At 38.7% G+C, this 144,179-nt stretch overlaps 3 protein-coding genes, 5 long non-coding RNA genes and 3 gene segments (V, D, J or C); all 11 read right to left on the bottom strand.

The window, feature by feature from the left end:
• Window positions 1-71,813: 71,813 nt before the first annotated feature.
• LOC120464998 (uncharacterized) lies at window positions 71,814-75,203 on the bottom strand. The gene is given in 5 exon segments (XM_089131186.1): window positions 71,814-72,626; window positions 72,735-73,946; window positions 73,949-74,082; window positions 74,192-74,231; window positions 75,113-75,203. Coding segments are annotated over 3 exon segments (483 nt in total). The 5' UTR covers window positions 75,113-75,203; the 3' UTR covers window positions 71,814-72,626; window positions 72,735-73,637.
• LOC148981449 (uncharacterized) lies at window positions 75,197-78,685 on the bottom strand. 2 transcript variants are annotated; one of them, XR_016168539.1, is made up of 5 exons: window positions 78,595-78,685; window positions 77,674-77,713; window positions 76,336-77,564; window positions 75,892-76,223; window positions 75,197-75,287 (listed from the first exon to the last, which is right to left on the bottom strand). It is a non-coding gene; the product is annotated as an uncharacterized LOC148981449 (long non-coding RNA). The 2 variants fall into 2 exon arrangements; XR_016168538.1 differs by lacking the exon at window positions 75,197-75,287 and having other exon boundaries at window positions 75,455-76,223.
• On the bottom strand, window positions 78,679-82,167 carry LOC148981448 (uncharacterized). Of its 2 annotated transcripts, XR_016168541.1 has the most exons (5): window positions 82,077-82,167; window positions 81,156-81,195; window positions 79,818-81,046; window positions 79,374-79,705; window positions 78,679-78,769 (listed from the first exon to the last, which is right to left on the bottom strand). It is a non-coding gene; the product is annotated as an uncharacterized LOC148981448 (long non-coding RNA). The 2 variants fall into 2 exon arrangements; XR_016168540.1 differs by lacking the exon at window positions 78,679-78,769 and having other exon boundaries at window positions 78,937-79,705.
• On the bottom strand, window positions 82,161-84,534 carry LOC120464959 (uncharacterized). Its single transcript, XR_016168542.1, has 3 exons — window positions 83,301-84,534; window positions 82,856-83,188; window positions 82,161-82,251 (listed from the first exon to the last, which is right to left on the bottom strand). It is a non-coding gene; the product is annotated as an uncharacterized LOC120464959 (long non-coding RNA).
• Window positions 84,535-85,924: 1,390 nt separating this feature from the next.
• LOC148981447 (uncharacterized) lies at window positions 85,925-89,137 on the bottom strand. The gene is made up of 4 exons (XR_016168537.1): window positions 89,047-89,137; window positions 88,126-88,165; window positions 86,788-88,016; window positions 85,925-86,675 (listed from the first exon to the last, which is right to left on the bottom strand). It is a non-coding gene; the product is annotated as an uncharacterized LOC148981447 (long non-coding RNA).
• LOC148981446 (uncharacterized) lies at window positions 89,131-93,563 on the bottom strand. Of its 3 annotated transcripts, XR_016168535.1 has the most exons (5): window positions 92,912-93,563; window positions 91,565-92,796; window positions 91,122-91,453; window positions 89,823-90,155; window positions 89,131-89,221 (listed from the first exon to the last, which is right to left on the bottom strand). It is a non-coding gene; the product is annotated as an uncharacterized LOC148981446 (long non-coding RNA). The 3 variants fall into 3 exon arrangements; XR_016168536.1 differs by lacking the exon at window positions 89,131-89,221 and having other exon boundaries at window positions 89,389-90,155; window positions 90,268-91,453; XR_016168534.1 differs by lacking the exon at window positions 89,131-89,221 and having other exon boundaries at window positions 89,389-90,155.
• Window positions 93,564-93,570: 7 nt separating this feature from the next.
• Window positions 93,571-94,174, bottom strand: LOC120464980 (T cell receptor alpha variable 18-like). The segment is given in 2 exon segments: window positions 93,571-94,001; window positions 94,132-94,174. Coding segments are annotated over 2 exon segments (474 nt in total).
• Window positions 94,175-110,442: 16,268 nt separating this feature from the next.
• Window positions 110,443-111,773, bottom strand: LOC120464974 (uncharacterized). Its single transcript, XM_089131702.1, has 5 exons — window positions 111,645-111,773; window positions 111,187-111,505; window positions 111,096-111,121; window positions 110,920-111,003; window positions 110,443-110,751 (listed from the first exon to the last, which is right to left on the bottom strand). The coding sequence occupies exons 1-5, from the start codon at window positions 111,751-111,753 to the stop codon at window positions 110,450-110,452; spliced, it is 840 nt and encodes a 279-aa protein (XP_088987828.1). The 5' UTR covers window positions 111,754-111,773; the 3' UTR covers window positions 110,443-110,449.
• Window positions 111,774-116,719: 4,946 nt separating this feature from the next.
• Window positions 116,720-119,059, bottom strand: LOC120465031 (uncharacterized). The gene is made up of 4 exons (XM_089131700.1): window positions 118,974-119,059; window positions 118,420-118,771; window positions 117,360-117,421; window positions 116,720-117,215 (listed from the first exon to the last, which is right to left on the bottom strand). Exons 1-4 carry the CDS (start codon window positions 119,014-119,016, stop codon window positions 116,836-116,838), a joined length of 837 nt encoding a protein of 278 aa, XP_088987826.1. The 5' UTR covers window positions 119,017-119,059; the 3' UTR covers window positions 116,720-116,835.
• A 6,376-nt stretch (window positions 119,060-125,435) lies between these two features.
• On the bottom strand, window positions 125,436-125,879 carry LOC120464994 (T cell receptor alpha variable 18-like). The segment is given in 2 exon segments: window positions 125,436-125,779; window positions 125,828-125,879. Coding segments are annotated over 2 exon segments (396 nt in total).
• A 15,962-nt stretch (window positions 125,880-141,841) lies between these two features.
• Window positions 141,842-142,225, bottom strand: LOC148981445 (T cell receptor alpha variable 9-2-like). The segment is given in 1 exon segment: window positions 141,842-142,225. A coding segment is annotated over 1 exon segment (384 nt).
• Between the last annotated feature and the right edge of the window lie 1,954 nt (window positions 142,226-144,179).

The raw sequence follows: 144,179 nt of genomic DNA, 5'->3' as shown, positions 1-144,179 counted from the left end.
CTTCCAGAGCTGAGATATCGAAACTCAAAAATTCGGCCCGAAAAAAAACGACAGTGGTACCCCTTACGTTTTTTTTTTTTGGGCGAAAAATTAAGTTTCTCCAATCTTCCCAAATTCTGATAGAGGGCCATGAGACTTAGACCTGAGTGCAAAAATGGAGGCTCTAGCCCCTTCCAGAGCTGAGATATCGAAACTCAAAAATTCGGCCCGAAAAAAAAAACGACAGTGGTACCCCTTACGTTTTTTTTTTTGGGCGAAAAATTAAGTTTCCCCAATCTTCCCAAATTCTGATAGATGGCCATGAGACTTAGACCTGAGTGCAAAAATGGAGGCTCTAGCCCCTTCCAGAGCTGAGATATCGAAACTAAAAAATTCGGCCCAAAAAAAAAACAACAGTGGTACCCCTTACGTTTTTTTTTTTGGGCGAAAAATTAAGTTTCTCCAATCTTCCCAAACTCTGATAGAGGACCATGAGACTTAGACCAGAGTGCAAAAATGGAGGATCTAACCCCTTCCAGAGCTGAGATATCGAAACTCAAAAATTCGGCCCGAAAAAAAAAAAACGACAGTGGTACCCCTTACGTTTTTTTTTTTGGGCGAAAAATTAAGTTTCTCCAATCTTCCCAAATTCTGATAGAGGGCCATGAGACTTAGACCTGAGTGCAAAAATGGAGGCTCTAGCCCCTTCCAGAGCTGAGATATCGAAACTCAAAAATTCGGCCCGAAAAAAAACGACAGTGGTACCCCTTACGTTTTTTTTTTTTGGGCGAAAAATTAAGTTTCTCCAATCTTCCCAAAACTCTGGATTCTGATAGAGGGCCATGAGACTTAGACCTGAGTGCAAAAATGGAGGCTCTAGCCCCTTCCAGAGCTGAGATATCGAAACTCAAAAATTCGGCCCGAAAAAAAAACGACAGTGGTACCCCTTACGTTTTTTTTTTTGGGCGAAAAATTAAGTTTCCCCAATCTTCCCAAATTCTGATAGATGGCCACGAGACTTAGACCTGAGTGCAAAAATGGAGGCTCTAGCCCCTTCCAGAGCAGAGATATCGAAACTCAAAAATTCGGCCCAAAAAAAACAACAACAGTGGTACCCCTTACGTTTTTTTTTTTGGGCGAAAAATTAAGTTTCTCCAATCTTCCCAAATTCTGATAGAGGGCCATGAGACTTAGACCAGAGTGCAAAAATGGAGGCTCTAGCCCCTTCCAGAGCTGAGATATCGAAACTCAAAAATTCGGCCCGAAAAAAAACGACAGTGGTACCCCTTACGTTTTTTTTTTGGGTGAAAAATTAAGTTTCTCCAATCTTCCCAAATTCTGATAGAGGGCCATGAGACTTAGACCTGAGTGCAAAAATGGAGGCTCTAGCCCCTTCCAGAGCTGAGATATCGAAACTCAAAAATTCGGCCCGAAAAAAAAACGACAGTGGTACCCCTTATGTTTTTTTTTTTGGGCGAAAAATTAAGTTTCCCCAATCTTCCCAAATTCTGATAGATGGCCATGAGACTAAGACCTGAGTGCAAAAATGGAGGCTCTAGCCCCTTCCAGAGCTGAGATATCGAAACTCAAAAATTCGACCCGAAAAAAAAACGACAGTGGTACCCCTTACGTTTTTTTTTTTTGGGCGAAAAATTAAGTTTCTCCAATCTTCCCAAATTCTGATAGAGGGCCATGAGACTTAGACCTGAGTGCAAAAATGGAGGCTCTAGCCCCTTCCAGAGCTGAGATATCGAAACTCAAAAATTCGGCCCGAAAAAAAAACGACAGTGGTACCCCTTACGTTTTTTTTTTTTGGGTGAAAAACTAAGTTTCTCCAATCTTCCCAAAACTCTGGATTCTGATAGAGGGCCATGAGACTTAGACCTGAGTGCAAAAATGGAGGCTCTAGCCCCTTCCAGAGCTGAGATATCGAAACTAAAAAATTTGGCTCGAAAAAAAACGACAGTGGTACCCCTTACGTTTTTTTTTTGGGCGAAAAATTAAGTTTCTCCAATCTTCCCAAATTCTGATAGAGGGCCATGAGACTTAGATCTGAGTGCAAAAAATGGAGGCTCTAGCCCCTTCCAGAGCTGAGATATCGAAACTCAAAAATTCGGCCCGAAAAAAAACGACAGTGGTACCCCTTACGTTTTTTTTGGGGGGGCGAAAAATTAAGTTTCTCCAATCTTCCCAAAACTCTGGATTCTGATAGAGGGCCATGAGACTTAGACCTGAGTGCAAAAATGGAGGCTCTAGCCCCTTCCAGAGCTGAGATATCGAAACTCAAAAATTCGGCCCGAAAAAAAACGACAGTGGTACCCCTTACGTTTTTTTTTTTGGGCGAAAAATTAAGTTTCTCCAATCTTCCCAAAACTCTGGATTCTGATAGAGGGCCATGAGACTTAGACCTGAGTGCAAAAATGGAGGCTCTAGCCCCTTCCAGAGCTGAGATATCGAAACTCAAAAATTCGGCCCGAAAAAAAAAAACGACAGTGGTACCCCTTACGTTTTTTTTTTTGGGGCGAAAAATTAAGTTTCTCCAATCTTCCCAAATTCTGATAGAGGGCCATGAGACTTAGACCTGAGTGCAAAAATGGAGGCTCTAGCCCCTTCCAGAGCTGAGATATCGAAACTCAAAAATTCGGCCCGAAAAAAAACCGACAGTGGTACCCCTTACGTTTTTTTTTTGGGCGAAAAATTAAGTTTCCCCAATCTTCCCAAATTCTGATAGATGGCCATGAGACTTAGACCTGAGTGCAAAAATGGAGGCTCTAGCCCCTTCCAGAGCTGAGATATCGAAACTCAAAAATTCGGCCCGAAAAAAAAAACGACAGTGGTACCCCTTACGTTTTTTTTTTTTGGGCGAAAAATTAAGTTTCACCAATCTTCCCAAATTCTGATAGATGGCCATGAGACTTAGACCTGAGTGCAAAAATGGAGGCTCTAGCCCCTTCCAGAGCTGAGATATCGAAACTAAAAAATTCGGCCCAAAAAAAAAACAACAGTGGTACCCCTTACGTTTTTTTTTTTGGGCGAAAAATTAAGTTTCTCCAATCTTCCCAAATTCTGATAGAGGGCCATGAGACTTAGACCAGAGTGCAAAAATGGAGGATCTAACCCCTTCCAGAGCTGAGATATCGAAACTCAAAAATTCGGCCCGAAAAAAAACGACAGTGGTACCCCTTACGTTTTTTTTTTTTGGGCGAAAAATTAAGTTTCTCCAATCTTCCCAAATTCTGATAGAGGGCCATGAGACTTAGACCTGAGTGCAAAAATGGAGGCTCTAGCCCCTTCCAGAGCTGAGATATCGAAACTCAAAAATTCGGCCCGAAAAAAAAAACGACAGTGGTACCCCTTACGTTTTTTTTTTTGGGTGAAAAACTAAGTTTCTCCAATCTTCCCAAAACTCTGGATTCTGATAGAGGGCCATGAGACTTAGACCTGAGTGCAAAAATGGAGGCTCTAGCCCCTTCCAGAGCTGAGATATCGAAACTAAAAAATTTGGCTCGAAAAAAAACGACAGTGGTACCCCTTACGTTTTTTTTTTGGGCGAAAAATTAAGTTTCTCCAATCTTCCCAAATTCTGATAGAGGGCCATGAGACTTAGATCTGAGTGCAAAAAATGGAGGCTCTAGTCCCTTCCAGAGCTGAGATATCGAAACTCAAAAATTCGGCCCGAAAAAAAACGACAGTGGTACCCCTTACGTTTTTTTTGGGGGGGGCGAAAAATTAAGTTTCTCCAATCTTCCCAAAACTCTGGATTCTGATAGAGGGCCATGAGACTTAGACCTGAGTGCAAAAATTGAGGCTCTAGCCCCTTCCAGAGCTGAGATATCGAAACTCAAAAATTCGGCCCGAAAAAAAACGACAGTGGTACCCCTTACGTTTTTTTTTTTGGGCGAAAAATTAAGTTTCTCCAATCTTCCCAAAACTCTGGATTCTGATAGAGGGCCATGAGACTTAGACCTGAGTGCAAAAATGGAGGCTCTAGCCCCTTCCAGAGCTGAGATATCGAAACTCAAAAATTCGGCCCGAAAAAAAAAAAACGACAGTGGTACCCCTTACGTTTTTTTTTTGGGGGCGAAAAATTAAGTTGCTCCAATCTTCCCAAATTCTGATAGAGGGCCATGAGACTTAGACCTGAGTGCAAAAATGGAGGCTCTAGCCCCTTCCAGAGCTGAGATATCGAAACTCAAAAATTCGGCCCGAAAAAAAAACGACAGTGGTACCCCTTACGTTTTTTTTTTTGGGCGAAAAATTAAGTTTCTCCAATCTTCCCAAATTCTGATAGAGGGCCATGAGACTTAGACCTGAGTGCAAAAATGGAGGCTCTAGCCCCTTCCAGAGCTGAGATATCGAAACTCAAAAATTCGGCCCGAAAAAAAAAACAACAGTGGTACCCCTTACGTTTTTTTTTTGGGCGAAAAATTAAGTTTCCCCAATCTTCCCAAATTCTGATAGATGGCCATGAGACTTAGACCTGAGTGCAAAAATGGAGGCTCTAGCCCCTTCCAGAGCTGAGATATCGAAACTAAAAAATTCGGCCCAAAAAAACAACAACAGTGGTACCCCTTACGTTTTTTTTTTTGGGCGAAAAATTAAGTTTCTCCAATCTTCCCAAATTCTGATAGAGGGCCATGAGACTTAGACCAGAGTGCAAAAATGGAGGATCTAACCCCTTCCAGAGCTGAGATATCGAAACTCAAAAATTCGGCCCGAAAAAAAACGACAGTGGTACCCCTTACGTTTTTTTTTTTTGGGCGAAAAATTAAGTTTCTCCAATCTTCCCAAATTCTGATAGAGGGCCATGAGACTTAGACCTGAGTGCAAAAATGGAGGCTCTAGCCCCTTCCAGAGCTGAGATATCGAAACTCAAAAATTCGGCCCGAAAAAAAAAACGACAGTGGTACCCCTTACGTTTTTTTTTTTGGGCGAAAAATTAAGTTTCCCCAATCTTCCCAAATTCTGATAGATGGCCATGAGACTTAGACCTGAGTGCAAAAATGGAGGCTCTAGCCCCTTCCAGAGCTGAGATATCGAAACTAAAAAATTCGGCCCAAAAAAAAAACAACAGTGGTACCCCTTACGTTTTTTTTTTTGGGCGAAAAATTAAGTTTCTCCAATCTTCCCAAACTCTGATAGAGGACCATGAGACTTAGACCAGAGTGCAAAAATGGAGGATCTAACCCCTTCCAGAGCTGAGATATCGAAACTCAAAAATTCGGCCCGAAAAAAAAAAAACGACAGTGGTACCCCTTACGTTTTTTTTTTTGGGCGAAAAATTAAGTTTCTCCAATCTTCCCAAATTCTGATAGAGGGCCATGAGACTTAGACCTGAGTGCAAAAATGGAGGCTCTAGCCCCTTCCAGAGCTGAGATATCGAAACTCAAAAATTCGGCCCGAAAAAAAACGACAGTGGTACCCCTTACGTTTTTTTTTTTTGGGCGAAAAATTAAGTTTCTCCAATCTTCCCAAAACTCTGGATTCTGATAGAGGGCCATGAGACTTAGACCTGAGTGCAAAAATGGAGGCTCTAGCCCCTTCCAGAGCTGAGATATCGAAACTCAAAAATTCGGCCCGAAAAAAAAACGACAGTGGTACCCCTTACGTTTTTTTTTTTGGGCGAAAAATTAAGTTTCCCCAATCTTCCCAAATTCTGATAGATGGCCACGAGACTTAGACCTGAGTGCAAAAATGGAGGCTCTAGCCCCTTCCAGAGCTGAGATATCGAAACTCAAAAATTCGGCCCAAAAAAAACAACAACAGTGGTACCCCTTACGTTTTTTTTTTTGGGCGAAAAATTAAGTTTCTCCAATCTTCCCAAATTCTGATAGAGGGCCATGAGACTTAGACCAGAGTGCAAAAATGGAGGCTCTAGCCCCTTCCAGAGCTGAGATATCGAAACTCAAAAATTCGGCCCGAAAAAAAACGACAGTGGTACCCCTTACGTTTTTTTTTTGGGCGAAAAATTAAGTTTCTCCAATCTTCCCAAATTCTGATAGAGGGCCATGAGACTTAGACCTGAGTGCAAAAATGGAGGCTCTAGCCCCTTCCAGAGCTGAGATATCGAAACTCAAAAATTCGGCCCGAAAAAAAAACGACAGTGGTACCCCTTACGTTTTTTTTTTGGGTGAAAAATTAAGTTTCCCCAATCTTCCCAAATTCTGATAGCTGGCCATGAGACTTAGACCTGAGTGCAAAAATGGAGGCTCTAGCCCCTTCCAGAGCTGAGATATCGAAACTCAAAAATTCGGCCCGAAAAAAAAAAACGACAGTGGTACCCCTTACGTTTTTTTTTTTGGGCGAAAAATTAAGTTTCTCCAATCTTCCCAAATTCTGATAGAGGGCCATGAGACTTAGACCTGAGTGCAAAAATGGATGCTCTAGCCCCTTCCAGAGCTGAGATATCGAAACTCAAAAATTCGGCCCGAAAAAAAACCGACAGTGGTACCCCTTACGTTTTTTTTTTGGGCGAAAAATTAAGTTTCCCCAATCTTCCCAAATTCTGATAGATGGCCATGAGACTAAGACCTGAGTGCAAAAATGGAGCCTCTAGCCCCTTCCAGAGCTGAGATATCGAAACTCAAAAATTCGACCCGAAAAAAAAACGACAGTGGTACCCCTTACGGTTTTTTTTTTTGGGCGAAAAATTAAGTTTCACCAATCTTCCCAAAACTCTGGATTCTGATAGAGGGCCATGAGACTTAGACCTGAGTGCAAAAATGGAGGCTCTAGCCCCTTCCAGAGCTGAGATATCGAAACTCAAAAATTCGGCCCGAAAAAAAAACGACAGTGGTACCCCTTACGTTTTTTTTTTTGGGCGAAAAATTAAGTTTCTCCAATCTTCCCAAATTCTGATAGAGGGCCATGAGACTTAGACCTGAGTGCAAAAATGGAGGCTCTAGCCCCTTCCAGAGCTGAGATATCGAAACTCAAAAATTCGGCCCGAAAAAAAACGACAGTGGTACCCCTTACGTTTTTTTTTTTTGGGCGAAAAATTAAGTTTCTCTAATCTTCCAAAATTCTAATAGAGGGCCATGAGACTTAGACCTGAGTGCAAAAATGGAGGCTCTAGCCCCTTCCAGAGCTGAGATATCGAAACTCAAAAATTCGGCCCGAAAAAAAACGACAGTGGTACCCCTTACGTTTTTTTTTTTTGGGCGAAAAATTAAGTTTCTCCAATCTTCCCAAAACTCTGGATTCTGATAGAGGGCCATGAGACTTAGACCTGAGTGCAAAAATGGAGGCTCTAGCCCCTTCCAGAGCTGAGATATCGAAACTCAAAAATTCGGCCCGAAAAAAAAACGACAGTGGTACCCCTTACGTTTTTTTTTTTGGGCGAAAAATTAAGTTTCCCCAATCTTCCCAAATTCTGATAGATGGCCACGAGACTTAGACCTGAGTGCAAAAATGGAGGCTCTAGCCCCTTCCAGAGCTGAGATATCGAAACTCAAAAATTCGGCCCGAAAAAAAAAACGACAGTGGTACCCCTTACGTTTTTTTTTTTGGGCGAAAAATTAAGTTTCTCCAATCTTCCCAAATTCTGATAGAGGGCCATGAGACTTAGACCAGAGTGCAAAAATGGAGGCTCTAGTCCCTTCCAGAGCTGAGATATTGAAACTCAAAAATTCGGCCCGAAAAAAAACGACAGTGGTACCCCTTACGTTTTTTTTTTGGGCGAAAAATTAAGTTTCTCCAATCTTCCCAAATTCTGATAGAGGGCCATGAGACTTAGACCTGAGTGCAAAAATGGAGGCTCTAGCCCCTTCCAGAGCTGAGATATCGAAACTCAAAAATTCGGCCCGAAAAAAAACCGACAGTGGTACCCCTTACGTTTTTTTTTTTTGGGCGAAAAATTAAGTTTCCCCAATCTTCCCAAATTCTGATAGATGGCCATGAGACTAAGACCTGAGTGCAAAAATGGAGCCTCTAGCCCCTTCCAGAGCTGAGATATCGAAACTCAAAAATTCGACCCGAAAAAAAAACGACAGTGGTACCCCTTACGTTTTTTTTTTTGGGCGAAAAATTAAGTTTCTCCAATCTTCCCAAATTCTGATAGAGGGCCATGAGACTTAGACCTGAGTGCAAAAATGGAGGCTCTAGCCCCTTCCAGAGCTGAGATATCGAAACTCAAAAATTCGGCCCGAAAAAAAAACGACAGTGGTACCCCTTACGTTTTTTTTTTTGGGCGAAAAATTAAGTTTCCCCAATCTTCCCAAATTCTGATAGATGGCCACGAGACTTAGACCTGAGTGCAAAAATGGAGGCTCTAGCCCCTTCCAGAGCTGAGATATCGAAACTCAAAAATTCGGCCGGAAAAAAAAATGACAGTGGTACCCCTTACGTTTTTTTTTTTTGGGCGAAAAATTAAGTTTCCCCAATCTTCCCAAATTCTGATAGATGGCCATGAGACTAAGACCTGAGTGCAAAAATGGAGGCTCTAGCCCCTTCCAGAGCTGAGATATCGAAACTCAAAAATTCGACCCGAAAAAAAAAACGACAGTGGTACCCCTTACGTTTTTTTTTTTTGGGCGAAAAATTAAGTTTCTGCAATCTTCCCAAATTCTGATAGAGGGCCATGAGACTTAGACCTGAGTGCAAAAATGGAGGCTCTAGCCCCTTCCAGAGCTGAGATATCGAAACTCAAAAATTCGGCCCGAAAAAAAAACGACAGTGGTACCCCTTACGTTTTTTTTTTTTGGGTGAAAAATTAAGTTTCTCCAATCTTCCCAAAACTCTGGATTCTGATAGAGGGCCATGAGACTTAGACCTGAGTGCAAAAATGGAGGCTCTAGCCCCTTCCAGAGCTGAGATATCGAAACTAAAAAATTTGGCCCGAAAAAAAAATGACAGTGGTACCCCTTACGTTTTTTTTTTTTGGGCGAAAAATTAAGTTTCTCCAATCTTCCCAAATTCTGATAGAGGGCCATGAGACTTAGATCTGAGTGCAAAAACGGAGGCTCTAGCCCCTTCCAGAGCTGAGATATCGAAACTCAAAAATTCGGCCCGAAAAAAAAACGACAGTGGTACCCTTTACGTTTTTTTTGGGGGGGCGAAAAATTAAGTTTCTCCAATCTTCCCAAAACTCTGGATTCTGATAGAGGGCCATGAGACTTAGACCTGAGTGCAAAAATGGAGGCTCTAGCCCCTTCCAGAGCTGAGATATCGAAACTCAAAAATTCGGCCCGAAAAAAAAACGACAGTGGTACCCCTTACGTTTTTTTTTTTTGGGCGAAAAATTAAGTTTCTCCAATCTTCCCAAATTCTGATAGAGGGCCATGAGACTTAGACCTGAGTGCAAAAATGGAGGCTCTAGCCCCTTCCAGAGCTGAGATATCGAAACTCAAAAATTCGGCCCGAAAAAAAAACGACAGTGGTACCCCTTACGTTTTTTTTTGGGGGGCGAAAAATTACGTTTCTCCAATCTTCCCAAATTCTGATAGAGGGCCATGAGACTTAGACCTGAGTGCAAAAATGGAGGCTCTAGCCCCTTCCAGAGCTGAGATATCGAAACTCAAAAATTCGGCCCGAAAAAAAACGAAAGTGGTACCCCTTACGTTTTTTTTTTTGGGCGAAAAATTAAGTTTCTCTAATCTTCCCAAATTCTGATAGAGGGCCATGAGACTTAGACCTGAGTGCAAAAATGGAGGCTCTAGCCCCTTCCAGAGCTGAGATATCGAAACTCAAAAATTCGGCCCGAAAAAAAACGACAGTGGTACCCCTTACGTTTTTTTTTTTTGGGCGAAAAATTAAGTTTCTCCAATCCTTCCAAAACTCTGGATTCTGATAGAGGGCCATGAGACTTAGACCTGAGTGCAAAAATGGAGGCTCTAGCCCCTTCCAGAGCTGAGATATCGAAACTCAAAAATTCGGCCCGAAAAAAAAAACGACAGTGGTACCCCTTACGTTTTTTTTTTTTGGGCGAAAAATTAAGTTTCTCCAATCTTCCCAAATTCTGATAGATGGCCACGAGACTTAGACCTGAGTGCAAAAATGGAGGCTCTAGCCCCTTCCAGAGCTGAGATATCGAAACTCAAAAATTCGGCCCGAAAAAAAAAACGACAGTGGTACCCCTTACGTTTTTTTTTTTGGGCGAAAAATTAAGTTTCTCCAATCTTCCCAAATTCTGATAGAGGGCCATGAGACTTAGACCAGAGTGCAAAAATGGAGGCTCTAGCCCCTTCCAGAGCTGAGATATTGAAACTCAAAAATTCGGCTCGAAAAAAAACGACAGTGGTACCCCTTACGTTTTTTTTTTGGGCGAAAAATTAAGTTTCTCCAATCTTCCCAAATTCTGATAGAGGGCCATGAGACTTAGACCTGAGTGCAAAAATGGAGGCTCTAGCCCCTTCCAGAGCTGAGATATCGAAACTCAAAAATTCGGCCCGAAAAAAAAACGACAGTGGTACCCCTTACGTTTTTTTTTGGGTGAAAAATTAAGTTTCCCCAATCTTCCCAAATTCTGATAGCTGGCCATGAGACTTAGACCTGAGTGCAAAAATGGAGGCTCTAGCCCCTTCCAGAGCTGAGATATCGAAACTCAAAAATTCGGCCCGAAAAAAAAAAACGACAGTGGTACCCCTTACGTTTTTTTTTTTGGGCGAAAAATTAAGTTTCTCCAATCTTCCCAAATTCTGATAGAGGGCCATGAGACTTAGACCTGAGTGCAAAAATGGAGGCTCTAGCCCCTTCCAGAGCTGAGATATCGAAACTCAAAAATTCGGCCCGAAAAAAAACCGACAGTGGTACCCCTTACGTTTTTTTTTTGGGCGAAAAATTAAGTTTCCCCAATCTTCCCAAATTCTGATAGATGGCCATGAGACTAAGACCTGAGTGCAAAAATGGAGCCTCTAGCCCCTTCCAGAGCTGAGATATCGAAACTCAAAAATTCGACCCGAAAAAAAAACGACAGTGGTACCCCTTACGTTTTTTTTTTTGGGCGAAAAATTAAGTTTCTCCAATCTTCCCAAATTCTGATAGAGGGCCATGAGACTTAGACCTGAGTGCAAAAATGGAGGCTCTAGCCCCTTCCAGAGCTGAGATATCGAAACTCAAAAATTCGTCCCGAAAAAAAAACGACAGTGGTACCCCTTACGTTTTTTTTTTTTGGGCGAAAAATTAAGTTTCCCCAATCTTCCCAAATTCTGATAGATGGCCACGAGACTTAGACCTGAGTGCAAAAATGGAGGCTCTAGCCCCTTCCAGAGCTGAGATATCGAAACTCAAAAATTCGGCCCGAAAAAAAAAAACGACAGTGGTACCCCTTACGTTTTTTTTTTTGGGCGAAAAATTAAGTTTCCCCAATCTTCCCAAATTCTGATAGATGGCCACGAGACTTAGACCTGAGTGCAAAAATGGAGGCTCTAGCCCCTTCCAGAGCTGAGATATCGAAACTCAAAAATTCGTCCGGAAAAAAAAAACGACAGTGGTACCCCTTACGTTTTTTTTTTTGGGCGAAAAATTAAGTTTCCCCAATCTTCCCAAATTCTGATAGATGGCCATGAGACTAAGACCTGAGTGCAAAAATGGAGGCTCTAGCCCCTTCCAGAGCTGAGATATCGAAACTCAAAAATTCGACCCGAAAAAAAAAACGACAGTGGTACCCCTTACGTTTTTTTTTTTTGGGCGAAAAATTAAGTTTCTCCAATCTTCCCAAATTCTGATAGAGGGCCATGAGACTTAGACCTGAGTGCAAAAATGGAGGCTCTAGCCCCTTCCAGAGCTGAGATATCGAAACTCAAAAATTCGGCCCGAAAAAAAAACGACAGTGGTACCCCTTACGTTTTTTTTTTTTTGGGTGAAAAATTAAGTTTCTCCAATCTTCCCAAAACTCTGGATTCTGATAGAGGGCCATGAGACTTAGACCTGAGTGCAAAAATGGAGGCTCTAGCCCCTTCCAGAGCTGAGATAACGAAACTAAAAAATTTGGCCCGAAAAAAAACGACAGTGGTACCCCTTACGTTTTTTTTTTTTGGGCGAAAAATTAAGTTTCTACAATCTTCCCAAATTCTGATAGAGGGCCATGAGACTTAGATCTGAGTGCAAAAATGGAGGCTCTAGCCCCTTCCAGAGCTGAGATATCGAAACTCAAAAATTCGGCCCGAAAAAAAACGACAGTGGTACCCCTTACGTTTTTTTTGGGGGGGCGAAAAATTAAGTTTCTCCAATCTTCCCAAAACTCTGGATTCTGATAGAGGGCCATGAGACTTAGACCTGAGTGCAAAAATGGAGGCTCTAGCCCCTTCCAGAGCTGAGATATCGAAACTCAAAAATTCGGCCCGAAAAAAAAACGACAGTGGTACCCCTTACGTTTTTTTTTTTTGGGCGAAAAATTAAGTTTCTCCAATCTTCCCAAATTCTGATAGAGGGCCATGAGACTTAGACCTGAGTGCAAAAATGGAGGCTCTAGCCCCTTCCAGAGCTGAGATATCGAAACTCAAAAATTCGGCCCGAAAAAAAAACGACAGTGGTACCCCTTACGTTTTTTTTTTTGGGCGAAAAATTACGTTTCTCCAATCTTCCCAAATTCTGATAGAGGGCCATGAGACTTAGACCTGAGTGCAAAAATGGAGGCTCTAGCCCCTTCCAGAGCTGAGATATCGAAACTCAAAAATTCGGCCCGAAAAAAAACGACAGTGGTACCCCTTACGTTTTTTTTTTTGGGCGAAAAATTAAGTTTCTCTAATCTTCCCAAATTCTGATAGAGGGTCATGAGACTTAGACCTGAGTGCAAAAATGGAGGCTCTAGCCCCTTCCAGAGCTGAGATATCGAAACTCAAAAATTCGGCCCGAAAAAAAACGACAGTGGTACCCCTTACGTTTTTTTTTTTTGGGCGAAAAATTAAGTTTCTCCAATCCTTCCAAAACTCTGGATTCTGATAGAGGGCCATGAGACTTAGACCTGAGTGCAAAAATGGAGGCTCTAGCCCCTTCCAGAGCTGAGATATCGAAACTCAAAAATTCGGCCCGAAAAAAAAACGACAGTGGTACCCCTTACGTTTTTTTTTTTTGGGCGAAAAATTAAGTTTCTCCAATCTTCCCAAATTCTGATAGATGGCCACGAGACTTAGACCTGAGTGCAAAAATGGAGGCTCTAGCCCCTTCCAGAGCTGAGATATCGAAACTCAAAAATTCGGCCCGAAAAAAAAAACGACAGTGGTACCCCTTACGTTTTTTTTTTTGGGCGAAAAATTAAGTTTCTCCAATCTTCCCAAATTCTGATAGAGGGCCATGAGACTTAGACCAGAGTGCAAAAATGGAGGCTCTAGCCCCTTCCAGAGCTGAGATATTGAAACTCAAAAATTCGGCCCGAAAAAAAACGACAGTGGTACCCCTTACGTTTTTTTTTTGGGCGAAAAATTAAGTTTCTCCAATCTTTCCAAATTCTGATAGAGGGCCATGAGACTTAGACCTGAGTGCAAAAATGGAGGCTCTAGCCCCTTCCAGAGCTGAGATATCGAAACTCAAAAATTCGGCCCGAAAAAAAAACGACAGTGGTACCCCTTACGTTTTTTTTTTGGGTGAAAAATTAAGTTTCCCCAATCTTCCCAAATTCTGATAGCTGGCCATGAGACTTAGACCTGAGTGCAAAAATGGAGGCTCTAGCCCCTTCCAGAGCTGAGATATCGAAACTCAAAAATTCGGCCCGAAAAAAAAAAACGACAGTGGTACCCCTTACGTTTTTTTTTTGGGCGAAAAATTAAGTTTCTCCAATCTTCCCAAATTCTGATAGAGGGCCATGAGACTTAGACCTGAGTGCAAAAATGGAGGCTCTAGCCCCTTCCAGAGCTGAGATATCGAAACTCAAAAATTCGGCCCGAAAAAAAACCGACAGTGGTACCCCTTACGTTTTTTTTTTGGGCGAAAAATTAAGTTTCCCCAATCTTCCCAAATTCTGATAGATGGCCATGAGACTAAGACCTGAGTGCAAAAATGGAGCCTCTAGCCCCTTCCAGAGCTGAGATATCGAAACTCAAAAATTCGACCCGAAAAAAAAACGACAGTGGTACCCCTTACGTTTTTTTTTTTGGGCGAAAAATTAAGTTTCTCCAATCTTCCCAAATTCTGATAGAGGGCCATGAGACTTAGACCTGAGTGCAAAAATGGAGGCTCTAGCCCCTTCCAGAGCTGAGATATCGAAACTCAAAAATTCGGCCCGAAAAAAAAACGACAGTGGTACCCCTTACGTTTTTTTTTTTGGGCGAAAAATTAAGTTTCCCCAATCTTCCCAAATTCTGATAGATGGCCACGAGACTTAGACCTGAGTGCAAAAATGGAGGCTCTAGCCCCTTCCAGAGCTGAGATATCGAAACTCAAAAATTCGGCCCGAAAAAAAAACGACAGTGGTACCCCTTACGTTTTTTTTTTTTGGGCGAAAAATTAAGTTTCCCCAATCTTCCCAAATTCTGATAGATGGCCACGAGACTTAGACCTGAGTGCAAAAATGGAGGCTCTAGCCCCTTCCAGAGCTGAGATATCGAAACTCAAAAATTCGGCCGGAAAAAAAAAACGACAGTGGTACCCCTTACGTTTTTTTTTTTGGGCGAAAAATTAAGTTTCCCCAATCTTCCCAAATTCTGATAGATGGCCATGAGACTAAGACCTGAGTGCAAAAATGGAGGCTCTAGCCCCTTCCAGAGCTGAGATATCGAAACTCAAAAATTCGACCCGAAAAAAAAACGACAGTGGTACCCCTTACGTTTTTTTTTTTTGGGCGAAAAATTAAGTTTCTCCAATCTTCCCAAATTCTGATAGAGGGCCATGAGACTTAGACCTGAGTGCAAAAATGGAGGCTCTAGCCCCTTCCAGAGCTGAGATATCGAAACTCAAAAATTCGGCCCGAAAAAAAAACGACAGTGGTACCCCTTACGTTTTTTTTTTTTGGGTGAAAAATTAAGTTTCTCCAATCTTCCCAAAACTCTGGATTCTGATAGAGGGCCATGAGACTTAGACCTGAGTGCAAAAATGGAGGCTCTAGCCCCTTCCAGAGCTGAGATATCGAAACTAAAAAATTTGGCCCGAAAAAAAACGACAGTGGTACCCCTTACGTTTTTTTTTTGGGCGAAAAATTAAGTTTCTCCAATCTTCCCAAATTCTGATAGAGGGCCATGAGACTTAGATCTGAGTGCAAAAATGGAGGCTCTAGCCCCTTCCAGAGCTGAGATATCGAAACTCAAAAATTCGGCCCGAAAAAAAAACGACAGTGGTACCCCTTACGTTTTTTTTGGGGGGGCGAAAAATTAAGTTTCTCCAATCTTCCCAAAACTCTGGATTCTGATAGAGGGCCATGAGACTTAGACCTGAGTGCAAAAATGGAGGCTCTAGCCCCTTCCAGAGCTGAGATATCGAAACTCAAAAATTCGGCCCGAAAAAAAAACGACAGTGGTACCCCTTACGTTTTTTTTTTTTGGGCGAAAAATTAAGTTTCTCCAATCTTCCCAAATTCTGATAGAGGGCCATGAGACTTAGACCTGAGTGCAAAAATGGAGGCTCTAGCCCCTTCCAGAGCTGAGATATCGAAACTCAAAAATTCGGCCCGAAAAAAAAACGACAGTGGTACCCCTTACGTTTTTTTTTTGGGGGCGAAAAATTACGTTTCTCCAATCTTCCCAAATTCTGATAGAGGGCAATGAGACTTAGACCTGAGTGCAAAAATGGAGGCTCTAGCCCCTTCCAGAGCTGAGATATCGAAACTCAAAAATTCGGCCCGAAAAAAAACGACAGTGGTACCCCTTACGTTTTTTTTTTTTGGGCGAAAAATTAAGTTTCTCTAATCTTCCCAAATTCTGATAGAGGGCCATGAGACTTAGACCTGAGTGCAAAAATGGAGGCTCTAGCCCCTTCCAGAGCTGAGATATCGAAACTCAAAAATTCGGCCCGAAAAAAAACGACAGTGGTACCCCTTACGTTTTTTTTTTTTTGGGCGAAAAATTAAGTTTCTCCAATCTTCCCAAAACTCTGGATTCTGATAGAGGGCCATGAGACTTAGACCTGAGTGCAAAAATGGAGGCTCTAGCCCCTTCCAGAGCTGAGATATCGAAACTCAAAAATTCGGCCCGAAAAAAAAACGACAGTGGTACCCCTTACGTTTTTTTTTTTGGGCGAAAAATTAAGTTTCCCCAATCTTCCCAAATTCTGATAGATGGCCACGAGACTTAGACCTGAGTGCAAAAATGGAGGCTCTAGCCCCTTCCAGAGCTGAGATATCGAAACTCAAAAATTCGGCCCGGAAAAAAAAACGACAGTGGTACCCCTTACGTTTTTTTTTTTGGGCGAAAAATTAAGTTTCCCCAATCTTCCCAAATTCTGATAGATGGCCATGAGACTTAGACCTGAGTGCAAAAATGGAGGCTCTAGCCCCTTCCAGAGCTGAGATATCGAAACTAAAAAATTCGGCCCAAAAAAAAAACAACAGTGGTACCCCTTACGTTTTTTTTTTTGGGCGAAAAATTAAGTTTCTCCAATCTTCCCAAACTCTGATAGAGGACCATGAGACTTAGACCAGAGTGCAAAAATGGAGGATCTAACCCCTTCCAGAGCTGAGATATCGAAACTCAAAAATTCGGCCCGAAAAAAAAAAAACGACAGTGGTACCCCTTACGTTTTTTTTTTTGGGCGAAAAATTAAGTTTCTCCAATCTTCCCAAATTCTGATAGAGGGCCATGAGACTTAGACCTGAGTGCAAAAATGGAGGCTCTAGCCCCTTCCAGAGCTGAGATATCGAAACTCAAAAATTCGGCCCGAAAAAAAACGACAGTGGTACCCCTTACGTTTTTTTTTTTGGGCGAAAAATTAAGTTTCTCCAATCTTCCCAAAACTCTGGATTCTGATAGAGGGCCATGAGACTTAGACCTGAGTGCAAAAATGGAGGCTCTAGCCCCTTCCAGAGCTGAGATATCGAAACTCAAAAATTCGGCCCGAAAAAAAAACGACAGTGGTACCCCTTACGTTTTTTTTTTTGGGCGAAAAATTAAGTTTCCCCAATCTTCCCAAATTCTGATAGATGGCCACGAGACTTAGACCTGAGTGCAAAAATGGAGGCTCTAGCCCCTTCCAGAGCTGAGATATCGAAACTCAAAAATTCGGCCCAAAAAAAAAAACAACAGTGGTACCCCTTACGTTTTTTTTTTTGGGCGAAAAATTAAGTTTCTCCAATCTTCCCAAATTCTGATAGAGGGCCATGAGACTTAGACCAGAGTGCAAAAATGGAGGCTCTAGCCCCTTCCAGAGCTGAGATATCGAAACTCAAAAATTCGGCCCGAAAAAAAACGACAGTGGTACCCCTTACGTTTTTTTTTTGGGCGAAAAATTAAGTTTCTCCAATCTTCCCAAATTCTGATAGAGGGCCATGAGACTTAGACCTGAGTGCAAAAATGGAGGCTCTAGCCCCTTCCAGAGCTGAGATATCGAAACTCAAAAATTCGGCCCGAAAAAAAAACGACAGTGGTACCCCTTACGTTTTTTTTTTGGGTGAAAAATTAAGTTTCCCCAATCTTCCCAAATTCTGATAGCTGGCCATGAGACTTAGACCTGAGTGCAAAAATGGAGGCTCTAGCCCCTTCCAGAGCTGAGATATCGAAACTCAAAAATTCGGCCCGAAAAAAAAAAACGACAGTGGTACCCCTTACGTTTTTTTTTTTGGGCGAAAAATTAAGTTTCTCCAATCTTCCCAAATTCTGATAGAGGGCCATGAGACTTAGACCTGAGTGCAAAAATGGATGCTCTAGCCCCTTCCAGAGCTGAGATATCGAAACTCAAAAATTCGGCCCGAAAAAAAACCGACAGTGGTACCCCTTACGTTTTTTTTTTGGGCGAAAAATTAAGTTTCCCCAATCTTCCCAAATTCTGATAGATGGCCATGAGACTAAGACCTGAGTGCAAAAATGGAGCCTCTAGCCCCTTCCAGAGCTGAGATATCGAAACTCAAAAATTCGACCCGAAAAAAAAACGACAGTGGTACCCCTTACGTTTTTTTTTTTTGGGCGAAAAATTAAGTTTCACCAATCTTCCCAAAACTCTGGATTCTGATAGAGGGCCATGAGACTTAGACCTGAGTGCAAAAATGGAGGCTCTAGCCCCTTCCAGAGCTGAGATATCGAAACTCAAAAATTCGGCCCGAAAAAAAAACGACAGTGGTACCCCTTACGTTTTTTTTTTTGGGCGAAAAATTAAGTTTCTCCAATCTTCCCAAATTCTGATAGAGGGCCATGAGACTTAGACCTGAGTGCAAAAATGGAGGCTCTAGCCCCTTCCAGAGCTGAGATATCGAAACTCAAAAATTCGGCCCGAAAAAAAACGACAGTGGTACCCCTTACGTTTTTTTTTTTGGGCGAAAAATTAAGTTTCTCTAATCTTCCAAAATTCTAATAGAGGGCCATGAGACTTAGACCTGAGTGCAAAAATGGAGGCTCTAGCCCCTTCCAGAGCTGAGATATCGAAACTCAAAAATTCGGCCCGAAAAAAAACGACAGTGGTACCCCTTACGTTTTTTTTTTTTGGGCGAAAAATTAAGTTTCTCCAATCTTCCCAAAACTCTGGATTCTGATAGAGGGCCATGAGACTTAGACCTGAGTGCAAAAATGGAGGCTCTAGCCCCTTCCAGAGCTGAGATATCGAAACTCAAAAATTCGGCCCGAAAAAAAAACGACAGTGGTACCCCTTACGTTTTTTTTTTTGGGCGAAAAATTAAGTTTCCCCAATCTTCCCAAATTCTGATAGATGGCCACGAGACTTAGACCTGAGTGCAAAAATGGAGGCTCTAGCCCCTTCCAGAGCTGAGATATCGAAACTCAAAAATTCGGCCCGAAAAAAAAAACGACAGTGGTACCCCTTACGTTTTTTTTTTTTGGGCGAAAAATTAAGTTTCTCCAATCTTCCCAAATTCTGATAGAGGGCCATGAGACTTAGACCAGAGTGCAAAAATGGAGGCTCTAGCCCCTTCCAGAGCTGAGATATTGAAACTCAAAAATTCGGCCCGAAAAAAAACGACAGTGGTACCCCTTACGTTTTTTTTTTGGGCGAAAAATTAAGTTTCTCCAATCTTCCCAAATTCTGATAGAGGGCCATGAGACTTAGACCTGAGTGCAAAAATGGAGGCTCTAGCCCCTTCCAGAGCTGAGATATCGAAACTCAAAAATTCGGCCCGAAAAAAAACCGACAGTGGTACCCCTTACGTTTTTTTTTTTGGGCGAAAAATTAAGTTTCCCCAATCTTCCCAAATTCTGATAGATGGCCACGAGACTTAGACCTGAGTGCAAAAATGGAGGCTCTAGCCCCTTCCAGAGCTGAGATATCGAAACTCAAAAATTCGGCCCGAAAAAAAAACGACAGTGGTACCCCTTACGTTTTTTTTTTTTGGGCGAAAAATTAAGTTTCCCCAATCTTCCCAAATTCTGATAGATGGCCACGAGACTTAGACCTGAGTGCAAAAATGGAGGCTCTAGCCCCTTCCAGAGCTGAGATATCGAAACTCAAAAATTCGGCCCGAAAAAAAAACGACAGTGGTACCCCTTACGTTTTTTTTTTGGGCGAAAAATTAAGTTTCTCCAATCTTCCCAAATTCTGATAGAGGGCCATGAGACTTAGACCTGAGTGCAAAAATGGAGGCTCTAGCCCCTTCCAGAGCTGAGATATCGAAACTCAAAAATTCGGCCCGAAAAAAAACCGACAGTGGTACCCCTTACGTTTTTTTTTTGGGCGAAAAATTAAGTTTCCCCAATCTTCCCAAATTCTGATAGATGGCCATGAGACTAAGACCTGAGTGCAAAAATGGAGCCTCTAGCCCCTTCCAGAGCTGAGATATCGAAACTCAAAAATTCGACCCGAAAAAAAAACGACAGTGGTACCCCTTACGTTTTTTTTTTGGGGCGAAAAATTAAGTTTCTCCAATCTTCCCAAATTCTGATAGAGGGCCATGAGACTTAGACCTGAGTGCAAAAATGGAGGCTCTAGCCCCTTCCAGAGCTGAGATATCGAAACTCAAAAATTCGGCCCGAAAAAAAAAACGACAGTGGTACCCCTTACGTTTTTTTTTTTGGGCGAAAAATTAAGTTTCCCCAATCTTCCCAAATTCTGATAGATGGCCACGAGACTTAGACCTGAGTGCAAAAATGGAGGCTCTAGCCCCTTCCAGAGCTGAGATATCGAAACTCAAAAATTCGGCCCGAAAAAAAAACGACAGTGGTACCCCTTACGTTTTTTTTTTTTGGGCGAAAAATTAAGTTTCCCCAATCTTCCCAAATTCTGATAGATGGCCACGAGACTTAGACCTGAGTGCAAAAATGGAGGCTCTAGCCCCTTCCAGAGCTGAGATATCGAAACTCAAAAATTCGGCCGGAAAAAAAAAACGACAGTGGTACCCCTTACGTTTTTTTTTTTGGGCGAAAAATTAAGTTTCCCCAATCTTCCCAAATTCTGATAGATGGCCATGAGACTAAGACCTGAGTGCAAAAATGGAGGCTCTAGCCCCTTCCAGAGCTGAGATATCGAAACTCAAAAATTCGACCCGAAAAAAAAACGACAGTGGTACCCCTTACGTTTTTTTTTTTTGGGCGAAAAATTAAGTTTCTCCAATCTTCCCAAATTCTGATAGAGGGCCATGAGACTTAGACCTGAGTGCAAAAATGGAGGCTCTAGCCCCTTCCAGAGCTGAGATATCGAAACTCAAAAATTCGGCCCGAAAAAAAAACGACAGTGGTACCCCTTACGTTTTTTTTTTTTGGGTGAAAAATTAAGTTTCTCCAATCTTCCCAAAACTCTGGATTCTGATAGAGGGCCATGAGACTTAGACCTGAGTGCAAAAATGGAGGCTCTAGCCCCTTCCAGAGCTGAGATATCGAAACTAAAAAATTTGGCCCGAAAAAAAACGACAGTGGTACCCCTTACGTTTTTTTTTTGGGCGAAAAATTAAGTTTCTCCAATCTTCCCAAATTCTGATAGAGGGCCATGAGACTTAGATCTGAGTGCAAAAATGGAGGCTCTAGCCCCTTCCAGAGCTGAGATATCGAAACTCAAAAATTCGGCCCGAAAAAAAAACGACAGTGGTACCCCTTACGTTTTTTTTGGGGGGGCGAAAAATTAAGTTTCTCCAATCTTCCCAAAACTCTGGATTCTGATAGAGGGCCATGAGACTTAGACCTGAGTGCAAAAATGGAGGCTCTAGCCCCTTCCAGAGCTGAGATATCGAAACTCAAAAATTCGGCCCGAAAAAAAAACGACAGTGGTACCCCTTACGTTTTTTTTTTTTGGGCGAAAAATTAAGTTTCTCCAATCTTCCCAAATTCTGATAGAGGGCCATGAGACTTAGACCTGAGTGCAAAAATGGAGGCTCTAGCCCCTTCCAGAGCTGAGATATCGAAACTCAAAAATTCGGCCCGAAAAAAAAACGACAGTGGTACCCCTTACGTTTTTTTTTTGGGGGCGAAAAATTACGTTTCTCCAATCTTCCCAAATTCTGATAGAGGGCAATGAGACTTAGACCTGAGTGCAAAAATGGAGGCTCTAGCCCCTTCCAGAGCTGAGATATCGAAACTCAAAAATTCGGCCCGAAAAAAAACGACAGTGGTACCCCTTACGTTTTTTTTTTTTGGGCGAAAAATTAAGTTTCTCTAATCTTCCCAAATTCTGATAGAGGGCCATGAGACTTAGACCTGAGTGCAAAAATGGAGGCTCTAGCCCCTTCCAGAGCTGAGATATCGAAACTCAAAAATTCGGCCCGAAAAAAAACGACAGTGGTACCCCTTACGTTTTTTTTTTTTGGGCGAAAAATTAAGTTTCTCCAATCTTCCCAAAACTCTGGATTCTGATAGAGGGCCATGAGACTTAGACCTGAGTGCAAAAATGGAGGCTCTAGCCCCTTCCAGAGCTGAGATATCGAAACTCAAAAATTCGGCCCGAAAAAAAAACGACAGTGGTACCCCTTACGTTTTTTTTTTTGGGCGAAAAATTAAGTTTCCCCAATCTTCCCAAATTCTGATAGATGGCCACGAGACTTAGACCTGAGTGCAAAAATGGAGGCTCTAGCCCCTTCCAGAGCTGAGATATCGAAACTCAAAAATTCGGCCCGGAAAAAAAAACGACAGTGGTACCCCTTACGTTTTTTTTTTTGGGCGAAAAATTAAGTTTCCCCAATCTTCCCAAATTCTGATAGATGGCCATGAGACTTAGACCTGAGTGCAAAAATGGAGGCTCTAGCCCCTTCCAGAGCTGAGATATCGAAACTAAAAAATTCGGCCCAAAAAAAAAACAACAGTGGTACCCCTTACGTTTTTTTTTTTGGGCGAAAAATTAAGTTTCTCCAATCTTCCCAAACTCTGATAGAGGACCATGAGACTTAGACCAGAGTGCAAAAATGGAGGATCTAACCCCTTCCAGAGCTGAGATATCGAAACTCAAAAATTCGGCCCGAAAAAAAAAAAAACGACAGTGGTACCCCTTACGTTTTTTTTTTTGGGCGAAAAATTAAGTTTCTCCAATCTTCCCAAATTCTGATAGAGGGCCATGAGACTTAGACCTGAGTGCAAAAATGGAGGCTCTAGCCCCTTCCAGAGCTGAGATATCGAAACTCAAAAATTCGGCCCGAAAAAAAACGACAGTGGTACCCCTTACGTTTTTTTTTTTGGGCGAAAAATTAAGTTTCTCCAATCTTCCCAAAACTCTGGATTCTGATAGAGGGCCATGAGACTTAGACCTGAGTGCAAAAATGGAGGCTCTAGCCCCTTCCAGAGCTGAGATATCGAAACTCAAAAATTCGGCCCGAAAAAAAAACGACAGTGGTACCCCTTACGTTTTTTTTTTTGGGCGAAAAATTAAGTTTCCCCAATCTTCCCAAATTCTGATAGATGGCCACGAGACTTAGACCTGAGTGCAAAAATGGAGGCTCTAGCCCCTTCCAGAGCTGAGATATCGAAACTCAAAAATTCGGCCCAAAAAAAAAAACAACAGTGGTACCCCTTACGTTTTTTTTTTTGGGCGAAAAATTAAGTTTCTCCAATCTTCCCAAATTCTGATAGAGGGCCATGAGACTTAGACCAGAGTGCAAAAATGGAGGCTCTAGCCCCTTCCAGAGCTGAGATATCGAAACTCAAAAATTCGGCCCGAAAAAAAACGACAGTGGTACCCCTTACGTTTTTTTTTTGGGCGAAAAATTAAGTTTCTCCAATCTTCCCAAATTCTGATAGAGGGCCATGAGACTTAGACCTGAGTGCAAAAATGGAGGCTCTAGCCCCTTCCAGAGCTGAGATATCGAAACTCAAAAATTCGGCCCGAAAAAAAAACGACAGTGGTACCCCTTACGTTTTTTTTTTGGGTGAAAAATTAAGTTTCCCCAATCTTCCCAAATTCTGATAGCTGGCCATGAGACTTAGACCTGAGTGCAAAAATGGAGGCTCTAGCCCCTTCCAGAGCTGAGATATCGAAACTCAAAAATTCGGCCCGAAAAAAAAAAACGACAGTGGTACCCCTTACGTTTTTTTTTTTGGGCGAAAAATTAAGTTTCTCCAATCTTCCCAAATTCTGATAGAGGGCCATGAGACTTAGACCTGAGTGCAAAAATGGATGCTCTAGCCCCTTCCAGAGCTGAGATATCGAAACTCAAAAATTCGGCCCGAAAAAAAACCGACAGTGGTACCCCTTACGTTTTTTTTTTGGGCGAAAAATTAAGTTTCCCCAATCTTCCCAAATTCTGATAGATGGCCATGAGACTAAGACCTGAGTGCAAAAATGGAGCCTCTAGCCCCTTCCAGAGCTGAGATATCGAAACTCAAAAATTCGACCCGAAAAAAAAACGACAGTGGTACCCCTTACGTTTTTTTTTTTTGGGCGAAAAATTAAGTTTCACCAATCTTCCCAAAACTCTGGATTCTGATAGAGGGCCATGAGACTTAGACCTGAGTGCAAAAATGGAGGCTCTAGCCCCTTCCAGAGCTGAGATATCGAAACTCAAAAATTCGGCCCGAAAAAAAAACGACAGTGGTACCCCTTACGTTTTTTTTTTTGGGCGAAAAATTAAGTTTCTCCAATCTTCCCAAATTCTGATAGAGGGCCATGAGACTTAGACCTGAGTGCAAAAATGGAGGCTCTAGCCCCTTCCAGAGCTGAGATATCGAAACTCAAAAATTCGGCCCGAAAAAAAACGACAGTGGTACCCCTTACGTTTTTTTTTTTGGGCGAAAAATTAAGTTTCTCTAATCTTCCAAAATTCTAATAGAGGGCCATGAGACTTAGACCTGAGTGCAAAAATGGAGGCTCTAGCCCCTTCCAGAGCTGAGATATCGAAACTCAAAAATTCGGCCCGAAAAAAAACGACAGTGGTACCCCTTACGTTTTTTTTTTTTGGGCGAAAAATTAAGTTTCTCCAATCTTCCCAAAACTCTGGATTCTGATAGAGGGCCATGAGACTTAGACCTGAGTGCAAAAATGGAGGCTCTAGCCCCTTCCAGAGCTGAGATATCGAAACTCAAAAATTCGGCCCGAAAAAAAAACGACAGTGGTACCCCTTACGTTTTTTTTTTTGGGCGAAAAATTAAGTTTCCCCAATCTTCCCAAATTCTGATAGATGGCCACGAGACTTAGACCTGAGTGCAAAAATGGAGGCTCTAGCCCCTTCCAGAGCTGAGATATCGAAACTCAAAAATTCGGCCCGAAAAAAAAAACGACAGTGGTACCCCTTACGTTTTTTTTTTTGGGCGAAAAATTAAGTTTCTCCAATCTTCCCAAATTCTGATAGAGGGCCATGAGACTTAGACCAGAGTGCAAAAATGGAGGCTCTAGCCCCTTCCAGAGCTGAGATATTGAAACTCAAAAATTCGGCCCGAAAAAAAACGACAGTGGTACCCCTTACGTTTTTTTTTTGGGCGAAAAATTAAGTTTCTCCAATCTTCCCAAATTCTGATAGAGGGCCATGAGACTTAGACCTGAGTGCAAAAATGGAGGCTCTAGCCCCTTCCAGAGCTGAGATATCGAAACTCAAAAATTCGGCCCGAAAAAAAACCGACAGTGGTACCCCTTACGTTTTTTTTTTTGGGCGAAAAATTAAGTTTCCCCAATCTTCCCAAATTCTGATAGATGGCCACGAGACTTAGACCTGAGTGCAAAAATGGAGGCTCTAGCCCCTTCCAGAGCTGAGATATCGAAACTCAAAAATTCGGCCCGAAAAAAAAACGACAGTGGTACCCCTTACGTTTTTTTTTTTTGGGCGAAAAATTAAGTTTCCCCAATCTTCCCAAATTCTGATAGATGGCCACGAGACTTAGACCTGAGTGCAAAAATGGAGGCTCTAGCCCCTTCCAGAGCTGAGATATCGAAACTCAAAAATTCGGCCCGAAAAAAAAACGACAGTGGTACCCCTTACGTTTTTTTTTTGGGGCGAAAAATTAAGTTTCTCCAATCTTCCCAAATTCTGATAGAGGGCCATGAGACTTAGACCAGAGTGCAAAAATGGAGGCTCTAGCCCCTTCCAGAGCTGAGATATTGAAACTCAAAAATTCGGCCCGAAAAAAAACGACAGTGGTACCCCTTACGTTTTTTTTTTGGGCGAAAAATTAAGTTTCTCCAATCTTCCCAAATTCTGATAGAGGGCCATGAGACTTAGACCTGAGTGCAAAAATGGAGGCTCTAGCCCCTTCCAGAGCTGAGATATCGAAACTCAAAAATTCGGCCCGAAAAAAAACCGACAGTGGTACCCCTTACGTTTTTTTTTTTGGGCGAAAAATTAAGTTTCCCCAATCTTCCCAAATTCTGATAGATGGCCACGAGACTTAGACCTGAGTGCAAAAATGGAGGCTCTAGCCCCTTCCAGAGCTGAGATATCGAAACTCAAAAATTCGGCCCGAAAAAAAAACGACAGTGGTACCCCTTACGTTTTTTTTTTTGGGCGAAAAATTAAGTTTCCCCAATCTTCCCAAATTCTGATAGATGGCCACGAGACTTAGACCTGAGTGCAAAAATGGAGGCTCTAGCCCCTTCCAGAGCTGAGATATCGAAACTCTAAAATTCGGCCCGAAAAAAAAAACGACAGTGGTACCCTTTATGTTTTTTTTTTTGGGCGAAAAATTAAGTTTCCCCAATCTTCCCAAATTCTGATAGATGGCCATGAGACTAAGACCTGAGTGCAAAAATGGAGGCTCTAGCCCCTTCCAGAGCTGAGATATCGAAACTCAAAAATTCGACCCGAAAAAAAAACGACAGTGGTACCCCTTACGTTTTTTTTTTTTGGGCGAAAAATTAAGTTTCTCCAATCTTCCCAAATTCTGATAGAGGGCCATGAGACTTAGACCTGAGTGCAAAAATGGAGGCTCTAGCCCCTTCCAGAGCTGAGATATCGAAACTCAAAAATTCGGCCCGAAAAAAAAAACGACAGTGGTACCCCTTACGTTTTTTTTTTTTTGGGTGAAAAACTAAGTTTCTCCAATCTTCCCAAAACTCTGGATTCTGATAGAGGGCCATGAGACTTAGACCTGAGTGCAAAAATGGAGGCTCTAGCCCCTTCCAGAGCTGAGATATCGAAACTAAAAAATTTGGCTCGAAAAAAAACGACAGTGGTACCCCTTACGTTTTTTTTTTTGGGCGAAAAATTAAGTTTCTCCAATCTTCCCAAATTCTGATAGAGGGCCATGAGACTTAGATCTGAGTGCAAAAATGGAGGCTCTAGCCCCTTCCAGAGCTGAGATATCGAAACTCAAAAATTCGGCCCGAAAAAAAACGACAGTGGTACCCCTTACGTTTTTTTTGGGGGGGCGAAAAATTAAGTTTCTCCAATCTTCCCAAAACTCTGGATTCTGATAGAGGGCCATGAGACTTAGACCTGAGTGCAAAAATGGAGGCTCTAGCCCCTTCCAGAGCTGAGATATCGAAACTCAAAAATTCGGCCCGAAAAAAAAAAAACGACAGTGGTACCCCTTACGTTTTTTTTTTTGGGGCGAAAAATTAAGTTGCTCCAATCTTCCCAAATTCTGATAGAGGGCCATGAGACTTAGACCTGAGTGCAAAAATGGAGGCTCTAGCCCCTTCCAGAGCTGAGATATCGAAACTCAAAAATTCGGCCCGAAAAAAAAACGACAGTGGTACCCCTTACGTTTTTTTTTTTGGGCGAAAAATTAAGTTTCTCCAATCTTCCCAAATTCTGATAGAGGGCCATGAGACTTAGACCAGAGTGCAAAAATGGAGGCTCTAGCCCCTTCCAGAGCTGAGATATCGAAACTCAAAAATTCGGCCCGAAAAAAAAACGACAGTGGTACCCCTTACGTTTTTTTTTTTGGGCGAAAAATTAAGTTTCTCCAATCTTCCCAAATTCTGATAGAGGGCCATGAGACTTAGACCAGAGTGCAAAAATGGAGGCTCTAGCCCCTTCCAGAGCTGAGATATTGAAACTCAAAAATTCGGCCCGAAAAAAAACGACAGTGGTACCCCTTACGTTTTTTTTTTGGGCGAAAAATTAAGTTTCTCCAATCTTCCCAAATTCTGATAGAGGGCCATGAGACTTAGACCTGAGTGCAAAAATGGAGGCTCTAGCCCCTTCCAGAGCTGAGATATCGAAACTCAAAAATTCGGCCCGAAAAAAAACCGACAGTGGTACCCCTTACGTTTTTTTTTTTGGGCGAAAAATTAAGTTTCCCCAATCTTCCCAAATTCTGATAGATGGCCACGAGACTTAGACCTGAGTGCAAAAATGGAGGCTCTAGCCCCTTCCAGAGCTGAGATATCGAAACTCAAAAATTCGGCCCGAAAAAAAAACGACAGTGGTACCCCTTACGTTTTTTTTTTTGGGCGAAAAATTAAGTTTCCCCAATCTTCCCAAATTCTGATAGATGGCCACGAGACTTAGACCTGAGTGCAAAAATGGAGGCTCTAGCCCCTTCCAGAGCTGAGATATCGAAACTCTAAAATTCGGCCCGAAAAAAAAAACGACAGTGGTACCCCTTATGTTTTTTTTTTTGGGCGAAAAATTAAGTTTCCCCAATCTTCCCAAATTCTGATAGATGGCCATGAGACTAAGACCTGAGTGCAAAAATGGAGGCTCTAGCCCCTTCCAGAGCTGAGATATCGAAACTCAAAAATTCGACCCGAAAAAAAAACGACAGTGGTACCCCTTACGTTTTTTTTTTTTGGGCGAAAAATTAAGTTTCTCCAATCTTCCCAAATTCTGATAGAGGGCCATGAGACTTAGACCTGAGTGCAAAAATGGAGGCTCTAGCCCCTTCCAGAGCTGAGATATCGAAACTAAAAAATTTGGCTCGAAAAAAAACGACAGTGGTACCCCTTACGTTTTTTTTTTTTGGGCGAAAAATTAAGTTTCTCCAATCTTCCCAAATTCTGATAGATGGCCATGAGACTTAGATCTGAGTGCAAAAATGGAGGCTCTAGCCCCTTCCAGAGCTGAGATATCGAAACTCAAAAATTCGGCCCGAAAAAAAACGACAGTGGTACCCCTTACGTTTTTTTTGGGGGGGCGAAAAATTAAGTTTCTCCAATCTTCCCAAAACTCTGGATTCTGATAGAGGGCCATGAGACTTAGACCTGAGTGCAAAAATGGAGGCTCTAGCCCCTTCCAGAGCTGAGATATCGAAACTCAAAAATTCGGCCCGAAAAAAAACCGACAGTGGTACCCCTTACGTTTTTTTTTTTGGGCGAAAAATTAAGTTTCTCCAATCTTCCCAAAACTCTGGATTCTGATAGAGGGCCATGAGACTTAGACCTGAGTGCAAAAATGGAGGCTCTAGCCCCTTCCAGAGCTGAGATATCGAAACTCAAAAATTCGGCCCGAAAAAAAAAAAACGACAGTGGTACCCCTTACGTTTTTTTTTTTGGGGCGAAAAATTAAGTTGCTCCAATCTTCCCAAATTCTGATAGAGGGCCATGAGACTTAGACCTGAGTGCAAAAATGGAGGCTCTAGCCCCTTCCAGAGCTGAGATATCGAAACTCGAAAATTCGGCCCGAAAAAAAACGACAGTGGTACCCCTTATGTTTTTTTTTTTGGGCGAAAAATTAAGTTTCTCCAATCTTCCCAAATTCTGATAGAGGGCCATGAGACTTAGACCTGAGTGCAAAAATGGAGGCTCTAGCCCCTTCCAGAGCTGAGATATCGAAACTCAAAAATTCGGCCCGAAAAAAAAAACGACAGTGGTACCCCTTACGTTTTTTTTTTGGGCGAAAAATTAAGTTTCCCCAATCTTCCCAAATTCTGATAGATGGCCATGAGACTTAGACCTGAGTGCAAAAATGGAGGCTCTAGCCCCTTCCAGAGCTGAGATATCGAAACTAAAAAATTCGGCCCAAAAAAAAAACAACAGTGGTACCCCTTACGTTTTTTTTTTTGGGCGAAAAATTAAGTTTCTCCAATCTTCCCAAATTCTGATAGAGGGCCATGAGACTTAGACCAGAGTGCAAAAATGGAGGATCTAACCCCTTCCAGAGCTGAGATATCGAAACTCAAAAATTCGGCCCGAAAAAAAACGACAGTGGTACCCCTTACGTTTTTTTTTTTTGGGCGAAAAATTAAGTTTCTCCAATCTTCCCAAATTCTGATAGAGGGCCATGAGACTTAGACCTGAGTGCAAAAATGGAGGCTCTAGCCCCTTCCAGAGCTGAGATATCGAAACTCAAAAATTCGGCCCGAAAAAAAAAACGACAGTGGTACCCCTTACGTTTTTTTTTTTGGGCGAAAAATTAAGTTTCCCCAATCTTCCCAAATTCTGATAGATGGCCATGAGACTTAGACCTGAGTGCAAAAATGGAGGCTCTAGCCCCTTCCAGAGCTGAGATATCGAAACTAAAAAATTCGGCCCAAAAAAAAAACAACAGTGGTACCCCTTACGTTTTTTTTTTTGGGCGAAAAATTAAGTTTCTCCAATCTTCCCAAACTCTGATAGAGGACCATGAGACTTAGACCAGAGTGCAAAAATGGAGGATCTAACCCCTTCCAGAGCTGAGATATCGAAACTCAAAAATTCGGCCCGAAAAAAAAAAAACGACAGTGGTACCCCTTACGTTTTTTTTTTTGGGCGAAAAATTAAGTTTCTCCAATCTTCCCAAATTCTGATAGAGGGCCATGAGACTTAGACCTGAGTGCAAAAATGGAGGCTCTAGCCCCTTCCAGAGCTGAGATATCGAAACTCAAAAATTCGGCCCGAAAAAAAACGACAGTGGTACCCCTTACGTTTTTTTTTTTTGGGCGAAAAATTAAGTTTCTCCAATCTTCCCAAAACTCTGGATTCTGATAGAGGGCCATGAGACTTAGACCTGAGTGCAAAAATGGAGGCTCTAGCCCCTTCCAGAGCTGAGATATCGAAACTCAAAAATTCGGCCCGAGAAAAAAACGACAGTGGTACCCCTTACGTTTTTTTTTTTGGGCGAAAAATTAAGTTTCCCCAATCTTCCCAAATTCTGATAGATGGCCACGAGACTTAGACCTGAGTGCAAAAATGGAGGCTCTAGCCCCTTCCAGAGCAGAGATATCGAAACTCAAAAATTCGGCCCAAAAAAAACAACAACAGTGGTACCCCTTACGTTTTTTTTTTTGGGCGAAAAATTAAGTTTCTCCAATCTTCCCAAATTCTGATAGAGGGCCATGAGACTTAGACCAGAGTGCAAAAATGGAGGCTCTAGCCCCTTCCAGAGCTGAGATATCGAAACTCAAAAATTCGGCCCGAAAAAAAACGACAGTGGTACCCCTTACGTTTTTTTTTTTGGGCGAAAAATTAAGTTTCTCCAATCTTCCCAAATTCTGATAGAGGGCCATGAGACTTAGACCTGAGTGCAAAAATGGAGGCTCTAGCCCCTTCCAGAGCTGAGATATCGAAACTCAAAAATTCGGCCCGAAAAAAAAACGACAGTGGTACCCCTTACGTTTTTTTTTTGGGTGAAAAATTAAGTTTCCCCAATCTTCCCAAATTCTGATAGCTGGCCATGAGACTTAGACCTGAGTGCAAAAATGGAGGCTCTAGCCCCTTCCAGAGCTGAGATATCGAAACTCAAAAATTCGGCCCGAAAAAAAAAAAACGACAGTGGTACCCCTTACGTTTTTTTTTTTGGGCGAAAAATTAAGTTTCTCCAATCTTCCCAAATTCTGATAGAGGGCCATGAGACTTAGACCTGAGTACAAAAATGGATGCTCTAACCCCTTCCAGAGCTGAGATATCGAAACTCAAAAATTCGGCCCGAAAAAAAACCGACAGTGGTACCCCTTACGTTTTTTTTTTGGGCGAAAAATTAAGTTTCCCCAATCTTCCCAAATTCTGATAGATGGCCATGAGACTAAGACCTGAGTGCAAAAATGGAGCCTCTAGCCCCTTCCAGAGCTGAGATATCGAAACTCAAAAATTCGACCCGAAAAAAAAACGACAGTGGTACCCCTTACGTTTTTTTTTTTTGGGCGAAAAATTAAGTTTCACCAATCTTCCCAAAACTCTGGATTCTGATAGAGGGCCATGAGACTTAGACCTGAGTGCAAAAATGGAGGCTCTAGCCCCTTCCAGAGCTGAGATATCGAAACTCAAAAATTCGGCCCGAAAAAAAAACGACAGTGGTACCCCTTACGTTTTTTTTTTTGGGCGAAAAATTAAGTTTCTCCAATCTTCCCAAATTCTGATAGAGGGCCATGAGACTTAGACCTGAGTGCAAAAATGGAGGCTCTAGCCCCTTCCAGAGCTGAGATATCGAAACTCAAAAATTCGGCCCGAAAAAAAAACGACAGTGGTACCCCTTACGTTTTTTTTTTTTGGGCGAAAAATTAAGTTTCCCCAATCTTCCCAAATTCTGATAGATGGCCACGAGACTTAGACCTGAGTGCAAAAATGGAGGCTCTAGCCCCTTCCAGAGCTGAGATATCGAAACTCAAAAATTCGGCCCGAAAAAAAAAACGACAGTGGTACCCCTTACGTTTTTTTTTTTGGGCGAAAAATTAAGTTTCTCCAATCTTCCCAAATTCTGATAGAGGGCCATGAGACTTAGACCAGAGTGCAAAAATGGAGGCTCTAGCCCCTTCCAGAGCTGAGATATTGAAACTCAAAAATTCGGCCCGAAAAAAAACGACAGTGGTACCCCTTACGTTTTTTTTTTGGGCGAAAAATTAAGTTTCTCCAATCTTCCCAAATTCTGATAGAGGGCCATGAGACTTAGACCTGAGTGCAAAAATGGAGGCTCTAGCCCCTTCCAGAGCTGAGATATCGAAACTCAAAAATTCGGCCCGAAAAAAAACCGACAGTGGTACCCCTTACGTTTTTTTTTTTGGCCGAAAAATTAAGTTTCCCCAATCTTCCCAAATTCTGATAGATGGCCACGAGACTTAGACCTGAGTGCAAAAATGGAGGCTCTAGCCCCTTCCAGAGCTGAGATATCGAAACTCAAAAATTCGGCCCGAAAAAAAAACGACAGTGGTACCCCTTACGTTTTTTTTTTTGGGCGAAAAATTAAGTTTCCCCAATCTTCCCAAATTCTGATAGATGGCCACGAGACTTAGACCTGAGTGCAAAAATGGAGGCTCTAGCCCCTTCCAGAGCTGAGATATCGAAACTCAAAAATTCGGCCCGAAAAAAAAAACGACAGTGGTACCCCTTATGTTTTTTTTTTTGGGCGAAAAATTAAGTTTCCCCAATCTTCCCAAATTCTGATAGATGGCCATGAGACTAAGACCTGAGTGCAAAAATGGAGGCTCTAGCCCCTTCCAGAGCTGAGATATCGAAACTCAAAAATTCGACCCGAAAAAAAAACGACAGTGGTACCCCTTACGTTTTTTTTTTTTGGGCGAAAAATTAAGTTTCTCCAATCTTCCCAAATTCTGATAGAGGGCCATGAGACTTAGACCTGAGTGCAAAAATGGAGGCTCTAGCCCCTTCCAGAGCTGAGATATCGAAACTCAAAAATTCGGCCCGAAAAAAAAACGACAGTGGTACCCCTTACGTTTTTTTTTTTTGGGTGAAAAACTAAGTTTCTCCAATCTTCCCAAAACTCTGGATTCTGATAGAGGGCCATGAGACTTAGACCTGAGTGCAAAAATGGAGGCTCTAGCCCCTTCCAGAGCTGAGATATCGAAACTAAAAAATTTGGCTCGAAAAAAAACGACAGTGGTACCCCTTACGTTTTTTTTTTGGGCGAAAAATTAAGTTTCTCCAATCTTCCCAAATTCTGATAGAGGGCCATGAGACTTAGATCTGAGTGCAAAAAATGGAGGCTCTAGCCCCTTCCAGAGCTGAGATATCGAAACTCAAAAATTCGGCCCGAAAAAAAACGACAGTGGTACCCCTTACGTTTTTTTTGGGGGGGCGAAAAATTAAGTTTCTCCAATCTTCCCAAAACTCTGGATTCTGATAGAGGGCCATGAGACTTAGACCTGAGTGCAAAAATGGAGGCTCTAGCCCCTTCCAGAGCTGAGATATCGAAACTCAAAAATTCGGCCCGAAAAAAAACGACAGTGGTACCCCTTACGTTTTTTTTTTTGGGCGAAAAATTAAGTTTCTCCAATCTTCCCAAAACTCTGGATTCTGATAGAGGGCCATGAGACTTAGACCTGAGTGCAAAAATGGAGGCTCTAGCCCCTTCCAGAGCTGAGATATCGAAACTCAAAAATTCGGCCCGAAAAAAAAAAACGACAGTGGTACCCCTTACGTTTTTTTTTTTGGGGCGAAAAATTAAGTTGCTCCAATCTTCCCAAATTCTGATAGAGGGCCATGAGACTTAGACCTGAGTGCAAAAATGGAGGCTCTAGCCCCTTCCAGAGCTGAGATATCGAAACTCAAAAATTCGGCCCGAAAAAAAAACGACAGTGGTACCCCTTACGTTTTTTTTTTTGGGCGAAAAATTAAGTTTCTCCAATCTTCCCAAATTCTGATAGAGGGCCATGAGACTTAGACCTGAGTGCAAAAATGGAGGCTCTAGCCCCTTCCAGAGCTGAGATATCGAAACTCAAAAATTCGGCCCGAAAAAAAAAACGACAGTGGTACCCCTTACGTTTTTTTTTTTGGGCGAAAAATTAAGTTTCCCCAATCTTCCCAAATTCTGATAGATGGCCATGAGACTTAGACCTGAGTGCAAAAATGGAGGCTCTAGCCCCTTCCAGAGCTGAGATATCGAAACTAAAAAATTCGGCCCAAAAAAAAAACAACAGTGGTACCCCTTACGTTTTTTTTTTTGGGCGAAAAATTAAGTTTCTCCAATCTTCCCAAATTCTGATAGAGGGCCATGAGACTTAGACCAGAGTGCAAAAATGGAGGATCTAACCCCTTCCAGAGCTGAGATATCGAAACTCAAAAATTCGGCCCGAAAAAAAACGACAGTGGTACCCCTTACGTTTTTTTTTTTTGGGCGAAAAATTAAGTTTCTCCAATCTTCCCAAATTCTGATAGAGGGCCATGAGACTTAGACCTGAGTGCAAAAATGGAGGCTCTAGCCCCTTCCAGAGCTGAGATATCGAAACTCAAAAATTCGGCCCGAAAAAAAAAACGACAGTGGTACCCCTTACGTTTTTTTTTTTGGGTGAAAAACTAAGTTTCTCCAATCTTCCCAAAACTCTGGATTCTGATAGAGGGCCATGAGACTTAGACCTGAGTGCAAAAATGGAGGCTCTAGCCCCTTCCAGAGCTGAGATATCGAAACTAAAAAATTTGGCTCGAAAAAAAACGACAGTGGTACCCCTTACGTTTTTTTTTTGGGCGAAAAATTAAGTTTCTCCAATCTTCCCAAATTCTGATAGAGGGCCATGAGACTTAGATCTGAGTGCAAAAAATGGAGGCTCTAGTCCCTTCCAGAGCTGAGATATCGAAACTCAAAAATTCGGCCCGAAAAAAAACGACAGTGGTACCCCTTACGTTTTTTTTGGGGGGGGCGAAAAATTAAGTTTCTCCAATCTTCCCAAAACTCTGGATTCTGATAGAGGGCCATGAGACTTAGACCTGAGTGCAAAAATTGAGGCTCTAGCCCCTTCCAGAGCTGAGATATCGAAACTCAAAAATTCGGCCCGAAAAAAAACGACAGTGGTACCCCTTACGTTTTTTTTTTTGGGCGAAAAATTAAGTTTCTCCAATCTTCCCAAAACTCTGGATTCTGATAGAGGGCCATGAGACTTAGACCTGAGTGCAAAAATGGAGGCTCTAGCCCCTTCCAGAGCTGAGATATCGAAACTCAAAAATTCGGCCCGAAAAAAAAAAAACGACAGTGGTACCCCTTACGTTTTTTTTTTTGGGGCGAAAAATTAAGTTGCTCCAATCTTCCCAAATTCTGATAGAGGGCCATGAGACTTAGACCTGAGTGCAAAAATGGAGGCTCTAGCCCCTTCCAGAGCTGAGATATCGAAACTCAAAAATTCGGCCCGAAAAAAAAACGACAGTGGTACCCCTTACGTTTTTTTTTTTGGGCGAAAAATTAAGTTTCTCCAATCTTCCCAAATTCTGATAGAGGGCCATGAGACTTAGACCTGAGTGCAAAAATGGAGGCTCTAGCCCCTTCCAGAGCTGAGATATCGAAACTCAAAAATTCGGCCCGAAAAAAAAAACAACAGTGGTACCCCTTACGTTTTTTTTTTGGGCGAAAAATTAAGTTTCCCCAATCTTCCCAAATTCTGATAGATGGCCATGAGACTTAGACCTGAGTGCAAAAATGGAGGCTCTAGCCCCTTCCAGAGCTGAGATATCGAAACTAAAAAATTCGGCCCAAAAAAACAACAACAGTGGTACCCCTTACGTTTTTTTTTTTGGGCGAAAAATTAAGTTTCTCCAATCTTCCCAAATTCTGATAGAGGGCCATGAGACTTAGACCAGAGTGCAAAAATGGAGGATCTAACCCCTTCCAGAGCTGAGATATCGAAACTCAAAAATTCGGCCCGAAAAAAAACGACAGTGGTACCCCTTACGTTTTTTTTTTTTGGGCGAAAAATTAAGTTTCTCCAATCTTCCCAAATTCTGATAGAGGGCCATGAGACTTAGACCTGAGTGCAAAAATGGAGGCTCTAGCCCCTTCCAGAGCTGAGATATCGAAACTCAAAAATTCGGCCCGAAAAAAAAAACGACAGTGGTACCCCTTACGTTTTTTTTTTTGGGCGAAAAATTAAGTTTCCCCAATCTTCCCAAATTCTGATAGATGGCCATGAGACTTAGACCTGAGTGCAAAAATGGAGGCTCTAGCCCCTTCCAGAGCTGAGATATCGAAACTAAAAAATTCGGCCCAAAAAAAAAAACAACAGTGGTACCCCTTACGTTTTTTTTTTTGGGCGAAAAATTAAGTTTCTCCAATCTTCCCAAACTCTGATAGAGGACCATGAGACTTAGACCAGAGTGCAAAAATGGAGGATCTAACCCCTTCCAGAGCTGAGATATCGAAACTCAAAAATTCGGCCCGAAAAAAAAAAAACGACAGTGGTACCCCTTACGTTTTTTTTTTTGGGCGAAAAATTAAGTTTCTCCAATCTTCCCAAATTCTGATAGAGGGCCATGAGACTTAGACCTGAGTGCAAAAATGGAGGCTCTAGCCCCTTCCAGAGCTGAGATATCGAAACTCAAAAATTCGGCCCGAAAAAAAACGACAGTGGTACCCCTTACGTTTTTTTTTTTTGGGCGAAAAATTAAGTTTCTCCAATCTTCCCAAAACTCTGGATTCTGATAGAGGGCCATGAGACTTAGACCTGAGTGCAAAAATGGAGGCTCTAGCCCCTTCCAGAGCTGAGATATCGAAACTCAAAAATTCGGCCCGAAAAAAAAACGACAGTGGTACCCCTTACGTTTTTTTTTTTGGGCGAAAAATTAAGTTTCCCCAATCTTCCCAAATTCTGATAGATGGCCACGAGACTTAGACCTGAGTGCAAAAATGGAGGCTCTAGCCCCTTCCAGAGCTGAGATATCGAAACTCAAAAATTCGGCCCAAAAAAAACAACAACAGTGGTACCCCTTACGTTTTTTTTTTTGGGCGAAAAATTAAGTTTCTCCAATCTTCCCAAATTCTGATAGAGGGCCATGAGACTTAGACCAGAGTGCAAAAATGGAGGCTCTAGCCCCTTCCAGAGCTGAGATATCGAAACTCAAAAATTCGGCCCGAAAAAAAACGACAGTGGTACCCCTTACGTTTTTTTTTTGGGCGAAAAATTAAGTTTCTCCAATCTTCCCAAATTCTGATAGAGGGCCATGAGACTTAGACCTGAGTGCAAAAATGGAGGCTCTAGCCCCTTCCAGAGCTGAGATATCGAAACTCAAAAATTCGGCCCGAAAAAAAAACGACAGTGGTACCCCTTACGTTTTTTTTTTGGGTGAAAAATTAAGTTTCCCCAATCTTCCCAAATTCTGATAGCTGGCCATGAGACTTAGACCTGAGTGCAAAAATGGAGGCTCTAGCCCCTTCCAGAGCTGAGATATCGAAACTCAAAAATTCGGCCCGAAAAAAAAAAACGACAGTGGTACCCCTTACGTTTTTTTTTTTGGGCGAAAAATTAAGTTTCTCCAATCTTCCCAAATTCTGATAGAGGGCCATGAGACTTAGACCTGAGTGCAAAAATGGATGCTCTAGCCCCTTCCAGAGCTGAGATATCGAAACTCAAAAATTCGGCCCGAAAAAAAACCGACAGTGGTACCCCTTACGTTTTTTTTTTGGGCGAAAAATTAAGTTTCCCCAATCTTCCCAAATTCTGATAGATGGCCATGAGACTAAGACCTGAGTGCAAAAATGGAGCCTCTAGCCCCTTCCAGAGCTGAGATATCGAAACTCAAAAATTCGACCCGAAAAAAAAACGACAGTGGTACCCCTTACGGTTTTTTTTTTTGGGCGAAAAATTAAGTTTCACCAATCTTCCCAAAACTCTGGATTCTGATAGAGGGCCATGAGACTTAGACCTGAGTGCAAAAATGGAGGCTCTAGCCCCTTCCAGAGCTGAGATATCGAAACTCAAAAATTCGGCCCGAAAAAAAAACGACAGTGGTACCCCTTACGTTTTTTTTTTTGGGCGAAAAATTAAGTTTCTCCAATCTTCCCAAATTCTGATAGAGGGCCATGAGACTTAGACCTGAGTGCAAAAATGGAGGCTCTAGCCCCTTCCAGAGCTGAGATATCGAAACTCAAAAATTCGGCCCGAAAAAAAACGACAGTGGTACCCCTTACGTTTTTTTTTTTTGGGCGAAAAATTAAGTTTCTCTAATCTTCCAAAATTCTAATAGAGGGCCATGAGACTTAGACCTGAGTGCAAAAATGGAGGCTCTAGCCCCTTCCAGAGCTGAGATATCGAAACTCAAAAATTCGGCCCGAAAAAAAACGACAGTGGTACCCCTTACGTTTTTTTTTTTTGGGCGAAAAATTAAGTTTCTCCAATCTTCCCAAAACTCTGGATTCTGATAGAGGGCCATGAGACTTAGACCTGAGTGCAAAAATGGAGGCTCTAGCCCCTTCCAGAGCTGAGATATCGAAACTCAAAAATTCGGCCCGAAAAAAAAACGACAGTGGTACCCCTTACGTTTTTTTTTTTGGGCGAAAAATTAAGTTTCCCCAATCTTCCCAAATTCTGATAGATGGCCACGAGACTTAGACCTGAGTGCAAAAATGGAGGCTCTAGCCCCTTCCAGAGCTGAGATATCGAAACTCAAAAATTCGGCCCGAAAAAAAAAACGACAGTGGTACCCCTTACGTTTTTTTTTTTGGGCGAAAAATTAAGTTTCTCCAATCTTCCCAAATTCTGATAGAGGGCCATGAGACTTAGACCAGAGTGCAAAAATGGAGGCTCTAGCCCCTTCCAGAGCTGAGATATTGAAACTCAAAAATTCGGCCCGAAAAAAAACGACAGTGGTACCCCTTACGTTTTTTTTTTGGGCGAAAAATTAAGTTTCTCCAATCTTCCCAAATTCTGATAGAGGGCCATGAGACTTAGACCTGAGTGCAAAAATGGAGGCTCTAGCCCCTTCCAGAGCTGAGATATCGAAACTCAAAAATTCGGCCCGAAAAAAAACCGACAGTGGTACCCCTTACGTTTTTTTTTTTTGGGCGAAAAATTAAGTTTCCCCAATCTTCCCAAATTCTGATAGATGGCCATGAGACTAAGACCTGAGTGCAAAAATGGAGCCTCTAGCCCCTTCCAGAGCTGAGATATCGAAACTCAAAAATTCGACCCGAAAAAAAAACGACAGTGGTACCCCTTACGTTTTTTTTTTTGGGCGAAAAATTAAGTTTCTCCAATCTTCCCAAATTCTGATAGAGGGCCATGAGACTTAGACCTGAGTGCAAAAATGGAGGCTCTAGCCCCTTCCAGAGCTGAGATATCGAAACTCAAAAATTCGGCCCGAAAAAAAAACGACAGTGGTACCCCTTACGTTTTTTTTTTTGGGCGAAAAATTAAGTTTCCCCAATCTTCCCAAATTCTGATAGATGGCCACGAGACTTAGACCTGAGTGCAAAAATGGAGGCTCTAGCCCCTTCCAGAGCTGAGATATCGAAACTCAAAAATTCGGCCGGAAAAAAAAATGACAGTGGTACCCCTTACGTTTTTTTTTTTTGGGCGAAAAATTAAGTTTCCCCAATCTTCCCAAATTCTGATAGATGGCCATGAGACTAAGACCTGAGTGCAAAAATGGAGGCTCTAGCCCCTTCCAGAGCTGAGATATCGAAACTCAAAAATTCGACCCGAAAAAAAAACGACAGTGGTACCCCTTACGTTTTTTTTTTTTGGGCGAAAATTAAGTTTCTGCAATCTTCCCAAATTCTGATAGAGGGCCATGAGACTTAGACCTGAGTGCAAAAATGGAGGCTCTAGCCCCTTCCAGAGCTGAGATATCGAAACTCAAAAATTCGGCCCGAAAAAAAAACGACAGTGGTACCCCTTACGTTTTTTTTTTTTGGGTGAAAAATTAAGTTTCTCCAATCTTCCCAAAACTCTGGATTCTGATAGAGGGCCATGAGACTTAGACCTGAGTGCAAAAATGGAGGCTCTAGCCCCTTCCAGAGCTGAGATATCGAAACTAAAAAATTTGGCCCGAAAAAAAAATGACAGTGGTACCCCTTACGTTTTTTTTTTTTGGGCGAAAAATTAAGTTTCTCCAATCTTCCCAAATTCTGATAGAGGGCCATGAGACTTAGATCTGAGTGCAAAAATGGAGGCTCTAGCCCCTTCCAGAGCTGAGATATCGAAACTCAAAAATTCGGCCCGAAAAAAAAACGACAGTGGTACCCTTTACGTTTTTTTTGGGGGGGCGAAAAATTAAGTTTCTCCAATCTTCCCAAAACTCTGGATTCTGATAGAGGGCCATGAGACTTAGACCTGAGTGCAAAAATGGAGGCTCTAGCCCCTTCCAGAGCTGAGATATCGAAACTCAAAAATTCGGCCCGAAAAAAAAACGACAGTGGTACCCCTTACGTTTTTTTTTTTTGGGCGAAAAATTAAGTTTCTCCAATCTTCCCAAATTCTGATAGAGGGCCATGAGACTTAGACCTGAGTGCAAAAATGGAGGCTCTAGCCCCTTCCAGAGCTGAGATATCGAAACTCAAAAATTCGGCCCGAAAAAAAAACGACAGTGGTACCCCTTACGTTTTTTTTTGGGGGGCGAAAAATTACGTTTCTCCAATCTTCCCAAATTCTGATAGAGGGCCATGAGACTTAGACCTGAGTGCAAAAATGGAGGCTCTAGCCCCTTCCAGAGCTGAGATATCGAAACTCAAAAATTCGGCCCGAAAAAAAACGAAAGTGGTACCCCTTACGTTTTTTTTTTTGGGCGAAAAATTAAGTTTCTCTAATCTTCCCAAATTCTGATAGAGGGCCATGAGACTTAGACCTGAGTGCAAAAATGGAGGCTCTAGCCCCTTCCAGAGCTGAGATATCGAAACTCAAAAATTCGGCCCGAAAAAAAACGACAGTGGTACCCCTTACGTTTTTTTTTTTTGGGCGAAAAATTAAGTTTCTCCAATCCTTCCAAAACTCTGGATTCTGATAGAGGGCCATGAGACTTAGACCTGAGTGCAAAAATGGAGGCTCTAGCCCCTTCCAGAGCTGAGATATCGAAACTCAAAAATTCGGCCCGAAAAAAAAAACGACAGTGGTACCCCTTACGTTTTTTTTTTTTGGGCGAAAAATTAAGTTTCTCCAATCTTCCCAAATTCTGATAGATGGCCACGAGACTTAGACCTGAGTGCAAAAATGGAGGCTCTAGCCCCTTCCAGAGCTGAGATATCGAAACTCAAAAATTCGGCCCGAAAAAAAAAACGACAGTGGTACCCCTTACGTTTTTTTTTTTGGGCGAAAAATTAAGTTTCTCCAATCTTCCCAAATTCTGATAGAGGGCCATGAGACTTAGACCAGAGTGCAAAAATGGAGGCTCTAGCCCCTTCCAGAGCTGAGATATTGAAACTCAAAAATTCGGCTCGAAAAAAAACGACAGTGGTACCCCTTACGTTTTTTTTTTGGGCGAAAAATTAAGTTTCTCCAATCTTCCCAAATTCTGATAGAGGGCCATGAGACTTAGACCTGAGTGCAAAAATGGAGGCTCTAGACCCTTCCAGAGCTGAGATATCGAAACTCAAAAATTCGGCCCGAAAAAAAAACGACAGTGGTACCCCTTACGTTTTTTTTTGGGTGAAAAATTAAGTTTCCCCAATCTTCCCAAATTCTGATAGCTGGCCATGAGACTTAGACCTGAGTGCAAAAATGGAGGCTCTAGCCCCTTCCAGAGCTGAGATATCGAAACTCAAAAATTCGGCCCGAAAAAAAAAAACGACAGTGGTACCCCTTACGTTTTTTTTTTTGGGCGAAAAATTAAGTTTCTCCAATCTTCCCAAATTCTGATAGAGGGCCATGAGACTTAGACCTGAGTGCAAAAATGGAGGCTCTAGCCCCTTCCAGAGCTGAGATATCGAAACTCAAAAATTCGGCCCGAAAAAAAACCGACAGTGGTACCCCTTACGTTTTTTTTTTGGGCGAAAAATTAAGTTTCCCCAATCTTCCCAAATTCTGATAGATGGCCATGAGACTAAGACCTGAGTGCAAAAATGGAGCCTCTAGCCCCTTCCAGAGCTGAGATATCGAAACTCAAAAATTCGACCCGAAAAAAAAACGACAGTGGTACCCCTTACGTTTTTTTTTTTGGGCGAAAAATTAAGTTTCTCCAATCTTCCCAAATTCTGATAGAGGGCCATGAGACTTAGACCTGAGTGCAAAAATGGAGGCTCTAGCCCCTTCCAGAGCTGAGATATCGAAACTCAAAAATTCGTCCCGAAAAAAAAACGACAGTGGTACCCCTTACGTTTTTTTTTTTGGGCGAAAAATTAAGTTTCCCCAATCTTCCCAAATTCTGATAGATGGCCACGAGACTTAGACCTGAGTGCAAAAATGGAGGCTCTAGCCCCTTCCAGAGCTGAGATATCGAAACTCAAAAATTCGGCCCGAAAAAAAAACGACAGTGGTACCCCTTACGTTTTTTTTTTTGGGCGAAAAATTAAGTTTCCCCAATCTTCCCAAATTCTGATAGATGGCCACGAGACTTAGACCTGAGTGCAAAAATGGAGGCTCTAGCCCCTTCCAGAGCTGAGATATCGAAACTCAAAAATTCGGCCGGAAAAAAAAAACGACAGTGGTACCCCTTACGTTTTTTTTTTTGGGCGAAAAATTAAGTTTCCCCAATCTTCCCAAATTCTGATAGATGGCCATGAGACTAAGACCTGAGTGCAAAAATGGAGGCTCTAGCCCCTTCCAGAGCTGAGATATCGAAACTCAAAAATTCGACCCGAAAAAAAAAACGACAGTGGTACCCCTTACGTTTTTTTTTTTTGGGCGAAAAATTAAGTTTCTCCAATCTTCCCAAATTCTGATAGAGGGCCATGAGACTTAGACCTGAGTGCAAAAATGGAGGCTCTAGCCCCTTCCAGAGCTGAGATATCGAAACTCAAAAATTCGGCCCGAAAAAAAAACGACAGTGGTACCCCTTACGTTTTTTTTTTTTTTGGGTGAAAAATTAAGTTTCTCCAATCTTCCCAAAACTCTGGATTCTGATAGAGGGCCATGAGACTTAGACCTGAGTGCAAAAATGGAGGCTCTAGCCCCTTCCAGAGCTGAGATATCGAAACTAAAAAATTTGGCCCGAAAAAAAACGACAGTGGTACCCCTTACGTTTTTTTTTTTTGGGCGAAAAATTAAGTTTCTACAATCTTCCCAAATTCTGATAGAGGGCCATGAGACTTAGATCTGAGTGCAAAAATGGAGGCTCTAGCCCCTTCCAGAGCTGAGATATCGAAACTCAAAAATTCGGCCCGAAAAAAAACGACAGTGGTACCCCTTACGTTTTTTTTGGGGGGGCGAAAAATTAAGTTTCTCCAATCTTCCCAAAACTCTGGATTCTGATAGAGGGCCATGAGACTTAGACCTGAGTGCAAAAATGGAGGCTCTAGCCCCTTCCAGAGCTGAGATATCGAAACTCAAAAATTCGGCCCGAAAAAAAAACGACAGTGGTACCCCTTACGTTTTTTTTTTTTGGGCGAAAAATTAAGTTTCTCCAATCTTCCCAAATTCTGATAGAGGGCCATGAGACTTAGACCTGAGTGCAAAAATGGAGGCTCTAGCCCCTTCCAGAGCTGAGATATCGAAACTCAAAAATTAGGCCCGAAAAAAAAACGACAGTGGTACCCCTTACGTTTTTTTTTTGGGGGCGAAAAATTACGTTTCTCCAATCTTCCCAAATTCTGATAGAGGGCCATGAGACTTAGACCTGAGTGCAAAAATGGAGGCTCTAGCCCCTTCCAGAGCTGAGATATCGAAACTCAAAAATTCGGCCCGAAAAAAAACGACAGTGGTACCCCTTACGTTTTTTTTTTTTGGGCGAAAAATTAAGTTTCTCTAATCTTCCCAAATTCTGATAGAGGGCCATGAGACTTAGACCTGAGTGCAAAAATGGAGGCTCTAGCCCCTTCCAGAGCTGAGATATCGAAACTCAAAAATTCGGCCCGAAAAAAAACGACAGTGGTACCCCTTACGTTTTTTTTTTTTGGGCGAAAAATTAAGTTTCTCCAATCTTCCCAAAACTCTGGATTCTGATAGAGGGCCATGAGACTTAGACCTGAGTGCAAAAATGGAGGCTCTAGCCCCTTCCAGAGCTGAGATATCGAAACTCAAAAATTCGGCCCGAAAAAAAAAACGACAGTGGTACCCCTTACGTTTTTTTTTTGGGCGAAAAATTACGTTTCCCCAATCTTCCCAAATTCTGATAGATGGCCACGAGACTTAGACCTGAGTGCAAAAATGGAGGCTCTAGCCCCTTCCAGAGCTGAGATATCGAAACTCAAAAATTCGGCCCGAAAAAAAAAACGACAGTGGTACCCCTTACGTTTTTTTTTTTGGGCGAAAAATTAAGTTTCTCCAATCTTCCCAAATTCTGATAGAGGGCCATGAGACTTAGACCAGAGTGCAAAAATGGAGGCTCTAGCCCCTTCCAGAGCTGAGATATTGAAACTCAAAAATTCGGCCCGAAAAAAAAACGACAGTGGTACCCCTTACGTTTTTTTTTTGGGCGAAAAATTAAGTTTCTCCAATCTTCCCAAATTCTGATAGAGGGCCATGAGACTTAGACCTGAGTGCAAAAATGGAGGCTCTAGCCCCTTCCAGAGCTGAGATATCGAAACTCAAAAATTCGGCCCGAAAAAAAAACGACAGTGGTACCCCTTACGTTTTTTTTTTGGGTGAAAAATTAAGTTTCCCCAATCTTCCCAAATTCTGATAGCTGGCCATGAGACTTAGACCTGAGTGCAAAAATGGAGGCTCTAGCCCCTTCCAGAGCTGAGATATCGAAACTCAAAAATTCGGCCCGAAAAAAAAAAACGACAGTGGTACCCCTTACGTTTTTTTTTTTTGGGCGAAAAATTAAGTTTCTCCAATCTTCCCAAATTCTGATAGAGGGCCATGAGACTTAGACCTGAGTGCAAAAATGGAGGCTCTAGCCCCTTCCAGAGCTGAGATATCGAAACTCAAAAATTCGGCCCGAAAAAAAACCGACAGTGGTACCCCTTACGTTTTTTTTTTTGGGCGAAAAATTAAGTTTCCCCAATCTTCCCAAATTCTGATAGATGGCCATGAGACTAAGACCTGAGTGCAAAAATGGAGCCTCTAGCCCCTTCCAGAGCTGAGATATCGAAACTCAAAAATTCGACCCGAAAAAAAAACGACAGTGGTACCCCTTACGTTTTTTTTTTTGGGCGAAAAATTAAGTTTCTCCAATCTTCCCAAATTCTGATAGAGGGCCATGAGACTTAGACCTGAGTGCAAAAATGGAGGCTCTAGCCCCTTCCAGAGCTGAGATATCGAAACTCAAAAATTCGGCCCGAAAAAAAAACGACAGTGGTACCCCTTACGTTTTTTTTTTTGGGCGAAAAATTAAGTTTCCCCAATCTTCCCAAATTCTGATAGATGGCCACGAGACTTAGACCTGAGTGCAAAAATGGAGGCTCTAGCCCCTTCCAGAGCTGAGATATCGAAACTCAAAAATTCGGCCCGAAAAAAAAAACGACAGTGGTACCCCTTATGTTTTTTTTTTTGGGCGAAAAATTAAGTTTCCCCAATCTTCCCAAATTCTGATAGATGGCCATGAGACTAAGACCTGAGTGCAAAAATGGAGGCTCTAGCCCCTTCCAGAGCTGAGATATCGAAACTCAAAAATTCGACCCGAAAAAAAAACGACAGTGGTACCCCTTACGTTTTTTTTTTTTGGGCGAAAAATTAAGTTTCTCCAATCTTCCCAAATTCTGATAGAGGGCCATGAGACTTAGACCTGAGTGCAAAAATGGAGGCTCTAGCCCCTTCCAGAGCTGAGATATCGAAACTCAAAAATTCGGCCCGAAAAAAAAACGACAGTGGTACCCCTTACGTTTTTTTTTTTTGGGTGAAAAACTAAGTTTCTCCAATCTTCCCAAAACTCTGGATTCTGATAGAGGGCCATGAGACTTAGACATGAGTGCAAAAATGGAGGCTCTAGCCCCTTCCAGAGCTGAGATATCGAAACTAAAAAATTTGGCTCGAAAAAAAACGACAGTGGTACCCCTTACGTTTTTTTTTTTTGGGCGAAAAATTAAGTTTCTCCAATCTTCCCAAATTCTGATAGAGGGCCATGAGACTTAGATCTGAGTGCAAAAATGGAGGCTCTAGCCCCTTCCAGAGCTGAGATATCGAAACTCAAAAATTCGGCCCGAAAAAAAACGACAGTGGTACCCCTTACGTTTTTTTTGGGGGGGCGAAAAATTAAGTTTCTCCAATCTTCCCAAAACTCTGGATTCTGATAGAGGGCCATGAGACTTAGACCTGAGTGCAAAAATGGAGGCTCTAGCCCCTTCCAGAGCTGAGATATCGAAACTCAAAAATTCGGCCCGAAAAAAAACGACAGTGGTACCCCTTACGTTTTTTTTTTTGGGCGAAAAATTAAGTTTCTCCAATCTTCCCAAAACTCTGGATTCTGATAGAGGGCCATGAGACTTAGACCTGAGTGCAAAAATGGAGGCTCTAGCCCCTTCCAGAGCTGAGATATCGAAACTCAAAAATTCGGCCCGAAAAAAAAAAAACGACAGTGGTACCCCTTACGTTTTTTTTTTGGGGGCGAAAAATTAAGTTGCTCCAATCTTCCCAAATTCTGATAGAGGGCCATGAGACTTAGACCTGAGTGCAAAAATGGAGGCTCTAGCCCCTTCCAGAGCTGAGATATCGAAACTCAAAAATTCGGCCCGAAAAAAAACGACAGTGGTACCCCTTACGTTTTTTTTTTTGGGCGAAAAATTACGTTTCTCCAATCTTCCCAAATTCTGATAGAGGGCCATGAGACTTAGACCTGAGTGCAAAAATGGAGGCTCTAGCCCCTTCCAGAGCTGAGATATCGAAACTCAAAAATTCGGCCCGAAAAAAAAAACGACAGTGGTACCCCTTACGTTTTTTTTTTGGGCGAAAAATTAAGTTTCCCCAATCTTCCCAAATTCTGATAGATGGCCATGAGACTTAGACCTGAGTGCAAAAATGGAGGCTCTAGCCCCTTCCAGAGCTGAGATATCGAAACTAAAAAATTCGGCCCAAAAAAAAAACAACAGTGGTACCCCTTACGTTTTTTTTTTTGGGCGAAAAATTAAGTTTCTCCAATCTTCCCAAATTCTGATAGAGGGCCATGAGACTTAGACCAGAGTGCAAAAATGGAGGATCTAACCCCTTCCAGAGCTGAGATATCGAAACTCAAAAATTCGGCCCGAAAAAAAACGACAGTGGTACCCCTTACGTTTTTTTTTTTTTGGGCGAAAAATTAAGTTTCTCCAATCTTCCCAAATTCTGATAGAGGGCCATGAGACTTAGACCTGAGTGCAAAAATGGAGGCTCTAGCCCCTTCCAGAGCTGAGATATCGAAACTCAAAAATTCGGCCCGAAAAAAAAAACGACAGTGGTACCCCTTACGTTTTTTTTTTTGGGCGAAAAATTAAGTTTCCCCAATCTTCCCAAATTCTGATAGATGGCCATGAGACTTAGACCTGGGTGCAAAAATGGAGGCTCTAGCCCCTTCCAGAGCTGAGATATCGAAACTAAAAAATTCGGCCCAAAAAAAAAACAACAGTGGTACCCCTTACGTTTTTTTTTTTGGGCGAAAAATTAAGTTTCTCCAATCTTCCCAAACTCTGATAGAGGACCATGAGACTTAGACCAGAGTGCAAAAATGGAGGATCTAACCCCTTCCAGAGCTGAGATATCGAAACTCAAAAATTCGGCCCGAAAAAAAAAAAACGACAGTGGTACCCCTTACGTTTTTTTTTTTGGGCGAAAAATTAAGTTTCTCCAATCTTCCCAAATTCTGATAGAGGGCCATGAGACTTAGACCTGAGTGCAAAAATGGAGGATCTAGCCCCTTCCAGAGCTGAGATATCGAAACTCAAAAATTCGGCCCGAAAAAAAAACGACAGTGGTACCCCTTACATTTTTTTTTGGGCGAAAAATTAAGTTTCTCCAATCTTCCCAAAACTCTGGATTCTGATAGAGGGCCATGAGACTTAGACCCGAGTGCAAAAATGGAGGCTCTAGCCCCTTCCAGAGCTGAGATATCGAAACTCAAAAATTTGGCCCGAAAAAAAAACGACAGTGGTACCCCTTACATTTTTTTTTTTGGGTGAAAAATTAAGTTTCTCCAATCTTCCTAAATTCTGATAGAGGGCCATGAGACTTAGATCTGAGTGCAAAAACCTTCCAGAGCTGAGACATCGAAACTCAAAAATTCGGCCCGAAAAAAAAAACGACAGTGGTACCCCTTACGTTTTTTTTTTCGGGCGAAAAATTAAGTTTCTCCAATCTTCCCAAAACTCTGGACTCTGATAGAGGGCCATGAGACTTAGATCTGAGTGCAAAAATGGAGGCTCTAGCCCCTTCCAGAGCTGAGATATCGAAACTCAAAAATTCGGCCCGAAAAAAAAAACCGACAGTGGTACCCCGTACCCCTTACGTTTTTTGTTTTTTTTCGGGCGAAAAATTAAGTTTCTCCAATCTTACCAAAACTCTGGATTCTGATAGAGGGCCATGAGACTTAGACCTGAGTGCAAAAATGGAGACTCTAACCCCTTCCAGAGCTGAGATATCGAAACTCAAAAATTCGGGCCGAAAAAAAAAACGACAGTGGTACCCCTTACGTTTTTTTTTTCGGGCGAAAAATTAAGTTTCTCAAATCTTCCCAAAACTCTGGATTCTGATAGAGGGCCATGAGACTTAGAACTGAGTGCAAAAATGGAGGCTCTAGCCCCTTCCAGAGTTGAGATATCGAAACTCAAAAATTCTGCCCGAAAAAAAAAAACGACAGTGGTACCCCGTACCCCTGACGTTTATTTTTTTTCGGGCGAAAAATTAAGTTTCTCCAATCTTCCCAAAACTCTGGATTCTGATAGAGGGCCATGATACTTAGACCTGAGTGCAAAAATGGAGACTCTAGCCCCTTCCAAAGCGGAGATATCGAAACTCAAAAATTCGGCCCGAAAAAAAAACGACAGTGGTACCCCTTACGGTTTTTTTTTCGGGTGAAAAATTAAGTTTCTCCAATCTTCCCAAAACTCTGGATTCTGATAGAGGGCCATGAGACTTAGACCTGAGTGCAAAAATGGAGGCTCTAGCCCCTTCCAGAGCTGAGATATCGAAACTCAAAAATTCGGCCCGAAAATAAAAAAAACGACAGTGGTACCCCTTACGTTTTTGTTTTTTTTTTCGGGCGAAAAATTAAGTTTCTCCAATCTTCCCAAAACTCTGGATTCTGACAGAGGGCCATGAGACTTAGACCTGAGTGCAAAAATGGAGGCTCTACACCCTTCCAGAGCTGAGATATCGAAATTCAAAAATTCGACCCAAAAAAAAAACGACAGTGGTACCCCTTTCGATTTTTTTTTCAGGCAAAAAATTAAATTTCTCCAAACTTCTCAAAACTCTGGATTCTGATAGAGGGCCATAAAACTTAGGCCTGAGTGCAAAAATGGAGGCTCTAGACCCTTCAAGAGCTGAGATATCGAAATTCAAAAATTCGACCCGAAAAAAAAATGACAGTGGTACCCCATTTGTTTTTTTTTTCAGGCGAAAAATTAAGTTTCTCAAATCTTCTCAAAACTCTGGATTCTGATAGAGGGCCATGAGACTTAGACCTGAGTGCAAAAATGGAGGCTCTAGCCCCTTCCAGAGCTGAGATATCGAAATTCAAAAATTCGACCCGAAAAAAAAAACGACAGTGATACACCTTTCGTTTTTTTTTTTAGGCGAAAAATTAAGTTTCTCCAATCTTCTCAAAACTCTGGATTCTGATAGAGGGCCATGAGACTTAGACCTGAGTGCAAAAATGGAGGCTCTAGCCCCTTCCAGAGCTGAGATATCGAAACTCAAAAATTCGGCCCGAAAAAAAACGACAGTGGTACCCCTTACGTTTTTTTTTTTCGGGCGAAAAATTTAGTTTCTCCAATCTTCCCAAAACTCTGGATTCTGATAGAGGGCCATGAGACTTAGACCTGAGTGCAAAAATGGAGGCTCTAGCCCCTTCCAGAGCTGAGATATCGAAACTCAAAAATTCGGGCCGAAAAAAAAAATGACAGTGGTACCCCTTACGTTTTTTTTTTTCGGGCGAAAAATTAAGTTTCTCCAATCTTCCCAAAACTCTGGACTCTGATAGAGGGCCATGAGACTTAGACCTGAGTGCAAAAATGGAGGCTCTAGCCCCTTACAGAGCTGAGATATCGAAACTCAAAAATTCGGCCCGAAAAAAAAAACCGACAGTGGTACCCCGTACCCCTTACGTTTTTTTTTTTTTTTCGGGCGAAAAATTAAGTTTCTCCAATCTTCCCAAAACTCTGGATTCTGATAGAGGGCCATGAGACTTAGACCTGAGTGCAAAAATGGAGACTCTAGCCCCTTCCAGAGCTGAGATATCGAAACTCAAAAATTCGGCCCGAAAAAAAAAACGACAGTGGTACCCCTTACGTTTTTTTTTTTCGGGCGAAAAATTAAGTTTCTCAAATCTTCCCAAAACTCTGGATTCTGATAGAGGGCCATGAGACTTAGACCTGAGTGCAAAAATGGAGGCTCTAGCCCCTTCCAGAGCTGAGATATAGAAACTCAAAAATTCGGCCTGAAAAAAAAAACGACAGTGGTACCCCGTACCCCTTACGTTTATTTTTTTTCGAGGGCGAAAAATTAAGTTTCTCCAATCTTCCCAAAACTCTGGATTCTGAGAGAGGGCCATGAGACTTAGACCTGAGTGCAAAAATGGAGACTCTAGCCCCTCCCAAAGCGGAGATATCGAAACTCAAAAATTCGGCCCGAAAAAAAAACGACAGTGGTACCCCTTACGGTTTTTTTTTTCGGGCGAAAAATTAAGTTTCTCCAATCTTTCCAAAACTCTGGATTCTGATAGAGGGCCATGAGACTTAGACCTGAGTGAAAAAATGGAGCCTCTAGCCCCTTCCAGAGCTGAGATATCGAAACTCAAAAATTCGGCCCGAAAAAAAAAAACGACAGTGGTACCCCTTACGTTTTTTTTTTTCGGTCGAAAAATTAAGTTTCTCCAATCTTCCCAAAACTCTGGATTCTGATAGAGGGCCATGAGACTTAGACCTGAGTGCAAAAATGGAGGCTCTAGACTCTTCCAGAGCTGAGATATCGAAACTCAAATATTCGACCCGAAAACAAAAAAAACGACAGTGGTACCCCTTTCGGTTTGTTTTTTTCGGGCGAAAAATTAAGTTTCTCCAATCTTCCCAAAACTCTGGATTCTGATAGAGGGCCATGAGACTTAGACCTGAGTGCAAAAATGGAGACTCTAGCCCCTTCCAGAGCTGAGATATCGAAACTCAAAAATTCGGGCCGAAAAAAAAAAACGACAGTGGTACCCCTTACGTTTTTTTTTTTCGGGCGAAAAATTAAGTTTCTCAAATCTTCCCAAAACTCTGGATTCTGATAGAGGGCCATGAGACTTAGACCTGAGTGCAAAAATGGAGGCTCTAGCCCCTTCCAGAGCTGAGATATCGAAACTCAAAAATTCGGCCCGAAAAAAAAAAACGACAGTGGTACCCCGTACCCCTTACGTTTATTTTTTTTCGGGCGAAAAATTAAGTTTCTCCAATCTTCCCAAAACTCTGGATTCTGATAGAGGGCCATGAGACTTAGACCTGAGTGCAAAAATGGAGACTCTAGCCCCTCCCAAAGCGGAGATATCGAAACTCAAAAATTCGGGCCGAAAAAAAAAACGACAGTGGTACCCCTTACGTTTTTTTTTTTCGGGCGAAAAATTAAGTTTCTCCAATCTTCCCAAAACTCTGGATTCTGATAGAGGGCCATGAGATTTAGACCTGAGTGAAAAAATTGAGCCTCTAGCCCCTTCCAGAGCTGAGATATCGAAACTCAAAAATTCGGCCCGAAAAAAAAAACGACAGTGGTACCCCTTACGTTTTTTTTTTTTCGGTCGAAAAATTAAGTTTCTCCAATCTTCCCAAAACTCTGGATTCTGATAGAGGGCCATGAGACTTAGACCTGAGTGCAAAAATGGAGGCTCTAGACTCTTCCAGAGCTGAGATATCGAAACTCAAATATTCGACCCGAAAACAAAAAAAACGACAGTGGTACCCCTTTCGGTTTGTTTTTTTCGGGCGAAAAATTAAGTTTCTCCAATGTTCTCAAAACTCTGGTTTCTGATAGAGGGCCATGAGACTTAAATCTGAGTGCAAAAATGGAGGCTCTAGACCCTTCCAGAGCTGAGATATCGAAACTCAAAAATTCAACCCGAAAAAAAAACGACAGTGGTACCCCTTTCGGTTTTTTTTTTTTCGGGCGAAAAATTAAGTTTCTCCAATCTTCTCAAAACTCTGGATTCTGATAGAGGGCCATGAAACTTAGACCTGAGTGCAAAAATGGAGGCTCTAGACCCTTCCAGGGCTGAGATATTGAAACTCAAAAATTCGACCCGAAAAAAAAATGACAGTGGTACCCCTTTCGGTTTTTTTTTTCCGGGCGAAAAATTAAGTTTCTTCAATCTTCTCAAAACTCTGGATTCTGATAGAGGGCCATGAGACCTAAACCTGAGTGCAAAAATGGAGGCTTTAGACCCTTCCAGAGCTGAGATATCGAAACTCAAAAATTCAACCCGAAAAAAAAAAAGACAGTGGTACCCCTTTCAAGTTTTTTTTCAGGTGAAAAATTAAGTTTCTCCAATCTTCTCAAAACTCTGGATTCTGATAGAGGGCCATAAAACTTAGATCTGAGTGCAAAAAAGGAGGCTCTAGACCCTTCCAGAGCTGAGATATCGAAACTCAAAAATTCGACCCGAAAATAAAATGACAGTGGTACCTTTTCTGTTCTTTTTTCGGCCGAAAAATTAAGTTTCTTCAATCTTCTCAAAACTCTGGATTCTGATAGAGGGCCATGAGACTTAAACCTGAGTGCAAAAATGGAGGATCTAGACCCTTCCAGAGCTGAGATATCGAAACTCAAAAATTCAACCGGAAAAAAAACGACAGTGGTACCCCTTTCGTTTTTTTTTTTTCGGGCGAAAAATTAAGTTTCTCCAATGTTCTCAAAACTCTGGATTCCGATAGAGGGCCATGAGACTTAGACCTGAGTGCAAAAATGGAGGCTCTAGACCCTTCCAGAGCTGAGATATCGAAACTCAAAAATTCGACCCGAAAAAAAAAAAAAACGACAGTGGTACCCCTTTCGTGTTTTTTTTTCGGGCGAAAAATTTAATTTCTTCAATCTTCTCAAAACTCTGGATTCTGATAGAGGGCCATGAGACTTAGACCTGAGTGCAAAAATTGAGGCTCTAGACCCTTCCAGAGCTGAGATATCGAAACTCAAAAATTCGACCTGAAAAAAAAAACGACAGTGGTACGTACTAGGGATGCAACGGTACACGGTAAAATCCCGGACCGTTCGGTCAGCCCTGCACGGGACAATCTAACCTCGTGTCCCGCGGCACTTCGGTTCTGCCATAGAGTTTGTGCTGATCCTTTAACCGTATTTTCCGCACTATAAAAGGCGCACTTAAAAGCCTTTAATCTTCTCAAAAAACAACAGAGTGCCTTATATTAGATCCATATCATACATGGATTAAATTCGCCCGCGAACTCGCGCTCGTGTCCAGCTTATGCCCGCTTTGTCACACGGCCAGTTCAACCTCGTATAAATCAGGTTATGTGTGTGTCGCTCACGAGCGCTCACTCTAACAGACACACGAACAGACCGGCGCTGCTCGCGCGTCATAGATGTTCATAAATCGCTCCCCGTTCACACGGGTCGTCTCATTCAAAACAGCCAACTGTTGTTAGTGAGCCGCCGCACATTGAATAATATGAGTCAGGCTGCGAATGCAAGTTACGTGCCCGCCCCAGCGCGCTCACGCTTACTAAATAAACGCCTCACCTCCGGCTCCGTAGCCTACTCTCTACATTCCCAGCACATAGTGGATGCATAACGCAAACCCAGTCAAATGTTTGACTGCAGTATATTTTTGCACATGAATCTCTCAAAAGTGGATTAGTAACATTGCACTTTGTATCCTGAATGCAGTATTTTTTTTTATTATATTATTTTGCTCTGCTCTTTTTATTCAAACCACAAGCTAATTTTTGTTAAAGGTAAAAGTGCACTTTTTCTTTCACATTGATCACTTCATTTACCAGTTATCAAGGTTTGGAATTGGGATCCACTTTAATATTTTAAAGTGTGCTCGTTTACATTTTGTATATCATAAGTGGTATTTGAAGAGGTTGTATTGCTTAGAATTGTTCAGTACAGACTAGAGTGTTAATTTATTCCATACACATTGATGTTCTTCCTACTTTGACATTCTGTTTATGCTCATAAGAAAAATAAAACATATTGTTGGGATGAAATAGCAGTCTCTTTCTGCACAAAACATGTACCGAAACCGAACCGAGACCGTGGCCCAAAAACCGAGGTATGGACCGTACCGTGGGCTATCTGTACCGTTGCATTCCTAGTACGTACCCCTTTCGTGTTTTTTTTTTTCAGGCGAAAAATTAAGTTTCTCCAATCTTCTCAAAACTCTGGATTCTGATAGAGGGCCATGAGACATAGACCTGAGTGCAAAAATGGTGGCTCTAAACCCTTCCAGAGTTGAGATATCGAAACTCAAAAATTCGACCCGAAAAAAAATGACAGTGGTACCCCTTTCGTTTTTTTTTTTTCGGGGGAAAAATTAAGTTTCTTCAATCTTCTCAAAACTCTGGATTCTGATAGAGGGCCATGAGACCTAAACCTGAGTGCAAAAATTGAGGCTTTAGACCCTTCCAGAGCTGAGATATCGAAACTCAAAAATTCAACCCGAAAAAAAAAACGACAGTGGTACCCCTTTCAAGTTTTTTTTCAGGTGAAAAATTAAGTTTCTCCAATCTTCTCAAAACTCTGGATTCTGATAGAGGGCCATAAAACTTAGACCTGAGTGCAAAAATAGAGGCTCTAGACCCTTCCAGAGCTGAGATATCGAAACTCAAAAATTCGACCCGAAAATAAAATGACAGTGGTACCTCTTTCGTTTCTTTTTTCGGCCGAAAAATTAAGTTTCTTCAATATTCTCAAAACTCTGGATTCCGATAGAGGGCCATGAGACTTAGACCTGAGTGCAAAAATTGAGGCTCTAGACCCTTCCAGAGCTGAGATATCGAAACTTAAAAATTCGACCCGAAAAAAAACGACTCCCTTTCGTTTTTTCTTCTCAAAACTCTTCTTCTCAAATCTCTTTTTATTCAAAATCTGGATTCTGATAGAGGGCCATGAGACTTAAACCTGAGTGCAAAAATGGAGGCTCTAGACCCTTCCAGAGCTGAGATATCGAAACTCAAAAATTCGACCTGAAAAAAAAAAAACGACAGTGGTACGTACTAGGGATGCAACGGTTCACGGTAAAATCCCGGACCGTTCGGTCAGCCCTGCACGGACAATCTAACCTCGTGTCCCGCGGGACTTCGGTTCTGCCATAGAGTTCGTGCTGATCCTTTAACCGTATTTTCCGCACTATAAAAGGCGCACTTAAAAGCCTTTAATCTTCTCAAAAAACAACAGAGTGCCTTATATTAGATCCATATCATATATGGATTAAATTCGCCCGCGAACTCGCGCTCGTGTCCAGCTTATGCCCGCTTTGTCACACGGCCAGTTCAACCTCGTATAAATCAGGTTATGTGTGTGTCGCTCAGGAGCGCTCACTCTAACAGACACACGAACAGACCGGCGCTGCTCGCGCGTCATAGATGTTCATAAATCGCTCCCCGTTCACACAGGTCGTCTCATTCAAAACAGCCAACTGTTGTTAGTGAGCCGCCGCACATTGAATAATATGAGTCAGGCTGCGAATGCAAGTTACGTGCCCGCCCCAGCGCGCTCACGCTTACTAAATAAACGCCTCACCTCCGGCTCCGTAGCCTACTCTCTACATTCCCAGCACATAGTGGATGCATAACGCAAACCCAGTCAAATGTTTGACTGCAGTATATTTTTGCACATGAATCTCTCAAAAGTGGATTAGTAACATTGCACTTTGTATCCTGAATGCAGTATTTTTTTTTATTATATTATTTTGCTCTGCTCTTTTTATTCAAACCACAAGCTAATTTTTGTTAAAGGTAAAAGTGCACTTTTTCTTTCACATTGATCACTTCATTTACCAGTTATCAAGGTTTGGAATTGGGATCCACTTGAATATTTTAAAGTGTGCTCGTTTACATTTTGTATATCATAAGTGGTATTTGAAGAGGTTGTATTGCTTAGAATTGTTCAGTACAGACTAGAGTGTTAATTTATTCCATACACATTGATGTTCTTCCTACTGTGACATTCTGTTTATGCTCATAAGAAAAATAAAACATATTGTTGGGATGAAATAGCAGTCTCTTTCTGCACAAAACATGTACCGAAACCGAACCGAGACCGTGGCCCAAAAACCGAGGTACGGACCGTACCGTGGGCTATCTGTACCGTTGCATTCCTAGTACGTACCCCTTTCGTGTTTTTTTTTTTCAGGCGAAAAATTAAGTTTCTCCAATCTTCTCAAAACTCTGGATTCTGATAGAGGGCCATGAGACATAGACCTGAGTGCAAAAATGGTGGCTCTAAACCCTTCCAGAGCTGAGATATCGAAACTCAAAAATTCGACCCGAAAAAAAACGACAGTGGTACCCCTTTCGTTTTTGTTTTTTGGGCAAAAAATTAAGTTTCTCCAATGTTCTCAAAACTCTGGATTCTGATCTGATAGAGTGCCATGAGACTTAGACCTGAGTGCAAAAATGGAGGCTCTAGACACTTCAAGAGCTGAGATATCGAAACTCAAAAATTCGACCCGAAAAAAAAAACGACAGTGGTACCCTTTCGGGTTTTTTTTTTAGGCGAAAAATTAAGTTTCTCCAATGTTCTCAAAACTATGGATTCCGATAGAGGGCCATGAGACTTAGACCTGAGTGCAAAAATGGAGGCTCTAGACCCTTCCAGAGCTGAGATATCGAAACTCAAAAATTCGACCTGAAAAAAAAAAAAAACGACAGTGGTACCCCTTTAGTTTTTTCTTCTCAAAACTCTTTTCTTCTAAAAACTTTTTATTCAAAACTCTGGATTCTGATAGAGGGCCATGAGACTTAAACCTGAGTGCAAAAATGGAGGCTCTAGACCCTTCCAGAGCTGAGATATCGAAACTCAAAAATTCGACCCGAAAAAAAAAAACGACAGTGGTACCCCTTTCGTGTTTTTTTTTTTCGGGCGAAAAATTTAATTTCTCCAATCTTCTCAAAACTCTGGATCCTGATAGAGGGCCATGAAACGTTAGCCTGGTTCAACCAGACTCTAGTTCATTTCATTTCCACATAGAGTCTGGAACTGCTCCATTGAAAAACGTTTCCTTCCTTGTAGGCGGGTTCACTATTAAAGTTCAAATCTATTGGATCTGCCCAAAGTCACTCACGATCTGCCATAGCCAATCGCTAACGGGGTGTCATGAGTGACGTATGTCACGCGCCGAAATGGCTGGAAACAACAAGTCCGAATGATCAGAGGATTATGTTTACAATAGGATTTCAGTCAACGAGCGCCGCAGGTTTTGTTAATCTAGGAACAATTATTAATTCGAAATGTATATTTGACACGAAGGACAGTGATATATTCATTCAATGGTGGAAGCTGTGTCTAATCATTACAAATACGCCGCTGTGGTCGTTTTCTGATCTGCCGCAAATGCTGTAGCAGCTACAGTGAATGATCAGTCTGTCTCTATCTGCAGATGTGTAATAAACAACAATTTTTCATATTACGTCTTATTGTTTCTTAATTACCTTAATTATGGTCTTCAAAGTATGTGTTTGTACATTTTTATGTGGCATTTATTTTTTTTTAGTAAAACAAATCAACCATTGCCATCTAAAACTGAAAATCAAATATCTTCAAAGTATGGTTTTTCACATTTTTATTTATGACAATTATTTTTTTTTAAATCACAACCAATTTGTATGATTTACAACATGTAAAACTGACACACCAACCTTCTGCACGAGTGCACAAGGGCTCAAAATGTTCTATTCATCACAAGAATCAGTAAATTTACAGTTGGGAATATGAGCGACTGACATGACTCCTGAGCGGATCTTCAACCATAGTTTAGCAGCCAGGACTCGGGGCTTCCGAACACCGCGAACACCAGGCTAAACCGTCCGTCCAAAATGTCACGGTCATCGTGCACGAACTGCCCAGGACAAACTTCCAAACTTTCTGCCTCCTTCACTTGGTCCTCAATTGTGCAACAAGAGGTTAGACGATAACAATCCGGCTTTAAATTCTGTATATTCGGCAGTTTCTTTTCCAACAACGGACCGAATAGCTTTTCTCACGTCTTTCTCCGCTGCCATTACTGAATTGAAACTGACGCGCTTACATCAACGTCATCTTTCTCAGCCACTCCCTCTATTCGCTGATTGGTCCTACAAAAAATTGGTTTCTGGAAACCTAAGGATATGGAGCGATCCCAGACGTAGTACAGAAGTAAAATGAAATTGAGCGGAAGTGCGTAGGAGGGCGCAGCCAGGCTAACGAGACGTAGACCTGAGTGCAAAAATGGAGGCTCTAGACCCTTCCAGAGCTGAGATATTGAGAGTTTTATAATGGCATAAATGCTAAGTGGGATCTCAATATCTCAGCTCTGGAAGGGTCTAGAGCCTCCATTTTTGCACTCAGGTCTAAGTCTCATGGCCCTCTATCAGAATCCAGAGTTTCAAGAAGATCAGAGAAACTCAAAATTTCGACCCAAAAAAAACCCCGACAGTGGTACCCCTGTCGTTTTTTTTTTTCGGTGCGAAAAAATACATTTCTCCAATCTTCTTAAAACTCTGAATTCTGATAGAGGGCCATGGGACTTAGACCTGAGTGCCAAAATTGAGGCTCTAGACCCTTCCAGAGCTGAGGTATTGAGAGTTTTACAATGGCATAAATGCTACGTGGGATCTGAATATCTCAGCTCCGGAAGGGTCTAGAGTAGTACATCCAGAGCAGGCTCTGGTGATGGAACAAGAAGTGGAAGCACTCTTAGCAAAAGAAGCTATAGAACTGGTTCCCCCAGGCCAACAGAGACTCAGGGTTTTACAGCCGGTATTTCCAAAACAGAATGGGGTCTCTGCCTTCCGAATCGTTCGGTCAAGAAACTCAAGTTCAAGATGCTAACATTGAAGCAGATCGTGACTTAAATCAGATCCGAGGACTGGTTTGTCACGATAGATCAGAAAGATGCATACTTCCTTGTTTCCATCCTTCCACAACAGAGGAAGCTCCTTAGGTTCGCTTTCTGGAGCAAAAAATACCAGTATCGGGTTCTTCTGTTAGTCTAGCTCTATCCCCCTGCATGTTTATGTTTATTGAATGCATAGATGCAGCTCTGGCCTCGCTCAGGCTGCAGGGCATACGCATTATCAACTACATTGACAACTGGCTTATCCTAGCAAAGTCAGAACAGTTGGCGGTTTGGCATCGAAATGTTGTTCTCAATAATATAAAAAGGTGGGGCTAAGAATGAATGCCAAGAAAAGTGTGAATTCTCCAGCAAAGAGGACCACCTTTTTTGGTGTTATATGGGATTCAGTGACAATGAGGGCTGTGCTTTCGCCTGCTCTGGTGGCCATGATCCTCTCAGTCGCAAAAGAGATAAAGCTAGGCTAGTCACTCACAGTAGAACAGTTTCAGAGACTGTTGGGCCTGAAGATGGAAGTCCGTCAGCTCTGAGTCTCTGGAGGAGTCATCATCTTTTGTGGCACATGAACTGCCTGGAAATGATGGCTGTCTTCACAACATTGAAGCATTTGCTTCCAGACCTGAGGCCATCATATGCTTGTTCTCACAGACAACACATCGTTGGTCTCTTATAAAAAGCATCAGGAGGTCTATGTCCATGCCAGCTATGCAAACTGGCACACCAGACCCTGAGAGCAGTATAGGTTCCAGGGTACAGAAACTTAGGGGCAGACATCCTGTTGAGGCAGGGGCTGAGGCCCGGGGAATGGAAACTTCACCCGGAGGTGCTGAATAATATATGGGAGGTATTTCGGCCAAGCAGAAGTGGATCTTTTGCGTCTCAGGATACAATGCACTGTCCACTTTGGTTCTCCCTCATGCACCAGCTCCCTTGGCCCTGGACGTTGTGGTATAGACATGGCCGAGGCTACGTCTGTACTTTTTTCCCTGATCACTCTGCTCCCAGGAGGTCTGGAGGAGGTCTGCTGGGACAGAATAAATCTACTACTAGTAGAACCGTACTGGCCAAGCTGACTGGTTCTCGGACCTGGTGTCCCTCCTCGACGGCTTTCCCTCTGAGAGTCCGATCCGGAGGCACTTTCATTCTCCAGTGAGAGGGGTGACCCTTCACCCCAGCCCAGAGATATGGAACCTGTGGGTTTGGCCTTGGAGAGGGCCCAACTCACAGAGTTTGGTCTCTCAACTGCGGAAGTGGAGACCATACTTCTCTCCAGAGCTACCTCCACGAGGAAACTGTATGTACTTAAGTGATGGGTTTTCACTTCATAGTGCCGATCTTGACAGTGGGGTCCAGTTAACTGCCCAATTACAGTGCTGGAGTTACTGCAGGTTTGTTTTTCTGCAGGGTTATCCCCTTCCACTCTGAAGGTGTACGTGGTGGCGTAAACTGCCTACCATGTCCCTTTGGGTGGTTTCCTCTGTGGTGCTTTTAGGCCAGGAGGTGTATGACGGCTTGAAAGTATTATTATATAAGGAGGTATCCCTGCAGGGTGTGGAATGTGGCAGGCTGGTCCTCTCCACTCACATTTGTATGGCTTTACAACGTTGACCAGGGCTCTGCCCCAGTCCTCTCAGTAGTCACACGGACAGGCTTTTGTTCAAATGAAGTTTGGGCATTCTCATTCCCAAAGTGTTCCCATCGACGCAGAGCGAGTTCCCACAAAGGGTAACTTCTCAGATTACAACTGTAACCCTAGTTCCCTGAGAAGGGAACGAGACACTGCATCACTTTGACATACTCCCTGCATCCCTGTGATCGACTTGCTTCGGCTAATTCGAAGCTGACGCCGGTGCTTTTATCCTTTCTTGGTCGTGACGTCACCATCACTCTCACCGTTAAACTAGTTGACTCAAGTGATTTAAGCTATTTGTCCAGTTGGGCAAGTTAAATTCTCTTTCACTTTTCCCCTTCATAAAAACAAAACGTCTCAGGTTACGACTATAATCCTAGTTTCCTGAGAAGTTTCTGGTAACAAGGTCGCGCTGCTGACACTTTCTTTCATGGAGAAGTAAAAACAGATGAGCGTAACAGCACACAAGAAACTCACAGAAGGAACATACCGAGGTAAAAAATCTAAATGTTGAGTTTTTTTATTTATAACATGATATAGCTAGTTATTTAAAGCTACACTGTGTGATTTTTACCCCCATCTAGCGGTTAAAAGGTATATGACCATCCAGTGAATATTAGTTTCTGTTCCTCTCAATTCCGATTTCGTTTTAACTCCTACGGTGGCCAATGTAGTCCAAGATTAACATGGCTTCCAGTTCGACCTTGTCCTTGAGTGTTAAATCAAACGTAAACGCGAAAGGCAAAGCTTGAATTAACGGGTATGTCCCTCTTTGGCTAATGTACTTTCAAGATGGAGGGACAACATGGCGACCGACATTAGAACCCCTTACCCGTGTGTATTTTCAATGGCATATTATACACCCAAGAGAATACTTTATTACTTGAACGAAGTAAATTTACATTAATGAGCTATATATTTTTGAAAGAACTGTTTTTAGCTAAGAATAAACTAAAAGTTTTACACAGTGTATAGCTTTAACATAACACAAAAAAGGAAACAGTTTTGCTGAATATAATCATGATTGCAAATGTAAAATTTATTTTATAGTTCAATTAACAAGTAGCCTATTTAATATTAAGTCACTTACATTATAGACACATTATTGGCTGTTTTAGAACTCTATTTCACCGATGAAAATAGTTCCAAAGGAAAACAATAATCAGCGCTGTCTTTTGTTTACTGAAGATTATGATTCAGCATTTTGAAAGAATCGTTTAAATAAATGACTCAATGACTCACTCATTAAGATGGTCACTTGCGGCAACATATTGGTGGTTTAGTTTCATGTGTAAAAAAAATCATTGCATTTTTGCGATTTTTGTGGTCATTTTCCTGTGGGACTTTTGTAGGAATTCTTCAAGACTCCTGCAGGTATACAACAAATCCTGTCCTGTAGGATTTTCATTCTGTCCTGCAGGATTCCTGCATGATCCCCACACTGTCCTTCAGGATTCCTCTCCAACGATCAATTCCTCCTCACACAATATAAATGTAAGAATCGGACCTGAAAGACGATGCATACATTTAATACGTTTAAAAAATTGGCCTTTATAAAGGTAAATTACGCCCTGGGGGTAATTATCACAAATATGCAGATTTTAAGTAGCCTATGTAAAAGCTGATTGCCTCAAGCTTTTAAAATTGCCTCAGAATAAACTATATTTATAACAGCAAAAATCCTCCCGGAATAAATAACTGTTATTTTACATTTGATCTCTTGACCTGAAAATATTAAAGCTTTAATTTAATCTGTTTCATATTAATTTTAACAATTTAATCTGTTTCATATTTGTTCTATTAAATTAGCTTTTGGCCATTGCTTGTAATTACGTTTATTCGTTCTTATTTTATTACTCTCCTTTAATAACACTTTGACTTTATATTCAGACTATAGTTAAGTCTTATTAGGCCTAGTTTTGCTGTTGTATCAAAAATGTCACTTGTAGGCCAATCTAAAACATTTTTGCTTGTTTATTTAAATAAAAGGTTGCATGGGTCCAAATTGCGCGGCTGTAATGAGTGGTGGGCGCTAATGTGCTGTGGCGCCTCTACGCAAATGCATGAAGAGGAAAAAACTGCCTTCATTAAAAAAAATCAGTTAACTACGTGCAGTGCCGCTGCTGGCCATTTATCATAATTCCTTTATGATACTCCAACCCCCCCCCCCCCCCCCCCCCCGTGTACATATTGAGTATTTTATTCTCAATATGTACACACACATTCATTATCCTGTGCCTAACATGATGAAAAAGGCTTTGTTCATGTTGTTGTCCCCTCACAATTGGCTACATGTTACATAGGTCTTTCAGTTCAAAATGGCCAAATTAGACAAAACTATATTAGCTTGCCTAATGATTTTTTGTCATTCGTTTAACATTTATGACCAAAAAAACTGTCAAATATATACTTACTTACATCTTATCTCGCACTTGACCGTACACTGAAGCATCGAGTTGCACTGTTAAAATTCGCGCTCAGCGTCTGTGAACATAAAGCCCGCCTACTTTGATTTGATTGGCCATCTCAAATATTCTGACATTGACTAGCGGTGACAGACCAATGAGGCTCTGAACACACACCAGAGCCGGCCCGAGGCATAAGCGAACTAAGCGGCCGCTTAGGGGCCACCAGGGGGCCCCCTTATCGGGGTTATTTTTTATTTTTTTGGATTACTTAAACAAGTGACATAAATCAATGAATATGACTGAATGAATCATTCAAGACAACAAAACTCTGATTTAATGATACCTGCCTACAAGTTACAACTGCTGCTGCTGTGTCTGCCAGCGTTTCAGTCATGCGCACTTTGCGCATAATCCTCTAGACACCTCGCGCGTGCATAGACAATTTGTGCGCAACTGCGCCTATCACGGTATCGGTATTGGAGAAAACAGCCCGCAGGGGAACATAACCTTCAAGGTGTAAGTGTAACTATTTGAATAAATAATAAACATAGCAGTTTGAACTCCACTTTATTATACCACACAGACCTCCAAAAACCCGCAACACTCCAGTAGCCTACCAAGTGCGCAGTCTGCACACGACCCATCTACGGCAAGCCCCGAGGGGAAAAATACATTGCATACACACATACAACGAGCGCCAAAACATCATTACCGGTATTATAGGCTAGTAACAGACTTTCTTGGATTATGTCATGTAATAGGCTATCTAACAAAGTCTCTTACGATAATAATAATAATAATACACATAAAGAGGGTTATTCTGCACGACGTGCAAAACTTAAGCCCCGCTTTGACTGTTGAAGAGAAGTGTGCTGAAGAGCTTGCATCATTGAGGGCTCTGCAAATTATATAGACACACACACACACACACACACACACACACACACACACACACACACACACACACACACACACACACACACACACACACACACACACACATAAAGACAGAGAATATTATTGTCCTCAAACAAAGCACTAATCTGTTTATTTTTAAGTTACACATTCTACATTGACTAAAAACATGTTTGATGTTTCACAGTATTACAACGCATTCTCACCCCAAGGCGTCACCTTTGACCATGCTTCAATATTTGACGTTTTAGGCGCCCTTTAGCGTCACTTACATGACGCGATCCTACGGCGTCATCTAACTGACGCTAAAGGAAAGCGTCTGTTAGAGGACGCGGTTAGGTTTAGGTGTGGGGTGGGGGTAGGGTACACGCGATCCTAGGGCGTCATCTAACTGACGCTAAAGGGCGCCTAAAGCGTCAGATATTGAAGCATGTCCAAATGCTTCCCAAGGCGTCAGTTAGGTGACGCCTTGGGAGTGAGAATGGCCTGAGTATTATTGTATACAGAAAAAAAATGTTTGTAATTCAGATGAGAATGAGGTTAGTGTTTTACAATTTTAAGGAAAGCAAATATTGAAATATAGCACATGGATGTTAAATTCATTCAGCTTCAATTACCAATTTGTAGTTTACCAATTTATCTTACTTTTATTTAAAGCAAACTATACATTTAAAAGATTAGGGTTATATGCATATTTTGTCATTTAAAAAAATACAAAATTGTTATGCAAAAAAATAAGGACCTACAGGAAAAATCTACAGTCAGCCACACACAGACACCCACAAACACAGACACCAGCAAACCCCACCTCCTCCTCCTCCCTCCTCCTCCCCCACAGACACTGATAGAGACAAGATACAAATCCAAACTACAATATCGGACTTTCTTTTGGTCTGAGTTTCTTACTGTTAATTAGAAAGTTGATTGGCTTGACAAGAACAATATACGTGGCAAGTTTTGTAACTGTAGGTAAAACGAGCAAAGTTATAACACATTTTATGTCCTTTTTTAGTCATAAAATTCATTTCCTCACCACGGCCAAACCGTTCGAGATATCAAAAATCTGTCCGGAATTGAGCATCCTCAATGTCTTGACTTCATGCACACCGAGTTTGGTGGTGATTGGTAAACACATGCGTTGTAATTTGATGTATTTCTCCTAGGAGATTTATTCAAACAACCCATTATTCCCAACTTCCATTTGAACTGTCGTAAAACTTAGAGCACGAAAGTTGTTTGGCCTGATGTGATCTATAGGTGTACCGAGTTTCATATTATTACATGCAAGTGTGTTTGATTTATGGACCAAATTTTCAGATCAAGTTTAGCGACCAAGTTAATTTAATTACTAAACTAATTATATAAAACTATTGTCAATGCACTACAATTAAACTGGTTATATTATGCCTTTACTTATAAAAAAAAAATTAAAATAAAAACTAATTTAAAACATACCAGGCTTAAGAAATATTTTATTTTGTCCCCCGGCCACAGCACAAGGCGCCGCGAAGCCGTCGTCTCCCGCGATGGATGGATGGATGGATGGATGTTTAGTGGCTTTTAATCTTTCAATTATCATATATATATATATATATATATATATATATATATATATTATATATATGATAATTTAAAGATTAAAAGCCACTAAAAGCCTGTTGTATCATATTTGTCATTTACATTAACATAAAAAAGTAAAATAAGTACATAAGTAAATAATCATCATTACATATATTAATAATGAGTGTATACATATACAAACATTAAATTCAACAAAAAAAATGCTAAATAAATTTATCGATAATTAATATTCAATTTAATTTACATGAATAAAGTAGGCAATAATAATGTATAATAAAAAAATCAAATTATATATATATATGTTTATATATATATTGTTGCGGTCTCTGGTCTAGGTCAGACAGTAACATAAACACTAACACCAATTCCTTCAGTTAGCTTGAATTTATTATCATTCTGGATTTGTTTCAAAAGCAGCATTTCTTATCATTCACCAAAACAATATCTGGAAAATAAATTAACAAAGAAAAAGATTAAAAGCAAGATCTTCAGGGTGAGCTAATGCCAAAATAATAAACCAAACAGAACTAACTTTCCCCAAAGAAACTACCTTACCTATGAATTAAAATAAAAGAAAACAAAACATACAATGAAATACCCTACCTCCTTAACTACCAATAAACAGGAGAAAAACAAAGGCCTTTCAGCCTACAAAAGAAACAAGGTACTCACCCCCTACGGCTTCTCAAATAATCATACACATACAGATGAGATCATCAACACTGGCGTTTTAACACAAATCACTCAGGATCAAAGAAACCATACAAGAGCACATTAATCACACGATTGTGCTACATTTTCACAGAGAGCAAACACACAGTACAACCCCAGTTGCATGCAATGGCAGAGCGCCCCCTCTAGTGGTATTCCAGGGAATTTATGGTCCAGGCCTCTCCTCTGATCCAATCACAATCAGCGTGTTGTTAGATCCAGGACCAATCCTAAAGGAGAAGGAGACAGCAGCAACAACAGCAGAACCAACATAGCTGCATTACATCACAACCGTAACAATATAAACATACAAATTAACAATTAAATAAATAAAAAAATGATGTATGATAATTAACATTAACACGAGCATGAATAAATTAAATCTTTAAAAATACAATTTAAATTAATGTAAATCATATATATAGGCCTACAAACATTAAAATAATAATGAAAAATGAAAAAGTCATGTTTTTTTAAAAAAAAATATGTTTTTTGTCTCAGAATAAGATGGAAAATAGCAGAAAGTAGTGTCTAAAAAAACGTAAATATTAACAATAAAAATGTATGATAATGTTTAATAATATGAACATGAATACATTATAATTGGTATAATTAATATTTTAGCCTAGAAACATTACAATAACAACAAACAAACAATTATTAAAAGTCATGTGTTAGGAAAAGATCATGAAATTGTATTATTTGTGTCCTAATACGATGGAAAATATCAGGCAAATGAGTCTTAAAATCAATTTTGGCGTCTTTCAGCACCCATACCGTGCAGGATTTGACGTGCATGCAAAAAAAATTAAAAAAATGTGCGGCTAGCTTGACCGTGTATTTTCCACGCGCGGCGCGGCCCACTTGACCGCAGTCATGGTCATTGTACATTGTACAATGTTGTACACGCCAGTTGCGCCTGTGTGAGAGCAAAAGAAAAATCGATCACAAAGGTGAGTAATTAATCAATTCTGTCAAAAATATATTTGTAGGCCTACTGTGTTAGGCTACTGGTAATGTGATTACCTCAGTTTGAGCGGTTATAGTCAACCGCGTGGTTATATGTGTTCATTTCAGAGTTCACCGTCGCCATTGGCCACGTCTCAGTATTAGAAAGCTATTGATTCAGAGGTAAACAAATGCGATTGTATTATTTCATGAAGAAATGGTAATTGCAACAGTATTAGATGTTATATAATGATCTTAAGAACTTTTTTTTTTTCTTTTTGAGGGTGTATGGTCAACCACAACACTGATTTGAGACATTGGAACTTTTACGAGAGATGGCCTACTTGCGGGTCTTGACAGAGAGATTATACTCTCTTCTGTTTTATCTATCTTGTTTGTCAATTTCTTTTTTTCATTCTGAGTGTTGAACTGACTATGTGGGTACATATTTTAAAATATCGACAAGAGTACACTCATGGTGGACATTTTCTTAGTCAATTTTACTGTCTGTTGTTTGTGATCTTGAAATTTACTTTTATAAATGTTCTATTTTTTTTTTCTTTCAAGTGAAACCTATTATATTTCCCTAATTCAATCTTCTGTCTGTCTGTTACTTCTCATGTTAACCTGCTGTCTCCTTAGCGATCCCTAATTCTTCTGATGGAATTCAAATCTTATCTGTATTATAAAAGTAAAATAAAAAGAAAATTACTAAATTACTGCTAATAATTCAGAAGTGCTACAATAACCAACCAATGTTAAAAACTATCTGCTTGCCTTAGCTCGATTCAAAGCGGTAAGCTTGCAATAATGTTTTTAATTCCAGTGGTAGGCTACTGGTGGATTTCCGCGGGAGAATCAAGCATGTCATTGCGTCACATCTGTACAAAGGAGTCTCAGCTAGTATGCTATTTTACGAGTGAGGATGCTGGAGGTGGAGATTTATAGCTTTTTCTCACAGCACTTGATATAATTAAACTTATTAATTTGATAGCGGATCCAGAGAGTTTCAAACGGCAATCACCAGTGACAACTAGAGATTCACCCATACTATGGAAAAAAAGAGACTGCAACCGGACTCATGCGAAAACAAGGACAAATATCTGAAGGGCATTAAATGCAGTCACGCAATGCTGAAATTGTTCACATTTACAATTTGAGAACAAAATATAATTTACACGGTTTAACATGATATGATAAGCGATCGTTAGATTTAATCAGCGCGATTTACTGCTTTTTTCCCCTTAGTTGGTCAGAACTAAAGTGGATGTTTCTTACTCGTTCTGATGACATTTTCCATAGAAAATTCTTATGTTGATCATACTTATAAAAAGTATAATCTGTGATTGCAAATGACAGTAACCAAGCGAGGTGAATGACAGGTGCACTCTTCAAAACGTTGGATTCATCCGCACTGTGACGAGGCACAACCCACTTAAAGTTGATAATTCTGCAAATAACTGCAATTGCAGATTTCAAACAGAGATGCCGGCAAAGAGGAAAAACTACGGACTAAAGCTTTAAATACATTGAATTTAATTGTAAATCCAAAATTGACTTTCTAGTGTTACATTTATTTTAATGTTATATTCTTCCTTTAAATACTTTGGTCAGTTCAAGAAAAATGTATGCCATTTTATTTGAAAGAATATAAAGAGCAGTTTCATGTCTGTCATTGTATTGTTAAACTGGTCGTTGATGTGGGATTTAGAAAAGTAATAAGTTATGCTTTTTTATTAGAGAGTCAGAGAGTAATTAGTAACATAATCAAATTACTTTGTTGAATATGTAATTAGTGGTTAGCTAGTAATATTTTTTTTAGAGTAACTTACTCAACATGGTAAACAATACACTATAATTTACTGTTACTAAATTTGAATTATATGTGTATAATTCCCTCACCCCCTCCCCTTTTTGTCAATTTAGACAGCATTGAAAAAAGGGGTTGGGGTGATCAGGAAATTACCTGAGATATTACTGTAATGTGTCTTCACACCATTAGGTGGCGACCGCGTGTTTGTGAAGACTCGAGTTGTACACAACCTATTTTTTATAGTCTATGTACACAAGTAGAACGCTAGTCTGAAGTTATCTAGTCACATTGTGTGTGGGGGGAATAAAATATATACATATATATATATATATATATATATATTGATTTATTGATTTGTTAACTGCATAGATTCAGGTATATAAGACATGGCCTATCATATTTGTTTTTATTATAGAAACACATTAACACATTATAGCAGATGTCCTGTTGCAAAAAAAAAAAGTCTGAATGCTGATCAACATGATAATTATTTATACTGTACATATACTGTATAGGCCTATAAGTACAGTATAGTAGGCCTAGAAACAAATCAAAGTTACCTTGTTTTAATAGTGCTTTTATATATAGATATTATATTGTAGGCCTATACCATGTGGACCAGCCGTGTTAATGATCTGTCCGTCACAGACTCTGTGACTTTCTACTTCCTGTGGAGTTTGTGTGTGTGTGACTACCAACTAATTAAAATTTGGTCGATTAAGCTTCTGCTTGTCAACTAAAGTTTCGTTGAATATTAGGGGACAGCACTAGGAAAGAGTATCACAAACTATCATTACTAAAAAAAGTCATCTACTATCAAAACAACATAAAAGCATAAAAAGCAACAACACAAAAAAAGGTATAAAGCGATTCAGTTTAATATAAGCATCCAGTCCAGAAGTTCCTAAATAATTCTAGTTCACCATTAATAAATCGATGTAGGCCATCTTTAAATATATAATGCTCATGAACTCAGCAGTTTTGATGTTTTTGTATAGAACTGTACATGAAGAGATAAACATGCATTAACCCCTAAATTGGCCAAATTTTAGGGCCCCTAAATTGGCTAAATATTTAAGAGAAAGTCTAAAATATGAGTCCAATACCTGTGAATTTTACAGCATGTCAAAACAAATGAATCAGCATACCTTCTGCAGATTTGTATTTATTGCATTCAAGAGTTCATCCAGATATGAAAATGGTCAAACCCATAAAACGTTTGTTTATTTTTGAAACACAAAAGATATTTTTAATGCTAGCCAACATCTAAGTTTTTCTTACCAACTTTACCCAATCTACTTTTAACTGAATCACAAATTTGATAGCTGCTTTAAAGGGATACTCCACTTTTTTTGGAAATAGGCTTATTTTACAACTCCCCCAGAGGTAAACAGTTGAGTTTTTCCGTTTTCGATTCAGCCGATTTTCAGATATTTAGAAGAATATCAGTAACCAGACAGTTTCTGGTCTCATTGACTTCCATAGTAGGAAAAAAATATACTATGGAAGTCAATGAGACCAGAAACAGTCTGGTTACTGATAATCTTCTAAATATCTGAAAATCGTCTGAATACATTCGAAGACGGTAAAACTCAACTGTTTAACTCTGAGGGAGTTGTAAAATGAGCCTATTTCCAAAAAAAGTGGCGTATCTCTTTAAATTTGTACAATCTTATGAATAATAAATAATACATGTAAAATGACACACTTGTACATACAATTGATTCAAGTATTGATAACATTTCCACCCACATTTCTTTGCCCAGATATTTTCATTTGGGAGGATTTGGCCTGGTTTCACAGACAAATCTCAGATTAAGCCAGGATGAGGGCTTAGTTCGGTTAAAGCATTTAAGTAGCTTTTATAAACGTGCCTTAGAAAAAAGAAGTGGCAGTGTAATAAAAATCCCCCCTTGTAAATCGACTACACCACATTTGTCTCAATAGTGTTGCACTCATTGTAGCTGCTGTCACATTATGCTGGTTGCAGAACTCCAGGATTTGAATGTGGTTGTTGAGATTGAAGTTGAATTGTTATTCTCAAAATTCAATTTCCGTGCCGAAGATCCCCTCTGGGCGTAATATCTCATGGAAATTTCACTTTTAGTAGCTAAAAAGACAGAAGACAGCGTCACAAAATAAAAATAGCAGTTTACTTTGAAATATGTTTACATTTTTAAATGCACTCTGATTGTTATAGACAGTAGAGGGGTTTTTGTACAGTGTGTGTGTGTTTCCTGTTACTGTGGGCCTCAAAGCACAGTAATACATAGCAGAATCCATAACTGCTGCAGAGGAGATTTCCAGATGAACACGATTTTGTGCTTTATGAAGTTTGATTGACAGACAGGGGTCAGGTGGATTGGCTTTTGTCACATATTCAGAAGCTTCATCAATCATTATTAGAAATTCTGATCTTGATTCAGGTTTTTGTCGGTACCAGTACAGACTGTCTACTGAGCCTTCATATGTGCACGAGAGCGTAATGTTTTTATCCTCCATTAAAACTATGGTGTTGTTATCTGATTTGATTCCATACCCAGTAGTTTCACCTGTAAAGACATAGATTTAGCACATATTAGCACTGAAAGACAAAAAAAATAGTTGTCTTACACAAGCACATGAACTAAAAGCAATAAAAGCTCTTACCAAAATAATAGAAAAGTATGACCGGTCCGAGCAACAACATTGTTTTTGTGAAATTTTCTCAAGAGAACTGCATGCTATATCTCTCCTGTCTCTGGAGGCATTGTGCCGTTCCTAGTTCCTGACGTTGCAGTGAATTTCCACTTAGCTGGCTCCTCCTACTTTTTCTCATATATTACTTTTACAGCTTCTCACACACACTGTACTTCAAAGTTCTCCATGTTCTTCACTGTGCAAATTTTGGTACAAATTGTTTAAGAGTCAGTGCATCAGTTATGTCATGTTATGCTGAGAATCATCTTTGGAATAAGACATAACCATTTCTTGATCTGCTGAGAATACTGCTTTTTCAGAAAAAGTAAGCTGCGTGTTTCAGTCCGGGTTTGGACGTACTGAAATAGTGTAATTACAGTTTGCGGTTCTATGCATAATTATGTTATCAAAGATAACTTGTTTTATATTAAATTTAATTAATTAAGTCAAATTTAGCATAATGATTTTCCATTTTGAATATGATTTCTCACTCAGTTTTTGTAGGGTGCAGTTGTGTTTCCTGTCACTGTGGGCTCCAGGGCACAATAGTACATGGCAGAATCTTTGACTTCTGTAGAAGAGATTGTCAGATTCATACGTTTGATGACTTTATCAGCTACAGCGGTCAGACGGAGAGAGGGCTCTGATTTGGGGCTGGTTTCAAAGTAGAAAATTATGTTCTCAGGTTTGGATCCGGGATACTGACGGTACCACTGTAAATTCTGAACAAGTTCAGTGTAGTTGCAGATCAGTGTAACATCTTTTCCTTCCAAAACATGCTTCTCTGTGAAGAATGGTGTTATCATGTCAGCAGCAGCATTCTCTGTTTAAAACAAATAAACAAAAAATAATAATTTCAAATGGACAAATTTAAATTGTCAACAGTATAAAAAGGGGGGAAACATTCCCGCAGTAATTGTTAATCACTCGCCTTTTAGAATAGAAACTATAGTGAATACCAGGAGCAACATCTGCACTAATAAAAGACAACGACTTAGAGATCCAAGACTTACAGTTTCCTCCTAGAGTATAAGTGACTCAATAGAAGTCTGTCTGCTCTCTCTGTTTTTAATCTGAACTGAGACTGAACTACAATTGGTTCTTAGAGCTCCACCTTCTGGAAGAATGCAGATGAGATCACTTTTGCCACAGTCTCTCTTCATTTCATAAGGGATGTGTCTTAAACAACAAGATCTTATTGAAGAATTTTTGCCATATTGAAATCTGCACTGAAAATTATTTGAACAAATTTGCTTTTCGAAAAAGGATGTGAATGTAACACTTTTTTCCTAATAAGGACATTCACTGTCCAGAGAGATCTGACTGATTGCACAATTTATGTTTACTGTGCAAAGAAATCAAATAGCAAAGTTATGATAGTGAGTTAAGCAAAGTCTCGTATGAAGAATTTTGTCCTTTAGACCAAATAAACTTGTTTTGATACATTTTTGTATTTAATACCAATTAATTTCCATTATTAGAAGCTTTCTTTGCAAGCGGATTTCAGGGACCTCCTGATTGGTTTTAGGTTTTGCTTGAAGAAATGTTTTTCTAGCTTGTGAATTCATACGGTGTACTGGTTAAATTAATGTGTTGTAAATTATATTGTGTTTTGTTTTATAAAAGTGGCCTTAAATGACCAATAATTAACAAGTAAAATGTGCCCTAGCATATGCTTAACTGGTTCTCATAGAAAAGCAACACTATACAGTATTTTATATTGTTTACAAACTCTTTTCAAATTGATCATCATGAATTTCTATTTGAATGTCATTCCTAACACAGTCGCCAGTTGTATGACGTCTTGGGATGGGACTGCGCTGTCATTTCTCACTCAGTTTTTGTAGGGTGCAGTTGTGTTTCCTGTCACTGTGGGCTCCAGGGCACAATAGTACATGGCAGAGTCTTTGACTTCTGTAGAAGAGATTGTCAGATTCATACGTTTGATGACTTTATCAGCTGCAGCGGTCAGACGGAGAGAGGGCTCTGATTTGGGGCTGGTTTCAATGAACAAAATTATGTTCTCTGGTTTGGATCCAGGATAACCTAACCCAGGGTTTTTTAGTGCGTACCATATACACGAAAAAAACACTTTTGGCGTATAAATGCCACGAGAAATGACACTCGTGGTATAGATACGCATCTTCATGAGACTGTGTTGCGGTACCAATGCAAATTTCGAACACTGCCAGTGTAGTTGCAGATCAGTGTAACATCTTTTCCTTCCAAAACATTCGTCTCTGTGAAGAATGGTGTTAGCAGGTCTGCAGCAGCATTCTCTGTTTAAAATAAACAAAAAAATAATAAATAATTTCTAATGGACAAATTTAAATTGTCAACCGTATAAAAAGGGGGGAAACATTCCCTCAGTAATTGTTAATCACTCACCTTTTAGAAGAGAAACTATAGTGAATACCAGCAGCAACATCTGCACAAATAAAAGACAATGACTTAGAGATCCAAGACTTATAGTTTCCTCCTAGAGTATAAGTGACTCAATAGAAGTCTGTCTGCTCTCTCTGTTTTTAATCTGAACTGAGACTGAACTACAATTGGTTCTTAGAGCTCCACCTTCTGGAAGAATGCAGGTGAGATCACTTTTGCTACAAAATCTCTTCATTTCATAAGGGATGTATCTTAAACAACAAATAAGAGCTTACTGAAAAACAAAAAACAAAACAAACAAAGAAAATAAATAAATAAATTATGCAGTAAAAGACTAAAAATGGTTAATTGAAAACATATTTCAATTTTCACAAAAATGATGTGAGTGTAACAGTTATTTAGATTACATTTAATTATAAGGTTATGAGTTAAACAAAGTCCCGTCTGCAGGAATTTTGTTTTATTCATGTTTGTAAAATTAATACTAATTACAAGCTAAAGTCAGGGGCCACCTGATTGGTTTTAAGTTTTCTACCATGTTAGTTCATGGTGTAGTGGTTATCTCAGTGTATTGTAAATTATATTGTGTTTTGTCTTGTAATAGTGGGCTTAAATGATCAATAATTAACAACTAAATTGTGCACTAACATTTCTCAGAAAAGGCAACACTACACCGCAAAGGAAAGGAAAGAGGGGGAAAGACTGAGACACTGCATGGGAAGAAGCTCCTCCCTCTTAGAAAACATGACTACAAGAAACGTGTTATTGTACAGTGTAGATGATTTTCCTGTCACTGTGGGCTGCAGAGCACAGTAATACACTGCAGAGTCAGATACAGCAGCAGAGGAGATCTCCAGATCCACAAGTTTATCATGAAGTCTAATGGACATATGCGGATGAGGTTGGTCCGCTTTGGCGACATACTTAGTGGACTTCACAATCAGCAGCAGAAACTCTAGTGTTGATCCAGGCATCTGCCGGTACCAGTGGAGACTGTAAGCTGATCCAGATTCATAAGTACAGGAGAGAGTGATGCTGCTTCCTTCAGTTAAAACTTCAGATGGTTGGTTTGCTCTGATGGCATTTCCATTCACTTCACCTGCAAAGACATTAAAGAATCAAGCAATGTAAAGGATTCAATTTAGAGCAAAGCAAATTAAAGTTTGTTTTATATATTTTAGTGATGTGGAATATAGTGCAACATCTTTGTAAATAATACTACTTACAGTAACTGAGGATAAATATTAAAATAGAAGAGATGAGTAACATGATTCTTTAGTTTGAGTTCAGAGTATGATCGGTATGAAGAAAAGACATTGTTTTCTCTCATTTATTCTGTAGGAGTCGACAAAACATTGAGCTCCTCCCACACGTGCTGTACTTTGCTCATCTTACTCTACAAATACTCAACATATAGAAAGAAGCTGTAACAACCTAATATTGGGATTATGCCAGTCAAATTAAGTTATTACAGTCTGTGTAAAGTGGACACTCAGTTGCACATGTTGGAATAAGCTTGGTATTCATACAACTTGGTTGCTTTTAGTATGTCGTGATTCCCTGAAATATTAACCATTAATATAGATATGAAAAGCCCATTGATGCTTGAAACATTTGATAGTTGTACAGTGCCGATGTTTTTAAATCCACATTGTGCATCATGATGGGCTTAATGGTCTTCTGGCTTAAATATGATGTCTCACTCAGTTTTTGTAGGGTGCAGTTGTGTTTCCTGTCACTGTGGGCTCCAGGGCACAATAGTACATGGCAGAGTCTCTGACTTCTGTAGAAGAGATTGTCAGATTCATACGTTTGATGACTTTATCAGCTACAGCGGTCAGACGGAGAGAGGGCTCTGATTTGGGGCTGGTTTCAAAGTATAAAATTATGTTCTCAGGTTTGGATCCGGGATACTGACGGTACCACTGTAAACTCTGAACATTGCCAGTGTAGTTGCAGATCAGTGTAACATCTTTTCCTTCCGAAACATGCTTCTCTGTGAAGAATGGTGTTAGCGCGTCTGCAGCAGCATTCTCTGTTTAAAACAAATAAACAAAAAATAATTAATAATTTCTAATGGACAAATTTAAATTGTCAACAATATAAAAAGGGGGGAAACATTCCCGCAGTAATTGTTAATCACTCACCTTTTAGAAGAGAAACTAAAGTAAATACCAGCAGCAACATCTGCACTAATAAAAGACAATGACTTAGAGATCCAAGACTTATAGTTTCCTCCTAGAGTATAAGTGACTCAATAGAAGTCTGTCTGCTCTCTCTGTTTTTAATCTGAACTGAGACTGAACTACAATTGGTTCTTAGAGCTCCACCTTCTGGAAGAATGCAGATGAGATCACTTTTCCCACAGTCTCTCTTCATTTCATAAGGGATGCGTCAACAAGATCTTATTGAAGAATTTTTGGCATATTGAAATCTGCAGTGAAAATTATTTGAACAAATTGGCTTTTCGAAAAAGGATGTGAATGTAACACTATTTTCCTAATAAGAACATTCACTGTCCAGAGAGATCTGACTGATTGCACAATTTATGTTTACTGTGCAAAGAAATCAAATAGCAAAGTTATGATAGTCAGTTAAGCAAAGTCTCTTCTGCAGAATTTTGTCCATTAGACCAAATAAACTTGTTTTGATACATTTTTGTATTTAATACCAATTAATTTCCATTTATAGAAGCTTTCTTTGCAAGCGGATTTCAGGGACCACCTGATTGGTTTTAGGTTTTGCTTAAAGAAATGTTTTTCTAGCTTGTGAGTTCATACGGTGTACTGGTTAAATTAATGTATTGTAAATTATATTGTGTTTTGTTTTATAAAAGTGGCCTTAAATGACCAATAATTAACAAGTAAAATGTGCCCTAGCATATGCTTAACTGGTTCTCATAGAAAAGCAACACTATACAGTATTTTATATTGTTTACAAACTCTTTTCAAATTGATCATCATGAATTTCTATTTGAATGTCATTTCTAACACAGTCGCCAGTTGTATGACGTCTTGGGATGGGACTGCGCTGTCATTTCTCACTCAGTTTTTGTAGGGTGCAGTTGTGTTTCCTGTCACTGTGGGCTCCAGGGCACAATAGTACATGGCAGAGTCTTTGACTTCTGTAGAAGAGATTGTCAGATTCATACGTTTGATGACTTTATCAGCTGCAGCGGTCAGACGGAGAGAGGGCTCTGATTTGGGGCTGGTTTCAATGAACAAAATTATGTTCTCTGGTTTGGATCCAGGATACTGACGGTACCAATGCAAATTTCGAACACTGCCAGTGTAGTTGCAGATCAGTGTAACATCTTTTCCTTCCAAAACATTCGTCTCTGTGAAGAATGGTGTTAGCAGGTCTGCAGCAGCATTCTCTGTTTAAAATAAACAAAAAAATAATAAATAATTTCTAAAGGACAAATTTAAATTGTCAACCGTATAAAAAGGGGGGAAACATTCCCTCAGTAATTGTTAATCACTCACCTTTTAGAAGAGAAACTATAGTGAATACCAGCAGCAACATCTGCACAAATAAAAGACAATGACTTAGAGATCCAAGACTTATAGTTTCCTCCTAGAGTATAAGTGACTCAATAGAAGTCTGTCTGCTCTCTCTGTTTTTAATCTGAACTGAGACTGAACTACAATTGGTTCTTAGAGCTCCACCTTCTGGAAGAATGCAGGTGAGATCACTTTTGCTACAAAATCTCTTCATTTCATAAGGGATGTATCTTAAACAACAAATAAGAGCTTACTGAAAAACAAAAAACAAAACAAACAAAGAAAATAAATAAATAAATTATGCAGTAAAAGACTAAAAATGGTTAATTGAAAACATATTTCAATTTTCACAAAAATGATGTGAGTGTAACAGTTATTTAGATTACATTTAATTATAAGGTTATGAGTTAAACAAAGTCCCGTCTGCAGGAATTTTGTTTTATTCATGTTTGTAAAATTAATACTAATTACAAGCTAAAGTCAGGGGCCACCTGATTGGTTTTAAGTTTTCTACCATGTTAGTTCATGGTGTAGTGGTTATCTCAGTGTATTGTAAATTATATTGTGTTTTGTCTTGTAATAGTGGGCTTAAATGATCAATAATTAACAACTAAATTGTGCACTAACATTTCTCAGAAAAGGCAACACTACACCGCAAAGGAAAGGAAAGAGGGGGAAAGACTGAGACACTGCATGGGAAGAAGCTCCTCCCTCTTAGAAAACATGACTACAAGAAACGTGTTATTGTACAGTGTAGATGATTTTCCTGTCACTGTGGGCTGCAGAGCACAGTAATACACTGCAGAGTCAGATACAGCAGCAGAGGAGATCTCCAGATCCACAAGTTTATCATGAAGTCTAATGGACATATGCGGATGAGGTTGGTCCGCTTTGGCGACATACTTAGTGGACTTCACAATCAGCAGCAGAAACTCTAGTGTTGATCCAGGCATCTGCCGGTACCAGTGGAGACTGTAAGCTGATCCAGATTCATAAGTACAGGAGAGAGTGATGCTGCTTCCTTCAGTTAAAACTTCAGATGGTTGGTTTGCTCTGATGGCATTTCCATTCACTTCACCTGCAAAGACATTAAAGAATCAAGCAATGTAAAGGATTCAATTTAGAGCAAAGCAAATTAAAGTTTGTTTTATATATTTTAGTGATGTGGAATATAGTGCAACATCTTTGTAAATAATACTACTTACAGTAACTGAGGATAAATATTAAAATAGAAGAGATGAGTAACATGATTCTTTAGTTTGAGTTCAGAGTATGATCGGTATGAAGAAAAGACATTGTTTTCTCTCATTTATTCTGTAGGAGTCGACAAAACATTGAGCTCCTCCCACACGTGCTGTACTTTGCTCATCTTACTCTACAAATACTCAACATATAGAAAGAAGCTGTAACAACCTAATATTGGGATTATGCCAGTCAAATTAAGTTATTACAGTCTGTGTAAAGTGGACACTCAGTTGCACATGTTGGAATAAGCTTGGTATTCATACAACTTGGTTGCTTTTAGTATGTCGTGATTCCCTGAAATATTAACCATTAATATAGATATGAAAAGCCCATTGATGCTTGAAACATTTGATAGTTGTACAGTGCCGATGTTTTTAAATCCACATTGTGCATCATGATGGGCTTAATGGTCTTCTGGCTTAAATATGATGTCTCACTCAGTTTTTGTAGGGTGCAGTTGTGTTTCCTGTCACTGTGGGCTCCAGGGCACAATAGTACATGGCAGAGTCTCTGACTTCTGTAGAAGAGATTGTCAGATTCATACGTTTGATGACTTTATCAGCTACAGCGGTCAGACGGAGAGAGGGCTCTGATTTGGGGCTGGTTTCAAAGTATAAAATTATGTTCTCAGGTTTGGATCCGGGATACTGACGGTACCACTGTAAACTCTGAACATTGCCAGTGTAGTTGCAGATCAGTGTAACATCTTTTCCTTCCGAAACATGCTTCTCTGTGAAGAATGGTGTTAGCGCGTCTGCAGCAGCATTCTCTGTTTAAAACAAATAAACAAAAAATAATTAATAATTTCTAATGGACAAATTTAAATTGTCAACAATATAAAAAGGGGGGAAACATTCCCGCAGTAATTGTTAATCACTCACCTTTTAGAAGAGAAACTAAAGTAAATACCAGCAGCAACATCTGCACTAATAAAAGACAATGACTTAGAGATCCAAGACTTATAGTTTCCTCCTAGAGTATAAGTGACTCAATAGAAGTCTGTCTGCTCTCTCTGTTTTTAATCTGAACTGAGACTGAACTACAATTGGTTCTTAGAGCTCCACCTTCTGGAAGAATGCAGATGAGATCACTTTTCCCACAGTCTCTCTTCATTTCATAAGGGATGCGTCAACAAGATCTTATTGAAGAATTTTTGGCATATTGAAATCTGCACTGAAAATTATTTGAACAAATTGGCTTTTCGAAAAAGGATGTGAATGTAACACTATTTTCCTAATAAGAACATTCACTGTCCAGAGAGATCTGACTGATTGCACAATTTATGTTTACTGTGCAAAGAAATCAAATAGCAAAGTTATGATAGTCAGTTAAGCAAAGTCTCTTCTGCAGAATTTTGTCCATTAGACCAAATAAACTTGTTTTGATACATTTTTGTATTTAATACCAATTAATTTCCATTTATAGAAGCTTTCTTTGCAAGCGGATTTCAGGGACCACCTGATTGGTTTTAGGTTTTGCTTAAAGAAATGTTTTTCTAGCTTGTGAGTTCATACGGTGTACTGGTTAAATTAATGTATTGTAAATTATATTGTGTTTTGTTTTATAAAAGTGGCCTTAAATGACCAATAATTAACAAGTAAAATGTGCCCTAGCATATGCTTAACTGGTTCTCATAGAAAAGCAACACTATACAGTATTTTATATTGTTTACAAACTCTTTTCAAATTGATCATCATGAATTTCTATTTGAATGTCATTTCTAACACAGTCGCCAGTTGTATGACGTCTTGGGATGGGACTGCGCTGTCATTTCTCACTCAGTTTTTGTAGGGTGCAGTTGTGTTTCCTGTCACTGTGGGCTCCAGGGCACAATAGTACATGGCAGAGTCTTTGACTTCTGTAGAAGAGATTGTCAGATTCATACGTTTGATGACTTTATCAGCTGCAGCGGTCAGACGGAGAGATGGCTCTGATTTGGGGCTGGTTTCAATGAACAAAATTATGTTCTCTGGTTTGGATCCAGGATACTGACGGTACCAATGCAAATTTCGAACACTGCCAGTGTAGTTGCAGATCAGTGTAACATCTTTTCCTTCCAAAACATTCGTCTCTGTGAAGAATGGTGTTAGCAGGTCTGCAGCAGCATTCTCTGTTTAAAATAAACAAAAAAATAATAAATAATTTCTAATGGACAAATTTAAATTGTCAACCGTATAAAAAGGGGGGAAACATTCCCTCAGTAATTGTTAATCACTCACCTTTTAGAAGAGAAACTATAGTGAATACCAGCAGCAACATCTGCACAAATAAAAGACAATGACTTAGAGATCCAAGACTTATAGTTTCCTCCTAGAGTATAAGTGACTCAATAGAAGTCTGTCTGCTCTCTCTGTTTTTAATCTGAACTGAGACTGAACTACAATTGGTTCTTAGAGCTCCACCTTCTGGAAGAATGCAGGTGAGATCACTTTTGCTACAAAATCTCTTCATTTCATAAGGGATGTATCTTAAACAACAAATAAGAGCTTACTGAAAAACAAAAAACAAAACAAACAAAGAAAATAAATAAATAAATTATGCAGTAAAAGACTAAAAATGGTTAATTGAAAACATATTTCAATTTTCACAAAAATGATGTGAGTGTAACAGTTATTTAGATTACATTTAATTATAAGGTTATGAGTTAAACAAAGTCCCGTCTGCAGGAATTTTGTTTTATTCATGTTTGTACAATTAATACTAATTACAAGCTAAAGTCAGGGGCCACCTGATTGGTTTTAAGTTTTCTACCATGTTAGTTCATGGTGTAGTGGTTATCTCAGTGTATTGTAAATTATATTGTGTTTTGTCTTGTAATAGTGGGCTTAAATGATCAATAATTAACAACTAAATTGTGCACTAACATTTCTCAGAAAAGGCAACACTACACCGCAAAGGAAAGGAAAGAGGGGGAAAGACTGAGACACTGCATGGGAAGAAGCTCCTCCCTCTTAGAAAACATGACTACAAGAAACGTGTTATTGTACAGTGTAGATGATTTTCCTGTCACTGTGGGCTGCAGAGCACAGTAATACACTGCAGAGTCAGATACAGCAGCAGAGGAGATCTCCAGATCCACAAGTTTATCATGAAGTCTAATGGACATATGCGGATGAGGTTGGTCCGCTTTGGCGACATACTTAGTGGACTTCACAATCAGCAGCAGAAACTCTAGTGTTGATCCAGGCATCTGCCGGTACCAGTGGAGACTGTAAGCTGATCCAGATTCATAAGTACAGGAGAGAGTGATGCTGCTTCCTTCAGTTAAAACTTCAGATGGTTGGTTTGCTCTGATGGCATTTCCATTCACTTCACCTGCAAAGACATTAAAGAATCAAGCAATGTAAAGGATTCAATTTAGAGCAAAGCAAATTAAAGTTTGTTTTATATATTTTAGTGATGTGGAATATAGTGCAACATCTTTGTAAATAATACTACTTACAGTAACTGAGGATAAATATTAAAATAGAAGAGATGAGTAACATGATTCTTTAGTTTGAGTTCAGAGTATGATCGGTATGAAGAAAAGACATTGTTTTCTCTCATTTATTCTGTAGGAGTCGACAAAACATTGAGCTCCTCCCACACGTGCTGTACTTTGCTCATCTTACTCTACAAATACTCAACATATAGAAAGAAGCTGTAACAACCTAATATTGGGATTATGCCAGTCAAATTAAGTTATTACAGTCTGTGTAAAGTGGACACTCAGTTGCACATGTTGGAATAAGCTTGGTATTCATACAACTTGGTTGCTTTTAGTATGTCGTGATTCCCTGAAATATTAACCATTAATATAGATATGAAAAGCCCATTGATGCTTGAAACATTTGATAGTTGTACAGTGCCGATGTTTTTAAATCCACATTGTGCATCATGATGGGCTTAATGGTCTTCTGGCTTAAATATGATGTCTCACTCAGTTTTTGTAGGGTGCAGTTGTGTTTCCTGTCACTGTGGGCTCCAGGGCACAATAGTACATGGCAGAGTCTTTGACTTCTGTAGAAGAGATTGTCAGATTCATACGTTTGATGACTTTATCAGCTACAGCGGTCAGACGGAGAGAGGGCTCTGATTTGGGGCTGGTTTCAAAGTATAAAATTATGTTCTCAGGTTTGGATCCGGGATACTGACGGTACCACTGCAAATTCTGAACATTGACGGTGTAGTTGCAGATCAGTGTAACATCTTTTCCTTTAAAAATCATGCTTCTCTGTGAAGAATGGTGTTAGCGCGTCTGCAGCAGCATTCTCTGTTTAAAATAAATAAACAAAAAATAATTAATAATTTCTAATGGACAAATTTAAATTGTCAACAGTATAAAAAGGGGGGAAACATTCCTGCAGTAATTGTTAATCACTCACCTTTTAGAAGAGAAACTAAAGTAAATACCAGCAGCAACATCTGCACTAATAAAAGACAATGACTTAGAGATCCAAGACTTACAGTTTCCTCCTAGAGTATAAGTGACTCAATAGAAGTCTGTCTGCTCTCTCTGTTTTTAATCTAAACTGAGACTGAACTACAATTGGTTCTTAGAGCTCCACCTTCTGGAAGAATGCAGATGAGATCACTTTTGCCACAGTCTCTCTTCATTTCATAAGGGATGTATCTTAAACAACAAGATCTTATTGAAGAATTTTTGGCATATTGAAATCTGCAGTGAAAATTATTTGAACAAATTGGCTTTTCGAAAAAGGATGTGAATGTAACACTATTTTCCTAATAAGAACATTCACTGTCCAGAGAGATCTGACTGATTGCACAATTTATGTTTACTGTGCAAAGAAATCAAATAGCAAAGTTATGATAGTCAGTTAAGCAAAGTCTCTTCTGCAGAATTTTGTCCATTAGACCAAATAAACTTGTTTTGATACATTTTTGTATTTAATACCAATTAATTTCCATTTATAGAAGCTTTCTTTGCAAGCGGATTTCAGGGACCACCTGATTGGTTTTAGGTTTTGCTTAAAGAAATGTTTTTCTAGCTTGTGAGTTCATACGGTGTACTGGTTAAATTAATGTATTGTAAATTATATTGTGTTTTGTTTTATAAAAGTGGCCTTAAATGACCAATAATTAACAAGTAAAATGTGCCCTAGCATATGCTTAACTGGTTCTCATAGAAAAGCAACACTATACAGTATTTTATATTGTTTACAAACTCTTTTCAAATTGATCATCATGAATTTCTATTTGAATGTCATTTCTAACACAGTCGCCAGTTGTATGACGTCTTGGGATGGGACTGCGCTGTCATTTCTCACTCAGTTTTTGTAGGGTGCAGTTGTGTTTCCTGTCACTGTGGGCTCCAGGGCACAATAGTACATGGCAGAGTCTTTGACTTCTGTAGAAGAGATTGTCAGATTCATACGTTTGATGACTTTATCAGCTGCAGCGGTCAGACGGAGAGAGGGCTCTGATTTGGGGCTGGTTTCAATGAACAAAATTATGTTCTCTGGTTTGGATCCAGGATACTGACGGTACCAATGCAAATTTCGAACACTGCCAGTGTAGTTGCAGATCAGTGTAACATCTTTTCCTTCCAAAACATTCGTCTCTGTGAAGAATGGTGTTAGCAGGTCTGCAGCAGCATTCTCTGTTTAAAATAAACAAAAAAATAATAAATAATTTCTAATGGACAAATTTAAATTGTCAACCGTATAAAAAGGGGGGAAACATTCCCTCAGTAATTGTTAATCACTCACATTTTAGAAGAGAAACTATAGTGAATACCAGCAGCAACATCTGCACAAATAAAAGACAATGACTTAGAGATCCAAGACTTATAGTTTCCTCCTAGAGTATAAGTGACTCAATAGAAGTCTGTCTGCTCTCTCTGTTTTTAATCTGAACTGAGACTGAACTACAATTGGTTCTTAGAGCTCCACCTTCTGGAAGAATGCAGGTGAGATCACTTTTGCTACAAAATCTCTTCATTTCATAAGGGATGTATCTTAAACAACAAATAAGAGCTTACTGAAAAACAAAAAACAAAACAAACAAAGAAAATAAATAAATAAATTATGCAGTAAAAGACTAAAAATGGTTAATTGAAAACATATTTCAATTTTCACAAAAATGATGTGAGTGTAACAGTTATTTAGATTACATTTAATTATAAGGTTATGAGTTAAACAAAGTCCCGTCTGCAGGAATTTTGTTTTATTCATGTTTGTACAATTAATACTAATTACAAGCTAAAGTCAGGGGCCACCTGATTGGTTTTAAGTTTTCTACCATGTTAGTTCATGGTGTAGTGGTTATCTCAGTGTATTGTAAATTATATTGTGTTTTGTCTTGTAATAGTGGGCTTAAATGATCAATAATTAACAACTAAATTGTGCACTAACATTTCTCAGAAAAGGCAACACTACACCGCAAAGGAAAGGAAAGAGGGGGAAAGACTGAGACACTGCATGGGAAGAAGCTCCTCCCTCTTAGAAAACATGACTACAAGAAACGTGTTATTGTACAGTGTAGATGATTTTCCTGTCACTGTGGGCTGCAGAGCACAGTAATACACTGCAGAGTCAGATACAGCAGCAGAGGAGATCTCCAGATCCACAAGTTTATCATGAAGTCTAATGGACATATGCGGATGAGGTTGGTCCGCTTTGGCGACATACTTAGTGGACTTCACAATCAGCAGCAGAAACTCTAGTGTTGATCCAGGCATCTGCCGGTACCAGTGGAGACTGTAAGCTGATCCAGATTCATAAGTACAGGAGAGAGTGATGCTGCTTCCTTCAGTTAAAACTTCAGATGGTTGGTTTGCTCTGATGGCATTTCCATTCACTTCACCTGCAAAGACATTAAAGAATCAAGCAATGTAAAGGATTCAATTTAGAGCAAAGCAAATTAAAGTTTGTTTTATATATTTTAGTGATGTGGAATATAGTGCAACATCTTTGTAAATAATACTACTTACAGTAACTGAGGATAAATATTAAAATAGAAGAGATGAGTAACATGATCTTTAGTTTGAGTTCAGAGTATGATCGGTATGAAGAAAAGACATTGTTTTCTCTCATTTATTCTGTAGGAGTCGACAAAACATTGAGCTCCTCCCACACGTGCTGTACTTTGCTCATCTTACTCTACAAATACTCAACATATAGAAAGAAGCTGTAACAACCTAATATTGGGATTATGCCAGTCAAATTAAGTTATTACAGTCTGTGTAAAGTGGACACTCAGTTGCACATGTTGGAATAAGCTTGGTATTCATACAACTTGGTTGCTTTTAGTATGTCGTGATTCCCTGAAATATTAACCATTAATATAGATATGAAAAGCCCATTGATGCTTGAAACATTTGATAGTTGTACAGTGCCGATGTTTTTAAATCCACATTGTGCATCATGATGGGCTTAATGGTCTTCTGGCTTAAATATGATGTCTCACTCAGTTTTTGTAGGGTGCAGTTGTGTTTCCTGTCACTGTGGGCTCCAGGGCACAATAGTACATGGCAGAGTCTCTGACTTCTGTAGAAGAGATTGTCAGATTCATACGTTTGATGACTTTATCAGCTACAGCGGTCAGACGGAGAGAGGGCTCTGATTTGGGGCTGGTTTCAAAGTATAAAATTATGTTCTCAGGTTTGGATCCGGGATACTGACGGTACCACTGTAAACTCTGAACATTGCCAGTGTAGTTGCAGATCAGTGTAACATCTTTTCCTTCCGAAACATGCTTCTCTGTGAAGAATGGTGTTAGCGCGTCTGCAGCAGCATTCTCTGTTTAAAACAAATAAACAAAAAATAATTAATAATTTCTAATGGACAAATTTAAATTGTCAACAATATAAAAAGGGGGGAAACATTCCCGCAGTAATTGTTAATCACTCACCTTTTAGAAGAGAAACTAAAGTAAATACCAGCAGCAACATCTGCACTAATAAAAGACAATGACTTAGAGATCCAAGACTTATAGTTTCCTCCTAGAGTATAAGTGACTCAATAGAAGTCTGTCTGCTCTCTCTGTTTTTAATCTGAACTGAGACTGAACTACAATTGGTTCTTAGAGCTCCACCTTCTGGAAGAATGCAGATGAGATCACTTTTCCCACAGTCTCTCTTCATTTCATAAGGGATGCGTCAACAAGATCTTATTGAAGAATTTTTGGCATATTGAAATCTGCACTGAAAATTATTTGAACAAATTGGCTTTTCGAAAAAGGATGTGAATGTAACACTATTTTCCTAATAAGAACATTCACTGTCCAGAGAGATCTGACTGATTGCACAATTTATGTTTACTGTGCAAAGAAATCAAATAGCAAAGTTATGATAGTCAGTTAAGCAAAGTCTCTTCTGCAGAATTTTGTCCATTAGACCAAATAAACTTGTTTTGATACATTTTTGTATTTAATACCAATTAATTTCCATTTATAGAAGCTTTCTTTGCAAGCGGATTTCAGGGACCACCTGATTGGTTTTAGGTTTTGCTTAAAGAAATGTTTTTCTAGCTTGTGAGTTCATACGGTGTACTGGTTAAATTAATGTATTGTAAATTATATTGTGTTTTGTTTTATAAAAGTGGCCTTAAATGACCAATAATTAACAAGTAAAATGTGCCCTAGCATATGCTTAACTGGTTCTCATAGAAAAGCAACACTATACAGTATTTTATATTGTTTACAAACTCTTTTCAAATTGATCATCATGAATTTCTATTTGAATGTCATTTCTAACACAGTCGCCAGTTGTATGACGTCTTGGGATGGGACTGCGCTGTCATTTCTCACTCAGTTTTTGTAGGGTGCAGTTGTGTTTCCTGTCACTGTGGGCTCCAGGGCACAATAGTACATGGCAGAGTCTTTGACTTCTGTAGAAGAGATTGTCAGATTCATACGTTTGATGACTTTATCAGCTGCAGCGGTCAGACGGAGAGAGGGCTCTGATTTGGGGCTGGTTTCAATGAACAAAATTATGTTCTCTGGTTTGGATCCAGGATACTGACGGTACCAATGCAAATTTCGAACACTGCCAGTGTAGTTGCAGATCAGTGTAACATCTTTTCCTTCCAAAACATTCGTCTCTGTGAAGAATGGTGTTAGCAGGTCTGCAGCAGCATTCTCTGTTTAAAATAAACAAAAAAATAATAAATAATTTCTAATGGACAAATTTAAATTGTCAACCGTATAAAAAGGGGGGAAACATTCCCTCAGTAATTGTTAATCACTCACCTTTTAGAAGAGAAACTATAGTGAATACCAGCAGCAACATCTGCACAAATAAAAGACAATGACTTAGAGATCCAAGACTTATAGTTTCCTCCTAGAGTATAAGTGACTCAATAGAAGTCTGTCTGCTCTCTCTGTTTTTAATCTGAACTGAGACTGAACTACAATTGGTTCTTAGAGCTCCACCTTCTGGAAGAATGCAGGTGAGATCACTTTTGCTACAAAATCTCTTCATTTCATAAGGGATGTATCTTAAACAACAAATAAGAGCTTACTGAAAAACAAAAAACAAAACAAACAAAGAAAATAAATAAATAAATTATGCAGTAAAAGACTAAAAATGGTTAATTGAAAACATATTTCAATTTTCACAAAAATGATGTGAGTGTAACAGTTATTTAGATTACATTTAATTATAAGGTTATGAGTTAAACAAAGTCCCGTCTGCAGGAATTTTGTTTTATTCATGTTTGTAAAATTAATACTAATTACAAGCTAAAGTCAGGGGCCACCTGATTGGTTTTAAGTTTTCTACCATGTTAGTTCATGGTGTAGTGGTTATCTCAGTGTATTGTAAATTATATTGTGTTTTGTCTTGTAATAGTGGGCTTAAATGATCAATAATTAACAACTAAATTGTGCACTAACATTTCTCAGAAAAGGCAACACTACACCGCAAAGGAAAGGAAAGAGGGGGAAAGACTGAGACACTGCATGGGAAGAAGCTCCTCCCTCTTAGAAAACATGACTACAAGAAACGTGTTATTGTACAGTGTAGATGATTTTCCTGTCACTGTGGGCTGCAGAGCACAGTAATACACTGCAGAGTCAGATACAGCAGCAGAGGAGATCTCCAGATCCACAAGTTTATCATGAAGTCTAATGGACATATGCGGATGAGGTTGGTCCGCTTTGGCGACATACTTAGTGGACTTCACAATCAGCAGCAGAAACTCTAGTGTTGATCCAGGCATCTGCCGGTACCAGTGGAGACTGTAAGCTGATCCAGATTCATAAGTACAGGAGAGAGTGATGCTGCTTCCTTCAGTTAAAACTTCAGATGGTTGGTTTGCTCTGATGGCATTTCCATTCACTTCACCTGCAAAGACATTAAAGAATCAAGCAATGTAAAGGATTCAATTTAGAGCAAAGCAAATTAAAGTTTGTTTTATATATTTTAGTGATGTGGAATATAGTGCAACATCTTTGTAAATAATACTACTTACAGTAACTGAGGATAAATATTAAAATAGAAGAGATGAGTAACATGATTCTTTAGTTTGAGTTCAGAGTATGATCGGTATGAAGAAAAGACATTGTTTTCTCTCATTTATTCTGTAGGAGTCGACAAAACATTGAGCTCCTCCCACACGTGCTGTACTTTGCTCATCTTACTCTACAAATACTCAACATATAGAAAGAAGCTGTAACAACCTAATATTGGGATTATGCCAGTCAAATTAAGTTATTACAGTCTGTGTAAAGTGGACACTCAGTTGCACATGTTGGAATAAGCTTGGTATTCATACAACTTGGTTGCTTTTAGTATGTCGTGATTCCCTGAAATATTAACCATTAATATAGATATGAAAAGCTTGATGCTTGAAACATTTGATAGTTGTACAGTGCCGATGTTTTTAAATCCACATTGTGCATCATGATGGGCTTAATGGTCTTCTGGCTTAAATATGATGTCTCACTCAGTTTTTGTAGGGTGCAGTTGTGTTTCCTGTCACTGTGGGCTCCAGGGCACAATAGTACATGGCAGAGTCTTTGACTTCTGTAGAAGAGATTGTCAGATTCATACGTTTGATGACTTTATCAGCTACAGCGGTCAGACGGAGAGAGGGCTCTGATTTGGGGCTGGTTTCAAAGTATAAAATTATGTTCTCAGGTTTGGATCCGGGATACTGACGGTACCACTGCAAATTCTGAACATTGACGGTGTAGTTGCAGATCAGTGTAACATCTTTTCCTTTAAAAATCATGCTTCTCTGTGAAGAATGGTGTTAGCGCGTCTGCAGCAGCATTCTCTGTTTAAAATAAATAAACAAAAAATAATTAATAATTTCTAATGGACAAATTTAAATTGTCAACAGTATAAAAAGGGGGGAAACATTCCTGCAGTAATTGTTAATCACTCACCTTTTAGAAGAGAAACTAAAGTAAATACCAGCAGCAACATCTGCACTAATAAAAGACAATGACTTAGAGATCCAAGACTTACAGTTTCCTCCTAGAGTATAAGTGACTCAATAGAAGTCTGTCTGCTCTCTCTGTTTTTAATCTGAACTGAGACTGAACTACAATTGGTTCTTAGAGCTCCACCTTCTGGAAGAATGCAGGTGAGATCACTTTTGCTACAAAATCTCTTCATTTCATAAGGGATGTATCTTAAACAACAAGATCTTATTGAAGAATTTTTGGCATATTGAAATCTGCACTGAAAATTATTTGAACAAATTGGCTTTTCGAAAAAGGATGTGAATGTAACACTATTTTTCTAATAAGAACATTCACTGTCCAGAGAGATCTGACTGATTGCACAATTTATGTTTACTGTGCAAAGAAATCAAATAGCAAAGTTATGATAGTCAGTTAAGCAAAGTCTCTTCTGCAGAATTTTGTCCATTAGACCAAATAAACTTGTTTTGATACATTTTTGTATTTAATACCAATTAATTTCCATTTATAGAAGCTTTCTTTGCAAGCGGATTTCAGGGACCACCTGATTGGTTTTAGGTTTTGCTTAAAGAAATGTTTTTCTAGCTTGTGAGTTCATACGGTGTACTGGTTAAATTAATGTATTGTAAATTATATTGTGTTTTGTTTTATTAAAGTGGCCTTAAATGACCAATAATTAACAAGTAAAATGTGCACTAGCGTATGCTAAACTGGTTGTTCTCATAGAAAAGCAACACTATACAGCATTTTTTATTGTTTACAAACTCTTTTCAAATTGAGCATCATGAATTTCTATTTTGAATGTCATTTCTCACTCAGTTTTTGTAGGGCGCAGTTGTGTTTCCTGTCACTGTGGGCTCCAGGGCACAATAGTACATGGCAGAGTCTTTGACTTCTGTAGAAGAGATTGTCAGATTCATACGTTTGATGACTTTATCAGCTACAGCGGTCAGACGGAGAGAGGGCTCTGATTTGGGGCTGGTTTCAATGAACAAAATTATGTTCTCAGGTTTGGATCCGGGATACTGACGGTACCACTGTAAACTCTGAACATTGCCAGTGTAGTTGCAGATCAGTGTAACATCTTTTCCTTCCAAAACATGCTTCTCTGTGAAGAATGGTGTCAGCGCGTCTGCAGCAGCATTCTCTGTTTAAAACAAATAAACAAAAAATAATGAATAATTTCTAAAGGACAAATTTAAATTGTCAACAGTATAAAAAGGGGGAAACATTCCCGCAGTAATTGTTAATCACTCACCTTTTAGAAGAGAAACTAAAGTAAATACCAGCAGCAACATCTGCACTAATAAAAGACAATGACTTAGAGATCCAAGACTTACAGTTTCCTCCTAGAGTATAAGTGACTCAATAGAAGTCTGTCTGCTCTCTCTGTTTTTAATCTGAACTGAGACTGAACTGCAATTGGTTCTTAGAGCTCCACCTTCTGGAAGAATGCAGATGAGATCACTTTTGCCACAGTCTCTCTTCATTTCATAAGGGATGCGTCAACAAGATCTTATTGAAGAATTTTTGGCATATTGAAATCTGCACTGAAAATGATTTGAACAAATTTGCTTTTCGAAAAAGGATGTGAATGTAACACTTTTTTCCTAATAAGAACATTCACTGTCCAGAGAGATCTGACTGATTACACAATTTATGTTTACTGTGCAAAGAAATCAAATAGCAAAGTTATGATAGTCAGTTAAGCAAAGTCTCGTCTGCAGAATTTTGTCCTTTAGACCAAATAAACTTGTTTTGGTACATTTTTCTATTTAATACCAATTAATTTCCATGATCAGAAGCTTTCATTGCAAGTGGATTTTAGGGACCTCCTGATTGGTTTTAGGTTTTGCTTGAAGAAATGTTTTTCTAGCTTGTGAGTTCATACGGTGTACTGGTTAAATTAATGTATTGTAAATTATATTGTGTTTTGTCTCATAAAAGTGGCCTTAAATGACCAATAATTAACAAGTAAAATGTGCACTAGTATATGCTAAACTGGTTGTTCTTATAGAAAAGCAAGACTATACAGCATTTTATATTGTTTACAAACTCTTTTCAAATTGATCATCATGAATTTCTATTTGAATGTCATTTCTAACACAGTCGCCAGTTGTATGACGACTTGGGATGAGACTGCGCTGTCATTTCTCACTCAGTTTTTGTAGGGTGCAGTTGTGTTTCCTGTCACTGTGGGCTCCAGGGCACAATAGTACATGGCAGAGTCTTTGACTTCTGTAGAAGAGATTGTCAGATTCATACGTTTGATGACTTTATCAGCTACAGCGGTCAGACGGAGAGATGGCTCTGATTTGGGGCTGGTTTCAATGAACAAAATTATGTTCTCAGGTTTGGATCCGGGATACTGACGGTACCACTGCAAATTTCGAACACTGCCAGTGTAGTTGCAGATCAGTGTAACATCTTTTCCTTCCGAAACATGCTTCTCTGTGAAGAATGGTGTTAGCGCGTCTGCAGCAGCATTCTCTGTAAATAAATAAATAAATAAACAAAATGTAATAATTTCTAATGGAGAAATTTAAATTTTCAACAGCATAAAAGGGGGGAAACATTCCCGCAGTAATTGTTGAGAAATACCCACCTTTTAGAAGAGAAACTATAGTGAATACCAGCAGCAACATCTGCACTAATAAAAGACAATGACTTGGAGATCCAAGACTTACAGTTTCCTCCTAGAGTATAAGTGACTCAATAGAAGTCTGTCTGCTCTCTCTGTTTTTAATCTGAACTGAGACTGAACTACAATTGGTTCTTAGAGCTCCACCTTCTGGAAGAATGCAGGTGAGATCACTTTTGCTACTAAATCTCTTCATTTCATAAGGGATGTATCTTAAACAACAAATAAGAGCTTACCGAAAAAAAAAGAAGAAAAAAAAACTAATATATTATGCAGTAAAAAGACTAAAAATCGTTAATTGAAAACATATTTCAATTTTCACTAAAAGAATGTGAGTGTAACAGTTATTTAGATTACATTTAATTATTTAACTGTAAGGTTATGAGTTAAACAAAGTCCCGTCTGCAGGAATTTTGTTTTATTCATTTTTGTACAATTAATACTAATTACAAGCTAATGTCAGGGGCCACCTGATTGGTTTTAAGTTTTCTACATGTTAGTTCATGGTGTAGTGGTTATCTCAGTGTATTGTACATTATAGTTTGTTTTGTCTTGTAATAGTGGGCTTAAATGATCAACAATTAACAACTAAATTGTGTAACATTTCTCAGAAAAAGGCAACACTACACCACAAACGAAAGGAAAGAGGGGGAAAGACTGAGACACTGCATGGGAAGAAACTCCTCCTTCTTAGAAAACATGACTACAAGAAACGTGTTATTGTACAGTGTAGATGATTTTCCTGTCACTGTGGGCTGCAGAGCACAGTAATACACTGCAGAGTCAGATACAGCAGCAGAGGAGATCTCCAGATCCACAAGTTTATCATGAAGTCTAATGGACATATGCGGATGAGGTTGGTCCGCTTTGGCGACATACTTAGTAGACTTCACAATCAGCAGCAGAAACTCTAGTGTTGATCCAGGCATCTGCCGGTACCAGTGGAGACTGTAAGCTGATCCAGATTCATAAGTACAGGAGAGAGTGATGCTGCTTCCTTCAGTTAAAACTTCAGATGGTTGGTTTGCTCTGATGGCATTTCCATTCACTTCACCTGCAAAGACATTAAAGAATCAAGCAATGTAAAGGATTCAATTTAGAGCAAAGAAAATGAAAGTTTGTTTTATATATTTTAGTGATGTGGAATATAGTGCAACATCTTTGTAATAAATAATACTACTTACAGTAACTGAGGATAAATATTAAAATAGAAGAGATGAGTAACATGATTCTTTAGTTTGAGTTCAGAGTATGATCGGTATGAAGAAAAGACATTGTTTTCTCTCATTTATTCTGTAGGAGTCGACAAAACATTGAGCTCCTCCCACACGTGCTGTACTTTGCTCATCTTACTCTACAAATACTCAACATATAGAAAAAAAGCTGTAACAAACTAATATTGGGATTATGCCAGTCAAATTAAGTTACAGTCTGTGTAAAGTGGACACTCAGTTGCACATGTTGGAATAAGCTTGGTATTACAACTTTTAGTGTGTCGTGATTCCCTGAAATATTAACCATTAATATAGATATGAAAAGCCCATTGATGCTTGAAACATTTGATAGTTGTACAGTGCCGATGTTTTTAAATCCACATTGTGCATCATGATGGGCTTAATGGTCTTCTGGCTTAAATATGATGTCTCACTCAGTTTTTGTAGGGTGCAGTTGTGTTTCCTGTCACTGTGGGCTCCAGGGCACAATAGTACATGGCAGAGTCTCTGACTTCTGTAGAAGAGATTGTCAGATTCATACGTTTGATGACTTTATCAGCTGCAGCGGTCAGACGGAGAGAGGGCTCTGATTTGGGGCTGGTTTCAAAGTATAAAATTATGTTCTCAGGTTTGGATCCGGGATACTGACGGTACCACTGTAAACTCTGAACATTGCCAGTGTAGTTGCAGATCAGTGTAACATCTTTTCCTTCCGAAACATGCTTCTCTGTGAAGAATGGTGTTAGCGCGTCTGCAGCAGCATTCTCTGTTTAAAACAAATAAACAAAAAATAATTAATAATTTCTAATGGACAAATTTAAATTGTCAACAGTATAAAAAGGGGGGAAACATTCCCGCAGTAATTGTTAATCACTCACCTTTTAGAAGAGAAACTAAAGTAAATACCAGCAGCAACATCTGCACTAATAAAAGACAATGACTTAGAGATCCAAGACTTATAGTTTCCTCCTAGAGTATAAGTGACTCAATAGAAGTCTGTCTGCTCTCTCTGTTTTTAATCTGAACTGAGACTGAACTACAATTGGTTCTTAGAGCTCCACCTTCTGGAAGAATGCAGATGAGATCACTTTTCCCACAGTCTCTCTTCATTTCATAAGGGATGCGTCAACAAGATCTTATTGAATAATTTTTGGCATATTGAAATCTGCACTGAAAATTATTTGAACAAATTGGCTTTTCGAAAAAGGATGTGAATGTAACACTATTTTCCTAATAAGAACATTCACTGTCCAGAGAGATCTGACTGATTGCACAATTTATGTTTACTGTGCAAAGAAATCAAATAGCAAAGTTATGATAGTCAGTTAAGCAAAGTCTCTTCTGCAGAATTTTGTCCATTAGACCAAATAAACTTGTTTTGATACATTTTTGTATTTAATACCAATTAATTTCCATTTATAGAAGCTTTCTTTGCAAGCGGATTTCAGGGACCACCTGATTGGTTTTAGGTTTTGCTTGAAGAAATGTTTTTCTAGCTTGTGAGTTCATACGGTGTACTGGTTAAATTAATGTATTGTAAATTATATTGTGTTTTGTTTTATTAAAGTGGCCTTAAATGACCAATAATCAACAAGTAAAATGTGCACTAGCGTATGCTAAACTGGTTGTTCTCATAGAAAAGCAACACTATACAGCATTTTATATTGTTTACAAACTCTTTTCAAATTGAGCATCATGAATTTCTATTTTGAATGTCATTTCTCACTCAGTTTTTGTAGGGCGCAGTTGTGTTTCCTGTCACTGTGGGCTGCAGGGCACAATAGTACATGGCAGAGTCTTTGACTTCTGTAGAAGAGATTGTCAGATTCATACGTTTGATGACTTTATCAGCTACAGCGGTCAGACGGAGAGAGGGCTCTGATTTGGGGCTGGTTTCAATGAACAAAATTATGTTCTCAGGTTTGGATCCGGGATACTGACGGTACCACTGCAAATTCTGAACACTGCCAGTGTAGTTGCAGATCAGTGTAACATCTTTTCCTTCAAAAACATGCTTCTCTGTGAAGAATGGTGTTAGCACGTCTGCAGCAGCATTCTCTGTTTAAAACAAATAAAATTAAAATGAATAATTTCAAATGGACAAATTTAAATTGTCAACAGAATAAAAAGGGGAAAATCATTCCCACAGATTGTCAATAGGATAAAGAGAGAAAAAAAACGTATACAGTAATTATTTATGACTCACCTCTTAGAAGAGAAAATATAATGAATACCAGGAGCAACATCTGCACTAATAAGAGACAACTTTGAGAGTCAAGACTTACAGTTCCCTCCTTAGTATAAGTGACTCAAGTTAACTGAATGTCTGCTCTGTTGTGAAACAATTGAACTGTGACTATAGGTTTCCTAGCTCCACCTTCTGGCAGAATATATTGCAACTATTCCAGAGTAAAATGATCATTACAGCAGTGTGTAACAAAAGGGAAATGTTAACTGATAAAACTGCCCAAAAAATATATGTTTTCTCTAATATAATTTAAGGTTAAAGAACAGTGAAACAGTGAACAGTTAGTTCGTGGCAAGATCATATTATTATATAATTACATGATATGATTATATGCCCAAAAATAAATAATGTGCTGATTGTACATTGTATGTTAATAGCCTAACTATTTTTCTTTTTCACCCAATATAGTAGTACAAAAAAGAGGGATCAATAGGGCAAGCTGAAATTTTAATTGGAACTTATAGGGACACTTCACCCATTTGCATTTAGCTTTGTATAGAAACCCAGTCATATTTTTGAATGGTCATGGTTTTTTCACTTATTTTCCCCTGAGATGGGAGAAATAAGGATTTAAATGTCTTACTTCCTGCTTATTATGACATAAAAATTGTCATAATAAGCGGGAAGTCATATTTCATTGAAAACTGTAGAGACTACAAACATTATAGCTCATTACCACAGGCTTATTACGGATCAGTGGATGGGACTTCACTTGCAGATACTGAATCAGTATCAGCCATCTTGTTTGGAAGTTAAGCTAACAAGTGTGAGGAGTAATTCACTTTTGAGTTTGCCAATGTAACGGGGTTCGTTGTTCAGGGAAGAAGGAGGCGGGAACCGGCGAACATTTAAACATTTTAATAGTAAAATGAACAAATACAAAACAAAAGAAACAACACACAACAGAAACAAAACACAACATAAAATCAGGCCTGTTCCTCTCTCGATCTGCCGTCGTCGCTCCTCCTTTATGCTTCCGCTCCTCCGTGAGAGATGCGAGACCGGTGTGTCTCACTGCTGTCTTTCATTATCACACCACTGCCCTCGCGCCGTCCTCTTACGTCCCTCGTCCTGCTCGCCACAGCCAACTAACTAGAATTTTTGTATGAAATGAATTTCAAACTCTGTTGACAGCTAAGTTACGTTAGCCTTGAAGACGGAAGAGTGATTTCTCTGATATTTGCGCTGTTCTGGATTTGTGCGTGTGGCTTGCGGAGCTGTGCAATGTGGTGCATTGTGGGAGTTGTTGCCTTACATACAAATGCGCCCTTCAGTTATTTATCTTTTCTCGGTCAAGAGGGCACCAAATTCAAAATTGTTTTATTTTCGACTACATATAATATGATCCACTTTTAATATAGATTAATGTTGAAATGGGTAAATCAATGCTCCTTTAACTACTGGGGTGGGGTGGAGCCCTGGAACCGATCAAAACTTCCAGTGCAGGTTGGGGTGGGTGTTAACCGCGCTTTAATGCAAAATCGTATTGATGTAAAAGTAAAGCTAACGTTTCGATCATATTAGTGAATGTGAGCGAGCTGTACTCATTGCTCTTATTCTGATTTTAAATGGTAATTTTGGCCCTCGAACTGGGTAAAATCTTATTAGCAGCACAGAGCAGTTGAAGTAAAGCTCCTTCAAAAAGAATTTTTATTTTACTAGTCACAACTGCTTTTTTACTAGTCTTATGTTATGACTAGTCAGAACGACCACTGTAGAGTTCAATTAAAAATCTTACTAGCAGCATTTGACATAAATACTATCGTATCTAATAAATAGGTACTAGTAATAAATAGGTACTAGTATCTAATGAATAAGTACTAGTATCTAATGAATAAGTACTAGTATCTATTGAATAAGTACTAATTTCTAATTAATAGGTACTGGTATCTTATTGATAAGTACTAGCCTAGTATCTATTGAATAAGTACTAGTTACTAGTAGCTAATGTATAAGTACTAGTATCTATTGAATACTAGTAGCTAATGTATAAGTACTAGTATCTATTTAATAGGTACTAGTATGAATAACTACTAGTATCTAATATATATGTACTAGTCACAATTGGAATACATGCTAGTCAGAACTGAATTGTTGATATCTGAATGACAGATCCCCATAGAAGTCAATGGCAAAAAAAATTAATTTGTTACTAGTAACAAAAGAATAGTTACTAGTCACTATTAAAATAAGTACTAGCATCTAATGAATAAGTTCTAGAATCTATTTGATGGGTACAAGTATCTAATGAATAAGTACTATAGTATCTAATTGTAACGGTCACCAGCTGGAGTGCCCTTGATACCCACCAGAAGGCACTCCAGATTAGTCTTGTATCACTCTCAGACTACATTTCCCATAACTCATTGCTCGGACTCATCTTCACTGATCACACTCACCTGTACCTCGTTCTCTGATAGCATTCACCTGTGTATCATCCTGTTTGTCTGTCTATATATACCTGGTTCATTTGTTCAATCCCTGCGAAGTCTTGTTGTACTGTTTGTCTGCATTTCTGAGCATTTTCTGTGTTTGTTTTCTGGTTTTTTGACTTTTGGATTGTTCTTGGATTTTGATTATTGCTGCCTGCCCTGACCTCTGCCTGCTTCTTGGATTCCCATTGTGTATTCTCCATTGTCCTGTCTGCTGATTCTCGACCCTGCCTGTACGACTATTCTTATATTAAAGCTGCATTTGGATCTACATCTCCCAGTCTCGGAGCAGTTCATAACAGAAGACTTCGCCACACCGAGATCCAGCAGCCATGCCAACAAGAAGCCCAGACGTCCAGATCTTGCGTCTCCGTCAGGAGAATCGGTCCGTCGAGGACTATGTTTCTGAGTTCATTGAACTGGCCCATTTCGCCTCAATGAGCACAGAGTGTTTAATGATCTTTTTCCGAGGAGGACTCTCTGAACCACTCAGTTCACTCATGCCCTTACACAATCGTCACGGGACATTAGAGGACTATATTAACCAGGCCCTTTTGCTAAGTGGTTCCTTGTTTACTGTGGGCGTTGTAGAGAAGGAGCTCCATGAACCTGTGGTATCTACTCAACCAGAGCTTCACGTTATGCCAGAGCGTCCTGCCGAGCCTGCGCTCACCTTCCAGCCAGAGTCTCGTCCCGCCGAGACAGCCCAGCCAGAGTCTCGTCCCGCCGAGACAGCCCAGCCAGAGTCTCGTCCCGCCGAGACAGCCCAGCCAGAGTCTCGTCCCGCCGAGACAGCCCAGCCAGAGTCTCGTCCCGCCGAGACAGCCCAGCCAGAGTCTCGTCCCGCCGAGACAGCCCAGCCAGAGTCTCGTCCCGCCGAGACAGCCCAGCCAGAGTCTCGTCCCGCCGAGACAGCCCAGCGAGAGTCTCGTCCCGCCGAGACAGCCCAGCCAGAGTCTCGTCCCGCCGAGACAGCCCAGCCAGAGTCTCGTCCCGCCGAGACAGCCCAGCCTGAGTTCCATGTCAGCCCTGCCGAGTCTGAGCCTGTTCACGTCACTTCTGCCGAGCCAGAGACGCTCCACGTCACTTCTACCGAGCCAGAGACACTCCACGTCACTTCTGCCGAGCCAGAGACGCGTCACGTCACTTCTGCCGAGCCAGAGACGCTCCACGTCACTTCTGCCGAGCCAGAGACGCTCCACGTCACTTCTGCCGAGCCAGAGGCGCTCCACGTCACTTCTGCCGAGCCAGAGACGCTCCACGTCACTTCTGCCGAGCCAGAGACGCTCCACGTCACTTCTGCCGAGCCAGAGGCGCTCCACGTCACTTCTGCCGAGCCAGAGACGCTCCACGTCACTTCTGCCGAGCCAGAGACGCTCCACGTCACTTCTGCCGAGCCAGAGACGCTCCACGTCACTTCTGCCGAGCCAGAGACGCTCCACGTCACTTCTGCCGAGCCAGAGACGCTCCACGTCACTTCTACCGAGCCAGAGATGCTTCACGTCATTTCTGCCAATCCAGTGTCTAAAGACAAGATGGCCGCCTCCAAGCCAGTGTCTAAAGACAAGATGGCTGATTCAGAGACTGTTCAAATCACTTCTGCTGATCCAGATTCTGTTCACGTCACCGCCTTCGAGCCAGTGTCTCCGGACAAGATGGCCGCCTCTGAGCCAGTGTCTCCGGACAAGATGGCCGCCTCCGAGCCAGTGTCTCCGGACAAGATGGCCGCCTCCGAGCCAGTGTCTCCGGACAAGATGGCCGCCTCCGAGCCAGTGTCTCCGGACAAGATGGCTGCCTCCGAGCCAGTGTCTCCGGACAAGATGGCCTCCTCCGAGCCAGTGCCTCCGGACAAGATGGCCGATCCAGTGTCTCCGGACAACATGGCCGATCCAGTGTCTCCGGACAAGATGGCCGATCCAGTGTCTGCTCCCGATCCAGTGTTTGTTTCTGTGTCTGTATCTGTCCTTGTGACCATTTCTGTTGTAGTGTCTGTTCCTGAGCCGGTGTCTGGTCCTGAGAGGTCTTCGCCGCCGTGGCCGCCCGAGGGGTCTTCGCCGCCGTGGCCGCCCGAGGGGTCTTCGCCGCCGTGGCCGCCCGAGGGGTCTTCGCCGCCGTGGCCGCCCGAGGGGTCTTCACCGCCGTGGCCACCCAAGGGGTCTCCACTGCCTTGGCCTCCCGCACAGCCAGCTCCGCCCTGGCCACCTCCACAGCCTGCTCCGACCTGGTCGCCTCCACAGCCAGCTCCGCCGCAGTCTCCAGGTCCTCTTCCGCTCCACGGGCCTGGCCCTCCATCCCGCCCCCAGGTCCGCCTCTGCTCCACCTCCCTCCTGGACATTTTGAGGAGCGTCTGGAATCCGCTCCTTAAAGGGGGGGCTATGTAACGGTCACCAGCTGGAGTGCCCTTGATACCCACCAGAAGGCACTCCAGATTAGTCTTGTATCACTCTCAGACTACATTTCCCATAACTCATTGCTCGGACTCATCTTCACTGATCACACTCACCTGTACCTCGTTCTCTGATAGCATTCACCTGTGTATCATCCTGTTTGTCTGTCTATATATACCTGGTTCATTTGTTCAATCCCTGCGAAGTCTTGTTGTACTGTTTGTCTGCATTTCTGAGCATTTTCTGTGTTTGTTTTCTGGTTTTTTGACTTTTGGATTGTTCTTGGATTTTGATTATTGCTGCCTGCCCTGACCTCTGCCTGCTTCTTGGATTCCCATTGTGTATTCTCCATTGTCCTGTCTGCTGATTCTCGACCCTGCCTGTACGACTATTCTTATATTAAAGCTGCATTTGGATCTACATCTCCCAGTCTCGGAGCAGTTCATAACACTAATGAATAAGTACTAACTAATGAATAAGCATTGGTATCTAATAAATAAGGACTAATATCTAATGAATAAGTACTAGTATCTAATGAATAACTAATGAATAAGCATTGGTATCTAATAAATAAGGACTAATATCTAATGAATAAGTACTAGTATTTAATAAATAAGGACTATCTAATGAATAAATACTAGTATCTGTAAAAGGGTACTAATACCTAAAGAATAAGCAAGCACTAGTATCTAAAGAAAAGGCACTAGTATCTAAAGAATAAGCACTAGTAGCTAATGAATAAGTACTAGTACTTAATGGAATAGACACTATCTAAAAAATAATTACTAGTAGCATGAAAATAGAGACTAGTTGGTTAAAATGATCAAATGTTAAAACGGCTTGCCATAAGTTATGTATTTTCTCAAACATTTATTTTGGATAATTTTTAACACAACAAAGCTATTGACTGCAGCTTTAAGTAAAGAATTGTTAAGTTATACCATTAGAAAGATATTGTGCAAAGGAAATCTGTACATAAAACACCTACAGAATAAAATTGCACAATTATTTTGCAAGATAAAACGGAAATTTAGCAGGAGCTTGAGACCAGACTAAAATAATCAAGTGTAAGTGTAAGTCATAGAGTGCCACCTCCTGGCAAAATACGGCCAAGTTGAACCTTTTCTGTACAATTATATGGGAAGATGTAAACTACTTGTAAATATGCATGGTGTGATTTGTTCCAGTAAAAGTGAGGCTATTGTGTGGCAATTGGGGTTATTATCCAGTGAGGATATTCAGGTGATGCATTTAGATATACAACTAAATGTCTGAATATTTGTCTTTCTTTAATGAAGTGGGAGGTTTTTGTATGACACTGTTAGATTTCCTGTGACTGTGGGCACCAGAGCACAGTAATACACGGCAGAATCTGCCTGTACAGCAGAAGAGATCTTCAGATCCACTTGTTTAATATCTTGATGAACTTTAGCAGAAAATCTGTCTGGTCTATCTTCACTCATAACTCCATGTGGGAAAATGTAAAGAAGGAACTCCGGTTTGGATCTGGGATATTGTCTGTACCACTGTAAACTGTTTACAGTACCCGTATAGTCTTTGTAACTGCAGGACAGATTAATAGCGTCACCAACAAGTCTATTTTCATTCCCTGACAATGGTTTTATTGCATCTGCCTCTGTGTGGTCTATAAATGAAGAAAAAACGCCTGGTTAGATAAATCAAACAGTAACTAAACTGTAAAAAGTATTGCATTAAATAAGTAAAAAGTAACTAATCTATATTGGAGAAAAAAAAACAAAAAAACTTTATCTTACCAATAAATGTCCACAAAAAACTGAGGAGAGTGAAAATAATCATGATAGCAGATATCTGAAGAAGAATCGGAAAGACTTGAGTATCATTCAGACTGGATGCCTTTGAATTCTGACAACCTCCTTGATGAAAATGCTTCTACATCATGATATTAAGCTCCGCCTTCTGGCAATATGATTTACTTCTGTAATAGTAGTCTCTGGCAGCGTATATTACAGTTTTTGAATCTCAATAGCAAATGACACGGAATGTATATAGCCTATATTTCTTTTCTTTTTTTTTTCATATTCATGAAGTCCCAAGTGTTCTTTGTTTTTTTAAATTAAACTTTTGAACAAATATTCCATGTAGCATAACAATTAAATTGGGATTAAAAATAAATAAATAAATAAATAATAAAAACAAAACAAAAACCCCCCCAATGCATTATAAAAATAAAAATGAATAAGGATTAGACAATTTTGCTGAGCATGTCACACCACAGGAGAAAAATGTCTTAGTACAAGTACACGAATCCTTTTTACGAATACGAATCCTTTTTTGTCACATCACTAACACGTGTGCCGTAATGAGTGAAATTCTTAAGAGCGTGCTCCATACAGTGCAGAATACAGTTAACATAAAGACAGTATACAATCACAATTAACATATGAGCAATATACAAATGACCATATACAATATGCAGTGTAGCTTAATATAACCAGTAGCAGAGAAAACGTACATCACAGTTATTTCCAACAGTGTAATATTATATTATAATATATAATATATACTCATATGTACAGTATATAATTACAAACATCAGCGAATTTGATGATGACGTTGGAGCTGTGTAGCTGCACAGTCGTATGTGTACAGGGAGTACAGGAGTGGACTGAGAACGCAACCCTGAGGAGATTAATCAAAATCAAAACATTGTGTCTGTAGGCTTCTCTGTGACTGTGGGCTCCAGAGCAAAAATACACAGCAGAGTCAGATACAGCCACAGAGGAGATCTCCAGATACACACGTTTCGTTTGTTATTATGGAGACTGATGGACATATGAAGATGAGGTGGACTATAATGGCACTAACATTGGTGGATTTATCAGTCAGTAAAAGAAACTCTAATCATGATACAGTCTTCTGTTGAGTCCAGTGGAGATAAGATGAATGTAAAGAGACGAGTCAAAGATCTATGGGCAACCATAACTCAAGACAAATGTTAAAACAGAGCAGATAAGGATCATTGTTGTACGTAGTTTGAATTTAATGATCAATCAGTAAGTGTATCAAGTCTCTTCTGAACTCTTCTTGTTTACCACATTAAGTTTGTGTGTGTGTTCTTAATGGAAATATGTGTTATGTTCTTGTGGAATTATTCATAGATCCCTGTGTTACTGATAGTGGATTCAGTCACAGACACAACACACAGAATACATGTGCTTGTTAAGCATCAATGAAAAGCAAGGCTAATATGCAGGAAGATTATGTACTGAGGAAACAGGTTTCCTGTCACTGTGGGCTCCAGGGCACAATAATACTGTGCAGAGTCTGTTACTTTAGCAGGGCTGATTTCCAGTTCCATGAGCTTTCAGTGTTTGTCAACTTTAGCAGAAAACCAGTGGGCTGATGGATCTGCTTTAACTGGATCTCCAGATTCAGTCATGTAGAGAAGGAGTTCTGGTTTGGATCTCTGATACTGACGATACCACAGTAGATTGTAAACAGCACCACTGTAGTTACAGGAGAGAGTAACACTGTTACCATCCTGAGCTTCTTTTTCAGGACCATGAGATGTTATTTGATCTCCAAGAGAGTCTCCTGAAGAAGAACAAAACATACTGAATTCACTATTGAGATCAGATAAATGTAATATTAACATGTTTAAATGAAAACAGGTGGTGATAAATAAATGAATCTTACCTGCAAGGGCTGAAAATATTACAAGTGCACAGAGCAGCATGATGAAATGAAATGACAAACTCTTGTTCTTCACTCACTGATTTAAGTCTGGAGCTCCACCCTGTGGCAGGATTTGATCTTCCATGATTGAGCTCTTGAGCTCTTTGTGTACATGAGAACTAAAGAAATGAGAAGAACACCCTCTTCTGGATGAAAACAAACACATTCAGGCCTTCATGAATTACCAAGAACTTGGACAGTATTTGTAATTTTTACCCTCTAAAAGACTTTAGGATAGAAGAATTTTTCATGCATCCGTCTTAAAAGCTGTTCTCAAAATTTATAGATTTATTATTATTTAATTTATAGATTAAGTTAAACTGTGAAAAATGAGAAAACGTTAGTTTTAAATTATTGAATCTTATGTTATAAAAAAACATGTGTATGCACATGAAATTACTGGAACACCTCATGTGAAGATACATCTATTTATTTTCCATTTTAAGCAATTAAACCTTTACACACACCTGAAATACAACTTAAAGAAGGAGTTATTAAATATTTTATTGAGATGTCAAACTGACCTGTGAAATCAGTAACATTACAAAGGCACAAGACTGTAATCAGGGTTTTCGTACAGTGTTTCTGGGCTTTCTGTCACTGTGGGCCTCAGAGCACAGTAGTACAGAGCAGAGTCGGACACCTCAGCAGAAGAGATTGTAAGATTCACTTGTTTTTTGTCTTTTGAGTCTTTTGCTGACAGACGAAGAGAAGACTCGGATGACTCTGAATTTTCATTTACAAGTATTAGGAACTCCGGTCTTGATCCCACATATTTACGATACCATTGCAGGTTATATACAAGACCAGTGTAGTTGCAGGACAGAGTCACATTGTCACCTCTGAAAATATGTTTTTCAGAAGATAATGGCTGTATTTTGTCAGCAAAGGAATTTCCTGTATGGAAAGAAGGCATCTGTATTTATTAAACCGTTACTTGTGCACACATTAATAAAATAATGATAAAATAATAATAATAATAATAAAATAATAATTAAGAAATGATTTACCTATGAATAATGAGAGTGGTATCCAATAAAAGAGGAACATGATGGTTTCTGATGAAGAGTGATTGTAAAGCTGGATCTGAACTGAGATCTAGATCTGAGAACTGAATCAGCCTCTCACACATTCAAGTCTTTGTGAATTTGCTCCACCCTCTTACTGAGACTTTGTTTCTCCGATGGGCTGACACATCGTTTTTTTCAATTAATCATTTATCGTAGTTAATAGGAAGCTGGCAAGTTACATTTTTTGTATAATATAAGATGAGTAAAAGTATTAAGTTTTTGTACAGTGCTGATGTGTTTCCTGTGACTGTGGGCCTCAGAGCGCAGTAATACACAGCAGAGTCTGACACTTCAGCAGAAGAGATCTCCAGATCCACTTGTGTCATTTCTTTTTTCGGTATCGCTGTGAGACGTAATGTGGGTTCGGATGAAACAGAAGTCTCTGTTTGAAAGATAAGGAACTCTGGTCTGGATCCTGGATATTGCCGATACCACTGGAAGCTGGGCCCAAGTCCACTGTACTTGCAAGAGATAACAGCACTTTCTCCAACTAAAACATGCTTTTCTGATGAGAGAGATTCTATTTTATATGCGTCAGCGCTCTCTGTAAAAGAGGAATAGAGAAAATCTATTAAAGTAATTACTGTTCAACAGAGCTGTAAATACTTGATACAGTTTGTGTAATGTTTGGTCAGCTGCTGTTGACACAGATACAACAATCAGAATTAAAGTATTACTTACCCTTAAGCAGTGCAAATACAAACAAGACTACTGTGAACCTGGCCATTGTTCAGTAGAATGGATGCTTTAAGTGTCACACTCAACCTCGACACTCGAGTCAATGCATGCTTTAAGTGTTACAGTCAACCTTGACTGTATCACATTTAACTAGAGCTGCTTTTTAACAACAGGCTGCAGAGCTCCACCCTGTGGCAAGGACTTGAGCAACAACTTATTTTCTATTGAGACTATTTATACAGAAATTGTTTTCTATGGTTAAAGATGTACTGTGTGTATATATATATATATATATATATATATATATTAGGGCCGTGCAAAAAATAATTGCGATTAATCGCATCCAAAATAAAAGTCTGTGTTTACATAATATATTTGTGTGTGTGGAATATAATTATTTTGGATGTATAAATACACACACATGCATGTATATATTGAAGAAAATGTGTTATTCATATATAAAATATTTATATTTATTATATTTATATAATATAGATTATGTATTTATAAATATATACAGAATTTAAGCACAAATAATTCTTAAATATATACATGCATGCATAGGTATTTATATATATACAAAATAATTATATACAGCACACACAAATACATTATGTAAACACAGACTTTTATTTTGGATGCGATCAATCGCAATTAACTTTTGCACAGCCCTAATATATATATATATATATATATATATATATATATATATATATATATACACAGTTATTTTCAGTGACTATTTTAAGAAGAACTTCAAAGATAAGTAGCAGGTGGATTATCATAAATTCCATGATAATTTATTTATGGTAATTTATCATGAATTAAAATGATCATAAATCCTAAATTACTACTTTGAAGCAGCTTCTCGGGATCTCAGGATCAACGGATGACTGCTTCAGACGTTTCAGCTTTATTATACAGTAGGCTCAAAGAATCTGAAAAATAAATGCATATAGGCCACTGATAAAATAAACAAATTTGTGACACTGACTATATTAAATAAAACAAAAATGTAAAAGAGCCATATTCACTAGTGTTTCACTTTTTCACTCCACTGTATGTAATATTGAGATTATGCCTCTGCCTCTATTATGCCAACTATCATTAGTTGGTGTTGCTGCTGTTTGATTGAAAGACACTGGACAAATGTTCACAACCATATATATATATATATTTATATAATACTTTATTTTTTAGTTAATTAGTTTAATTAAAGTTTTGAACGCTATGGCTTTCAAATGCATGTTAAATCTGATTGAATATCAGGTTTTTGTACAGTGTTCTAGTGTTTCCTGTCACTGTGGGCTCCAGAGCACAGTAATACACAGCAGAGTCTGACGCTTCAGCAGAGGAGATCTCCAGATCAACTCGTTTGATATCTTTTGTAGCTTTTGCTGACAGACGGAGTGAAGGATCAGGTGGATCTGAATATTCTGTGATGAGAATGAGGTACTCGGGTCGAGATCCAGGATACCGACGATACCACTGCAGATTGTTTACATCAACGCTGTAGTTACAGGAAATAATCACATTTTGACCTCTGAAAACACGCTTTTCTGAGGTTAATGGTTGTATTGGGTTTGCAGATGAATTTCCTGTACAAAAAAACAAACAAACAAAAAACATTGTTATTCATTAAATAGAAAACCAAGCATTAACACATCAATTGCCTTAACTTAAATGCTGCTACACATACAACATTTTCATTTTATAAATCTTTATCAAGCTTTTAAAAATGAAAACACCTACCTATAAATAAAAACAATGTCCAACAAAGGAGAAACATGATGGATGGTCTACTCTACAATGAGGGAGTGATGGCAAATTCGAGTGACTCTGAGACAGCCTCTTGCACATTAAACACTTTGTGAGAGAGCTCCACCTTCTGTCCCATGCGTCTTTACTCTACCTGAGACACACACACACACAAACATTTTGACCACCTTCTGTCCCATGCGTCTTTACTCTATCTGAGACACACACACACACACACACAAACATTTTGATTGCATATTTATTAGATGTATAGTTTATTAGAATATGTTTATTAATGGGTTTTTGTGAGTTTTCATTTTTATTTTTATTTTACACAGTTACAGTTTTTTAAGCAACATGCACTTCCATCTATTAAAAAGAACAGCACACTATACTATGGTAATAAAAGGCATAAGCTTGTTCTTTTGTAAAGTTTAAAGACACACATTGTGTAGTTTGTCTAAATAAAAAGAAAACATAGGTAAAAAAAAATACAAAAAAATATATATATATATATTTAAGAAAGTTTAAAAAACTGAAGGGTCAGTTTAATGCTGCTGTTGATCACAGCAGATTGAGACAGTTTTGTGAACTTGCAGTATCATATTAGAATCTTTTGAATGGTTGCGGGAGGGGTGTTGTTCAGATGTATTATGAAATGAGGATCATACTCATGTTTTTGTACAGTGTAGAAAGGTTTCCTGTTACTGTGGGCACCAGGGCACAGTAGTATATTGCAGAGTCTGCTGTTTCAGTTTTGGAGATCTCCAGGTCCAGTTGTTTTTGGTCCTTTCGAACTTTAGCAATATACTGGTCCTTCTTCTGTGGTCCCAAACTTTCAAAAGCTTGCAAGATAAACTCAGGTGCAGTGTTGGAAGACTGTCTGTACCACTGAAAATTGTTAATATTGCTTCCACTGTAATTGCAGGAAAGAGTCGTCTTCTCTCCTTCTAACACATGCTTTTCCGTAGAGTGGGATGTTATTGCATTTGCAAGAACATTGTCTGAAAGACAACAACAGAAGAAAAAAAAAACATTAATTCAGTATCAGAAAAAAATATTTGTATATGCTCAAATATAACATTTATAGCTTTGAAATAAATATAAATCAATCACCTGAAAGAAGTGCCATGACTGTAAAGTAAAAAAACAGCATCCTCATAGCTGTGATACAGAAAGAGCAAGTGTGTCTTCTGTGTTTCTTTTGTAGCAACACCCTGTGACCTGTGAGACTTTTAGTTCTCAAATCTTATTCACTTTTGGCCTACATTCAAATCCATGAAGAATCTATATGAGATTTGTGTGCTGTTGTTTCTGCTCCGCCTTCTTCTCCTTATATGGTGTAAAGTGTCTGATGTAAACAACTGTGGTGAAGGCCAAATTTTAATGACTTAAATTTCTGTGAGGGGGTGAGTATATTAAGGATTTGTATTTTTTAGTCAATTATGTAGGCTACTTAAAATAATATGATTTGAGCCTAGAGCGTCACCTTTTGCCAATTAAAAAAAATAAGTATTCGCTAATAAACATATATTTTTAAAATTGTTCTGGTGCTGCACTGCACAGACAGTTTCATTTAAATATCATATATATATACAATAGGCCTATCCAGTATTTTTATGATTTATCTGGAAAATAAATCTTATTTCAAAATTGTTCAGAATAGTGATGAATCAGGATTTAGATTTCTATAATCATCATTGACTATAATGCTATGCTCTGAGAAAACAGCTGACTTGCTTCTAGATGTCAAAGGTTTGTAAGATCATGACATGCATGAGGAGAACTGCAGTGTCGTGTAGAGCACAGCGCCCTCTTCTGGGCTGAGTGAGTGATTTTACTTTTGAAACACTGAACAAACACGTTTGAATTAACTGGTTTGAATATATATTTTTAGTCTATGATGACTTTAACTGTTTCTACAGAGGTTTAAATAAATCAGTGTTAACACAAATATAATAGCCTACATCCCACGTTTTTGTACAGTGTTCCCAGGTTTCATGTCACTGTGGGCTGCAGGGCACAGTAGTACAGAGCAGAGTCTGACACTTCAGCAGAGGAGATAGTAAGATTCACTTGTTTTATGTCTTTTGCAGCTTTTGCTGACAGACGGAGTGAAAGATCAGGATCTGAATATTCTGTGATGAGAATGAGGTGCTCGGGTCGAGATCCAGGATTCTGGCGATACCACTGCAGATTATCAACATTACCACTGTAGTTACAAGTAAGAATCTCATTTTCACCTATGAAAACACGCTTTTCTGAGGATAATGGGTATATTTTGTTTCCAAAAGAAATTCCTGTAAAACAGAGAGAGAAATACATGTTTGTTAATAAAACAGGAATTAGATCTTGTCATCATAAACTCATGCATCGGTTGTTCGAAATTTACTTCACATGCCACATTCTCTGGCTTTTATTCTTTAGCATATTGGGGATGATGCCCTGAAAATTAGAACTCCTCTTACCGATAAATAATGGAAATATCCAACAAAAGAGAAGCATGATGGGTGATCTTTGAAGTGATGACAAAGTCAGTAAACATAGAGAAACTTTGGATCACCCTCTTAGTAAGAGAGCTCCACCCTCTTTGAGGTCTTGAGTCATTTTTCACTGTATATGTGACAACTTTATAGCTAAACACTTTGTTTGATTACAGATGTTGTTGTTCTGATATGGTATAAGTTTGCTCAAGATGTTAGTCATGTATTTTTCATCATTTCATATTTTTGTACAGTGTAGAAAGGTTTCCTGTTACTGTGGGCACCAGGGCACAGTAGTATATTGCAGAGTCTGCTATTTCAGTTTTGGAGATCTTCAGGTCCAGTTGTTTTTGGTCCTTTAGCGCTTCAGCGACATGACGGTCATTCTCCTGTGGACCCAGATTTTCAAAAGCTTGCAAGAGAAATTCTGGGGCAGTGTTGGGGTACTGTCTGTACCACTGAAAACCCACTATATTACTTCCATCGTAGTTGCAGGAAAGAGTCGTCTTCTCCCCTTCTGACGCATGCACTTCAGCATATAGGGGTGTAATTGTATTTGCAAAAACACTCTCTGGGAAAATATAAAAAACAGAGGAATAGTATTATTGCGGCACTTTCAGTATTTTAATTCTTCTTTTTAAATTGTAGCCTATATACATTTGTAGAGGTATATAGATATATTAACAAATGAAAATATTAAATGTAAATACCTGTTAGAAGTGCCAAAATGGTGAGGTAAAACAAAAACATTATGACTGGTGGAGATGACATACAGAATGAGATTTGGGGAAACATGAGACTGCCCTCTGCTGTACCCATTCTCACCAAGCTCCACCCAGTGGATTGTGGGACCCTCTAGTCTAGTCTATTGATAAAATGAATTGGGGATACTGATTGGGGATTGCAATTGATCTTTTGTATGTTTGGTTTGAAAATGTTCTCATATTTATTGGTAATTGAAAACAACTCATTCAAACAAACAAGTAAAGACATCCACACAATATCCATGAATGTGTCATAAGGGCTTCTGTGAATAAGGTGAAGTGTATCGTTACATATTTTGTGAAGAAATGTTGTTTTTCATTTATTAACCATTTGAATTGTTATGGGATTGGGATTGACGCCAAATCATGTCATGTATGAATTTAAAATCTCTAAAACGAAAATCTCCCAAAAAGTGATGATAATTATCTCTGACAGGTAATTCCTTAAATCTAAAGTATGTTATGTTTTTGTATGGTGAGCTCTTAGTGTTCTGTGACTGTGGGCTGCAGTGCGAAGTAGTACACTGCTGAATCTGTCCAAACAACATTTGAGATCTCACTGCGTCAAAAAGTGTGTATACGGGAGAATTCGGACAATGAAAACGCCCGCGAAATGTGCTGTTTGTCAGGGATCTTTGGAACTTTGTTATGCGTACCTGTAAATGCCTGTAAAGGCCCGAAAACAGGAACTTGTCTGACCACATGCTGTTAGTTGATGGCTTGGCTTTTTAAATGCTAATTTGTTTTGGGACTGGCTCAAGTTTGCCCCTATTCCCCTGCCCCCCTCATTAGTATTCAGGAAAGGTGATAGGCTTTACATTGTGTCAATCTTCAACAAGTGTTACGGAGAGCAGAGTGGAGATGTTACTCCTTTACATAGGGACAATATGGCTCTTAAATCTCTGAGTCCAAACGAAAACAGACTGGTGTATATGGCAAATGAAAGTTTGAAGAGGATATTTGAAAACCTGGAGATGATGGACATGAGGTTGGATAAGATGGAGGCTGACATCAATGAGCTCAAAGAGGCAAAAGAGGAGCCTGCTTCAAAGAAATGAAAGAGAGCTGGGAATAATTCTGTTGCGGTAAGTTATTTTCTGACCATCACAGTGTCTGCTTAACTTTGGGTGCTTTATTTATAAATCTATTCGAATTGAGCCCTCATACTATGTTGGATTTTTACAGGAAGCTGTATGGAGATTGCACAATGGGGAAAACAACATACACAAATATGACGCACAGACAAGGTATATCTTTAAAACTATGTTTTCATAACAGTCTTTTCTTCTAAATTATATTTTTAATCAACCTTCTTTAATTACTGCTTTACAGTCTATCCTCCCCCCACAACCTCGAGGTCATAATCTTTTTAATGGCTGTACCGGACATAGATCCTGCTGTTGTTAAAGGTAAGTCACAAGAGAATGTACCAAGGCTACAACTTTTTAACTGTATAGATTAGTTAGTTACAAATAAACATATTCTCCCCCTCTCTATCTCCATCTCTCTAGCATCCTGCAAGACATATTTTGAAACTGTTAGAAGGGGTTACAGGATGGCCCAAGATGATAACAAAGACAAGATGGAGGACAGCTGGATAATTATGCTCATGAGACAAAGAAAAAGAAGAGTAAGTATAAATACATATAAATCTGAGTAAAAGCCTCAGCCTGGGAGAGGCTCCCATCCCAACCCATTTGATATTTTCAGTGGTTTAATTACTTTTTTCCCTCCCATTTTGCAGCTACTGAGCTGCAGGACTGGGGTTCCCCAGACAGAGGAAGATGCAGCTATCTGGAAGACTGCAACAGTTGACCACATGTCTGAAGAGTAGGATGCCATATTGGATGGAAAGTCGGTGTGGGTTGTTCGGGTTATTATATTGTTTTACATATATTATACACAGGCCTTATATATTATATGGGGTTATTTATTGTATGACTAATAGTAAAATGTATTCTGTGCTAATGTTTTTTTTTTATTTATAGAGTTTTGACTGTGTGTATATTAATATATATGTCATGTGCCCAGTGTCATTTACAAATAATAAAAATAACAAACTCAACTTTGTCTATCTGATTGTCTTGACATTATAACCATGAACACCAATGACAATGAATATTAATAATGAGTAATAATAAACCCAAATGAGGCCATAAACTGGACCAATAGTGTGGGGGTTTAGAGGAGGGACAAAGCATTGAGCACCCAATCCTATGTAAGATCTCTGACCAATTGAAGGAGGCCACTGCCTTGTGTCCCAAAGGTGTGAAATGCTAATGTTCCCTTGCATTGACCCCGACCTGGGGATTATTCACCATGGTAACTGATGGCCCTAGTGGCTCCCTGCTGTGCCCCAAACTTGGTACATATCCAGGAGTTTTCGGGATTGTGTGACGGGACAGCAAACTCCTGTATACACACGTTTATTTGTGGAGTACACAGGAGTACTCAGGAGTTTTACATGCCCGATTACAGCTCTTTTCACGCAGTGTCTTTAGATCCACTTGTTGAAGGTCTTGATCAAATTTGCCAGAAAATCGTGATATGTTTATGGGTAAGGCTGGACCTCCCTGTGGATAGCTGTGGACAATGAACTTTAGTTTTGATCTGGCATATTGTTTGTACCACTGTACATTTAGCACACTTCCAGACCCAGTGAATCCTTTGTAACTGCAGGATATAGTTACATTTCCACCTACAACAGTGCTCTTTATAGGTAATAGTGGGAAGATTGCATTTGCCTCTGTCTCACCTAACAAAATAAAACAGTTTGGTTATAGCAGCTTTACAGGAGCCGTTAAATAAAATTACATTTAATAAGATTCCAATTCAATTCAAAATGAATATTAATTTAGAGGAAGTCAAAATGTGTGTGCATAAGTTTATCTCACCCAGGTGGATCCATAAAATCATAAGTGTGTAAATAAACATAATGGTTGATATATTGGATGCCCAAATCAAGATGTCTGTTTCATCATATAATATGTGCTCCTGCACTTTTGTGAGATCCATTCAGAGACGCAGAACTCCACCCTCTGAGTCAGATGAATTTTTCTAGTACAGCATTTTCTTGTCCTCATTTAATATATTTTAGACTAGGGTCTGTCAATTCAGCAATAGATGAGAAAAAGTGTAGTATTGCCACCTGATTGACAAGTAACCGTTAAAACACAAGAAATATATTAAAATAATAATATTTTAAATAGATGATAATGGAATGGAATGTATATGCGTGCCACTGCCACTTTCAGAGCATTTAAATATGATATATTTTAAATATATTCATACCTAAAACTTTACAAATTAAAAACCGCTTTCCAGTTCATCCAAGATGTAGGTGTCTTTGTTTCCGCAGTAGTTTCAATTTTGATATTTTTAGGTCAAACCGTTCGTGTCTATCAGTCATATAATGGAGGTCTATGGTCACCACCTAAAAGAGCATGCACAGAGAAGTCCAAATTAAACATGATTTAATGACTCGTAAATGTAAGTACACATTGATGGCCTAAGACATGAAACGAGCGGTTTGTGTGAGAAAATTAACAGTATTTATATCGTTTTTACCTCTTGTAACATACCTCAGTCCATAACTGAAGCCGAGGAGATCTTGAGATCCACACAGATTTTCTCCTCATTTAATTTAGCAGACACTCCTGGTATTGGAGGCTCAAGTTTGGCTTCACTAACCAGAAACAAAAACTCTGGTTAGAGCTGCTGTATTGCCGATACCACAGGAGAGAATCACTGCTGTAAGACCCATTGTATTTGCTGGCCAAAGTGAAGGAGTCAGCAGTTCTTACAAGTTCAGTTGAGGAGAGAGGCGTTATTCCTTCTCCACTTACATCACCTGAAACAGGCAGAGCATTGCAGTTTATAACCCATTCAACACAAATTATTAATGTCTTGATGACTTATTTTTGTAAGGTTTACTTAAAAAAATGTCACATAGCTTAGAAATGAACCAGACATTGCATAGAAACATCACGGATCCTTGCAAGCAGCCCAAACTTTATAACTAAGAGATTTTGGCTGATTCTGCATGGGCACTAGACTGTGACACCAATTGAATGTTCAAATCGTCTGTAATCGGAGTGAACGCTGCCATCTACTGTACATTTTATGCCATTACTTTACTGATTCGTTTGAATGACTAATTATTACAGTATCTATTTGAGGACAAGTAGTTTGCCTGATGTAAAAGGTATATTTTATATGAGATACTGTTGATTTTACACAAGTTTATATCAGTGCTGTTAAACAGGCATCACTGCTGACAAGTCTATGAGACTTTACAGTATGTATGGACATGTAATGCCATCTTGTGGCTGCATGCTGCAATGATGAATTTAAATCAATCAGCTGTGAGAGAACAATGAAATCATTCAAGGTACAGCATATTTTGTTGGACATCTTAAATGTTTTGCTTTCCCAAAGAAACTGTGCATTGTTGCGCAAAATGTTTGTGTTCCCCTAAGAAAATTAACATGCTCTCGCAAAACATTTTAGTTCTTTGTGTCCTCCGATCCCATATTTTTTCAACCACCATGTTCCTTTAGGTGGCTCTGTAATGTTCATATTTTATCGTTTTATTTTTTGAAAAACTGTTCACTGAAAGGTTATTTGGGGAATACCAAAGTTATTCTAAATGGCATTGCTGCAAAAATCCCTTTTGGGACCTATTTTTTAGAGTATAAGGGTGTTGTTTGAGGTTTTGAATATAGACAATCAATTTATATAAAATAAAGTTGTTGGGCAGCACAAAGAACAGTTAAAAGTTACTTTACTGGACCAACAAATCCACAATTTTGTCCAGAATGTTTAGCTATCTTTCTTTTAAAGTGAAAGAGATTTCAAATGATGTGAAAGAGTTTAAAAACAAATAGAGACAAAATAAAAGGGCAGTCACAGGACAAATTATATTCTTCTTCCCTTTATTCATTCATATAAATGTAAACCTAATATATTGCCCACAAACTATTATTTGTAATGTAATATTTATGTTAAAATGTCCTTAATTTTTTACATTATTTATAACATTATTTTTTATTCTTATCTATGGAAAGTACTCAAGCATTTTGAAAATTCCAATCTGCTAAATCAATGTAATCTGCTCATTCTGCAAACAAACATGAGTCTATGACAAAAGACAGATATGTTCTTTCTCTTTCTTTAAGTTTTTGTACAGTGATGATGTGTTTCCTGTCACTGTGGGCTGCAGGGCGCAGTAATACAGAGCAGAGTCTGACACTGTAACAGAGGAGATCTCCAGATCCACACGTTTATCACTCATACTCATTTGTCCATCCATTCCAGGGATACGGGGTTCTGCATAGATCACTTGTTTCTTGGCTGACTCCATGACGAGGAGCACAAATTCAGGTCTGGATCCAGGATACTGTCGATACCAATGTAGACTGTATGCACTGCCATCATATTTACATGAGAGATTGACTGGCTTCCCCTCAGTTACATGCACATTGTTCTGCAATGGTCTTATTGACTGTGCAAATGTATCTGTACAGAATAGAAAACATAAGTTAGGAAGAAAATCAAGATGCAGGTGTTCAGAAAATATAAATCAAATAGCAAATTAACACTATGAACTTGCATAAAATACAATTGATTAATAATCTATTTGAAAAAAAAAAAGCTACTTACATTGAGTTACTGAAAACACAAGCAGACAGCACAGGAGCATCATCTTGAACCACAAATGAAAACTGCAGACAGAATTGAGATTTTTCTAGAGATCCTTTAAAGCTCCACCCATAACAATCAGTGAAAGCATTCAGATATAGCGCTATATCAGATAAAGTTTGGTCTTGAAATAAGTTTGACACCAATACTATTTCATTAAATAAATTTTTTTGGATCTTTCACATTAAAATACGATTATATATTTATTTCTCTTTTTTTGAAAGTTGGAAAGAGAGGAAAAAAAAAATACACTCCCAAAGCTTGGCACTTTCAGAAAAGTTTAAATTTATTATAGAATTCAAGCCTCATTTTTAAATATCATTCATTCTTCAGTTAAGCGTATGATCGCAAAACAGTGACGTTAAACCAAGACTTAGATTATATGGAAGGTTAAGAACGCAAGATATTGTCTTTCTTTTTAATTATAGTCTTACAGAACATTTAAAGTCCCCATAAAATCAAAACGGACACTTTTTTATTGAATATTTCAATATTTATTATACGTATATGATTCAACTGTGCACATAATTTTATATATATATATATATATATATATATATATATATATATAATGGTTTATTATATTTTTTATTAATGTCTTCACTTTGCTATGTGTTACAAGCTTTGGCAATATTGTAATATGTACAGTCATGCCAATAAAGCAATTTGAATTGAATTGAATATATATATATATATATATATATATATATATATATATATATATATATATATATTTAAATTATGTGTCCTCATAATCTTTAATCAAAATAACTTTGCCTCCTTGGCAAAACATCTCTTGCCTTCTCTGCTGAGGCGTTTTTTGGCGTGAGGGAGGGACAGCCTGTGACTCACATGAGATCACAGCAATAGCAAACCACAAACCATCCAGTCAATTTCCAATGTACAAAATCATATCTCGCCCTACATTTTTTCTTGTTTAAGTATATCACTCAGTCACACGTCACAGTAGGGAAGAAAATTTTTATGCTGACTTTAACATAGTAGCCTATAACATTAGTATAACCCCTCCTCACAGAGGTTTTTGTACAGTGTGGCTGCTCTTCCTGTCACTGTGGGCTCCAGGGCACAGTAGTACAGCGCTGAATCTGTGACTGCAGCAGAAGAGATGTTCAGATATACCTGCTTTTCCACCTTATTCACACTAGCACCCAGTCTTGGGAAAGGGGGTTCTGCATGTGTTACACTGCCAGATTCATAAACAAGAATCAGAAATTGAGGTCTGGATCCAGGATATTGTCGATACCAATGTAAAGAGCGTGCTTGGCTATCATATTTGCATGAGAGAATGACTGACTCTCTCTCAGTGGCATGTTTTGTGGTCTCCAATGGTGTTATTGATTGGCCAAAGGATTCTGCAAATAGAGCATGAAAAACAGTAAAAAAAAATAAAACAAAATGTTCAGCCATTATCTATAATCTAAACAGTTGTGATTTTATTGTATTTTTTGCTATGTATTTACATAAATAATAATAATGTAATATACTAGAATTCAAATAAGATCAAATATAATATTAAAATATTGTGAGATAATGAAAATGCTTAATCCTACTCACCCTGAATTGTTAATAGCACAAGTAGGTAAAAAAGTGATCTCATGTTTGCAGTGCAGAAGAACACACTGAAATCATAAGAGGTAAATGCCAACTCAATCTCTTCAAGCTCCACCCACATATTTCAGTGTGATTATGATTAGAGAATGTGAAATACATCTTGGCTATATATATAATTATATAAATAGATAGTTCATAGTGACAGAAATATTCTGTGTTGAACACAAGGTCAGTTGTTGAGGAGACAATAATAAGACAATTCTTCAAAACTCAGAATCTCAAAATTAATCATTATCTTTAAAGCAGTCGATTTGGTCAGTCAAAGTTTAGCTTTCTATAGTAAAGCCAAAGCTGTTGAAAAACAAAAACAAAGTTCCTACACTCATAGACCGCCATAGGAACTTTGGAAAGCGGAATATTGAATGCGGAACAATATTAATGATTCTGAAGCTGAAATTACTGAGTTATTGTAGATGAAAATGCTTGCATGCTTTCAGTGACTAGATATATTGAAAATAATCTTGACCACTTTTTACTGGTAACATAAGACATTTTCATTATCAGGCAGGACCCACACATATTCCCCCATTGCATATTATACATTATAATCAACATTATATTTAGTAGTTAAATGTAGTACTTACACTACAACTCTGAAAACTTGAATTTTTTTCTCACACAGTAATTTTTATTTTGTAAAAATGCATATCCACAATACATATTGTCACTATCCACAATATGTATTGTTGCATTTTGTATTGTGATATATTGTGGCACGATATATTGTTACACCCCTAGTCTTAACCATAATTACGAGATGGTACAATGACATTCTACCCAGAGCTCATACTCAAATTTATGTCTCTATGTAAAAATTAATCTGCAGCAGTCAGGTGGTACAAGTAAGAGCTCTGTAAGTTGTTTACGTTCATTGTTATTGTAATGTTTTGTGCTTTGAGACATGAGGTAATTTAACGCCGTCTCTTGGAGACGTGGCTTTGGAAATGCTCTGAAGTTTGGGTGGCATCTCATGCTTTCAAAGCTAGCATGCTATTGCTAGCCACTCCAAAAATCTGCCAAATCAAGTTGCCAAATCAAAATGCTTGAATGCAAACATGGATAATCATCCAATAGTTCCTGGCCATTGAGCAGAGACAATGAACACAGATTCCAGCCTCTATTCTCAATGTGTCTCATTTTTGTACAGTGCATGCATGTTTCCTGTCACTGTGGGCTGCAGGGCGCAGTAATACACAGCAGAATCAGTTAATGCAGTGCCAGTGATCTCCAGATCCACACGATTCTTCTCCTCATTTAATCTAGCAGATATTCCTGGAATTGGAGGGTCAGCTGATTGCTTAAATTTAGCTTCATTAACCAGAAACAGGAAGTCTGGCCTGGATCTCGGGTATTGACGGTACCAATGAAGGGCATCTGTAGCAGCTGATCCAGTGTAACTGCAGGACAGGGTGATTGTTTTACCTTCTGAGACAAATTCATTAGGAGAGACTGGTGCTATTCCCTCACTAGAAGCGTGTCCTAAGAGAAAGAGAGGAAGAAATATAGGAATGAGAAGAAGTGAAGTATACTTTGAATTGTTTCCTCTTCTCAGTTATGCTAATTCGATTAATTGCATTTATCTTACCTGTTAAGATTGACATAAGCCATAGACAAAAAAGGGATATCATTTCTGACGAGGAACAAATGAGCCACTATGTTGAATTGTCTCTGAAACCTCTGCATGCCTGAAGTAATTACCTTGTATCTCCTCCTCTTATGTGCCCTTTGAAGATTTTTGGTTGAAGAACGCCCTCTTGTGGATAATTTCAGACATTACATCATAGTTTTTTTATGGTTCAACTGCAGAACTTCACATTAGCCTATTTGAACTTTCTCATTTTTATGTTTTTAAAGAACCAGAAAATTCAGCCCATTCTCACCCCCAAGGCGTCACTTAACTGACGCCTTGGGAAGCATTTGGACATGCTTCAATATCTGACGCTTTAGGGGCCCTTTAGCGTCAGTAAAATGACGCCCTAGGATCGCGTGTACCCTACCCCCACCCCACACCTAAACCTAACCACGTCCTCTAATAGACGCTTTCCTTTAGCGTCAGTTAGATGACGCCGTAGGATCGCGTCATGTACGTGACGCTAAAGGGCGCCTAAAACGTCAAATATTGAAGCATGGTCAAAGGTGACGCCTTGGGGTGAGAATGCGTTGGAAAATTAGCTGACTCCAGTTAGTACCTCATATTACATTGTATTGTAGTGCATACTGCGTGGTGGTTATTGGTTTATTTCAAGCAAGTTTGTTTATTGTTCCTGCACTAAAACAATAATCTGTAGAGTCTGTTGTGGAGTATTGAGTTTGATGTGTAATTAAACTCACGATTATGTGGGGTGCAGACTGGATTGGTTCCATTTAGGGCTTAAATGGGTTGTTGGGGTGTGGACTGATGGGGTAGTGAACTAGAGGTTACCCTTGAGTCATCCCTAGAGCTCCTCCTGTCCAATTTTAGGGGGAAATCGGGTCTATCGGAGACGTCTAATAGATTTCTTAGGCGTGCCAAAAGAAATAACACCACAGACATAGTGTAATCACCATAAATCTAAAACTAAAATTTAATTAATTTTATAACTGTATCATATATCTCATTTAATTTATTTTATAACTGCTTTAATTTTCCTTACTTTTATTTTGTGATTAGTTTAATTCCTTTTTGTAAAGCACTTTGAATTGCCATATGAAATGTACTATATAAATAAACTTGCCTTGCCTTGCAGAAATTATAAAACAGGACCATGGAGTTTAATTAGAAGAAGATAGAAATAGTTTGAAAGATTTAATTTCAACACCATTCATTTATGGAGAGGGGTTGGAGGTTTTTGTACAGTGTTATCATGTTTTCTGTCACTGTGGGCTTCAGAGCGCAGTAATACACAGCAGAGTCTGTCACTTCAGCAGAGGAGATCTTCAGATCCACTTTCTTTTCTCCCATACTCATGTTTCCATCCATTCTTGGGATTGGGGGATCTGCATATACTACAGTCTTCTTGGATGACTCGACGACAAGGAGCAGAAATTCCAGTCCTGATCCAGGATATTGTCGATACCAAATTACACTCTGTACACTGCCATCACATTTGCATGAAAGAACGACTGTTTCCCCCTCAGTAACTTGTGTTCTGCCCTGCAGCGGTTTTATTGTCTGTGCAAAACATTCATCTGGAAAATATGTGTAGAACATGTTCATCAAATATAATGATAATTGTCAATAGTCATGGAAAATTGGTCAATCACAAAATCAGACATTTGACATTTACAGGTGCATTATGTAGTTCTAAATATATTTATATTTAATCCAGTCTCGTACATACCCTGTATTACTGTCAGCAGAAGCAGAAGCAGAGAGCACAGGAACATCATGAATGCAAAGTAAAACCTAAATGAATATTGAGGAATGACATTTCTCTTGAATGTCTCTGAAAGCTCCGCCCACACATCTCATCATCTGAGAGTTCAATATTTAAATGAAATTGGCAGGAGAAATGATTGGCAGAGAAAAAAAAAATGCATGATTTTATGTGGGTGTGACCACACTTGAAACTTTTTTCACACTTGAAAAAAAAAGTTTTTTTTTTCTCTTTTTTTATATTCTCTTCTCTTCTTAATTATTTTTAAACAGGTTAATGAAGCATTGTTAATCAACCAAAATTTGACAAACAAAACAAAAAAAAATGTTTGGTATTAGATATACTAAATATTTTTAGATTTTTTTACAGAAGTGATTGTTTTTCTTTTTAAAAAAATGTAAGAAGGCTACATTTCTAGTCACGTTATCTCAAGTCGTGAAATATAGTGGATGTATAGCGTTAACGTATATGTCTATTTTAGTTTCAGACACCTGCAGGTGTTACCAAAAACTCATCATGTCCTAATTTTTCTCTAACCCAAATTAGGTCTGGTGATTCCTCTGCACTTCAAAGACAGCACAAATATAGGCAGAGATGGATATCAGTTCAAACTAACTGTGCTAAAAATAAGTTATTCTTGAACAGCAGCAGCAGAGTGACAACCTAAACTTATATAATTAGGAGATCAGCTTTACAACATTTTACTTTGTACAATAAAATCCATCAACTGAATTGACTTAATGGTGGTTAGTGGATATATCTATAGAAACACAAAATTATGTTATATAAAATAATGAGGGTTGTTTTCAGAGTAACATGGAGCACAATGCTGCACATATCTCTCTGTTCGAAGTTTTCGTATAGTGTAGTTGTGTTTCCTGTGACTGTGGGCTTCAGGGCGCAGTAATACACAGCAGAGTCTGACACTTCAGCAGAGGAGATCTCCAGATCCACACGTTTTGTATTTTTATTCATTCTTGGCGTTAAACGCTCTGGTATGTTTTCACTTTTCAAGCCACTTTCATAGATGTAGAGGAGGAACTTTGGTGTAGATCCGGGATATTCAGTGTACCACTGGAGAGTATCAGGTACTCCGCTGTAGTTACATGTGACTTTTACGCTTTCACCTTCTAAAACTTGTTTTTGTGAGCCATGAGACGTTATCATGTTTGTCAGGATGTTCCCTGTGACAACCAATGAAATAAATTAAAACAAACAAGATGTAAAATTGCATAGTAAAATAAGAAGCTTATTTATTTAAATATTTGTTAAAAGCTATTCTGATCAATACAATTATAACTGAAGTAATTAAATCTGAGAAATGAATCAATACTCGCCTATATGAAGAACCAAAATGACAAAGACAGCAAGACACATGTTGGTTGATCCTCTTACAAAGAGTGACATGATGTGATTCCATTCCACAACAGAAAACAAGCCAAGTCAAGTCAACTAATCAGAGAGCTCCACCTCTTGACACCATGATGCATCTACTGGGAGGGAAAACAACAATGATACTGAAATGATACTACTGTTGAGTTCACATTCATCTGAGAGATGCAAAATATAAAGATCAATAGGGAGATTTTGAGACTAGAAAATAAACCACACTGTGTATAACTACACAAACTTGCAACATATTGCAATATATTCAATGCAAAAATCAAGAATTGTGTTAAAATTAACGTTAAAAAAGTAGAAAGGAAAAAAAAAACAGCGGCAATGCACATGCAAAAAAAAATTGTCTTCACCCATTCAGGAGAAAACTGATTTTTGAGAGCTATGCCCAAAAAATGTAACTCATTTGTAAATATAAATCCTGCATTGAGGGTATAGACATTATTTTCATTCATCAGATATTGTGCTCGGCACAATAAAATTAAAATCTCTGCTTACAGGTGACTATCATTGTCAGATTTATTACTTAGCATTGCACAAAGAGAGAAATGAACAGCGACACATGAGTTTTAGGGGTGTAACAATAAATCGTGTCACAATATATCACAATACAAAAATGCAACAATATGTATCATGGATAGTGACAATATTATGGACAGTTCACCCAAAATAAAAATGACTGTGTGAGAAATGAAAAAAAAGTACTACATTGTAATGTTTATAATGTTGAATATAATATATGATAACACAGTGCTGGAGTTTTTGTGAGTCTTGAAAATATGAAATGTCTATATTACCAGTAAAAAGTGGCCTACAATATTTTAAATATATCTAATCAGTGACCGAGTGTAAGCGTATTTGTCAAAATAATTCTGTATTTTCAGCTTTAGAATCATGAATATTTTAATTTTGGTGTCACTAATATCCAGTGCATTGGAATTACCAGCACCAAGTCCAAGCCTATTCATTTACACCCACAATGTAATATACAATTTAGCATTTTAATAAACCGTAAATATTTTGTTTACCTCATATGTCACTGTGAGTTCAGTGTTGTGATATGTATCGAATCGTTACATGAGGGTATCGTTGCACCCCTAGTTTAAAGTCAATCAATTTTGACCTATCTTAAGAAATACACAAACAAATGGTCTTTGGTAATGATTCTCTATACATCATTTTAATCAAATACACTGCTGGCAATTATCACTTAGTTCGGTCTGCCTAATTTCACCACTAAATATTGAATAGATTAAATGGTAACACTTTACAATAAGCTCTCCTTAGTTAACATTAGTTAATACATTAACTAACATCAACAAACAAACAAACAAACAAACAGATAAATAAATTAATTAGCAATACATTTGTTAATATTTTTTAATGTTAATCAAATATGACTGTTCATTGTTAGTTCATGTTAGAGTCAGGTCCATTAAATAATATTAACAGATTCAACTTTTGATTTTAATAATGTATTGGTAAATTATGAGAGAAAAAAAACGTAGTTAACTAAAGTTAACAAATGGAAACTTATTGTAAAATGTTCCCCATAGTACTAGTGTGATTCAGAACAGATGTGGTAAAAATGTATAGTCAGGATGCAGTGTTTGTATAGTATTAGTGTTTCTCAGTCCTTAAAAACACTTTGTCAAGCCAGATTCAGGTTTTTGTACGGCGCTGACGGGTTTCCTCTCACTGTGGGCTTCAACGCACAGTAGTACACTGCAGAGTCGGATATTTTCACAGAGGAGATCTCCAGGTCCATAGAGGTTTTCTTTTCATTTAATTTCACTGACATGCCAGGCTGCATGATTTCAGACTCCCCGCTGTTTTGCAGTATCAGAAGAAGGAAATGTGGACTTGACCTTAGATATTGACGATACCAGTACAAAGAAAGGGCTGAAGAGTAGTTGCAAGACAACGTGACTTTATCCCCACTCTTCCCATAAACCTCAGTTTGGACAGGAGTGATGATATCCTCACAACCGCCACCTGACAAAGAGAGTATTTTGTAAATGTAGGTTCATTATGGTCTTGTACCGTATTTTCCGTGATCTCCGTGAATCTGACCTCTGGAGGATTTATTGTACATGCAGGCCAGCGATTATAAAGATCTCATGATGAAAAATCGGACAAATAGTTACAATATGGAAGTAGTTAAATATAATCAAATACTGAGCTACTCACCTCTGAATGTAGATAGAAAGCTAAGTAAACAGAGCAACATTGTTCAGGCCGATGCTTTGACTGACAGCTCTTTTTGAACCAAATATATTTCAAAACCACATCCTCAGGATGGCCTAGATGGTGTCAAAACACTAAAGCCCCTCCTACTGACCCCAAACACACATGTTTTAGGTTTAGAGTTGGGGGTCCACTTTTTAGAGACAGCCCATAAATCATTAGGAGAACAAACGTGAGAAATTGAAGGTGAATATTCTGGTTTTATTTTATTATTTTTATTTTATACCATACAAGCAAACAGCAAACTAACTCAACTCAAAGCCCAAACTTATATGGAAAGTGGGGTATCTAGACTAAAATTTTTAAAAAAAATTGACTAACTGCAGGAGACAGACACTAAAATGAATGTTTGAGTGACATATGTTTCATACCTGTAGCTTATTTTGGGTTCAAACTCTTAATTCTAACAAGGATTGCATTTTCGATAGTGATGATATTTTCAGATAGTTCAGCCAAAAAATTAAAATTATGTCATTAATTAGGCCTACTAATCCTTGTGTTATTCCACATCTGTAAGTTCATCTTCGGAAGACAAATGAAGATATTTTTAATGAAATCAAAAAGGTTTGTGTCACTAGAAATCCAACCCAACTACTTTTAAGGTCCAGAAAGGTAAAGAAAGAAAAGACATCATTTAAGTAATCCATGTGACTCCAGTGGTCTAACTTCAATTTTATGAAGTGAAGTGAGTGTTTTGTTTGTTGCAAAAATGTTCACTTAACAACGTCAGCTCTCATGTGAACAAACAACGCATGCGTCGATGCTCTTGTGAACGCGCGTTGCAGATCAATATTTTTGTAAATAAAGTGGAAACTTATGTTGTTGTTTTTTGCGCAAACAAAGCACTCGCGTCGCTTCATACAATTGAGGAGGTTTAACCACTGGAGTCACATGGATTACAATATGTCTGCCTTGCGTTGGATCTCTATGGAGGGAATGTCGGATATCATTAAAAATATCTTCGTTTGTGTTCAAAGATGAACGATGGTTTTACGGACGTGGAACAACACCGGTGAGTAAATACAGAATTATTTATTTATTTATTTTTGTTGTTGGTAGAACTAATTTAAGAATTAGATTAATATATAGGAACAGCACTGCTTTTCAGCACATTGATTGTTGTGTTACACGTGCTTCATTAAACCTTTTATTTTGTGGGTTTTGGCTACTGTATCAGTCGCAGGTGTTGGTTACCACATATAGTAATGGTTACGTCTTGGTTTGGCTAATATTTTGATGTTTTTGAGTTCAAAGTATGTGTGTTTTTGTACAGGTTCTCTTAAACTTTGTATCGCTGGGTCTTTCCAAAGAGCACAGTAATATAGAGCAGAATCTTTCAGAGCAACAGCTTTGATAATCAGTTGAGTGGATGTTCTGTCTGTATGTGATTCAAAATGAGGATCTGGTATATCACTTCCACCGTCTCTTGATCGCGCACCTTTCCATAGTAAATACTGTGGCTCACTGTTAGGAAACTGTCTATACCAATAAAGATCGACATGTTCACTGCTTGTTTCATATGAGCAACTTAATGTCACCGGTTCCATTTCATTTTTAGTAATAACAGCTCCATCTGGTCCAATGCGATCACCAAGAGCAACTGGAAAGGAAATAAAAAATGTTGTTTAAAAGTTTTGTGATAAATTCAGATTTATTAAGCTTTGAAAAAATTCAAATACATTTTCAGGCTATATCAAATACCTGATGTAGCAATGAGAATTGTTACTAGCGATCTCCTCATCCTGAAGTTACTGATCAGCCGTGTGCTTCTGTTTACAATCCCTTGAGGTGTTAGTATGTGGTTGATAGTAGACTACAACATTTCAACTCTATGCACATGCTTATTTTGTTGAGTCGTGAAAAGTGCTGCCCTCTTGTGGTATGTGTGCAGACTCTCTCTAAACCTTTTAGTTTTGAGCAGGTTTTTGTATGGTGTTCATGGTGTTTCCTGCAACTGTGGGCTGCAGTGCGCAGTAATACATTGCAGAATCCGCCACATCTGTAGGGAAGATTTCCAGATTCACCATCTTGTTTGCTTTATCAACTGAAGCTGTCAGCCGAGGATGAGGAGGTGTAGCTGTCTGTGTTTGTCCTGACTCCATTATTAGAATCAGGAATTCTGGTGAGGTATTGTTGAGGTGTTGTCGATACCACTGTAGATTATTCATTGACACTGTGTACTGATATTCGCAATAAATAGTCACTTTTTCCTTGTCCTTTGCATGGACAGCAAGAGATGTTGGATTAATTTTGTCTTGTATACTGGCACCTGTGAAGAATGTTGAATTTAGCATTTTAAAGCAAATCAACTCTCATTTATTTGTAAAACTCTTTAGATAGTTTCAATGCATTGCAGAAATAAACAGGAAAATAACAGCATTGCAAAAAACAACAACAACAAAAACAAACAAATTTAGCTATAAAGCAGCTCTACATAATGCAACAGTATCACTATTCAGCTCAATTTAATACATTATTGATTTAATTCAGTTCATTCATGTCAATGTTGCAAAGCCACTAAAGTAAGCATTAAATATCATGCTTATTGCATAAGCACTGCTAATGTAGAAAGAATGTGTGAATGCATGTAGAACAGAAATCTTACCAATAAATGCCATTAAAACTATCAACAAACAGAAAGACATTGTTTTAAACGATGCTTTCCTCACTGAGTTTTGCAGAACTGCCATACCAGAAACCTTCAGACTACTGAAGCTCCCAGTCAGTGCTTTCAACATCCAATCACATTGCAGTGATGTCACTGGCAGGTGTCACCAGATGCTGACTCTAGTCTAGGGCTGTTACAAACTCTTAAATTGATGTTCTTGTCATCTCCAGTGGCCTAAAGTAAATGTGCAATTCAATTCATATTAGTTTGTACATTTTCAAAATACATATAGTTTCAAAGCAGCTTTACATAAAATGCATGTGTCTACATTACAATTTAGAGGGATCTATTATCAGAGGTTACTGTGCCCAAGTATATATACAAATCACGCAGTTAGCTAACAATGTATTAATTTAAGGCAGAAACAATGTGCTCATTTAGTCATTATTACAAGTTGTGAATAATGATTACAAACAATATATAGAAATTTAGCACTGGTGATTCAGTTTGTGTCATCTGTAGTCCTCGCAGGAGTTGATGTCTTCTCTTCAGGTGTTGGGTCAATTCATTTAAAACAGGGCATTATGTAAATTAATGTATGTTTGCAGGTTAAGAACTTTGTATAGGCCAGTTTTTAGGTGCTGTCCATCTAACAAAACAAAACGTCACAAACGATGATAGATTTCAATTTGGCGTTGCGTTACTGGCCTATGACATTTTAGGTTATATTACAACATTGGTAGGACAAAAGACAAAAGTTTCAAACTATGACAAAGTCTATTTTATTTTTATATTTTCCCCAGAAAAATTTGTCTAATTATGTTGATCCAGAACATTTATTCAAATATATAACATTTATGATCCATTAACATATTATTGATATTTTGTTGATTTCCCACACATATATATATATATATATATATATATATATATATATATATATATATATATATATAAGGTAGATAGATTGTATTATTAAAACATTTTAAGTATAAAATGTGTATGTATAATTTTAAAATAAAATTTACTATATTTTATAAATACTGTTCACTGTATTTGTTTTTATATATCAGCAGTGTTTTATCACACACTCTTAAAAATTCTTTATTGGTATTGATGGTCTCATTAAGAAACTTAAACAGTCATGTATACCTTCCATTGCACAAAAGGTCCATTAAAGGGATACTCCACTTTTTTTTGGAAACAGGTTCATTTAGTATATGGTATAGTATTCCTACTATGGAAGTCAATGAGACCAGAAACTGTCTGGTTACTGATATTCTTCTAAATATCAGAAAATCGTCTGAATGCATTCGAATTTGGAAAACAGTAAAACTCAACTGTTTAAATCTGAGGGAGTTGTAAAATGAGCCTTCCAAAAAAAAAAAAAAGTATACTTTTAAAGTAAAAAAAAAAAGTTCAGATTATTAAAAATGTCTTCGCTCAAAGGAAAACATGCTTTTTTCAAGACCTGTTCAGTGAAAGGTTCTTTGTGGAGCCAAAAATGGTTCTTGAATTGCATCACTGCGAAGAAAAACAAAACCTTTAGGAACCTTTATTTTAATATACAGACAATGAGAGTGACAACAAACTGTAGGTGGGATGCGAAGTTCAGGTTTTTGTTAGAAAACTCAATATCCTGTTTTCACAGTGGGCCTCAAAGCACAGAGGTACACAGAAGAGTCAGACAGATGAAGGTTCCGGACAGTCAGTGTAATTCGTCTTGCTGCAGAATCCAACAGGGACTGAAATCGCTTGTTGGGGAAGTCTTTGAAATTACTTCCATTTCCAAGATTGTGTCTTACTAATATAAATTCTGGAGGTAAATGCTTGGTTTGCCTGTACCACAGCAGAGCAGGCATCGTGTCTGTTGTATTATATTCACACTTCAGGGTTACAGTCTCTCCCATGTAAGCTGAAGTTATCGTTGTTGGCTGACGTACAGTATGTTGTCCTCTGCAATCTGTGGAGAGCACAAACTGTAACATTATTTAACTGCCTCCCACAACACATTCTCAAACAGCATTTTCTAAAAAGAATGAAATGAATAAAAACCTGCTCACCTAGACAGAATATAACAATAAGGATATCCCTCAGCCAAGTTCTCATGATTGACCAAAACCAATCTGCTAACAATAGCTAAATGTATACCTGACAAAGGATCTCACAGTCTATTCAGCCTGTGAACTCTCAGGGTTGTGTATAGCCTACTTTCACACAACCGACTTTCATTGTAGATTAAAACTTTGGGTGCTCCCTGCTGGTATAATGTAAAAATGCAGAATCATTCTTATGATCATTTCAGGAACTTCTCTCGAAATCAGACTCAAAGAGAAAGCTTAGAAAGACAAAAAAAGTGTAAACATAAGTTAAAACAAATTAATTTCAGAAACCAAGAAATGAAGCAATGTTCACAGTGACAATCTCAGTGACAATTCAACTCTCTGGTCAACTATTTGGCCGTATACTGGTTAAATAAATATACTTTTTGGTGCTGAAATATACTTTTTTTGTGTGCATATCTAACTGTTTCTTGCTTTTGTTTTTTTGTTCATTCAATGTTTAGTGTTTTCGTGAATACATGCAATAATAAAAGACAGAATAATACTGATATACTTATATTTCCATGTCTAATTTTATAAATAAACACATTTTTACCACTTAGATTAGATGACAGTGATATTTTACATTTTCACTGTTTGATTTCATAAAACCTCAAAAACATATTCACAAGTTTATCCGGCCAGTGTTGTGCGCCTAATGGACCACTAGATGGCAGATTAATCTTTGATGAACATAATGATTGTCTCTTTTTTCATAATGAAAGTCATTATATTTTCTACTGTACATATTGTATATTATGTGTTATTGAAGGAGGATTACATGGTAGGAGTTCAGGAGATCATGTTTGTTTTTCGTGAAAGGAACTGTTTGTTATGGGTCTATATCTTTTCTACTTTGTTTAGGCAGGTTTTTGTACTGTGTTCTAGTGTTTCCTGTCCCTGTGGGCTCCAGGGCGCAGTAATACAGAGCAGAGTCTGACACTTTAGCAGAGGAGATGATCAGATCCACACGGTTTTTCTTTCCATTTAGTCTCACAGAAAACCGAGAATCCAGATTCTCTGGACTCTGGACCCGTCCAGAGGTTTGCAGAATTGATAAAATATATTCAGGAGCTGATTTGGGATACTGGCGGTACCAATGCAAACTAATTGCTGATGAGTAGCTACAGGACAAAGTGACACTGTCACCCTCCTCATGAAAGACCTCAGTTTCATCTGATGTAATGAGACTCTCAAAACTTCCATCTGAAAATTATGATAAAAAAATAACTATAAAAACACATATTGTTCTAATTTGGCTTAAGTCTGACATAATTTAAAGTGTAATTTTATTCAAACATGGTATAGACAAACAAATAATGTTGACTAAGCATATTGAGGTATACTCACTCCCAACAGCACAGAGCAGGATAATTGTGATGAGCAGCATTATGCTGAAATGGCAAGTCTGTGATGGCACTTGAGCTCTTTAAAGCAGCTTGAAGCTCCTCCCCCTAAGTAAGTGTGAATAATGGGCATGATAACTCTCATGCTGTTAGGTTTTTGTACAGTAATGTATGATTTCCTGTCACTGTGGTCTGCAGCGCGCAGAAATACAGTGCTGAGTCCTGTACTGTGGAAGAAGGGATTTCCAAATCTACACGATTTTTCTCCACGTTCAGTTTTCCTGACAGTCGCTCGTCTGAACTCTGTATAACTTTTCCAGAGCTTTGGAGAATGAGCATGAGGAAATGAGGAGCTGAACTGTGATGCTGTCGATACCAAAGAAGACTGTATGCCGAGGAATACCTACAGGATAGTGTCGTGTTCTCGTTCTCATTTGCATGCACTTCTTTGTGTTCTGAGGTAATGGCATCTGCAAGTGTGACATCTTGAAAAAAAAAGGAGAAATATGTTGATTTCCAAAGCTCAATTGGCATTTAAAGAAACACATTTTCAGAAATACAGTGACACACACTAGGTAAAGAAGAAAAAAAAAAATATTTACCTGCAACGGTTAAAATCCAAATGACTATGTACAGCAACATTGTGAGCCCTAAGCAGAGCAAAACAAAGTAACAAGACAAGTGACAAATCTGAAGACTCCTCTGGAAGCGCCGCCTCCTTCCTTAGTTTGACATTTGTGCAATCTCATGTTTTTTGAAGTATTTCTCTACTTCATATGTATAAGCCATCCATAGACCTGTAGCGATTATTGGCAGTTATTCAATCTAATAGCAATTATTTGAGATGAATGCAATACTTGTGCAGTTAAATTTTCAATAACATTTTGCCAAAGAATATAAAATACTGTTGGAAAGTACATTAAAGGTACAATATTTAGGATTTTTCACCACCAGGGGTTGCTAACCTCTTACAATAACAATGAAGTATATCGATGACGCAAAACATTTAGCGAAATTATGGATCTTGTCGTCAAGCAGATGGATCTTTTATGGATGAGTGAATACATTGATGTTTGTAACATGACTGTGGTATGAAGCAGGGTGCGATTGCTAATATAGGCTACCAGTGCCACATGCGAGTCTCACGGATATAAAGGAATAAGGACATTTCATTCTACCGATTTCAAGTGAGTTATTAATTGATTCATTTAACTCATTCGTCCCTAACTCTGATTCATTCTTGAACAAATGAGTGTTCCAATGAATCGTTCAAACATTTTTAGCTTGGAGATGCCGCGTTTCTGCTGCGGCTTTTGCGTTTACGGATCAAAAACAAAGTTTTGACAATGTTTCTAAAATGTAAGCTACTCAGTATTTACATTTTGTTAATAATATTCAGAACCATGCTGACAGTATAGCTCACTAAGTAATCATTAATATTACCTGTACATGATTTTTCATTTCAACATTTCAGCCTACTGTAGGTTAGGCCTACTGTACAGTACATGCAACTCTTTGTTAATTTTCAGCAGGTGTTACCATATCCTGTAATTGGGCTCTGTGGCTTATAAAGAAAAAAAAAAAGTGGTTTGATATTAATTTGATAACTTAATTTTCAAAGCAACTTTTCTGGGTGAGTTTTGTAAAGCCTCTCAGGCATGTTGTATCATTGGGCTGTTACTCTTAGAGCACAGTAATACAGAGCTGAATCTGACAAAGTTACAGTTGTAATGGTCAGTGAGGTGGATGTCTGGGATGTAGTTGATCCAAATCGACGGTCTGGTATATTCTCATATGTCTCTGATTTTCCGCCTTTCACCAGCACAAATTGTGGCTGTGTGTTAGAAAACTGTCTGTACCAGTAAAGGAGAACATAGCTGCTGCTTGAATGGTATGTACACTTCAGTGTCACTGAATCTCCTTCTGTATTGTTTACGCTGGTCCTCTGGTCACTGGGTCCAATCCGATCCTGACAGATAACATCTGGATGGATATTGAGATGTGTATGTTAAAATTAAGATGTTTATAGATATGTAAAGATCTGAATAAGCATGCAACTTATGTAGTGGATCTGTGGATTGTACCTGATACTGTAAGGAGAATCACCAGATATTTTTCTATTTGTTGAGCCATTTGGACTCTTTCCATGATCACATCAGTTAAGTCTTATGTTTCTTGAGAGGTTGAACTTTAAATGTCTTGGCCTTGAATGCAAAAGCAGGAAGTACAAAAATGATGTCAGCTGTTTGTCACAAGATTCATCTGCATTCCTCTATTCTATGATGTTCCTATGATTTCCAGCAGGTGGCGTGCTAATATCATAAAAGTACTGTACTTCTGAGAATAATTGGTACTCTTGTAGGCTACATAAAAGCCTATTACTAAAAGTTGTATTAGCTGTTGAGTGATGTATTTGATTAGCGTTCTTGTGATTCAGTTTTTTTGCATGAAAACTATTTAATGATGATAAAACAATTTTATTGATTTTTTGATTGCTTCTAAAAACATATATTTAATATATGGACAAGGTTTTATTTTATTTTATTTATTTGCAGATATTTTATGAAGATATGCAATGCATTGTACTGTACATTCACCTACACGGTGTTGCTGTTGAGAGGGTTTTTGTACAGTGTTCTAGTGTTTCCTGTCACTGTGGGCACCAGGGCACAGTAATACATCGCAGAGTCTGTCACTTTAGCAGAGGAGATCTCCAGATGCACATGGGTTTTCTTTTCATTCACTTTTCCAAAGAATCGAGGATCTCGATCCACAATATCAGACTTTTGTGAAACCTTTCCTGTGGATTGTATAATGACCAGAAGAAATTCTGGAGCTGATCCGGGATATTGTCGATACCACTGTAGTGTTGATGCTGAGGAGTAGTTACAGGACAGAGTAACATTTTCCCCTTCTGTCTCATAAACTTCAGTCTGTACTGGTGTGATATTTGCAAAACTGCCACCTTCAAAATCAGGAATCAAAAAATAATGTACATAAAAACAAACAACATATTCATTAACTAGCCTACAAGAAAAGTAATAGAAGAGACAAACAAATATTCTGTTTCCAATGGAATACTTACTAAGAGAACAAATCAGACCAGTTAAGAAGAGCAACATGTTGATAAGCATGATGAAGTTGTAGTTCTGTTGTTCAGCTAAAATTTAAATTCTTTCGTTGTCAAACAGAAGATGTCTCAAGCAAGCTCCTCCCCTTAAAGCATAGTGGAGTCAACATGAAAACAGGTCAGAAGTTTTGTTGTAGTGCTGATCAGAATGGCTCTTTGAAGAAAAACACAAGTTAAAACTTATGACACTCACTCCTTAGTTAGGAGACTCTTTAATGTCCAGTTGTCTGAGTGTTGTCTGACCTTGTTGGAGATTGTGTACTGCGTAGTTTGTTTTCCTATTTCTGTGGGCTTTATGGCACAGCTAGTGCATCGCTGAATGAGATCAAGACAAGCTACAATATATATATATATATATATATATATATATATGAAGAGTTCAGATGCAAAAGAATTTCACTTAAATGACAATGAAGATTACCTATTAATTGTCATTTAAGTGAAATTACTGAACTTGAATATATAAGCTCGATAAAAATGATCATTCTAGAAGAAAATTTCAAATGGCACTTAGAGGCTTTTGCATCTGAACTCTTCATATATATATATATATATATATATATATATATATATATATATATATTGGAGCTTGTCAGCGATAATGGCAATACCACTATAGAGTGAAGAGTGGTTACAAGACCAGACCTCTTGACGGAACATCTCATTTTTGATTGGAGTGAAAATAACATTCCCAAAAGCGTCAACTGCAAGAGTCAAAATTCATTCAACATCATGCAATCATTTACAGACAAATCATAACACTATGTTGTAATGACAGTAATTCAGTATACTGTATTTAATCCATAAAATATACACACAAAGCAAATAAAAATGTGCAAGCAGACAATCATTTTGCTCAAACTGCTGTTCGTATAATCATTCATTCCTTGTCGAGTAAAGGAAATGGTCTCAAATGAACTCCTCCTCTTAAAGCTGCAGTCCATACAGCTTTGAATCTAAAATCATAATAATAATCAAATAGCATTTGATAGATGTGTCAGATATGAGCACATAGGTCAGGAGTTTTACTGTAGGACCACTAATAGTCTGTGTTTGCTGCAGAAGGTAACATGGAAAATTTGTTGTTGTCTATTTTGGTCTTCATTTTAGTCAGTGTATATCTACTGATGATGATAGCATTAAAAACTGAAATACAGTTTAATTGTAATATATCTATATTTATGCTTAATATTTATACTTTTTAGTTTTATTGGGATTTTAGCAAGGAAAATGTATTTGTGAAAACTTTCTTTTGCGGAAAGGATTACAATGGAATGACAAAAACCATGAATTAAATTCATCCTTTATAGTTTCCTCCTAGCACACAAGTTCTTCTCCCAACAGGTGTCACAATATTGTCTTGTGGTTTACACAAGATACAGTTGTGGTTTAATTCTTATTTGAATCAAGGCAAAAAACTGCATGTGAGTTTTTGTAAAGCCTCTCTGGCATTTTGTATCACTGGGATACTACTACTCTTAGAGCACAGTAATAGAGAGCTGAATCTGACAGAGTTACACTTCTAATAGTGAGTTCAGTGGATGAATCTGATGTAGTCGACTGAAACCGTTGACGGTCTGGTATATCCTCTCTACCGCTCCTTGACTGGGCACCTTTCCACAGTAAAAATTCAGGTTTTCTATTAGGATACTGACTATACCAGTAGAGATAGACGTAAGTGCTGCTTGCATCATACGAGCAGCTCAGTGTCACAGACTCTCCTTCATTTTTGTTTATAGTTTCCTTGTCTTTTGGTCCAATGCTGTCAGACAAAAACCCTGCAAAAAAATTAGACAGATTTCATGACAGGTCAGAAGGCTTGTCTACTTATCCAAACATTAACATGAATTAAAATTACAATACCAAAAATGGTTTCTTGAACAAAATATATAGAATATATTTTTTTTTAAATGTACCTGGCACAGACATAAGAATCATCAAAAAACATCTCTCCATGTTGAGAAGATGTACTAACTTGCTTTATAAACTGAAGCTTAAAGCTAAATAGTAAATGTATGATTGTAGTAGTGTATTGTGAAGCTTTCATGTGGGTGTGGTTTATTTAGACCTCCTTCTCCTGTCCCCCTGTCTTTCCCTCAGTGTATGAATGGCTCAAAAACTAACAATGGTTTTTGTTGACTACTGTACATATTTGTTTTTCTCCACTAATTCAGTTTAATCAAGTGTGACTTATGTTCATTATCTTAATAGGGATCATTCAAAGCTAAACAAAATAAAGGCTATTTAGTGGAGTTAGAATATTTAGTTAGAATATTTATTATTAGTGGGGTCTGTGCTTGTATTATTGCAGGCTAGTGTCACATTTTGTTATAATGTGTTGATTGATATCTTATAAATTATTGGTCAAGTGCAATGAGTGAGGCAAAACTAAATCTTTAGGCATATACCCATAAATCTGTCCCATAATGATTCTTTTCAGTAAATTTCACAATCGTATGTGAAACATGTTTATATTTTACCCAAGTAATTATATTTTGCATCGAGGACATGAAGCTTGCTTAGACATTTTGGCATTATTTTCATGACAGTTAAGCTCAGTTTCATCAAATTCAAGATGTATTCAGAGGGCAAAGGGACTGTTTTCTTTTGTTCCTTGCACATGTGAATTCATTACAGAGACAGTTGGGTATCCTCTATGAAATGTTTTAAAGTACACAGCACCCCCCAGAGGTGATGTAACAAATTTTTATTCAGTCTTTGACAACGTCCACAAATTGTCAACACAAAGTCTTGACAATTTGTGAATCTGAAAAAGATGATGGATGATGAATGTGATTTATTTATTTATATTGACATGATGACACATCTGAGAATCTAGTTTGTTATTCCATCAATGTTCATTGAAATGCTCAAATAAAATAATTTGAATCTATCAATGCATGTACATAAATTTACAGAAATACTAACCAGAAAGAAAATGTAAATATTTATATGAATGTATGTATTTGATATTTGAATGTAACATCAGAATCACACTAAGACTATCATAATCAGGTTTTTGTATGGTGTGTCGAGTGTTTCCTGTGACTGTGGGCCTCAGAGCACAGTAATACAGAGCAGAGTCTGTCACTTTAGCAGAGGAGATCTCCAGATCCACACTACTGGCTTCTTTTCTGTGGCTAATGGATATTCCAGAAACTGGAGGATCAGCTTGAGTCTTTGTTCCATAGTAGTCCAGTATGAGGAACTGTGGTGGTGAACCTGGATATTGTCGATACCAGTGAAGACTGTCAACAGAACCAGTGTAGTTACAAGAAAGTTTCACACTCTCAGTCTCAGTGGCAAATGTTGCATCACTGTATGGAGTGATGGCATCTTTAGCTCTGTTACCTGCAAAAAAAAAAACCCATTTCAGCATGTTTAAAATGACATATTGTGATATAATGATACGTGTTAGATTTTACCTTGAGTTAAAGTCAGCAATACAAGTACAAAAGTGAACATGATGAACAGGTTCCTGCTTCCCTCGGTGATCTGTGATGATTACTCAACTACTCTGTGTTTTGCAGGTCTGTGTTAAGCTCCGCCTTCTGCCATAACCCTCTTATGAAGCACAGAAATTAACATATGAAGAGTTCAGATGCAAAAGCCTCTAAATGCCATTTGAAATGTTCTTCTTTAATGATGATTTTTATCAAACTTGTATATTTAAGTTCAGTAATTTCACTTAAATAACAATTAATAGATAATTATCATTGTCATTTAAGTGAAATTACTGAACTTAAATATACAAGTTTGATAAAAATCATCATTAAAGAAGAAAATTTCAAATGGCATTTAGAGGCTTTTGCATCTGAACTCTTCATATATTGTAAAGAAAATACATAAATTATCTTGCACTTGTTATTTTCTTAAGTTGATCTGTTGATGTAATTTCTCAAGTGTTTAATTGAACTGGTATGATGTGTTTTAGGCTGTTTTCTACAGTTTTTACACAGTAATATTCAGTTTCAGTTCCAGAGCACAGTAGTATATCGCAGAGTCTGTCACTTTAGCAGAGGAGATCTCCAGATACACATGGGTTTTCTTTTCATTCACTTTTCCAGAAAATCGAGATTCTAGATCTACAATTTTAGACATTTGTGAAACTTTTCATGTCCCATGTAATATTATTAAAAGAAATTCAGGAGCTGTCAAAGGAGCAGTTTATCATTTATGAAACACCAGCAAGAACACTAACAGTCGCTTTTTTTAATATCAATAATAACCCAGTGAAACCATTATTCTTTTATCTCAGTTAAATTTGGACAGGAACATTACCATATCCTGCGATTCACAGAGCCTTTTTGGCAAATGAAAAGAACAACTGTGCTTTTATTTGTATATTATTAGACTGTTCAACTTTAAAAAATAATTGTGTGATTTCATGTACGTTTTTGTAAAACCTCTCAGGTACTTTGTATTTTGGGGCACTACATGAAATGTGCAGTAATAAATAGTAATGTAATGCTAAGTCACATTTGTCAAGCTGATTATATTTTACAAATTATAATTAAGGAGGTTAATATGTATAATGTTTCTTTTATTTTGATCTCTTCTCATTTGCATCTAATTTGCCTTTATAACTTGAACTAAACGTGTTCCATAACCGCACACAGGTGTCTTCAAAAGTCATTATATTGTGTGAGTTCTAGATTGTGGGTTTGATGTGGCTTAAGATCAAATGAAAAACGATTTTCAGTTTTTGTACAGCTTCACATAGACTTTGTATCACTGGGCTCCAGAGCACAGTAATAGAGAGCTGAATCTGACAGAGTTACACTGTTAATAGTGAGTTCAGTGGATGTCTGGGATGTAGTCGACTGAAAGTGAGGATCTGGTATGTTCTCAACATCGCTCCATGATCGAGCACCTTTATTCAGTAAATACTGAGGTTCTGTATTTGGATACTGTCTGAACCAGAAAAGCATAACATAACTGCTGCTTGTATCATATGAGCAGCTCAGTGTCACAGATTCTCCTTCTCTTTTGGTCATTTCATTGTGTTTTGGTTGAATGCTGTCAGCAAATATACCTGCAAGAGAATTAATAATATTGAACTACCCCCTGTCCTCTGTTGTTACAGTAACAGTGCTATAAATGAACAGCATTAAATTGAACAATAATGTCAACATTATCAATTAAAAAATGTGCATAATTACCACTTTTAATCCTCAATATATTTTAGTCTAGTGCTGATATATGAAGTGCACTTTACCTGGTACTGTTAGAATCAGTAGGATACATCTCTCCATCATGAGTATATGTTTTATGATTTCAGATTGAAAGGTAAATGTATGAATGTAACAGAGTCATTTGTGCAGCAATATTATGTGTAAATGTGGGTGTGGTTTGTAGCCTGACTTCGTCATACTCATATTCAAGAGAGAATATGAGTCTGAAACTCCTCCGTTGTGCTTTGATTAGTGTCCAACCGAACCAGGAAAAAAAAAACCTCTGCACTCAATTGGATAGTCGGTAGACCTACAACCAATCAGAGCAACGCAGTAAGTCAACTCCTTTGCATAGCGCAGTTTTCAAATACAGAACGTAGCCTACACAGGCTTTTCATTACGTCCCATCTTCTTAGCGACCATCAGAGCCAGCTGATAAGTTACATTTTTCCCGAATCATGAAGGAAGGATGCGCCAAAAATATCTTTCCAATCGACAAATGCCTTGATTGCAGTTCTCTGTTTGTCTATTAAAATGAATGCGCTGTCGATTTATTTTACAAAAGACGCGACGGCGGAATCTGTACATCTCAATTCTCCAGCTGCAGTCATCTTTGACAAGCGCTCTTTGATAACGTGATGATTACGTCCCTGCAGATCATCTGTCCATCATCGTATAAAGCCCGCCCTGGCAATTTGATTGGCCTGATCATTTTTTGACTGGTCATAATTACTCCTCAATGGATCGAGTCCAGACCGAACTTCCCGACCAAAAAATGCTGTGGGCGGAGTTTGGGCTGGCTTCCAGGCTATGTGGTTTGGGTTTCTGATATTTAAACCACCTTCTGTCTTGCCATATTAAAACTAATATTTTTGATCTATTGAACTTGATCTATTAGCTCAGAGTTAATGTCTTTTTGTGTGTTTGATAGCTTTGATTGTTTTGTCATCAATATTCTGTGTGTAAAAATAAAGGTAAAAAAAAACCATAAGCATTTTGAAAGGAAATAGTTATTCTCAGTTGCATCTATCTTTTTGTTTAATCCAGCTTCACCCTCTAGTGGCAGATGACACACATTTACATTATGCATTCATAATGGAGTTAAAAAATTGATAAATTGCTTCAACTAAATAGTGGACAGGAATTTATGATAACTTTTGTTGTCAAAAAACAGAAATGTTTTCCCAGGTTTACGCTATATTGTGTTTCATGGGAAAACAATTCATTTCAAGAAGACAGTGAAAGAAAAACATGACAGTTTGTTTCAGAATAAAGTGTGACTACTGACTAACTATTTTAAATTAATCTTGTCTAATCATTTCAATTTAAAATTAATAAACATCACCAATGGGTTTAATCAACATTGTACATCTGTATTTTTTAATACAAAGCTCACAGTAAATTACTAATCAAATAGTTATTCAATAGCTCAATTATATTGTCAAGATGGCTAGACATCATTGCAAATTTGTGCTTTTTGTATGGTGTGTCGAGTGTTTCCTGTGACTGTGGGCCTCAGAGCACAGTAATACAGAGCAGAGTCTGTCACTTTAGCAGAGGAGATCTCCAGATCCACACTACTGGCTTCTTTTCTGTGGCTAATGGATATTCCAGAAACTGGAGGATCAGCTTGAGTCTTTGTTCCATAGTAGTCCAGTATGAGGAACTGTGGTGGTGAACCTGGATATTGTCGATACCACTGAAGACTGTCAACAGAACCAGTGTAGTTACAAGAAAGTTTCACACTCTCAGTCTCAGTGGCAAAAGCTGCATCACTGTATGGAGTGATGGCATCTTTAGCTCTGTTACCTGCAACAAAACCCCATTTCAGCATGTTTAAAATGAGATATTGTGATATAATGATATGTGTGTTAGATTTTACCTTGAGTTAAAGTCAGCAATACAAGTACAAAAGTGAACATGATGAACAGGTTCCTGCTTCCCTCCGTGATCTGTGATGATTACTGAACTGTTTTACACTACAGGTCTGTGTTAAGCTCCACCTTCTGCCATAACCCTCTTATAAAGCACAGAAATTAACATATATTGTAAAGAAAATACATAAATTATCTTGCACTTGTTATTTTCTCAAGTTGATCTGTTGATGTAATTTCTCAAGCGTTTAATTGAACTGGTATGATGTGTTTTAGGCTGTTTTCTACAGTTTTTACTCCGTAATATTCAGTTTCAGTTCCAGAGCACAGTAGTATATCGCAGAGTCTGCCACTTTAGCAGAGGAGATCTCCAGATACACATGGGTTTTCTTTTCATTCACTTTTCCAGAAAATCGAGGTTCTAGATCTACAATTTTAGACATTTGTGAAACTTTTCGTGTCCCATGTAATATTATTAAAAGAAATTCAGGAGCTGTCAAAGGAGCAGTTTATCATTTATGAAACACCAGCAAGAACACTAACAGTCGCTTTTTTTAATATCAATAATAACCCAGTGAAACCATTATTCTTTTATCTCAGTTAAATTTGGACAGGAACATTACCATATCCTGCGATTCAGTTCACAGAGCCTTTTTGGCAAATGAAAAGAACAACTGTGGTTTTATTTGTATATTATTAGACTGTTCAACTTTAAAAAATAATTGTGTGATTTCATGTACGTTTTTGTAAAGCCTCTCAGGCACTTTGTATTTTGGGGCACTACATGAAATGTGCAGTAATAAATAGTAATGCAATGCTAAGTCACATTTGTCAAGCTGATTATATTTTACAAATTATAATTAAGGAGGTGAATATGTATTATGTTTCTTTTATTTTGATCTCTTCTCATTTGCATCTAATTTGCCTTTATAACTTGAACTAAACGTGTTCCATAACCGCACACAGGTGTCTTCAAAAGTCATTATATTGTGTGAGTTATAGATTGTGGGTTTGATGTGGCTTAAGATCAAATGAAAAACGATTTTCAGTTTTTGTACAGCTTCACATAGACTTTGTATCACCGGGCTCCAACTCTTAGAGCACAGTAATAGAGAGCTGAATCTGACAGAGTTACACTGTTAATAGTGAGTTCAGTGGATGTCTGGGATGTAGTCGACTGAAAGTGGGGATCTGGTATGTTCTCAACATGGTTCGATGATTGAGCACCTTTATACAGTAAATACTGAGGTTCTGTATTTGGATACTGTCTGAACCAGTAAAGAATAACATAACTGCTGCTTGTATCATATGAGCAGCTCAGTGTCACAGATTCTCCTTCTGTTTTGGTCATTTCATTGTCTTTTGGTTGAATGCTGTCAGCAAATAAACCTGCAAGAGAATTAATAATATTGAACTATCCCCTGTCCTTTCTGTTGTTGTAACAGTGCTATAAATGAACAACATTAAATTGAACAATAATGTCAACATTATCTTTTAAATAATGCACATAATTAACACACTGAATCCTCAATATATTTTAGTCTAGTGCTGATATATGAAGTGCACTTTACCTGGTACTGTTAGAATCAGTAGGATACATCTCTCCATCATGAGTATATGTTTTATTATTTCAGATTGAAAGGTAAATGTATGAATGTGACGTAGAGTCATTTGTGCAGCTATATTATGTGTAAATGTGGGTGTGGTTTGGGTTTCTGATATTTAAACCACCTTCTGTCTTGCCATATTAAAACTGAGATTTTTGATCTATTGAACTTGATATATTAGCTCAGAGTTAATGTCTTGTTGTGTGTTTGATGGCTTTGATTGTTTTGTCATTAATATTCTGTGTGTAAAAATAAAGGTAAAAAAACCATAAGCATTTTGAAAGGAAATACTGTTATTCTCCGTTGC

Source organism: Pimephales promelas, chromosome 5 (genome assembly GCF_988280905.1).
Source record: "Pimephales promelas chromosome 5, fPimPro1.hap1.1, whole genome shotgun sequence".
Classification (NCBI taxonomy): Eukaryota; Metazoa; Chordata; class Actinopteri; order Cypriniformes; family Leuciscidae; genus Pimephales; species Pimephales promelas.
The sequence above is the reverse complement of the archived record's forward strand: the minus strand, read 5'-3'. Positions and strand labels throughout refer to the sequence as shown.

Excerpts from the sequence above, each read along its gene's own strand:
- LOC120465031 (XM_089131700.1), bottom strand. The coding sequence starts at position 119,016 with ATGAGATCACTTTTTTACCTACTTGTGCTATTAACAATTCAGG. Across the intron at positions 117,422-118,419 it reads AACCTCTGTGAGGAGGGGTT|TTTTCATTTGTGGTTCAAGA; the intron begins ATACTAATGTTA and ends TTCTGTCTGCAG. Across the intron at positions 117,216-117,359 it reads TGTGTTTTCAGTAACTCAAT|ATACATTTGCACAGTCAATA; the intron begins GTAAGTAGCTTT and ends TATTCTGTACAG.
- LOC120464974 (XM_089131702.1), bottom strand. The coding sequence starts at position 111,753 with ATGGGTACAGCAGAGGGCAGTCTCATGTTTCCCCAAATCTCATTCTGT. Across the intron at positions 111,506-111,644 it reads CATTTTGGCACTTCTAACAG|AGAGTGTTTTTGCAAATACA; the intron begins GTATTTACATTT and ends ATATTTTCCCAG. Across the intron at positions 110,752-110,919 it reads GATATTTCCATTATTTATCG|GAATTTCTTTTGGAAACAAA; the intron begins GTAAGAGGAGTT and ends TCTGTTTTACAG.